General features: G+C 41.2%; 4 protein-coding genes across 6 annotated transcripts in view; 3 read left to right on the top strand and 1 right to left on the bottom strand.

Moving 5' to 3' along the window:
• Positions 1 to 16,346, bottom strand: part of TRA2A (transformer 2 alpha homolog) — a 25,172-nt gene extending 8,826 nt beyond the window's left edge. The window contains exons 1-4 of the mRNA XM_084282121.1: positions 16,173 to 16,346; positions 6,930 to 7,063; positions 5,163 to 5,334; positions 1,366 to 1,554 (exon numbers count right to left, since the gene is read on the bottom strand). Coding sequence (XP_084138247.1) covers positions 1,366 to 1,554; positions 5,163 to 5,334; positions 6,930 to 7,063; positions 16,173 to 16,208 — 531 coding nt within the window. The 5' untranslated portion in view covers positions 16,209 to 16,346. The remainder of the gene's footprint in view (positions 1 to 1,365; positions 1,555 to 5,162; positions 5,335 to 6,929; positions 7,064 to 16,172) is intronic.
• Positions 16,347 to 20,593: 4,247 nt separating this feature from the next.
• CCDC126 (coiled-coil domain containing 126) lies at positions 20,594 to 33,665 on the top strand. 3 transcript variants are annotated; one of them, XM_084282836.1, is made up of 5 exons: positions 20,602 to 20,643; positions 21,399 to 21,460; positions 30,255 to 30,384; positions 31,012 to 31,412; positions 32,350 to 33,665. In XM_084282836.1, the coding sequence occupies exons 4-5, from the start codon at positions 31,175 to 31,177 to the stop codon at positions 32,529 to 32,531; spliced, it is 420 nt and encodes a 139-aa protein (XP_084138962.1). In that variant the 5' UTR covers positions 20,602 to 20,643; positions 21,399 to 21,460; positions 30,255 to 30,384; positions 31,012 to 31,174; the 3' UTR covers positions 32,532 to 33,665. The 3 variants fall into 3 exon arrangements, with proteins under 3 accessions (XP_084138961.1, XP_084138962.1, XP_084138963.1); XM_084282835.1 differs by lacking the exon at positions 21,399 to 21,460 and having other exon boundaries at positions 20,594 to 20,643; XM_084282837.1 differs by lacking the exon at positions 21,399 to 21,460 and having other exon boundaries at positions 20,640 to 20,687.
• A 7,036-nt stretch (positions 33,666 to 40,701) lies between these two features.
• Positions 40,702 to 48,277, top strand: FAM221A (family with sequence similarity 221 member A; the record flags this gene model as incomplete). Its single annotated transcript, XM_084306700.1, has 7 exons — positions 40,702 to 40,757; positions 42,005 to 42,178; positions 42,646 to 42,836; positions 45,061 to 45,267; positions 46,026 to 46,136; positions 46,823 to 46,911; positions 48,215 to 48,277. 7 exons carry the CDS (start codon positions 40,702 to 40,704, stop codon positions 48,275 to 48,277), a joined length of 891 nt encoding a protein of 296 aa, XP_084162826.1.
• A 3,735-nt stretch (positions 48,278 to 52,012) lies between these two features.
• Positions 52,013 to 86,845, top strand: STK31 (serine/threonine kinase 31; the record flags this gene model as incomplete). The annotated part of the gene is made up of 23 exons (XM_084281597.1): positions 52,013 to 52,040; positions 52,154 to 52,206; positions 53,640 to 53,738; positions 54,742 to 54,816; positions 55,500 to 55,658; positions 56,984 to 57,339; positions 58,838 to 59,048; positions 60,896 to 61,011; positions 61,801 to 61,960; positions 66,600 to 66,722; positions 69,347 to 69,526; positions 71,091 to 71,207; positions 72,216 to 72,335; positions 72,815 to 72,946; positions 74,278 to 74,379; positions 75,323 to 75,403; positions 75,701 to 75,826; positions 76,553 to 76,678; positions 76,986 to 77,072; positions 77,915 to 78,064; positions 79,784 to 79,909; positions 81,940 to 82,008; positions 86,585 to 86,845. 23 exons carry the CDS (start codon positions 52,013 to 52,015, stop codon positions 86,843 to 86,845), a joined length of 3,057 nt encoding a protein of 1,018 aa, XP_084137723.1.
• Positions 86,846 to 144,179: the final 57,334 nt, after the last annotated feature.

A 144,179-nucleotide genomic window follows, 5' to 3' on the forward strand; every position in this document is an offset into this window, starting at 1 on the left:
TTCTAACAAACCCCAGTGCAAAGAAATACTAGGCTAAAAGGTCAGAACCAGAAAGACCAGCAAATGTGAATCCTACCCATTCTAACACCTCTCTCAACCCATCAAAGCAACAGTGGGAAAATAAAGTGAAGCTGAAGGAAGTCTCCTGTTCTGAACTCCTATTCTAGCCTGCAACAACCACACACATGCAACTTCCATTCTCATTATAAACCATTTCTCTGTACAACACTTCACCATCTTTTACAGCTGCTTGCCATATCACAATTGCTTGTAGAATCGTACCAGAAATCAGTCAAAGCTCAAAACTGAGTCTAGTTCAAGCAAGCCATCCATGAAACATTTTTTGTTAAATTATCATCACCTAGCATCAGCAATTTTCATTTTTAAGTTACTGATACTAGGCCGACAGCTGTCACCCTCCCTTCCTGCAGTGCTAGGTGAGAAGAGTCAGACCCAACCGTTATGAATATACTTATCTAACGTAAACAGAATCAAACAGCAAATCTGAAACATCTGCCCATGACTACTCATCCATAAACATGATGCTTGAAGTCTGTAACTCATTTTGCAAATAAGGAAGAAGGAGGAATCTCCACAATGAAAGCTTACATGCTAAGTTAGTATTTGTACTGTACTTTACTCATCTTAAAGAATGTCTGACCGAAATAGTTCTTCTTTAAAGAACAGATACATCTACAACAATTTTTAACACCAATTTTGCATCTACAAATTTTATCAGATTTAGTAAAGCTCACAGTACCCATATAGGTTAAAATATTTCTTACTGCAGTGAATCGTAATACAGGCCACTGTTCAGATTCTTTGATTCTTTCCTTACACATCAATCACACTACTGACCACTTAGTCCAGCTGCAAACAGGTGTTTGTGTAACTAGCCAAGTCACTAACTGAGGCTTAATTGAGGACAGAAAACGTTCTCCCTCAAATGCATGGTGACATACTTTAAAAGAAAACAGTAAAGAGAACCTTCAGAATTCTGATAGAGAAAATTAGTTTGAAGAGTTAACTTTGAAAAATTTGGAAAAATCCTAGATGTCTATATCTGCCTGAAGATTTATTTTCATTTTGGAGTAACAGATTAACAAATCAAAGTACTATGTTCCTTAGTAATTCAATACGGACAGCCCAGGCTCAAAATTTGCCCAAACATCTGAACATTGAACTAATGTGTTTGATCTGTCTAAAAGTGCCACATGATTTGAACAAGTATTTTATATGAATCTCACTCAGAACTTTCTAGTGAATATGCACTCAAAAATGTTTTTTTTTTTTTTTAAACAAAGATATTTGTAAAGACAACACACAAAGAGCACACCTGTTTAAAGTAGTAAAGCATGAATTTACCTCTTTAGAATCATCAATCCTCTCAAAATAAACGAAAGCAAATCCTCTTGATCGTCCAGTCCGCTGATCATAAACCACATTGACACCAGTCAAAGGTCCGTAACGCGAGAAGACTTCACGCAAATCTCTCTCAGTGGTATACAAACTGAGACCAAACACTCCGAGACACGTATTAGGATCTGGATTGGCCTGGTAAGACAAGCATTCAACTTCAATTAAGTTAATAAAACACAAGTTATACATTCTTACATTGAAATTTCTCAATTATTTTTAAATGAAAAAAAATTAAGCATAGTTTATTACAAATCTTAATATTTCAAGCATTAACATTTCAATCTTAAAGTACAGCTCATTTTCTGGTTTTTATTTTATATATTTAAAAAAAAGTAAACTTCCCATGTTGGTGAAAAATTCCGACTGTACACTTGAGAGAAACAAAGCACTATGGTTACAGAAGAGATACAGGTAACAAGAACCTGTTTTATTAGTATTTCTCACTCAAATCATCAACAAGCTGAAGGCAGGATGGCCAAGTGTGTGCTGAAAACTGGTCAGCCAGCCTCAACTCCTATCTTCAGCCATTCCGCAAAGGTCACCACCACTGGTTCTGAATACTGCAGGCTGCCTCCAATTTCATACACTAAAAGCATCTGAGATCCTAAGCATGGACAGCTGAACAATAACATGCCTTCTATCAAAGGTGTGTTCTTCCCAACCCATCCTCCCTCCAGCATTTCATTTTCAACTATAATGAAAGTTAATATTTAAATTTCAAAGTTTCTTTCTGTTCAATAAACTGGATCAAAACCAGCAGCTTCTCTCAACTACATACTGAAGGCTGGTTCTGTGAAACCGTAACCCAAACGTGCGCTCACTTTTCTAGAGCAAGACTCTCAATTCTTTAAAATAATGTGGGCAATGGAAATACTCATACACTTTACTTCAACTAAAGGAAGTCAAATAAGAAATTGTACAATTGTTCAAGATACTGCAATTCATTTTCCTATCAGGTTCAAAATTTCTCTATATGCCCCAGAATTCATACAATGCCAATTTCATTTTAAGAATTACCTTGATCAAAGTAAGTTGTTGTTGTTTTGGTTTTGTTGTGATTTTTTTTCCTAGCTAAGTTCTTGGCACCTGTTATACTAGATTCAGGAATTTAAAATTGAGGCAACAGGCATTTTTTCTGCTGAAATAGTAACTACAAGTCAACACAGATGAAATTCGTATTTCAGCTTCAGGTTTTCAAAGCACAGTGCTGTACTGTACTGATGCACAGTAATTTATGCCTCAGAGTTTGCCTTTCATCCTGACTTGAAGAATGAACAAACTGAGATCTCCTGTCATGTTCTCTTATGAACCCCTCTGTAGTCCTGGATACCAAGGTGACAATTTTTAGATGACAATTTAAAGTACAGTCTTGGATTTCAAAGCTTACTTCCATAAGGAAAGGAAAATTCTACTTCCAAGTACATAGTCATGAAACAAACTAAGACTAAAAGCAGAGTAAAAGCATTCCACGGTCTCTAGCTGAAATTCTACACCTTTGAACAAATTAAGTAACTACATTAAGCCAAGTAACAGGCACGGAACATTAGAACATGCGCGTTAGTTACCGGGATTTAAACTTCAACATGCAGATTTTCAGACAGAGAGCCATGAGAATCAGAATGCAAAATATAAACCAAGAAAAACATTTCTATGTGCAGCTGGCTTAAGTTTACCCTACTGTGTTCTCCATCTGCAGAAAAATGTTTAGAACTTCAACTCTTGTTTTCTGGAGAACCATAACATTAGATAGTGACTGTGACCAAGTTAAGCACATCTTTTTTACTACACAAGAAAAAAAAGTATTTGGATAGTATTTTTCCACATAGGAAGTAGCGACTTGATAAGCACTTCTTTTCACAAGAACGTTTAAAAACATTACAGCTTTGTTTACTTGCTTCTGCCTGAGCAGGTTCAGTGAAAGCATCAGTTTCTTATCTGCAACCTACCAGTTAAAAAATAACAGCTTGCTGATATAACAAATTACCCTATCTTTTACCAAGACATGGAAAAGATGAAGTACACGATTCACCCGTGCTCTCATACTATCGTTCCTTATTTTTATAATGGTATGTTTCAAATTGTTTTTCTTTTTTCTCATAATTTTTTTTCAGGAGTTCATTGTGAAAATACGATGCCCAAAAATACCTGTGTATTTGTTTCTCTGCATTTGCCAAATTTCAAACATCAGTTTTAAGTAATGAATCCTATTATCTATGCTAAGGCAAGCTAAGTAGAGAACCACTGTGCACTCTAAGCAACAAGTGACCACTGGAAAGATTGTTCAGTGTCAGCCATCACCACTGGAAAGATTTTGACTGTGCAGAATTAAAAGACAGCTTTAATACTAAATTGTTTGTACTGCCTCCCATTGGCACAGTATGCCAAGGTCAGCAGAAGTGGCAAAATTGCTACTAATTTTCCTAGTGTCCTTAGACCTTGCAGCTTAGAGAATTCTAATCTGGTTTATTTTTGTTTTGACACTATTAGAACTACTCCTTAGAATGAACATGGAATTCACTCTGAGAAGGACTTTCTCATGTTTCACAGAGTCATTTCCAAGGCAAAAAAGACTTCACAGCAAAATTTTCTAATACTTCCTAAAGTAGTAAAGTGGATTCATTTGTCTTTCACCAGGAAATCTGCTAAGCCTTTTGAAGTTGTTATTCCTGCCAACTTTTTAAGACATTAGATTCGTATTTACAACAGTATGACTACACACTGGCAACAATCCACAAATAGCTTAAGTACAAATGTTGCTTCACAACAGCTTAAGCTGCTGTACATTAGCACTGCTGTAGTCTTGCCTTCTTCCACATAATCATCTTCTCCCTCACATTAGTATTAACTGGTTGTGGTAAGCTGCTTCACTAAGGTAAGCATGCAAAAAAAAATATATTCTTTTTGACAGGATTAATAACAAATAAAGAGAAACTAAAAAAGATTAATACTAAAAAGATCATTCATGGTCCTCACCAAGGAAGAGGCAGACCCGCGTGTAGCAACACTCACTTAGATCAGCATCAAGTGATGCAAAACCAGAATCTAAGACACTGAACAAGGAAGGACACTGGGGGAAATCTCTCTGAATGACACAGTAGTATCATCTTACGTCTTTGTTAGTTTACCTACACTTTCTATCCCTGTCTGTACAGAAACTAAGTTATTTCATTTGAATTCTGAGAAGACTACCGATCCTTTTCATAGCTCTCCGTTTTTCTAGTTTAAGATTTGAAAATGAGTTAATTTCTTCAAGTTAAATCGAAATCATTACTTGGAAATAAAGAAATCACAAGCAATCTTCAACATAATACGCTATATGTTATAGAGAGCCTTTTTCTTCCCCTTACTCCTATAGTTACCTTGGAATTATTTTCACTTTTTTTTTTTTTTTAAAGGCATGCACAGTTGCCTTTTTTGTGTAGTGTACGTATGCTTGGAACAGCATAAAAATAGAAGAAGTCTAACTTCTAGAGCAGAGGGAAACGGTTGCAACCTATCTACCCATACTCACTTGGGACAGTATGGCTTACGGTAAAATTCTATGACTACCCTGCCAATGGCTGGCACACAACATCAGTGCCTAGTTGTTAAGGAAAGACTTTGTCCCCCCAACCCAAAAACAATTCCTGTACAATTCCCAATAACCAGACAGCAAGTCAAATTCAGCCTGCAGTTATCTTAGACTACACTGATGTAAGCAGCGACTGTTCTGTTGATACTCAGCCTTGGGGAACATGACATACTCTGCTGCCTGTGTGCCTTCTCCTGTTGGACATTGGAGAGTGACTACGGCTCCTTCGACGGCGGTATTCTGGCGTGTACGATCTGCTTCGAGAACGTCTCCTATGGGAATGAGAATGGGAATGGGATCTGGAGCGAGTGTAACGTCTGTGCGAATGTCTTCTGGACCTGGATCTTCAACAAAGAAAAAGCTTTTAGTTAGGTCATATGCACCCAATGTGTTGAAATGTAAGCTTTACATTTCCCAGAGAAAAATTTTAAATTCATTTTTCAGAGGCTCACTACAATAAAAATAGTTAAGTTTCTTCTACTTTGTGCATCTTAAGATTGCAGATCTTAAATAATTTGCTCAGTAGCACAAGTTTCAATGTGGTCAGAGTGCTTCTGGCATCAAACACAGACTATATTCACAACAGTCTTCAGACAGTTCAGAGCTTAGACTTGTATTAGCTTGGCTCCACATGTAACACTTGTATACTGATACAGGCACCAAGTATACCACACTGTAAAATATTGTCTTAGCTGATAAACTGAAAGATCTAGCAGTACGACAGTGCTAGGGTATCTACAAATGAAGTTTGAAAATCGGTTGAGACCAAAAAAGCTGTTTGACTTAGACATTTCTCTGCGGATATCCAGTCAATGATGAACACAGTTTTGAACTTGCATAATTCTATCAAAGCTGCATGATTTCATACAGTTGTTGTATCCTAATAACAGGCAGATATCTGGCTATACACTGCAAGAGAAGAAGCAGTAACATCGGGCTGAACTTTGCAATTTCAGAGCACAGTAACTCTTCTGGACTTCCCTGGTAAAGTAAACAGATAGAGAAGACACTGATCTCTCCCAGGAACTAGTAAAGAAGAAAAATGTAGTACTGTGCGAATCCCCCTCCCTCTCCAGGGGCACACATGTTTTGTTTTTTGTTTTTTCGCTCCACCGATAAAAGGAAAACTGGTAGAGTTACTGAATCAACAGTATGAAGGTGCACGGCAAGATGGAAGAAGAGAAGTGGCATGAGCTGGATATTTTATGACATACTTAGAGGAAAAAAAGGCAGACATTCCTCCTGTACACCAAGTAGTTCTCTCAGAACTGAGAATTGTAAAACTTTGCCTGTGCAGGCACAAGCAGTGAGAGGAAGGCATATGCAGCTTCCAAAAACGAGCTTAAATACTAAAGCTGCCATAAATTATGAAGCTATCCATGCCCAACTTTAATCAATTTTTTTTTCTTTTCTTTTTTTTTTTTTTAAAAAGATTCTGGTGCAGGACTGTTAAGAACTGGCCCAAGTAGTGTCTTCCAACATTTCCAATAGCTATGGAGCTTACTCTTTTATTCAACCCAGACTACTTTTGCTGTAGTTCTCCCCTCAGTTTTCCTTCTTTCCTAAAGGAGAGGTCTACACAAGAAAGAGTTCCCCTGAAAAAGGTTTTGGGGGAAGGGGACATAAGCTTTTACAGAACTGAGCTGTACTCTCTTCCCTCTCTTCTGGAGTAGTTAAATCTTCTCATTTTAGTAATGATTTCTACTCCACTACTTCTATTATATTACCTCTCTATAAATCCACACACACTATTACTTACGGAATCCTCCCCCAGCTTTGTTCAACTATACATCCACCAACACACAAATTAACAGTCTTCTTAATACATTTCCAAAAGGTTTATAATTTTTATAAGGGGAGAAAAATCTCAGCAATGTATCAAAAGAACAGGCATAAGCAATAGCAGTGAATATCAACTCAAACTTATTTCCAGACATACCTCGATTTTGATCTCGACCTAGAGTGCGATTCAGAATGTTTGGAAGCTCTCGATGGACTGCGAGATCCTGACCTGCTCTCCGATTTTACACGAGCAGGACTCCCAGCTGGAGATTTTGACTGGGAGCGAGACTCCTAACGAAAAAGATAGTATTACAAATGGTATTGGTTGTACAAATGCCTAACTCCTAACATTTAAAGTACAGTAATTCTATTATATTGATTGCTCCTGAAAAAACAAATGGTTAGGCAATACCCTCCAGAACAAATTTTCATTTTGCTAGCCCACTGTTAATATTGTATGCTTTCCTCAAATAGATCCCTGCTTGAACCAGATCACCAATTCTCTATTAACTAAGTAATCATGCAAATTCATCTACAACTTGATCATACAGACACTGGAACATAAACCATACATTTACTTAACCTAGGACCCATTCATTCTTCCAGATTCTTTTAATTCTACTTCACTCTTGCTTTCTACTTCTCTTCATTCTTCATTGAGTTTTTCATTTTTCATACTTCGTGTATTCTTCCCCAATTCAAACAATTCATTAAAGCCTTAAAAAAAACATTCAAGTGCTTCTATCTGACCAATCTTCTGTTCAATTTTTTCCCCCATTCAATTTTAATTTTCTGATCTTTAATACTTTTCATTAGCCTTCTTTTATCTTGATTTATCTTCCACATTCTTGGAAAAAACTCTTCAATTTCTTCACGAACATTAACCTTAATGGAAAAAGAACATTTAGTATATTTAAGCACGTGGGGATTATAAAACTCTGCTGGAGTTCAGATGTTATCTACCAAATTGAAAAGCCAGCAGGTAAAGTGCAAGAAACTACTTTATAAAACAACCTTTTTTAAAAAAGCTTTAAAACTGTATAAGTGTCTACGGTCTAACAATGAGCTTACTGAGTTCTCAGTGTTTTACTGTATTTTCAGAGCTACCCTCCTCCCCTTTCAGATTTTTATTCTCTGTACGATACATAGGTGAACTAAAAAGCTAATTAGCACAAATATATATCAAAAATATTGATACCGATAACTGATTTTCCCCCTAATAACAACTATGTACTTCTCAGTATTAAATATCCCAAATTCCACTCCTACACATTATTACTAAGACACTCAGTTCAACAGCACGGCCAAAGACTTCCAGTCAAGATCTATCTATGCACATACTTACTCGCATAATACATGCACATAGATATATGCAAGACAAATTTTTCTTCCTACTTTCTCTTCCTCATTGTTATCCTGTTTTCCTTGCACACAACTTAATCCACAAAAAACAAGACGTATAATACTGCAGTTCAAAGCAATCCAATAACAGACAGGAGGTTTTTTTTTTTTTTTTGTTTTCTTGTATGATAATGCACACAAGAGAAAAACTAGGAAAACAAGCAAACAAAGAGCAGGTTAGGATTTCCTCACATTTTAGCGTACAGCATTCCTAGGGAGCTCAGCTATATAAAAACAAAAAAAAAAAGCCGTGGAAATGTGTGCTATATACCTCTGTAATGTCGCAAAAAAACGTGCAAAACTTGTAATGGAAAAATCGCACAGCAAGTTCCCCTCCCACAAGCGTTACATTTCATTTTCATTTTCATCATTTATTCTCCTGCCTGTCCTTAAAATACTTTTCCCAACTTATCTATTTTTCCGTGTAAGTCCAGATTTGCATTTTCTTTTGTAGTTGAATTCTTCAGCATTCTGAAGTCCTTTCCAAAGGCCTCCTTCCTCATATTCAGTCAATAAATCGACCAAAAATGAAACATGGGAGACCCCTTATTTATTACAGCAGTATTACAGCTATGCTGCCTTTCCCCCTTTACCTCAATGAAAAGGACACAGGATACGTGGAGGGCGTCACCTTCTAAGTTGACAGGCACACTAAACTGATCAATGAAGGCCAAATTCAAAGCTGGGCTGTGACGTGGACCCCAGCAGGTCTACGTTACAGGTTATCCTATTGAGCCAGCTATCTGCTGGTCTAGCTACAAGACTCGCAGAAAGAGAAGGAAGAATGGGCACTTAAGTAATACCAGATTTTATTCTGTGTTCTTACTGTCATATTTGAAATTCACTGTTCATTATTAAAAAAAAAAAAAAAAAAAAACAAACAAACAAAAAAAACTTTTAGAGCCACTAACATGCTTTTTCATTACCTCTCCTCTAATTTTGTACTCTTTATCGTTTGATAGCCCTCTTTAATTCTTACATTTATACTTCATATCCTGCAATACTTCCCAGTTTCTCCTGGAGTTATTTCCACTCCCCTCCTCAGTGAAAGTGACCAATAATATAGAAAAGCACTTAACGTGACACCCTTCAGATTTAGAATAGATCCTTCAATAAAAAGACAAAGAATTCACTCTCCTCAGTCACTCTTTAATGAGGACACTGTACTGTCCATTCTCTTTTTACATTTGAAAGATCACTTCTTAAACAATAAGGTTGGAAAAAAAAAGAAAAAGAAAAAACAAGAACAAACAAAAAAACAAATCAGATACCACACCATCTAGAAGTGTTGGGAGGTTCCAAAAATATTAAGAACCCAGTTAACTCCCATACAATGACAAAATTAGCTTAGCATCCTTATCTATTCAACTGAAGCATCTTCTGATGCTGCCCCCAGTTTTCTAAGAGTATCAGTTCTGACAACAGCTCTGTATGAAGTTGCCAAAAGCAAGCAGTGCAGCATTTCATGGAGTTCAAGTCCTTTCCAAGCTGGTTGCTCCAGCCCTTTAAGGGCTGCACTCACAAACACGTAACTTTAGAAGCGGAGGGACAGAGGTGACAGCAGGAGTTCTTACACATTTCAAACTTCCTCAAACCAAGTACCTGTAGATGTAAACTGCAGCTGAAGAGAGATTACCTGTTAGCAGTTGCATACCGTGTCTGTCACTGGCAGGCAATTACATCTCATCTTCTGATGCAACATAGATCACCTAGTTATATCTCCTACAGTGCTTCAAAAGGAGACACTAAGGGAATCGCAATAACCTGGAAGAATTTAAGGCCTTAAGGAGGACACTGGAAAAGTACCTAATAAGATTTATATCAGCAAGACTACAGGTAGGGATTAAGAGATTCAGAGCTTCAAGGTGTCACACAGAGCAATTTTAAAGAATTTTCCTCCTCTATTTCCTGATGAGATGATAATTAGCAAGATTTGCCTTAGTCTATGTCACAGACAGACCCAACTGTTCTTCATAACCAATTTATACATCCATTCTGCAATATCAACAAGAACATTATAGTCAACGTGTATGTCATCTGTACATCGTCTTTAACAACAGCAAATCGACACCTCTATCATCCAAAGCATTCAAATCCCTAAGTTCTGTACTAGTCTTCAAGTAATTAGATACCCTGATCTTAGCTCCATGTTTACCCCAGAAATTAATTAAACTACTATTTAAGAAAGAATGAACTACAATTTCTCTCTGTATCCCCAATATTTGATTATCTTTCTGTTCTAAAGATCCTCAGTCACTTGAGGGCCACAGATCAGACTGCATTTTGTTAAAGTCAGCTCCTCGCCCCACAACAGCCTCACACTTGACAGTGTGCACCTTCATGTCTTCTGCTTTGTTATGCAACTCTCGAGGCACCACTCTCACCCTTACAACCTTACAGGCAGGCAGATGCTCACTGGGACCATTTCAAACCATCTACATTTGCTCTCAGTACAGTCTGCAGTAAAGAGCCAGCCAGCGAGCTACCTAATAGTCTTCAGATCAATCTTCCCATTCAAAAGACACATATTTGTCAATAACACTTTTCCCATGGTAAAAATGGAAAAAATCTTCACTGTGCTTCCTCAGAGCAAGATACGGTGACTTCCTCAAGCACATACTGGGAAATGGGATTAATGATTCACTAGGAAGTCAAACTTGGAGGCAAACAAATTATTGTAGGTGAACACAATCTAAAGACTGCTGCTTCAGCTACTGATCCTCTGGTTAAGAACTGCAGAGCTAGAAGCATTTATAGAGAGCACTGAAGAATATTTTCCATCATCCCTACCTAGTTTACTCCAGAAAGAACAACACTGAAAAAAGTAATTCGGACAGGATGCCCCTTCCTACCATCACCTCATGCTCACATAAACCTAGGCACTGAATAACTGATCAACAGCTTTAGCTAAGCAAGATGCTAGTCACGTCACTGCATTTCATCCGTATCAGTACAACTGTTTCAACCATAAGCGATGCAAGTTACAGCTGCCATGCATCTTCCTGATATCCTTCAAGAGAAATGCTACTTTCCAAATCAGTTACTTTAAAAAAAAAAAAAATCGCATTCCAAACAGTTCTATGTAGAGCAGAATTGCAAAAGTCTTTAGGAAGTATTTTTAGATTTCCACCCATCATCAGAGGGCATGATAAAGACAGCAAGAAAAGACAAAAATAGTTTTTACATGACTCTTCTGTCCTCGTTTTTGTCACGTTTCACCATGCCTCAGGCCTCACCGTTTCAGAGCATATCATAAAGGGTTTGCTACAAAGCTATCGAAATTTAAAGAGACATTAAGTAAAAAGAGACCATTAGGCTTACACTAGGCTCCCTATAGCAAAGCATGGGAAGTCAAATGGGAAGAAAAAAAACAACATGTAATCACCAAGAAATATCAGTTGGCCTCCACCTTAAGGCGTACCACCTGCATGGGGGGGGGCAGAACAGGACAGCAAGTATTATAGCAACACCATTAAGCTAGCAGAAGATAGCTCAAGGCTTTACAAAAATCTTGCCAAGAAAAAAAAAAATTCTGCCCTAACTCCAAAAATAAAGTCCAACTTCATAAGGGAACAGAAAAGTGAAAGCAGTCAAAAAAGAAACTGAAATTTGGTAGCAGCCTACATTCGCTGGATTAAACTGTCAATTTAGCAGCATCTCTTCCTGAGATGACACCAGATTACTCTTTAACCACTGCTTTGACAGGAACTCACCAACTTTCCTCTGAACTCATCAAAAAAGTTACATTTTTGCTTAATACTGTGATGTCACTCCATACTAAAAATAATACTAATCTCTTAATTAGCTATTTTTCCATAAATATTTTAATACATATGTAAACCTACGTTTCTTTTCATACAGAAACTTAGACACATATTTAACTATTTAAAAAATAAAGTTATTAGCATCAGCAAGCTTTATACGTTGTTAAAAATGACACTGCTCCAATAAATATAAATAAATAAAAAGAAGTAGCTTCAGCAATAAACCTGAGACACTAAGTTTATCTTTTCAGTGAGGCTTGAATATATACACCTGTTCATGGAAGGGTTCTGTGGTCACTCTTTTGTTCAGGTAACAATCTAAAATTTATTAAGTTTATTAAACAAAACAAACAACAAAAAAAAATCAACTTTTGTAAAAAGCTTCCTTTCCCATGTTTGCCATTAGAAACCACGGCACGATTACAGCCTACCCAAGCTAATGCAGAACTGCAGAGCGTTAGCAGCCTGTCACACCTGTATTTCAAGAGGTAGGAAAGCAGCGTGCCTTCCTTGCCCCTGAGCTGGCAGGTTGCTGATACAGGTGTCTGAACCAAAGAAATCATCTCAAGGCTGATCAGGTTTAGGTAGCGTTGGAACATATATAAATTTAAGTATTTTCTTCATGAAGCTTGCATGCAAAAAGAAAAAAAAGACACATTCAGAGTATAGCTGACCCAAAAGCCACCTGCGTGCAGACAAACCACACATCCTTCCTTCGACAGAATGGCTCACACGTGAAATGATCTAGGGTTCAAGTGCTTTATTAGACTGAAATCACTGAGATTCTGGCGAGAGCAGGAAGAGGCCTCTCATTACAGCCACAGAAGATGATCAATCTGGAGTTCTAAGATGGAGTTCTGCCTTCACTCTGATACAAACTTTTATCTATTTAGACAAAGAGCCCATTAATATTGGCAGAAAACTAGTAAACTTTTAAGATTACAGAAGTCAAACGCTATCAGAAGCTCAAAAAAATTGATCAAAACTGCAAGTGGAGTTTCTGTTCAGACTGCAACTTTTCCATTGCTCTAGGGAAGCTTTTAATGAAGCTGCATCACAGAACGTGCACCAGATGAACAATCTGTTGTTACAAATAACTGGGCAAATATGAAAGGAACTGAGATCTAAATCCCTACAAAGCTATCATCTATCAACAATAAGAGATAAAAAGTCTCATTTGTCTAACCTGCTCAAAATGAACACTTAAAGGTGATAAAATCCTGTACCTTCTGCAAAACTCACGTCATTGGACAGAAACATGACTTAAAATCTGTTTCCTTCTTCAAGTCCATAAACTTACATCTAGTATGCCCATTATATTTCTAATTATTCTGTCAATTTCTTTCCCCCAACCATACTTGGGGGCAGGATTTCTTCTCTTTCACCAGCCACATCCTTAATACAGAACTTGCTGAAGGAAAATTGATGTAAAAACAAAGCAAACGTTAATTAGTCTGAACATATCTGATTAACATTTGCTTTGGAAAAAAAATCATCAGTAAAGAAGTGAGTGAGCTCAAGAATAATAGTTTAAATCCCTGCAATTTTAACCAACACTTCATAAATGCAAGTTTTCGAATAGTACAGATTATGCAACCTCACTGCAAAGTTATTTCCAAGATTATCCTCAATTTCCTCTTCACATGAAGTGACAGCATGATTTTAAAACTGCAAATTGGAGGCAAGATGCATGGACATCTTAACACTGCTACAACATGCTTTACAGAATAATTCCTGACATCATTTATTTTTGTTAAAACTATTTTTTTTTCTTTGCAAGTAACAAGAAGAACAGGGAAAGATTTTCTAACTTATCTTCCATGTGAAGATTTATTGTTTTAGAATTTTTTGGTTACTGCTGATTCAATATGCACCTTCATCTTATCAGACTTTATCGCTATTTCACTACTTTCAAGAACTTTACTGGAAGTGTTTTTGGGGATGATATGCATCTGTATGGACAGAAAGGGACTTAGACTAAACTTCCCCCCCCCCCCCTTGAACATCACACTAGTTAGTAGCTAAGCTGAATGCTGAGGAAGGTGGGGAGGACTAAAAGTTAGGTACTCGGAAATCTCTTTTGTGTCAATTTGGAGGAAAGCAGGTTCTCCACCCGCTCCCTGGTCTCTTTGTGGTTCCTTCTCTCACTGAACTGCCATACTCTCTCCATCCCATTTGCCTGCACATAACTGAGGCACTAGGACATTCAGCGTGGCACAGGTCTGTCCATTTGGGAACAGGAGATTGGAACACTGAATACCCCCAACACTTACATGCTTATTTTATGAAATATATATATATTAGGCTGCAATATTTTATAATTTCAAATATTTCAACAGCATCATTGTCAACAAAAAGATGTATTAGTGAAAGAAAAAAAGAACCGCTTAGGAATGTTCCTAATTACAACTTTTTTTATTGTTGTTTTAAGTGAATCCTGTTCTGTTCAGTTATGTTTAAAAAAAGAGCATTAAGCAAGAGAGTGCCACTTGCTAGACTGATTCAAAAATTCCAGTATCACGGAAAGAATGCAAGTTTTCCAAGTGAAAACTCAATGGGGTCAGTAGTTCTGTCCAACAGGTAGATTTTCCACCTCAAAAAAAAAAATAGCATAAGCTAACTGAGAAGTAACAGTCAGAGAAATGGCTATGCAGGACCTCTCATACTTCAAATACTGTCAAAACATTAATTTTACTTCTACATTTGGCAGAAGAAGGTATGCAGAAATACTGAAACTAAACAGCTGTATCTTTTTTTAACACTAACATTAGATCCATCACAGAAGCTAATATAAACACTCTCTAGAGGAATCTAATGTAAATAGTTGTAAGAAAATAATAAAAAAACATAAATTTTGCTATAAACTGGAAGGCTGAAGTAACAAATTAAAAAAAAAAATGAACAACGAAGAATACTTATGCTCAACCTTCTCTGAGTTGGCTGGTTTTCCTTTCAGAGACTAGTTCATTTATCTGAAACGAGCATAGGTAGACAGCCGCCTTTGTCCAGCAACTAACACAAGAACAGATTTTGTTTACCTCACCTGAGGAACCAGCAGCAGTCACTGCGCAGCCAGGTACAACACAGTCAGCCTGGGGACTGGGTTTTTTTGGTTTTCTTTATATTTTTTTAGAAGACTAATGTTACAAAAAGGCTACAGCATTTCTGTAAGAATTATTATTGGAACGTGACTCTGGTCCTTTAAAAATTCATTGCTCGGTTCTCCAGGCAACAACCTTATGTAACCGTATTACTGAAAAGCTGCTATCGCTGGTTCGTCAGAAAAAGTCACCAAAAGGATGCTCAGGTGTTCTTCTAAAGCAACTCTCTAGGAGAGAACATAAAAAAATATGTATCTCTGAAAAATTAAAAAAAAAAAAAAAAAGTAAATGGTGATGGAGTGAGAACAACGCGCGTTTAATTTCTGTTTCAAGCAGCTCCTAATTCCTGCCTGCCCTGCTCATCACTAGGGGAAAACACAAAAAAAAAAAAAAAAAAAAAAGAAAAAAGAAAAAACACAAAGAAAACGGAAGGGACCAGTCGGAGGCCTAGAGAAAAACCGCAGCCATGGGAGGGCAGAGAGAAGGAACAGGCCTGACAAGGATCCCAAACCGCAGCGGCTCCTGGAGAGAAAGTCTTCGGCTCCTCGCGCTCGCTGCGTGCCGGGGGTTTAACAGCGGGGGCTGCACCTCCCTCCCCTCCCCTCCCTCCCCTCCCCTCCCCGGGGCCTTGCGAGGCTCGGGGCACAGCGGGCAGCAGGAGCGCTCACAAAAGGGCCCGGTCCCTCCTCGGGGCCCGCGGGCAAGGGGAGAGGGGGAAAGGGGGGACCCGAGGCTGGGCCCGGGGGACAGGAGCGTGAAGGGGGCCGGGGCTGGGCAGGGAGCCGGGCCCTGCTGCCGGGGGGGGGGGGGCAGGATGGAGGCACCCCCACCCCCCCCGGGAAGGGGGATGGCGGCGTGAGGGGGAAGGAAGATTGGGGGGGGGAAGGGGGGGCAGCGGGCTCAGCCCCCAGCCGGGCCGGTTCCCTCGGGTCGTTAGAAGCAAATAAGATAATAAAATTAAATAAATAAATAAAGGGGCGGGGGGGGGGGACACAGGGCGAGGAGGGGGACGTGAGCGGCTCACGGCCCGGCCAAGCCTCGGGCTCCCGGAGGAGCCATTTTAGCGAGCCCCGCGCCCCCCCCCCCGTCAGGGCGCCCCCTCTCAGCACGGCCCCGCCAGGGCCGGCCACTCACCCTCCCCTCGAAGTTGTTCTCCTCCACGTCGCTCATGTCGGCAGGGTCCCGGCCACGGGGTTGGGGGCTGGGCGAGGTTAGGCTAGGCTGGGTTAGGATTAAGGATTAGGGCGAACGGGGACGCTCAGTGCCGTGCCGAGCCGCGACCGCAGCCGCCACCGCCGCCACCTCCCTCCCGCCGCGGCCGCCCCGCGCCGAGTCCCGCCGCAGCGCAAAATGGCGCCGCCGCCGCTCCGGCTGCGCCCGGCACGGCGCGGGGGGGCGGGGCGCGGCCCGCCTGTCACAAAGGAGGCGCCGAGCGCGGCCTCGCTGCGAGGGGAGGTGGCGGCTCCGTGTGGGACGGGGGGCTCGGGGGTGGCGGTGGGCGCCTCGTCCTCCTCCCCGTGAGGTGAAGGCAGTGCCTTCGCGGCTCTTCGTTTCATCTCGTTTCCCCAAAGCTGCCGCCCCGTGCCCGCACACCGACGGGGGGCATCTGGAGGCGCTCGGTTACCCCATAACTGCCCAGGCTTCTGTCCCCAGCCCGACTTGGCTTCTCATCTCCTGTTACCATCACACACCCGCTCCTTTCTGACAAATTCCACGTTCCACGCCACTGGGAAGAGTTTGAAACCTTGATTTAGGCCCCCCTTGCCAGTGTTGTTTTGGTATGACAAATGGCTGCTTCGCACGTAGGGCTGGAAGATGGCTTTCAATGTAAGACTTTGGAAATAAAGCCATGAGATCATCTTGAGTGCTTCTAGGAAAGACAGGCCTACACATCAACTAGTAGTCTTGAGGATTTTCTTTTAAACAGAACATTACTGAAAAGCCTTTCTTTTCACATCACCTTGTTCCTCTCTGTCCCATGTGGTTTGGGCACCTCCTTCCTCCAGCACACACAAACAATTGCAGCTAACCCCTTGCAGGCACCAGAAGCTCAGCAGCAAGGCCAAATAGTTGCTTAGGTGAGAAAATTGCCAAAGTTGACCAAATAGTGAGGCTTGCTTTGCCTCTGCTAAGAGGTGCCTGGTTGTAGTTGTGCTGTCATGTCCACTTTGGCCATGACGGACATCTTCAGCCCACCATTGCCATAGCCAAAGGCTGACCAGTTTAGCTGAGTGCTCATACAGATGAGTATTCCCAAAGAGGAGTGGGGAGCTCAGAGGGTGATCAGCAGGCAAGGGATGGTTCCCTTGAAACCAAATGCCTTTGCTCTGTGAACCACACTCCTGGGGCTTCAAATGGGAGTGCCATCCGCTCCACCTGCTTCTCCCTCCTCAGCCCATGACAGGATTTCCAGTGGTGTCTGTAGTAGCACAGCCACACCAGCAAATTCACAGTGGAGAGGCCAAAATATTGCTGCTCATCCATACACAGCTCAGTGCAGAGGTTCCAACAAAGCCTTGACATTATATACATCTATATGGAAATGGTTTGCACGGACCCATAAATGAAGTTAGTTATTCCTTGTGTCTGTTGTAAATGAAAGGCTGGAACGGTACGTGCTAGCCCTTCCTCATCTTGCCTGGTAAATCAGAAGCAAATATTTAAAAATTAAATTATGCCATAATGGTAAAAGAAGGCAGTATTTCAGGAAGATCTTCCTCTAGGTTTTGTGAAATATTTCATTTTGGCTGAAAGCTTCTTGCAGGTCATTTATTTCAAAAGTTTTAGTCAGCTCCTTAGCCAGTTCTTGTTTAATTGCAATTAAATTTTCCTTCCTAAAAGTCTAGACTATGTTTTAGCCTCAGCTGATGTCCTACTTTCCAAAAGACATTATCAATCCATATCTATCTATCTATCTATCTATTTATTTATTTATTTTACCAGCTCTACACCATTCAGCTCCAGTAGATAGCTTTTCTCATCTCCCCTTCAAGTGTAACTTATTAATAAACATTTATCCTACTGCAAGATCACACTGTTCTGGCATAATCTGATGCTTATTCGAGTTGATGCTGCCTATAACCTAACTACAGGAACAAAAGGGAAAGGACGCATACTTAAATCCTAGCACGAAAATGCTTACTAGTCTTCTGCCACCAGGTGGGTCACTGAAAGAAAACGCAACCAAGGATCTATTGAAAATAAGTATCAGTCACACTTGAAAAATGAGCTGGAGCAGGAGGAAAGGGCAGAACATAGGACAGGAAGACACTTTTTCTAACACGTACATGTATAAGTCCTAGCCCTTGTATCTGCATCTCCTAAGCACTATTAGTATACCCATTCATGTTCCAGCAGCAAATTATTCTAAAATGTTCTGGCACTTAAACCTAACATAAAGATGGCAGAAACTGATAGAAAGACCTGTTTGTAAAAAGTCCGATCAAGTTTACATTTTAAATTGAAAACTACAAGCGCTCTTTACTGTGTTTTCCATAACGACTCTGTCTTCATTGTTCCCTACAATAACTTTACCACAGTTTCCTAGAGTATAAAACCAATAATTTTATGAAGTTACATATATTTTCAGGTTCAGCTTTCACAGTCTGTAAGGTGGTAAAGATAAGGAGAAAGAGTATATTGTGAAATGCACATTCATGAAAGATGACCAAATACATGAGGCCTTCAGGCAGTAAGAATTAAGGATGTTATAAAGAGTCAAGGGTTCCTGTCAACAGAGGATACGTTTATAATGGAGATAGATATCTTAATACAATTCTGTGACCTCCACCAGCAAATCTTTCTGTGATTACACCATGGACAGATTTCCCTTTCTCCCCCTAGTAAACTCTAAATATCATATAATTTATTTGCAAAGATATTACAGCTGTTCACTGCATGTCTGTGAAAATAAAGGATTAATCACTGAGCAAATAGTGCAGTAATAAATGGCAGTAAATAGCTGCAGTACATTTGTCATGTGAAGTCCATTTCAGACCATCTGTTTTTGATCTTTTCTTGATATTAGAAGAGGATATCTTAATGAGAAAATACAGAAACTGATGAGATGATTTGGCTTTAGGAAATAATTCTAGCAACACATTTATTGGTGCTGCACAATATATAGCCAATCTGTTCACTGAAAAGCTTACTTATCAAATATTTCAATTTCTAATTTTTGCCTCTCCTCCCTCAGTGTTGTATAATATTAGCAAAAGACTTTCCATGGGATGGATTGTATAGTTAAAAATATATCATTCCTTTAATGCAGCTTCTTATTAAGTCTCTGTGGAAATATAGCCTCCATCCAATTCAACAATTGCATAATTTTCTCATATTGAAATGAGCTCTCAGGTGAATGCCAATATTTCCGTACCAATATATGTCCTGAAAAACTCCAAAATAAGGGACTGTAGACTCGTCAACATTAGAAGTCACAGAAGCAAATATTTTGATATGCACCTGATCCACTGGCTTTTGTGATACTACCTGCCAGCAGTTTTTTCTCTTTTCTTTGGTCCAGGCCACAAACCTCTCTGATATATTAATATCCATTTTTCTAATGGAGGAGATGATTTAAATGTCTTTTTTTTTTTTTTTCTCTGCATCTAATCCACGCCGAAAACAAACAAAAAAGAGTTGAAAAATACAGAGGAGGAAGGTAGCTTCTGACAAGCACCGGAAAGAAGAGAAAGGAAGAAATGTGCACCCATAGGGAGATGGAGTGGAGCGGCGGTGTGACCAGCAAACTAAGAACACTACTTCTTGTATGTGTTACACGTGATGGGACTAATGCAGACAGAACCATGTTGCAAGCAAAACCTTCTAATACTTGTACCACTTTATTGGTAACTGGTATGTCAGCTTGTCTAGCATCTTCACTGGTAAATTGATACCAACTTCTCACATACCACGTTGTAGGAAGAGCGTAACGTAACTTGCTAGCACAGTTCTGTGCCCACAGTTGATTTATGTGAATATTATGGAGGAAATTTAAGTGCTGTCAAAGCCATCAACAGCTCCTGCAGCTGATTACAAGAACTGGACTGCAGGTAACGGCCGACCATCCATCTATCTAACCAGAGGGACCAGGCTCACTTGAGACTACTGTCAACATTAACGTACACCATTAGAGGGCAGAAGTGACACCTTTCCCTTTTTTTTTATAGGCTCTGTAACCTCCGGGGATAATTTTTACTTGTAGATGTCAACGGGAATTTATAGTCACAGCCACGTAGTTTTTGAAATACACAATGGGCTTCCCATTTGGGGTCTTATAATAAATGTTTTCGGGAATAACTACGAGACCTCAGAGAAGGGCTTGGGCTGGAAGGGGCCCTTAAGATCATCCAGTCCCAGCCCCAGCTGCAGAGGCGCCCCGGCCCCAGCAGCGCCCCTCCACCCCCCTGGTCCTGGCACGAAGCCCCCCGCCCCAACATGGCGGCGGCGTGCAGGGGCACAGCCCCCTCCCTGCGCATGCGCCGCCCTGGGGCGGGGCAGGACGGGGGCTGCGGGGCAGCTCGGGGGGGTGAGGGGGGGCGGGGCTGTGCGCCGTGACGCAACGCGTCGCTGGGCGGGCGGAAGCGGCGCTGAGCGGCTCCGGCAGGTGGGCGCGGGGGGAGCGGAGGTAGCGCGCGCGGCGGCCGTTAGGTGACCGTTGGGCGGCCGTTGGGGCTGAGGGGGGGCTTGTCGCCGCCACAGTGAGGCGGCGGAGCCCTGTGCTCGGGGAAAGGGGCGCGGGGAGGCCTCGTCCCGCTCGCTCTGGGGAGGTGGGAGGCCGGGGGGCTGCAGCCGGGCTGCGGCGGGCAGCGGAGCCCCGGCTGTCACCGCGCCTCGGCCCCCTCGCTTCGTTCTTGGTTCGTGCAGGTGCCTCGGTGCGGGGGGCTCTGCTGGCAGCCGGCTGAGTGCTGCCGTGCGCTGGGCAGCCCCGCTGCACGGTGCCCTTGGGTGGGGAAGGAGCAGCGAAAGCAAAAGGGGGTTTCTCGGGTGTTGTGCACCGGTAAATGCACGCAAGTGATTAAATTCTTCTCTAAAGACCACTTTGTTTTACGAAGATGATTTTTAAGCTCTTAATCGTTTTGACTGTGGTACGGCAGAGGTTTGTAACCTTTAACGTATTCTTATGTACCAGCATACAACATTCAGTAAGGTAGAAATGTGTCGTTGCCGTTGCTTGGGTAGATGTAACTAGTGATGCTAATTTCTGACAACGTGTATTGAATCTTATTTTTTATTTTCCAAGTGATCTGTTTTGAAATACCAAAGGAGGAATTGAAACATGTTGACCTAGTATAACTTAAACAAATCTAGAACTCGCTCAGGACTTCCAAAAATATTTTGTGGTTTCCTTCCTCTTTCCAGTGGCTCTTTTGTCATAACCTGTGACTGCAGTGACGCTGCAAGATTTATGTCTTTCTTGTATGGTAAGGACCTAACTTTCAAAGAGGCTAAGCGTACTTACAACGATGTGATGGAACATGGAAGAAAAATAACTTGCTTAATCCATATTCAAGCAAAACCAGATTCGTTAGGAATGGTAGTTTTTTATTTCTATAAACATTTGTAATGCATTAGTATGTCTCTCACTTACTTCTGTAGTCTCATTAATCATTTATTATTAATAAGCTTTCTTTTCAGTTTCCTAACCCCCCATGCTAGTATCCCATAAATTCTCTTTTATGTATCTTGTCATCTGAAAGATACTGACAGCTTGAGTGCAGCGTATTTTCTGGGTTTGTGTGCCACAAAGCAATGCAGAGAGGAATTCCTGTTGTTTCTTGTGATGTGATGCAGAGTTTCTTCAGTGCAGTCTAGAACAGGGTAACAAATGTTTGGGGTTTTGATACCCAACGTGGATAGATTATGAAGAGGGGGGCAGTTTTTCACTTCAAAAAATGAGCTTTGTAGGAGTTGTGACTTATTTTTTTCATGGAGCCTTCAGGATATGGGCACATCAAACGTGAGCACGCGTGTGATTTGTTCTAACTAATTGGGATGTGGTGTTGTTTTGGTGCAGGTGTCATGAATTGCTGTTTCACGAGAATATCAAAGACAAAATGCAGATAACTATGCAGTAAGCAGCATATTGCTTTAGTGTTACAAGTGGCGAGATTGCAGTTTCTGGTCACATGAAAATTTATTGCTACCTTTGTTCCCATTTTGAGGGCTGGAAATACCCATGTGTATAAAGCTTAAATTATTGTGGCCTCTTTTTGTTATTTTGTGTGTTATATGTGTTTAATAATTCATTTCAGGTACTTGAGAGCACCAGAGGTTTGAGTAATTATGATGGAATACATTTGGTCTAGTAAATAGGTCTCGTTTCTAAAGCTTTCACAGGTAAAAATAAAACTGCTTCTTCTAGATTTTTTTTGGTCTTCTTTTAGAGGCCTCTTGTGGCTTTTAGCTTTTTGCAGGAGGCATTGGTATTGCTAATCCCATGTTGTTCAGCTTGAGGATTGGATGTCACTTAACAGCTACAAGTAAAATACTTCCTGTGGAGTTCATGACCACTTTTCTGAGAATAGTTAAGGGCACTAGTTTTTGCATCTTGCCCACACTGTGAGTAGGATAAATGCATGCTGTCAGCTTAAATTGTCATCTGTGTAGACAACATCATCTACAGACTAGTCAGTGTCAAAAATACCCATTAAGTTGTTTCCAGTAGCTGTCAAAAATCTGCTGTGGAGCTCAGTCATTCAGATGAATGTGTTTTGTCCTGGTACATGTTTATTGCTAAAACGTACTTTACATGGTATCGGTTATTTGAAAAGCTCTTTCAACTGTGACTGAAATCTTGCACTGTTAGGTGGGCTGTGTTTCCTCAACTGAGCATTATTAACAGTCTCCTAACTTTTCTTGCATGACTGTCAGATTTACAGAATTTATTTCTTTTACCATTTGCCTATGTCGTTTACAAGATGACTTTTGAACTAAATGGGTAGTTCCTCTATTTAAAAGAGGGTCTAGGCTAATACTAGACTCGAGGACTTCAAACTTAATCCACTAAAATCATTTTTTTTATGTGGTGATAACAAAGAAAAAAGAGGCTACCTTGATATAAATACCCAAGTAATGTTTCTGGGCGTCTTCCCCTTCATTTGAACAGTGACATGTTTTGCCATGCCCACCGCTCTGGTACTGTGGTTATCTACTGCCTGTCACAACTGTTAGCGATGCTAAGATAAAATGACAGGCCAATCTAGAAATAATAAAAAGAAGGAAATAAACTGTTTAACTTTATCACTTCCTGCATTTTTATTTTTCTGAAGTCTTCAAATGGATCAGCCTCCTTGGAGGGAGCATCAGTCTGAGGCGGTCTATATTGGAGCTCTGCCACTGAAACATGCTTTTGGTGGATGAGTCTTGCACATGCCCGTACTCAGAGTCCTGCAGGTTTCTTGAAATAAAACCAGGCAAGTTAAATTTTTCCACCCTTTCCCAGTGGCATAAGTGCTCTTGTGATGCTTTTCTACAGGAACAACGTTTGTGTGGATGCTGTGTGCACGTATAACCAGTTCTACAGCGGCAGTCTATCCGCCATTGCAGCAATCACTTTGCTAGCTGGTTTTTAATCTCTCCAAACCTTCTTGTTTTAGGTCTTTTTAAAATGTTCAGTGAAAGTCCCTTTCCTCTCTGTAGCCTACACTAATGGCTTTGCAAGTATGGCTCCTTGTAAAAGTAGCTAAAATTAGCTGAATGTTACCGTTTCAGAAGGAAATTTTGGAATGCCAGAGGCTTTGAAAAAGTTTTGCAAATGTGGATTTGTCATATCCCAGTGTTAATTGCCATGAAAAAATTGTGTCAATGCTATGGGGAGATAAGAAGCCAAGGAGGTAGCTCGTGCCCTGCCATAACTGAGCAGGGCTCCTACCAGAATGGCATAAACATCAGTGATAAAGCATAGGGAGAAGTGTCCTGGATGGATTGAAGATGAGATTTTTTTTTTTTTTTAATGTGAAGATACGGAGTTGTAGGAATGTTTCAAAGTCCAGATGGACCTAGGGGGGTGAAAGGGAAGATCAGCAAGTATAGTATACTGTTCCCATTGATACTCACTCGCTTTAACTTTCTTCACAACACTTGGCAAGTCATTTCCCCACTCAAAGTCTTGGCTGACTGCCTGCAGGCGAGGAACAATGAATTTCTGTTGGTGGATTTTTAGAAGCATTCACTGACAGTAGCAAGCAGAACAAAGTGGGGGGAGGGAGGGGGGGAGGAAAGCATGCCAGGATACTTTAAGAAACCAAAAGTAAAAGCAATCATTGGAATTAATACTCTTTTCTATTGACTGATCTATGATGCGGTCTGAAACAGACCTGCAAGCCTTAGCGGCACACAAACATAGCATTTCGAGGGGATCTATGGGGTCAGCATGACTGAGATTTTTGACTGTCTCTTTTCCTTCCTTACTGGTGATGTTTTTCTGTTGACCAGAGTTTACACCACCAATGATAGGAATACTTAACGTGCTGAGAGTTGGTCTCATCATAAAAATTGCTCAAATATGGCTTCGTTTGTCTAGGGACACATTTTGCTCTTAATTGTTTGCTGCTTGGTAGAATATTGAACTCTCCCATAGAGCTGTGCAGCTGTCGGCGTGAACCTGGGAGCCAAGGGGCAGTGGTGGTCTGCAAAAGTCACTGGTGCAACTGGTCCAGTGTAGGAATGTGGTTTTACTCTTTTTTTTAAGAGCTTATATCCTCTTTTTAAAATATGAGGAATGTGATTTTTTCTTTTTTTTTCTTGGGCACCAGCTTTAAATGTGAATGATGCATGCAGGATGATTTGTTAAGGGAGCTTTTGGTGCGTGTAGGAAGGCACTCTTAGAGGGAGGGAATTAGAAGACGTCCTTTCAAGTAGGATGGGATAATAGAAAACTACATGAATCAAATAACAGATGGGGAAATAGCTTTTTTTTTTTTCTTCTGTATCTTGCCAGGAGTCATGGTCCTGTGTAACTGAATATACTTAATTTCTTTGGGCACCTGTTTGTCAGCTGCACTCTGTGCAGATTTTTCTCCTACTGCCAAGCAGCCAGCCAGCGAAGACTGCAAATGACCAGAATGCAAACATCATTTTTGGTCTTCCTGTTCTGGGAAAGACTCAGCATGTAGCTCCTGGCCTTCTGCATGCTTACTTCATTGTCCCTATCTGCACAGATCAGCATGATGTCTGTCAGTTGAGGGACTGCGATTCTGGAAGTTTTCTGTTGGAAAATTGGCCAAACAAAAGATTTTGAAGGTCACAGAAGTAAATGGAAGGGGTGGACTCCAAATACACGTGTAAAACAAAACAAACAAGATATTGCCGATAGGACTGTGGAAATGTTTCCAGGTGTTCTGTAATACCCTGTGATTTTGCTTTCCTGGGAGGTACGTTGGCTGTTGCAACACGAGTATTGTCATGTCTGTTTACAGCTCATTGTCTGTTAATATAATATCCCCACTAAGCTGAGAAACATGCTGCCATAGAGCTAAGGAAATGTCTGCTACAGACAATTTTAATATGCTGATTTTAAAATCCCTCCATAAGCTTATGACACTTTACTGATACAGTAGTAAATCATAATTTTGTCCTGTACAATTATTTTATAGTAATTATTAGTGACAGCTTTTATTTGTACTGCCCTAGTTTTTGTCTGCTGTCTGTTCTTTTTCAGTGTTTTTCCCCCTTCGTATGTCTGTAGCTGGATACACTGTCCTATGGCTGTATTTGGCATTTCTTTTTTTATCTCTGTCTTGGTAAATCACTCTCTGTGTTTATACAGTTAAGAATGATAATTAATCACAAAGCCAGACTTGCTTTTGAATTCACTCAGTCATGTTGGTGTTGGTCATAATTTGGCAGTGAGAAACCGTAAGTATTATGGTAGTAAGTAATAGGTGGAGTAAAATTCGCATTTACCAAGGTTACTTTCTTAATATATTAGTTTGTTACAGATCTATCTCTATAGGTCTCTATGGTATCACTGAGGAACTGCTGCCTCAGCGTTAGGCATGCTATCATCCAGAATACATAACCAAGAGGGGACTTTATTGGACTGTATGTTAATAATAATATTTTCAGGGTGTTTTTCTTAGCTTCATCCTTAAACTGTTTTGAATCCTGGAATGGAATGGGTTCTTAAACTTCAGTTTTCTCTATTTTTCCCCTGTAGTTGACACTTTGTTCACAGTTTTGCTAAAGTTGATTATTAATAGCTACCACAACTACCTGGTGGTTGCCTGCTGCTTTATTTTGCTCTTATAAATAGTCATCTTTATCTGTCCTGTACGTTTTTCAAAGCTAGGAGGTACATACCACCTCTGCAGCACAACTTTGAATTTGCTGTCCTGATGCCATGAACTACTTCTAGCAGTTTAGGAAGGGTGAAATCTCTTGGACAGACTAGAAAATTGATCATGAATTTGTACTCGTCTTTTGTTAGCTGGCTGACTAGCAGAACTGACAGCGCTGTTAAGGTGCGCTGTGACCTTTGAAGGATTGAGTATTCCTTGTTTTCATGATACCCCTATGTTGTTTCAGAGGATGCACGAGGCATTCTTTTGCCTTACAAACTGTCACGCTTTCGGTGAAGTATATGAATGTAATCTCTGGGTTTTGCTAGGAATAAGGAAAGCTGAATCTAAGGGAAGCTTTGCAGCATGATTCAGCTAGCGTGTTTTTATGTATGGCTTGGTTTCCATGGAGTAGAGTCAGTATTCAAGCCTAGGTCTGATGCTATTAACAGTAGCACCAGAGAGACTGGAACTTTGCTTTATTACAGAACATGAAATGGATTTTCTGTTGCTTTTTCTTTGGTCCTTGTTTCTTTTGTTTCATATGCTTATGATGCAATTTATATATGACTTCAGCGTTGGAATGCAGCTGAGAGGACAGATGTGATTTTATTTTGGAGAGGCTGAGTTCCGTCGCTTGTTGCTTTCATTGCCAGATGTGTCACTGTTTGTTGTGGTATCCCTGGACAGGGTCAAAGCCACATTGGCAGGCTCTGGCAATACATTTCTTACACGACAAGCAGTGGCAACAATAAACAAAAGCAAACTCTTTCAGTGTCTGTGAAAGACAAACCTAGCCTCATATCCTCTGTTCTGGAAATTGCCTTTAGTTCCAAGTTCTAATGTTGCCCCTGTCTTGGGTTTATAATTTTCAGAATAATTTAGGCGTGCATGTTGGATTCAGAGAGCTTTGGTAAATCACCACTTGAATCACTCACCTTGCCTGCTTATTTAAAGGGTTATCTGAAAGATACTCACTTCTTCATGGATTCTGGAATTGCCATTTTGCCTGCACAGTTGCCTATTTCTTGTTTGTTTTGTCCTTTTTCCTCAGATTTTCAGGTTTTGTCTTGTCTGTACTCCACTATCTTCATGATCTTTTTCCTTTTGTCTTAGATTTGGGATAATAGGAACTGTAACAATCTGTAGCTCTCATGCATCCTTTTTTTTTTGTTGTTGCTCTTTGCAATTACTTCCTTGGCCATAAAAGCACTTCAGCTGAGGCTGGGAGATTGGTAAGCCTGGATTTCCGCATGGACTAAGTCAGTGTGAAGAAGGAAGTTTCTCTCTCTTTTTCTTTATTTCCCTGATCCGCAGGTAGTAGGTGAGGAGGGAAGAAAAGATCACAAAACTGTTAGTTCCTTCTTACAAGTGTACTTTTATCTCATGCTGCATTGCCTGTCTTCATTATTGAAAACCAAGGGCCATTCTGAAGACAAATTTTGTTTAAACCGTAACGTTCGTGTACAGAAATACTGACCCTTAAGGGCAACAAGAAGTAAAAGGTTATTCCCGTCCATCCATCTTATTTATTGTGCTGTTTTCCTCCTAGTATGTATACCTGCTACTCTGCTGCCCTTTTTTTCCTGCTAGAAAATACTTGGGTGTAAGCTCGCATTTCTTTTTTTTTTTCCACTCAGCACTGTGTAATCCTGAAAGGATGTATAACAGCATTTGTTTTTTCCCTTTCTTAAATATGGTCTCAGAGGCACAAACAACATTGCTTACTGGCTTGGCTCTGGCCAGCAACAGGGCCCTTATCTAACATGGGGCAGCTTCTAGATTCTTGTCACAGCAGTCACCTGTATGGTGACCCCCTGCTACCAAAGCCTTGTCACGTAAACCCACTACAAGAGTATGATGTGAGTCACTGGAAGTGCATGCTTCAGGAAGAAAGAAGAGACCAGATCTTGAGAACTTTGAAATTACACTGCCAATCATTTAAGGAGGGATGGCCCCTTAAAATGCCTTTGCAGGATAGGAAAAGTGCCATCTGCAAACAGTTACCTTCATTTTGGTACACCTTACTCCCCATTTCTTTGAGCAGAGTGAGTGTTTGGGTGTTACGCTGTTTGCCCAGCAGGTGAAGTCCTTGATTTCTGTTAGTTTCGGTGGTCAGCATGTGCGCTGTGAATCAAATTTATGTGGCAGTGACCCAGTCTGTAGTCCCTGCTGTTCCTTGGTGGGAGTTCATTCAATCTGTTCAGCTTGGCTACAACTCTTGTCCTGGCTTGTGGCCTTATTTACAGCATGATAGCAGAGTTATTGCTACTCCAGAGCTCTACAGTAATACTGTCTACTAAAGTGGTTTGGGATGAGAATTGAGTGGAGCTCTGTGGAGAGCAGCATTTCATTTAAATTCGGCAAGAACTGTCTGTTATCTTCAAACAAGCGTGTGTGTGTGTATATAGAGGGAGAGAGTAGGCTTTTGGGAAGGGTGGTTGAAACTTGTGGTCTTCTTTCTTTGAGAGCTATTGTTTGTTTTTCTGTGCCATCACACGAATACCCTACACCAGTACCTCGTGTATTTGATACTGTCCATTATGTATCTAATGACGTAGGTGCAGTTGGTGCTTTAAAGTGTGAGTATAGAGCCATGGATTTGGCTAAGTCCTGGGGAAATTTTGGTTAGTTTGTGTTTAGGGAAGATCTGTTTCAGGAAATTGTAGTCATGCAATTCCAAATACTTGTGCTGATACCACAGATTTTAATTTTTTTTTATGGTTGTCTCTATTTTATATACTTAAGAAAAAATTGTCTGAAAAAGCAGATTTGGGGGTGATTAGCGTGCTCTTTGAACAAAGTATATCCCACTGAATTTACAGTGGTATGTCAAATTATTACATGTAGGCTATCTGCCTGTGTGCACGGTCATATCCTACAGTTAAGGAGAAGGAACCTATTCCTCATTCGCTGACTTGTGTTTGCCTCTTATATTAGTGCACCCTACATTAAAAGTAAGATTTTGTATACTGGCAATTCCTGTTGGTGTTTTAGACACAACACCTTTCACTTTACAGCAACTTTGTTGTCCAAGTTCTGCTATTGCCCCTCGTTTGGGTTTAGAATCTCCAGAATAATTTAGATCTGCATGTTGATAGAGTATCTGAAGCATGAAGGTTAAGAGGAAGCAAGAAGCACAGCTCTGAGCGCTGCTGCTGCTGCTGACATTAGAATTTACAGTAGTCTGTGGTGCGTCCGTATAAGGCCAGTTGAAGTGGTCAGCAGAGACGATGAAAAATACCATGGAGATTAAGTTTAGATGAGTGCTTAGCAGGATGAAAAATAATGGTGTTGGTATTTTGAACTAACACTGCATTTTAAAAACAGAGGCCTAAGTATCAGTGTAGAAAGTCCAGTCATGAACTCTAGTATACGTATAACTGCAGTCTAAAAACTACTCGTGTCAGACTATATGGGGGAGAAAATGGAGAGTAGCGTGAAAAAGTACTGTTATGTCGAACGAGTGGTTTTATCCAAACTATGTGAAATAATAGAAATCTCCTCTCAGAACTTTCAGGGGTATCTGAGAAAAGAGAAATAGAAGATATGAGCATTTAAAGAGACTGTTTCAGAATAGATTCATTTGAAGGGAAAAAATGAGTACGAAGGACACATGTAAATGTGTTTATGCATGTGATGAATCGGGTTTTCACTGTCTTATAGTGAGATATTTTGCTGAGGTTCTTACTAAGTTGTTCTTTTCTAAAGTAAGTTGTCAAAATGAATGTTAGGGCATTTACATATGTGCATTTATAATAAAAAGGGAACTGGATTCTGTGGTTTTTTCCGAACAGTTGCTTCAAAACAAAAAATGTATTTTGGTTTCAAAAACACGTGGCTTGAAGAGATCAACTTCAGCTGGTACATGTGAAAATTAAGGGTTTTTTTAGTCCTGCATTTCATCTTGTTTGAGTAATTTTGTCTTCCATTACAGAGCTCCCTGAAGATGTCTGGCTTGTATTGCTTCAAACTGTCTGGACGTTTACTGTTTAACTGCTGAAGCTTTCCTACCATTTGTTCTTCCAAAGCCTTTGGCTATCGATGTGTCAGAATTGGCTGCTATGGTAAGACTTTTTTTTTTATAGTAGTAGCAAAGTGCTAGAAGTGGGTGCAGTGTGCATCTTCGTTTTGGTCTTATTTCTTTGTTTATTGTCAAGACACCAAAAAGGACAAAGAATGAATACTGTACAAAACCAGAAGAGGATGACACCCAACTTTGAACTAACAAAACAGCTAAGAGACCTTGCTTTTCCTCTTATCTGTTTATACTTGCCCAATGGTTCTACATGAAGAACAAGAATCAAGTGAATGATTTCACAAGCTTTTATTTTTATTTTCTTGGTATAGATGTGTCTGTATTGTTTATCAAGATGTTGAGTATAAATGGAAAATACTTGTAAAACACTTTCCTATATAAGTCTCTTCTAGATACTGCTTTTGGGTTTAATCATTTGAAGTATGACACTTAAGGTAGTTCAGATGATTTGTAAGAAGACAGTTCTGATTTTTGGAGAACAAAACAAAACTTGTTACAACAGGTGAGATAGACAGATAACTGTACCTCTAAGCAAATACACATCTACAACTCTTCTTTAGGTTATGCAATAATATTACATTTGGAAAAAGTTCTGTCCTTGATCTCAACAACTGTAACAACTTTCAATAACCAAGTGATATTTTACATGTTTCAGGAATCAAGACCAACTAAACTGAGAAGATGTGTTCAAGATGATCCGGCTAGAAGAGTTTTCACTTTGTAGATATCCTGGTTTTGTTCTAATATGTAATACAATTTGACTAAGTCAAGTTCAGTTACTTTTCTTGAAGTTAAGACACCCGTGGCCTTTATCAGAGATGTTTCTATCATTTTCAAGAAAAAATATGTCCCAGAAACTGAGTATGTTTTTACTGGTTTTTGGAATCATTTGGGGTTTAATGTTGCTACGCTACACTTTTCAGTATCCAAGACGTCAAAGTAGCGCTGAGTTACGTGGTCAGATATTAGACCTAAGTAAAAGATATGTCAAAGCACTGGCAGAAGAAAATAAAAATTTAATGAACGGTGGCAGTGGAGCCTCTATGGCAGGATATGGTAAGAGGAAAAAACATTCTATTTATTCTAGTATCTTTTTAAGTGAAAACTGTAAAACTTTAATTCTTTTTAAAGTAATATATAATAATCTTTCAGAGGAAAACAACAACTCTGTATTGATTGATTCGACTTTAGTTTATTAAACAAAGTTGAAATTTAAGATGCAGTACACCCAGTAAGTTTAAATATTATTTTTTTTCCAAATATGAGAGAAGATAGTGGTGTGAACATGGGCAGCAGTATACTTAGATTTTTTAGAAAGTTCTGTTACTGATACTGTTTTCTGTGTTCCAGAAAATAGTTTTACAACACTCAAGATCCTTTTGTCATTGTTCGTAAGCATGTGGGTTATTTTTTATTTTCATTTCTTATGTTTTTTTCAATTTAGGCTTAATATATAGAAGCTTTAAACTAGGAAAAAAAGTACTCTTTTCTTTCCTGCTTTGTAGTTTGTGCAGAAAGTAATATGATACTTTCCACAACAATTTTTCTGTGGAATAGATCTGTTATTTCGAGGAAAGTGATTAAGAACTACCCTTTTATGTTGGAAAGTATCTATCTATATTCTATTGCTGTCCAAGGCTAAAAGGTGTCATAGCTGGGTGTTGTCAGGATGAAACCTGAAATACTGCCTTGAAATACTCACTATACTTCTCTAGCTAGAGGTTGTGTTCTTATGCTCTAATGTTTACTTGGCTGGATTCACAGTTTACTATAATGGTGGTATCTTTCTTTCTTAAAATAACAAGGAAATGGTATTTAAATAAAAATAACTAGGAGTCATTTAATTTCCCTTTCCTCCTGGTCTGTATGCTTTCCCAGAATTAATAGTAGCAAAGATGGCAGGCCTTAAGATGTGAATATGTTGAAATAGCTTGTGTATGGAAAATAACTTCTAATAATAGAACAAAATTTTCTTTTTTCTCACTATCTTCAGCTGATCTTAAGAGAACAATTGCTGTTCTTCTGGATGACATCTTGCAACGCCTTGTGAAATTGGAAAACAAAGTTGATTACATCATTGTGAATGGCTCAGCTACAAATACCACTAATGGAACTAACAATCAAGCACCAGTAAATTCAATTAAACGTGCAAAAGCAGCAGGCAACATTAGATAGCAAAGCGGGTCACTTTGTCTTGCCACGTTTATGATAGGTCATAATTAAGACAAGCTTTTTATCTCTGGCTTGGGCAAAGTAGTAGCTGCCTCTAAAAGAAGCGTACACTATTCTGTTATAGAATGCGCTGGATATATGTAGGCCTAACTTATGTGCATAAGGTTCTCAAAGCACTATTTCATTGCCTTTGAGCAGTGCTTCTAAAGTGATCTTTGTTGTCTTTAGAATATTTTGATACCATGATTTGATGTCGTATGCCATTGGATAATAACAATAAATGGAAAGGAATGGGGAACTTATAGGTAGGGTTATAAATGTATTTATTTAAGTATAAATATAGCATATCTTTTGGATAGGTGAGCAGCGTTGTAGCTTATTCATTTCTGTGATCTGCTTTAAACAGAGGTAACTGAGGAAAACATATTGTTAAACAGATGCTAGAAAATGTGTATACTTACAGTATTTTGTTACTCATTTACTGAAAAATTATTAAAATGAGGATAGCATTGGGGGGTAATGTTTTAGAATTGTGACCCAAAGAATGTCTTTATTTGCACTATCAGTCAGAATAGCTAGAGAATTTACTGTATATTTAAGAAAATCCAGTATAATAGGAAAACATTCTAGGTAGTAACACTGTCCAGGTATGTCCTTATGCCGGAATTAGGGCAGTTAGATTATCAAAAGCAAAGCATAATCTGAGATATCTTATATGATGATTTCTTAAAAGATATTTAAGTGTATGTATTTTGTAACTGCAGATGAAACTATTTAAGTGACGGAAATAAGTTTGAGATATGTGAATACTGTTTATTTTTATTCACTGCTGTTTCTTTTTAACTTCTTAGTACCTTGCAGTTTGTGATGAGAATAGCACACCATCTCCCTGAAATGCTTTCTTGAGCAGGAGGGAGAGTGATGAAGGGAGACAAGGCATCTCTGCATTTAACAGAGATCTATGTACTAAGGGTGTCTTATCATGGAATATTTCAGAGCTAAGGTAATATTTGCCTTATGTTGAAGTTAGCCTTACAGCAAAGTGAATTGCAGTGTGGATGCACTGCATTTCAAAATGTTACTGAAGTCATATTAAAGAGAAAGTGCCACTGAGCCTGTTTTTTAAAACATAGTGAATGTTTTGTGGGGAGGGAGGGTATGTTCAGGGACTTTAGCCAAAAGTGTGCTCGTTGTATTTTTTCCTGTGATGTGTGTGTGTGTTTGTTTTTTTCCAAAGCTACGTGGGTCTTCTTTTCTTTTTTCCCTGCTGGTATTCTGGATTCGCTTAGAACAGTAGTATCCAGATGATTTTTTCTTCTTGTCACACTGTGCGTAAACTTGTACTTCCTTGCAGAAAGAGAACAATAAATTTTTAATTGTATTTGTAAAGGCTCCAGTTCTCTCTTTTAACGATCTTGTGATTCTTACTACATGAGCTCTAGGTGTTTCAGGATTGGAAAATTGTACATCTCTGAGGTTTAGGAGTAGTGTATCCTCTTTCAGTCTAAAACCATTAGAGTATCACAACATTTGGTTGTGTTGCCAAACATTGTTTTATTTCTTTTTTCAAGGAAGATCTCAGTAGTATTTCTCCATTATGTGTTTTTTTTTTTTTATGATGCAACTGTATTTCACATTATGAATGACACCACAAATTTTCCCAAAGCGACTTTCTTCAAGTTTTATGAAACATGGAATCTCCTCAAGGTAGGTTGGTTCTTGGTCTGGGTTGAATTTTTTTTTTTTTTTTTATTTTGGAGGGTAGGGGGACTCATACCCTTCCTTATAAACAACTTATTCGGTGGTAGTATTGGGGGGAATGTCTGGATTTTCTGCTTTTGTTCTTTAAATCCTTTGGCATATGATGAGACTTGAATTTCCCCATCTGTAATTTTCATTGTGAGTGTTTGCCACCTGATTTCACTAAGTGGTTGTTAGTACTTCGGTGACTTTGAATGTTTGTTTAATATAGGCAGCAAAAGTGTTAAAGATCCACTTCTCAAAGTTCTAATGAAGAAAAACTGAAAGAAAAGATTATAATGATTGTTACCTAAGCAGCTAGAAGCACCATGAGTTTCAACAGAGTCAAGTTCCACAGCCAAATAACTGGCAGGTTAAATTGTCTTGATTTTCTAGGATTTTTCTGTTTGTTGCTTTCCTAGTCTAACAAAACTGTTTCTGGATCTCAGTAGATTAATGTTAATGTGATTAAGATGTCTGAGTATTGTCTTAAAATTTTGCATAAAGAAAAGCAGTGGAGTCGTCCCACGCGTTGGGTTGGATGGATAGATAATAGATACTCCAGTGAGACCACTCATAACAATCTGCTCCTCCACTGTTAGGATCACAGAGGTTTGCTGATCTGTTTTTAACTAAATAATTTCCAAAGAAAAAGTACAGAAATGTAGCACAAGGATGTAGAGGTCCTTCTAGTCAGTGTGGTGAAAACATCAGTATCCTTACGTCCAGTAATACGCTTAACATGTTGTACAGTTGTCTGTTTCTACAAGTAACTGCTCAACACTTGTTTTTCATTAATGCAGTCATTTAAAGGGTCTGGCTAGATAGAACTAAATTCTACTCAAAAATATTTGCTATTGCAGAGGTTTCCAAACAGCATTATCGGTCTAGTGTTGTGGGCAGGGTGCCTAAGTGACTAAAGTGCCTCCTGTGCAGATATGTATTCTGGGAGTAACCACTACAGTTGCGGTCTTTTTCCACAGGAATGCAGAAGCAGAGTAAGTTTGGGAGCCTCTATAAGAAGATGATTTGGAAAAATGATTACGTAACTTTGACATTCCAGTTTATTATGTTTTCTTAAATCTCTTTAGAAAATACTTCCTCCAAATACTCAAATTAATGGAATTAACTAAATTTCTAAACCACTCTTAATTGGTGTGGTACTTTCTAAAGGTGATGTGGAGTGTCAGTCAACATCTATAACAATTAAATATGACCACCCTACCCAGGGCTTGTGTCCTTTCATTGGTCTGTGCTTCATAAAACAACGCAGGCTGCTATTGGTGGAGTTTAGCTAATATATTTGATAGTATATAAGTAGTTTTTTTGTTTTTTGTTTTTTTTTTTTTTAAAGGCAGGAGTGAAATGGAAGATTTCTTTTGATGTCAGCTAAAAAGGTGAATCAGACTTTTGTAGCGTGTCTCATACACAACAGACTGTTACTGAACTGGTATTTCACTAAATCTCAGCTTGTCTGGGATGACGTACACATGCATTTCTATCCGTTTGAAAATACGAAGGTTATTAAACTGTGGCCCAACTTAAAGTGAAAGAAAACTTCATATGACATACACATACGTAATCACACCACCTAAATGCCAGTGGCATCGTATGCTGCAGAATAATTAGTAAATGATATTATTTACTAGCAAGTTCCCAAGTATGTTTCTTAGTACCTCCAGTAAAAACCTATCATTATTAATTGGCCCTTGACTTGCAGATGAGCTTGCACTTTTCCTGTGGCATTCAGTAGATGTCCAATCACGTTCCGTTTTTCTGATAGCAAAACCAAAGAGAAATGTTGACATTTTTAAATGCTTGTGAAGCAGGGTGAATAAAACACAGATTATTTTTTTAAAGTATAGCATATTGTATGGTTGTGGTTAGAAGCTTACAGTGAATATTGCCTGCATTTGCTTTTAAGTATATCAGAATATTGATAAATGTGAATGTTATTTATGTCACTCATTTTCAGAACAGTTAATAAGAGACAGTCAACGAGCAAATGTATAGAAATAGAATAAGTACTAATTCAAAATGATGACTCACCTAAAACATTAAAATGGTTATATCTAACTCATTTATCCTTGCATTAATAAAGCAGCTAACTTCTATTTACACAGGTATTCTACTGAATTTTAAAGCACTTGTCAAACTTGTAAGAATTTTTAAAGATTTAATGGGTCACACATTTTATTGTTAACAGAGGGTGTTGAGGGAGACTGTCAACACCCCATGCAGCATTAAGCTGTTGCCTTCGATGTGTAGGTGGCACCTTAGGTCTCACAGAGCTGTCCTGTAAGTGAGCGTCCATATGTTCAACCCACTTTGATATGTTCAGAGATCTTGGGCCAGCAGCATCCGTATGCTCCATCACAGACATAGGAGGTAAAACTTGCCATCTGGATTTCTGTTCTGTTCACTTACCTTGTAAACAGCGAGTGCCACAGTGGCGAAAAGCCTTCTTCCCCCTCACCCTGCTGTTCAAAATTATTCAGTGGTTTACCATGGATTATCGTTTGACTCAGGCTTTAATGAACTTTATTTCAAATGTCCACCAACAGTTTCTTAGAATAGATGGGAGACAGGCTAGGGTTTTCTGAATCAGATATGTATTCTGATATGCTATGACAGTGAAGCAGCAGGTGCTTGAAATGCCTGTGTCATAATTAAGAAATGGGTCTTTTTGCTGAAGTCCTTCACTTTTTATGTCTGTTCCCAAATAAGTCTATGAGCACAAATTTGGATCCAAGCAGATGCTGGGCTACTAATGAGCTGAACAGAGGCTCTTTAAAACAGAGATCACTTGCTGTGACCAAACCCAGTGATAAACGCTTGCTTTTTAAGGTATAAGGCAGGTAGTTCATAGGACAGGTGACCCACAAAAAATTTAATTTCTTACTCTCAACAGCTTCACACTGACTGTTCACAGTAATCTGATACTGAAATACAACACAGCTGAACATTTGTTTCCCTCACCTTCTGCTTTACTCAGAAACACAGCTCTGCTCTTCAAAGCCAAACCATTTAAAGCACAGTTTTTAACAAAGATTGCTTGGATGAGGTATGTCAACCCATGACAGAGGAGCTCCACCGATTCTGTGTGAACCAGGCTTGCCAGAGGGCACTTCCCGTTGTACTGGTGGTGCTGGAATCCCTAGCACCAGTAAAACGTGCATACAGATGAAGTATTCCGAAGACCTTCAGTTTTACTGCAGCTCCTGTACAGTACTGTGTTCTTCATTACATTCTAGTTCTCTTTTTGCAGAGCTGCTCATCCTGCTTTCCAACTGCTCTTTCCACCACCTGTTTCAAAACTTTGGTCACTGGAGGAACTTTCTTTTCCTTGGAGAAACAATCCTGACATCTTTGTGTGGGTTTATTTTCCTCAGCTAGCTTCCCCAAGAAGGTATTGACTGCAGTGATGACTTGCTCCCACTCTCTCTTCTGCATTTAAGAAGGACCTGCTCTGAGTTCAGAGCAGGGACAAAACATCCATGCTGTACGTCAGTGCTAGCTGTTCCACTGAAGTTTCCTATACGTGTGGCATAGCCACAGGACAAATGGCCAAACCATATGCTCTATCACCTTATTTAGATACTGCTGGAAACCTGACAATCTCCCTGTTGTTTCATCTCTCTCTGGGGAAAGCATTGGCAAAACACTGCCTTGGTCCCTGTGACATCTCTCTTCACCTTCTGTTTTGTTGCTGGTGGCTTGCCCAGTGCGAAACAATCTGGAGATTTCTTTGAATGGCTGTACATTTTTCAACAGGCATGTATCATTTTACTGTATTAAAAAAGCTTACCCTCTCGGGTCTTATTCTGACAGCCTGAGTAAGAGCTCATAGCTTATGCTAATGTACAATTAAGCTCAATTAAGTATACATCTTCTGCTCTCATATTCAGATGCTATGTTTAAAGCATGGTGATCGACATATTTTTATCAAGAGGAAGCAGTCGGTTTACAGACAGTGCAGTAAGTACCAGAAATAGCAGCCTGTGGTCTATGCACAGCAGCCTTTAAGCACATTGGTGGAATGGTAGCATAAGTGGTTGGTTGTGGTACATCAGGAGCAAGTGGGAATTGCAGGTTGCACACCTAAGGCCATCTTTGGTTTTGATAGTTTTCCTAAGTTGGCCTCCTTTTGTCTTGGACTATGAACAAAATTTTATAAAGGACAAGCTTTCAAAGAACGTCAGTGAGTTAAAGGTAAGATTTATGATTTCAAGAGGCAGCTTTCATGTTCTGCGTTAAATGAATCTTTGAAGACTTTTTGTGTAAATGTAAACAGTACATTTATTTATTTATTTATAACAACAGCTCTGGATTCTGTCACAAAGATAGGGACTGTCTCTGCTCCGAAGAATTTTATAGATGAGTTCTTTGATGACTCTGTTGCAACACAGTCCTGTTCTTTGCAACCTCTCTAGATTCCTTCATTCACAAGAATGAAATTTCCTAGGTATAAGTTCACCTGCTGAGATGACTTCTAGAATCAAAATGTATAAAAATATGTGAAGGGTTTGTAGGTTGTGTTGAGAAATCCAGGGCAGGAGGATTCTTTGTTAAATGTGGTGTTTTTAACCTGTTGGGCAGCTGAACTCCACCACATCTGCTCTCTCACTTCCCCTCATCAAATGGAAAAGAAGAAAAATGGTGGAAAGGCCTCAAGGTTTGAGATAAGGCGGCCCAGACCCCTGCTCCTGTGTGGGCTCCTCTCCACAGGCTGCAGCTCCGGCCCGGGGCCTGCTCCTGCAGGGGCTCTCCATGGGCCGCAGCCTCCTCCAGGCCACATCCACCTGCTCCACCAGGGGCTCCTCCACAGGGGGGCTGCAGCGTGGAGATCTGCTCTATGGGGGACCCATGGGCTGCAGGGAGCCAACATGCTCCACCAGGGGCCTCTCTAGTAAATATTTTAGAATGGATTTGTTTACAAAATTACCTCCTTTTACTCAAACAATAAATTAAAAAACTTGTAATAGTGGAAAAGCACGGAGAAATGGTCACACATGTTAAAATCATATTGTCAGAAATCTCCTTTCAGTAATCATTACACAAAGTCTGTAACTTCATTGGTGTATAATTTTTGTCTAATAAACTGAAGACAAGAATTTTAAGTCAGGAAGAGAATTTAACATTTGAGATGGTACATATTTTTTTGCTAGCATCTTTACCATCCATCCACTCATAAGGCTGTAAAAGCAAAGAACCCTTCTTACACAGTAGGACATTGAATGTCAAAGCGAAACCTGAAGAAAGATTTGTCTGTCCTTGAGCTTCTCTATTTAAAGCCTATTTTTCCCATTGTATTAGTCAATTAAATAAAATACCTCCTCTTCATAAACTTTGCAAAACCAAACAGATACTCCACAGCAAGGCTCGTCACCTGGCAATATTCAACTTGGCTGTAGCTAATCATTGCAGTTACAATCCACACCCTGTACTTCTACCCCTCATAACCTGAGTAATGCTATTGACTTTTATTATATTGTTTGAATATGGACTGAAAGACAAGTCACGCATGGATTTGTTAGCATTTCTTTCACACCACACAGTACGTTTCCAGGATCTTTTATTTGTTCACAGTGCATAACACCAGAATCAGAAGCCGACAGGGATGTATATTGGCTGGAGCATGCAACTGGTTAAAATTGGTAACTCATGGTTGGTTAGTTTAGCTTGAGTGGGAATAGAAAGGTTAAACAACACTGATTGCTACTGGAGCCTGACCAACACCCACAAATTTCTCTGTTCCTCATGGGACTGATGTGATAGCAGTGGATTCTCCCCTGCTAGGAAGATGATGGCTGATGGTAGTAGGAGAGACCTGCCATTCATTTACAGGAAAAATGAGTAACTAAAATTGGAAATGCACGCTATTACTAGAGTCAAACAATTGCTGGTGATCACATTATTATGGTTAATATTGCTGTTGTTGAAAATTTGTGCCTCTGAGCCAACGTGTAGCAGCTGAACTGATATGTACCGCCTTGCACTGCGGGGAGAAGCAGTGATCGTGGAAACCATCTTGTGTGGCAGCACCGGCGGGTTACATGGGCCCCAGGCAACCAACATCCCTCAGTGCAGATATGTCTGCTGCAAGCAAGTGGAGATCACCAGAGCGATCCTTCCCGAGGCACGCAGCGGGGATTTTGGTGCCAGCAGGGCTGCCACAGGGCGGTTGTGGTGTACGTGTGAGGGGACCCAAGGCGGGCTCCCTTCGCTGGGGGTCCTGTGCTCGCCATCTTGAGCCTTGCCAAGGCTCTGTCACCGCCACCAACGACAACACCGGCGCCGAGGGGGCCACAGGTGCCTCGGCCAGCAGTGCTGCGGGTGTCAGGCGCCCGCTGGTTCGTGCCGGGTGGCTGCGGGGGGCGGGAGGGCGGCGGGGCGCGCCCCGCCCGCGGGCGGCCCAACGGCGGCCCCGGCCATGGAGCGGCTGCGGGCGGAGGCGGCGGCGCTGGACGAGTACGCGGAGTACCGCAGGTGAGAGGCCGGGGGGAGCCGGGGCAGGGCCCGGCTGCTGAGGAGAGGGGCCGGGCAGGCTCTGGCGGCCTCGAGCAGCTTCGCAAGCGCTGGCTGCCGGCTGGAACTGGGCAGGGCAGTAATAACTCCGTGTCTCGCCTTGGTGTGGAGCGGGGCCAGGGGTGAGCTGCCGGCTGCCCGACCCGTGCCGGGGCTGCAGCGAGCACGGCTCGGGCTGTGCAGCTGCAGGCACCTGCCCTGAGGCTCCCCAGGGGCTGTGCTAACCTAGCCGCCTGGGCACGCCTCCGGACGGCTTCGGCAGAAATAAACACAAACTCGTTACACTGAAACGCGGCTGTTTAGCTGGAGAAAGCGTGCAATAAAGCAGCGGAGCGGTATTTCCTAGATACGCAGCTACACGCCGAGTCAGGCAGGTGCCCGCTTCACTGACACGCAGGTGACAGCGGTGTGCTGGAACATCGCCCTGCTGTTCTGCCGTAATGTACAAATCCACACAGCACGGCACAAAGGATCGCTTATTTCATACACTCGAGTGCACCCAGCAAATGGTAACTGAAATATTTACAGACACTAGTAAACTATGCTGCAGCTTAGCTAGGTGTTGCAGTCAAGTATAGTTTGCATTTTACAGGTTTTACTTGTCTTCAGTAGTCTACAGAAATGCAGGGTTTGGATGTTGGTCCAGAGTCCCAGCTATTCGGGGACTGAATTTGCAATCAGTGGTCATGCAAACAAATGGGCTTGGCAGAGGTGTGGGTGCAGCTCCAATTCCTTTGCAGAAACTCACGTGGTTTTCTTGCAAGCTAGAAGGTAGCTTAGGTGTATCGTTTGTTTCCTTGGTGCTGGTGTTTCCCAAATTACAGTTAAACATTCTTGCTCGGGCTCAATGAAGATTAGATAATTAATACAAGTCTGCAATACAGCCTTGGGTGTAGATGGGTGAAGGGGCTTGCCAGAGACCACTCAAGAAGTTGCTCAAGCAGAGCAGGCTGATTACACAACCCTTGGTGCCAACTGCTTTTTCTGCAGGATAAAAAGCAGCTTCATAGTTTCATAGTTTACTATTTTTTCCTTGTATTTTCCTCCTTTTGTTATAGCTATATTACTAGAATAGTACTATGAAAGACATGATTTTTTGCATTTACGTTAAAAGTACTATTATGTATTGTTTGGGGAAAAAAAAAAACAAACACTTGAGTAACCTCTTTTTATTTCCTCTTTTTTTTCTTTTTAAAACATGCTTACAGAATTGTAGGTGATGATGACGGAGGAAAAATCTTTACTCCTGAGGAATATGAAGAGTACAAAAGAAAAGTGTTACCCATTCGGTTACAAAACAGGTTGTATGTGAGCTGGAGATCACCAACTGGCATGGACTGTAAGCTTGTTGGACCAGAGACACTGTGCTTTTGTACTCACCGGTAAGCTTCTTGTCTTTTTCTGCACTGATGTGTTTTTCTTAAATTAGGGAAATATAAAAATATTCCAGATTCAATGAAGTACAGCATAGACAAGTTATTTTAAGGTATAAAGGTTCAGAAAATCAGGTTTTAAATAATAAGATTTAAAAAAAAAATCTAAATCTAAATAACCTTTTTCTGAAATCAGAACAATTTTGTAGTCTTCAATAAATTCATCTTTAAGGCATGAATTGTTGTAGATCAGCTTGATTCTGATAGTGTTATCAAAATGAAACATAAGGATCTGTAATCTTTATACAATGGATGTAAAAGCATCTGATATTCTGTATCTAAATAAAAATTAGTAAGTAGCAGTAATTAAGATAATTACAGATACTTCATCCCAGAACTTGTAAACTAAGCCTTTCAGTTAGTTTTGTGATAAATACTAACAAGGTTATACAAGTTACTACTTTTGCCTGTTTTAGGTATAAACAACACAAAACGGACTACGAAGTGATTCCCAAGGACCGTCCTATTTGTGTGCCGTGTCGAGTGAGCCGCTGTCAGTGCCAGTCCTATCACTACGTTCCTCTAAATGGCACACAGCCCATCCGCTGTAGATGCAAACACTTTGCTGATCAGCACAGTGCAGCACCTGGATTTTCATGTAATTCTTGTAAGTTACACATCTTTACTGGTAAACTTAACCAGGAGCTGTATTCTCCCCAGAGTACTCCCTCCGGAGGGTCTGCCCTCCGCTATTAACTGACGCACGTTCCGATTTTTGCAGAAGGATGGGAGATGGGAAGGGTCTTTTCCTGCACAGCCTTTTGCACAGGAAGATCTAGAATATCCTTAGTTCTTCAATTTCTGTGAGGGACTGTAAACTTCCTCAACGATTAGGTTAAGTACATGGGGAGTTTAACCACCTAAAATTAGGCAGTATGAAAACATCCCATTTGCATTGTGTCCCTTCCACTGCTGCATGCATCTGACTTTTTTGCCTGAATTAGGTAGTTTGAAAGAGAGAAGTGCTCACCTCTATTCCTCTTATTACCTGGTTGAATGTAACATTAGGGTATTTTTTTCTCAACTCAGTAGGAAGTAGGGCACTGTTCCTAAATAGTACTATTGCTAACAGTCTAAGAAAGCAGTTCCCAAACATGGTGATTGTGGGTCCAGAAATGCAAACGGCAAAATGTTTTAAGCAAAATGTTTGGTAGGCAGTAAGAGGGAGTTTTTTGCTTCACTTGATCGAGAGGCAGCAGTAATTATTAACCACGGAGATTAAATAATTCATACAGATGTTTTTCTGTGAAACTTCAAATTATGCAAGCTGAAGATTTTTTGTTAGAATTCTGTAATATTAGTACATTTCTCTCATGAAGTCTGTTTAATGGGCACTGTAAAATAATAATAATCAGCTTTTGTTAGATGAGATGAGGATCATATCCCACAGAATAAACATAAAATATTTATATGACAGCCTTTCAAGAATTTTCTCTAAGTAATGCGTAAGGCTTAAATGCGCCGTTGGATGATTCAAACGGAACCCTCAGAACAAAACGTTTTTAATGATCATTTACGTTATGCACTTTTTGTGGTGTTCCTCAAAAACACCAGGCACTTCTGAGAGCTTCAAAGATTATGCAAAGAAATGCCAAGACTTGCTTCAATTTTGGACTTATGTTGTTTTATTGCACTGGCACTAGTTGTCTAAATGTAATGTGGTAGATAAATTAGAGATGTAATATCAGTAAAATTGAAAAAATACCGCTGTTGCACTTTATCTTATCTACTGTATTCTGTATCAGAGTAAGAACTCTAAGGAATGCCCCAAATGAAGTAAACAGACCTTTAACAATTTTAAGAATGTGATTCTTAAGTATATTATACAGGTCTTTAAAAAAAAAAATAAACCTTCCTTGGTGCTCCGCAAAATGAGCTGTAACTGGGGTTGGTTAGAGGCACGTTGTAAATAGCTTTGTAATGTAGACTAATATGAACAATGAAACACTTGCAACTCTGCATCTTTTTCACATCACTGCTTCAGCAGGGCTTTAGTAATGTTTAGTCTTAGCCATAGTTGGGGCAGATCTATTTCTGTACCCTGTTTTTCTGAATGTCACTTGCCATTTGTATAACCATTGCAATTTTATCTAATGGCTTTGTAAAACTTAAAAAAAAAAAAAAAAAAAACAACAAAACAAAACAGAGTGAGACAGACTAATGGTACTCCTGTGTAGCACCTCCTTTGCTGTTACCATAGGTTCTGTTTCATACTGGAATAATTTTGCTAATCTTAAAATTCGTTTAAATTTGATGATTTTTATCATACATTATGATGAGAAGTTTTCTGGCCATGCAGCATTGACACCTGCTGTGCCCAGTTGGAGATAATGCCACCAAAATGCTGGCAGCTTGTCTTTTCTACCCAGTGACAGATTTTTTTTTGTTTTTATTTTTCATCAGAGGAGGGAAAGAGAAGGGTGTTACTAATGGCAGTGGACACAAGTTGCAACATAAAAAGTCCAAATAAATATTAGGAAAGAAAAGTTCACTCCAAGGGTAGCCCAGCACTGGCCCATGCTGCCAAAGAGGCTGTGAAATCTCCATCTCAATTGGAGATTCTCAAAGCTTGACTGGATGAGACCCTGAGACTGCATGACCCTGTGATCTAATCCCCACATTCATGCCTCCTGTTTTATAATGCATTTTTGTACTGGGATGAAATGAGGCTCTGTGAAAGGCTTCAGCAAAGAAAGCTGGTTACATTGCCCCAAATCTTGTACAACTCTCCAGTTTTTGACAAGATCAGTTTTGGGAAATACTGTTTTGTCTGCTATGAGGTACAAATTCCATTTTCATCTCACTTATAACATTTATAATTTGTTAATTAGGTTCCAAGTGTTCAGGATTTCACAGTTGCTTTACCTGTGGATGTGGTCAGCCAACGTATGCACATGAAACCGTTGTGGAAACTAAACAGGAGCGGTTAGCCCAAGGAAAGCCTGTGGGGCAGGACGTTCCTTACGCTGCTATGGGAGGACTGACTGGTTTTAGCTCACTAGCAGAGGGCTACATGAGGCTTGATGACAGCGGAATAGGTAAGTGCGGCTGACCTGAGATGAAATTTGATTTCTACAACTAGGTATTTTTGAAAAGTAGGCATTCAACATAGACTTTCAGAGGCTGAAGGTGAACTGGATCAATAAGAGTAAGACTTAAAGACAGATTTTTTTTTTCTTTTCCAGCAGACCACTGTGACCATCCTGTCCAGTTTCCTGTAGTGAATTATAAAAAAAAAAAAAAAATAAATCCATAATTTTGGTGTTCAGCACAGTAGCTTCTCATTGAACTGGAGCATATCTTTTAGAAAGAACTCTGTAACTACTGTTTTCTCTTAATATTTTAATTTTTATTTACATTAATCCTTTAGCCTAATACTGCCGAAGTCTTCCTCATTAAAGTCATAGATGAATAGCTGTTCAGGACAAAAACAAAATAAAAAAAGGACCCTGAAATCTCTCCAGCTCTAAGTTTTTGTGTCATATAGTAATGAACTCATTTTATCCTGAGTGTTTTATTTATTATTTCCTTATACACACCATTTCTTTCTCAAATTCTGATCTGCTTTCATGGGTTTGAAGTTTAGAAACTATAGCATAGCAGTAGAAAGTAAAGAACCAAAGTTTTTAATTTCTTTTGAAGCTATTTTCTGTAGCATTTTTCTTAACTCATGTTTATTTGGTCTGCACAGAGTGTTCATAGGAATCTGTACCTTTGTTTTGACACCATCATGTATATTTTCAACGCACCTTGCAAAGTGATTTTTTTTTTTTTCATCCAACTCATTATTTAACAGGGGCTCCTTCTGCTGAACTTCTAGAATCCCCTGTAACCAGCATGGATCATCCATTTCTAAAAGCATTTGAGGGACCTTCTAGTTCTGCTCAAACCATCTCACAGATAGCAGGTGATAAATTAGTAGGATAATACTTCTTTCACCATAAGTATATCATATAAAATTATTTGGTTCTATTAATGACTTTTAATATGTTTAGGGATAAAAATTAAAGGTAAATACTAAAATGAGTGTTGAAGCCTAATTTAAAGATAGTGTAATTCTCCTGTCCTAGAAGTGCTTAGAATAACTATGTTTTTACTGCTTGTTATTTTGGTCACGATGTGCTTTTTAAGTAAAATATATATGTATTTAGTATTTTGTATCTTCCCTATTAATGGTGTCATTTATTTGTTGGATACATTTTTTTGTTTGTTTGTTTTAATTTTGATTCCTACTAGAAGCTCATATCTGAGTAGTACAGATTCAGTTCAATCCTGTGAAACTGCCTTCTGCTAGAAAGTCTTCTGCATGGAATTAGGGATCAGTTATGCATACTTTATGTCTCTTATTTAGTGTAAATATTAAGCAATTAGTATCACTGTTGAACTCCTTCAAGTCTGCTTATCATAGCTGCAGTTCTTAGAGTAAAGGGGATGGATGCTCTTTAGTTGCAGTTGCCACGGTTTGTTACTTGTCTATAAAGGTGTTTTACTACATTACTACATCAATTCTGACTTCTAATTTTTAAATGTTTTCCAAAGTGTTTTCCAAATGTTAAAAATAGCTATTGGAATAGAGGGTTTTTTCCACTTCAGGTTGTTCTACTGCCACAATGCAAGTTTCTCATGAAGGGCGTTCAGAAGAAGATGACATGGCTTATTTTGAAAAACGTTACCAGGAACGGGCAAGTTACCACATTTATTAATGCATAAATTTAAACATATTTTCACAAAAAGATGGGCAACAAAGATGAACATATGATTTAAGTGGCATATAAATGCATTATATCATCTGTTCTCATCCTGAGAAAAACAAGCTCATTAAATGGAGATTTGAAATACAGTTATGTGCTATTTATTGTAGGTTTTTAGACGTCAGTTACTTTCTGGGATGGTATTTACCTTAACTGGGCATATTTTTATTTCCTTAACTCTCTGTTACATAAAAACAAAGTATTTTACTGTGTGAGAAAAACAAACAACAAAACAGACTCACTGTAAGTCCCATGTAACATTTAGGGATGTGTGTTTACTATGTCACTTAAAAACTTTCTCATGCTTTTTTCCTTACTGTAGGAATGTTTGGGTAGTTGTGCTAAATCGGGTGCATCTTTCTTAGATGACCTGAATCACCCCCTCAGAGGTGCCTCTTCCACTGCACTGACTTTATTTTAACTTCAAATGCCCTGCACTTTTACCTAGATGCTTAAATACCTATTTGTTCCCCACATTAGCTTCTTAGCACCACCATCTTAACTGGAAGCACGTTTTTACTGTTTATGAATTCTTTTGTAAAGAGATGTTGCAGAACTAACTAACTAACTCCTAAAAGCTTAATTACTGTTACTCTTGCTCCTTGCAAAAAGGTGTGTTTGTTAATGAGAAAGCTGTGCTAATTTGTGAAATTTTAAATAATTTTCTTTATTTTGGAAATCATCTCAAAATGTGGTAAATTGTTGTAAATATAGAAGAAAGGCATTAGTTCATTTGAGAAAACATTACTGTTAAATCTAAATTACTAGAATTTTTCTCCCCCTAGGATTTTGGACATTGAGACATTGAGATAAAGGTTTAGCATCTAGCTCAGCTACAAACTTTCTTTGTGATTTTGTGCATGCTGGTTGGTCTTACTGTGTCTGTTACACATCTAGAATACAACACCTTTAACTTTCATTGAGATAAAGATTAAACCATGAACATTTGTGAGGCACTTTGGCCTTGAGGGATACATAAATACCTTCACTGCCATTATCAGAGATAAAGGCAGCCTTGGTTTGAAGAGGGGAGTAGCTGCAGGGCTATAGAAGTGCTCCTTTGTCACATGATGCAAAAGTGAGCAGTTCTGGGTTGGGCTAATAATAATCTGTAGCTCTCTCTATCTCATAAATTACTCTGGTAAATTTTTGACTGACTGTAGAGGTTTAATATTGCATCGTTAGTCTACTTGCAAATTAACTTGAACCACTGTTGTGTCTTTCTTTGTTACAGCTGAAAAAGGAGAAGGCTGCTAAACAAACGGAAAAAAGTCCAGTGAGATCAAAGAAGCCATGAGATTAATGAAGAAATACTTATTAGGTGCAACGGTGTCAATTGTTGTATTGAAGAGTATTTTTCTCTGCACCTGCTTTTACTTCATTTCTTTATTTGGCTTTGTTCTATTGCTGAAATTGATTTTTAATTAACTTGTAATAAAATTGGCACTTTGATTAAAGAGTTTCTAGTCTCTGGAATTGTTATGTAGATACTCCTTTGAAAATGGAAAAGCATATTTCCGGGTTTACTGAACTGTTATTTAAGTACTGAGAGCATAAGAACGTTTTAAAGTATTACATTGTAATAGGGTAAAGAAAATATATGTCCATTCTTAGACTTTTATGATGCCGTTTATTTATAGAATCCTTATATTTTTTTTTTCATGGATTTTTAATGGTTGGGTTTGTTCTGTTAATATTGACATTTTAATCTTAATATTTTTTTTTCCATTTCTGTTGGTTTAATTTCTTTTGCATAAAATTCAAACATACCTTTTGTCTGTCACACTTCTCTAGGCTCTGTTCTTGCCAATGTATAAGTAGTTGTTACACATGAAATTCTGTATGTCTGTAAAACTATTGTCACACGTACTTAGTAGGTACTTTAAAGGGTTTTGCTGCCTGCTTTATCCCAGATTTCTATAGTGATTCTGTACCATTCTGGTGATTCTGTTTGTCTGATACTATTGTAACAGTGACTTCATTACAATGAACTTTTGAAAACATTACATGGAAATTTACATGCTATTTACTGCACATAAGCAAACAGTTATACATTATTTGATATAAACTTCCTTAGCCAACAGATTTTCTTTCATCATGTCTGATCCAATACAGAGTCCCTCAAGATGGGAGACGTCCTTTTATTTTCTTTGTACACATTCACAGCTCTGGCAGCAAATACTGTATTAAAGGTTGTGGGCATTTGTGTGAAAATATAAAATTTGGCAACTTTGTGTGATGTTTTAAATCTGTGAAGCAACATAGTACAGAGTGAGTGCCTGGCTGAGCCTGCAATATGGTTGGAATTAGGAGGCAAAAACAGTGCCTGAGTCCACTTTGCTAGGCTCCCTTGAAAACAGGAAAGTGTAAGTCAGTTTGTCCTTAAAAGTATTTGAAGATGTCTCTTGGATTGAAGACTTTCTAGGTGGTATGTGTGTACTGAGACTTTATAGCATGGGTTGGGAGAAACTTTAAAAGCTTTGATTCCCATCAGAGAACTGATGCCACTGTGATGCCTCTATGTGCCTTATTGGCAGAGGAAATGAGGTGAGTTGAATGCATTTAGGTAACTTGCTTTTTTTGTTCAAATAGCAGCTGTGGGAAAGAAGGCAGGCTCTTGGTATTTCACGTGGCTGATGGGAGTGCGAAGGGAATAAGGATTGCCCAAATTCAATCAGGAGTAGCAGTCATTTACCTTCACTTAACACTGAACTATGCAGCCACTCACTACCAGTGATGCCAATCAGAGAGGTTGGTCTGTTATCTTAATTTAGATAAACAATACATCGAAGTGTATGCTGAATGTTTAAAAAGTACCTTTACCATTAAATTCAACACGGTTACATACTGCTTTATCTTAATAAATAAAAATACTAATTTGAGCTCCCTCTTCTGGTCTTAATGAGCAATTGTTTCTGCAGATGTATTTAGTCTCAAGCAAATGGCAATTTCACAGTAGAATTACAAGAAACCGAAAAATGGAGATTAAAATTTATAAAAAATGGTAAATATAGAAAAAATATTTTGATTTCAGTCCTCCAAGAGATTATTGCAAAGTAAACAGAGGACGTTTATTCCAATAATTTCATACTTATAAGGTAATAATACTTTTATTAACTTTTAAAATTAAAAATACTTGCCAGTTTTAAATGCTTGCTTTCCATAAATTTAGTCACACTAAACTATACTTCAGTCACCATAAACTGTTTTTTATTAAAGTTAATCTTTTAAAATCTTATTCAGTGCTTAAACATATTTAATGTTTCCATCTAAATGACACTACATTACTACATTACTACATTAATTTCATAACTCCTCTTTGTAGCTGGAAAACAGGATTGAAAAAATATCATCTGCAATAAATATTGCTTAGGTGTTCTGACCACTTTTTACCCATGTTGATGACTTCTAAGTAAAAAAATATGGTTTGTTTTTAGAAAGCTTACTTTTGACTTCTTGGTACTACTTGTGTAGAACTTTTTGCAGGATTTCACAGCATCACAGAATTTCTAGGTTGGAAGAGACCTCAAGATCATCGAGTCCAACCTCTGACCTAATGCTAACATTCCCACTAAACCATATCCCGAAGCTCTACATCTAAATGGCTTTTAAAGACTTCCAGGGATGGTGACTCCACCACTTCCCTGGGCAGCCTGTTCCAATGTCTAAATGTCTAAATTTGTATTACTTATATGTGAAAAAATCGGTAGAATATATTTTAAAACATTGTTGGCTGTGAAAACTGGAGACAGAAGTCATGTCCTGAGTGTAATTTGCAGATTTAACCAGAACTGCTCTTATTTAAAGTAACCAAACAGAAATTATCCTGAAAAATATCATTTTGAAGGATTGAAATTGTAACCTCCAATTCCACTGAAAAATCTCTCTGTATTTCTATTAAAACAATATATATATATTTACATATATATATATATTTTTTTTTTTTTTTTGTAAAAGAGACCAAATGTCAAAGTGTTTGCCATTGCCATTGATCATTATATAAAGAGTTGTTTAACATGTAGTTGTTGGTGATCTGTTTTCTTGAGAGCAGCCATGAACTTTGAACATAACGTCCTGGGATGGGTAAGTTATCAGTTCATCTGTACAATTTGTTTGTGGGCATATATCTGGTGTTCAGTCAGACACATTAACCATTCCTGACTCTCATCCAAGAAATGTGGCACGGGAAAGATGTTTTTGGGGTTTTGTCATACCGTGCTCTAAAATATTAAAGGGTAATTGCATGGGTCTTAGGCAACACTTAAGCACTTTCCATGTTTTAAATAGTTGGCTTTCAGAGGAATTATTTGCCATTATAACATTCAAGAGTAGAGACCACATTTTCATCTTCTTCTGAAATGACTTAGGTGTAAGATGGCTATTCGTGGAAGTGAAGACTGATCAGTGATCCCAGGGGAAGGAGTTCCTCCTGATGCCGCGCTCCCCTGATACTAGTTATAAAATGTGTGTCTTTCTCAGGTCGGAAGGGCATTGCGTCAATTCACAGCCAATTAACAGCACCAGCACAGAACCCTTGCCAAGCTGCCACACCTCCGATCAGCCCGGCCAGCAAAGCCCTTTAGGGCCCCCAAACGCTCCCGGGGCTGGACGAGGCACCCGGGCACCGCCCTACGCTCCCTCAGCGGGCCGGGGCCGCCATTTCACGGCCCGGGGCTGGCGGCGGGCGCATGCGCGGTGGCGGCGGAGGCACGTGCGGCCTCGGCAGTGCCCGGCCGCCTCGGGTAGCGCCGGGCTGAGGGAGGTGGGGCTCTGCTCTGCGGCGCTTCCTCGCGGATTTAAAAACCGCGTTTTTAGCAAAGAAAAGGGGCTCTGACGCGTTGGTGGCGCTGGTGGGGAGTTGGGGCAAGCGGTGGGAGAGCAGGAAGGGGTGGGAGGAGTGGTGGGGAGCGCTGGAGCAGGGTTTGGGGCTGTTCAGGGGCGTGGGGTCTCATTTTTGACCTGCGAAGGGGTCTGGGGCAGCGTCTGCGAGGAGCATCCCAAGGTGTGTGGTGGTGTCTCAGGACCTGCGGTCATGGATGGAGACACAGAGTGCAGCAAAGGTAATGCGAGGATTCTATTAAAAACAAACAAACAAAACCACACCACCAACAGCATAATCTTACATTCAGGAGTAACTTAATTCTTCCTTACCATTTTTTTTTTCTCCCTCAAGTTGAAGATGTTGTGGGCTGCCACGTTGAAGATGCCATAACATTTTGGGCACAGGTGAATTTCAAGAGCTGCTTGGTTTTAATTCAAGTGCTTCATCTTATTTGCCCCCCATGGCGAGTTTCTGTGGAAGTGAGAACAACTGGTAGTGTTTGTCTTAAAAAAACATTAATTTAGATCTCAGAATTCCAAGTACTGTGCTATAAGCTGAATTTGGCTACTTCATCTTTCTTAAAACATGAAAGGGAATTGCTTATCCATCCGTTTGAATTGTAGCTGGATTTTCACATATACTTTGTAGTCCCCCAACAACAACAATAAAGTGTGCAAGTATTTGATGTTAAAAGTAAAATACTGCAGGAGGCAGCTGGAGATCTGCTGGAGGTGATTCCCCTTCCCAAAATGAGCCTTTGGGGCAGTTTCAGCCAAAATTAAGAGGGAATTGGTTTGAAGATATCAGCTCCCTTCACGTTTTGTGCGAAGGGGTGGGAGGGTGTTGGAGGAAGGGGTAGTGTGTGTGGGGGAAGAGTAGTTTTCATTAACTGATGTGGCAGAGAGAAGGGGAAATCTAGAAGGAGCCCCTAGGGTTGCCTTTTCTGTTTGGTCTGCTGGCTGTAGAGCTATAACTGGTGTATGTTAGGTGGCGCTGCCTAGCTTGGAGCCAGTCACAGGAGGTGCTGCCGTTTGCCTTATTGTTAATACGGATTAGGGGAGAGAGACCAAGCTTTGCTTGCTCTGCCTATATAACACCTCTTTTTTTTTTTATTAATTTTTTTTTTTTTTAATTGAAATATAATAATGATGGTTCATTCTCCTTTGGATTCATACCCTAGGATTCTGAGACTCAGTTACGGTGTCTTATTTAGCATTGTAAGGTGTGAAAGTTAAGAGTGGGCTTTTGAGGACAACAGAATATTTACTTGCATTAATGCTTTGTTTCCTGCTCTGAGCTCTGGATTCTTTGCTTTGAATTGCAAGTAGGATGACATCTAATAAATGTCATGTTACTGGAACTGACAGTCTTACAGTGAGTGTTTCAGATAACAAGTTGTAACGGGAAAGAATCTGTTGCTTTTTAGCTGAACCAAGCCCAAGTTTTGCAAATAAGGAAAATGAGGGGTATGCCAAAGCTGATGTCTTCTAGTATTATGAAGGAAAAGAACACCGAACACATACTAAAATTTGCGAGGCAGGATTGATAAATAAGATCTGCGTACTTCCTGCGAGTCAGGTTATTAAACTGTTAAAAATGTTCTTGTGAACTATTTCTCTGGGTATGTTACCTGCCTCTCATTCATTTATTTTTGGAAGAAAATGAGAGCAGGCTTGCAAATTCAACTAAAATCATGAAGATCGAAAGCTTAAGGTGGGGCGTTACTTGTCTCAACAGCAGTGCAACTGTTTTGATTTAATTTTTGGCTGTTGTAAGCCATCAAGCAGCTATTAAAAGTGACAGTTAATAACTCAAGCCCTCTCTCCACACTTCTTAGGGTATCAGTAGATGTAATGACCTCTTGAAATTAAGTTGTGCGCTGGCAGAAGCTTGTCCTCGGGCTAATGCAATTTTTGGCAAGCCTGATTTTAGCAAGGTACGTAGGCTGAGTGTGTGCAGAGTTTGTTTTCTGCCTGAATGTAAAAGCTTTAATTTTGTGCAGCTATTTTCTCTGGTATTTTCTTGATCTTTAATTATGTTGTGGGTCATATTCTCTCAAATATTTAAGAACTGCTGGCTTTCCTAAAGAAAATGCTTGGTTTGTGTGAGCAAATCTTATTTCTTTCTGCACTCCAGACTTCAATTAAATTATGGAGACACATACAATTAAATATAACATTTCTTGTAGTATTTCGTTAATGGTTTTATATAAAATGTTGAATTCTCGTGTTATCTAGCGCATGTTATGGGTTGTCTTTAACTAGAGAGCACTGCTTTTTCAGATACGTGATTCGTTGTTCCATCTCAAAATTGTGGGAGATCCTATGAAAACCTGTAGTACTTAGAAGCCTAAGGAAAGTGCTCTTAAGAAGATAACATATTTAGTAGCAGTTATATGATAAGTTAAAACTGCAAAGAGTGGTAGTAACTTCCATATTTGTGTGAACCTCTGATGGCCTACTGCAAAATATGGTTTAAATAAAAGACTTTATCTTTGAACTGTTTGTGTGTGCAGGTAAATGACCTTTTGCATTCCTCTTGAAAAGGAAGAAAACACATCAACAGTAAACTCAGCACATTTGTGGGGTTCCTGACATGTTCCTTTGTTTGGCTTACTAAGCTGGCAATGCCAGTAAAATTTTGTAGCTATACATTTGTAGAAAAATGCATACATGAACATGCTGTGCAAAATATTGATATTTTTCAAGTTATAAGGTATTCTTCACATTATTGTTTGTGGAGTAGAGGAGTATATTTTCGAAGCAGCTAGCATATGCTGTTGTGAGAGATAGGTTACCATGCATTACTTTGTTTTCATGCTGCTGTTGGGGGAATTTTAGAAGTGTGAAAACGAGATTTGTAATGTATTATGAATATCATCTTGAGGTATGCTTATGTTTTCAGAACGCAATTCCTGATCTTTTTTTCCTAATTTTCAGATTTATGGTGGGTGTTTTTCTGAAGACAGATGTTGGTACAGATGTATGGTACAGCAAGTGATCAACAATGAAAAGGCAGGAAATATATTTTTGCTGTCGTTACTTATTTATCAGGTCTCCATGCAGGAGGATGGAAATAAATGCAACTCATCCCTGTTTGTTTTAACCTTGCTGTCTGAGTAAATTTTAAAAACAGTGAATATGCACGTATGACACAGAGTAAAGTGACCTGTAGTTTTGGAAGTTGCTGATGGGAGGACTGACAAAACGTGACACAGTTGCAAAGTGCCATTTGTATGTCTTGAAAAAGATTCACAAGTGATAGTTAATGTTGTTAAGCAATGCTATTTAATTTCAGACTTCTGAGATGTGAAAATAGCAGTCTGTGTGTGACATGTTAGCACTGATGCAAATGCACTGAAAGGGTTGCTCATCAGTTTCAGGTGACTGACACAGACGGCTAATAGTTCCTATTTAAAATGATAATTCCTGAACACGCCGGTTGGTTTGCAAACATTAGATTGCCTGAAAGATTTTGTTTTTAGGCAGATGCCAAGTTGTGTGTTCTTTCTGACTTCCTTCCCTTTCTCTGAAGGGTATGCTAGGCTTAGTATAGAGGGTTCTGGTCTCTGCCTCAAATGTAGTACTTGCATTGTGCATGTTTGTTAAAATGCTTATATTTTAGCTTTCACCACACATTCCTGTAGGAGGTTCATGTTGTAGCCTCTGCTTATTTACATTTTATATTGTTGTTGCAGTGTCAGGTATTATACATTGACTATGGAAATTCAGAGGTTCTTAATAGATCAGAAATAGTTGAAATCCCAGCAAACTTACAATGTCCAAGCGTTGCCAAGAAGTACAGGCTGTGGGGACTGCGGATACCAGCTGACCAGAACTTAAACACGTTTGACCAGGTGAGTGACAGATTTTGAAGCATTAAGACGATGTGCCTTGTAATAGATGATGCCAGATACCAGCTTGCTGTCACCAGGAGGAGTTCTTGAAGAGACGGGGGTTTAACCATGATAGCAGGGCATGCTGTGAAGCACTGCCTGATCTCTTGCCCTGATCGTATTCCAAAAACGAAAAGTGTTTTGTTAAAAATAAGTTCAGAACGTGCTGAGAGGTGACTATAGAATATGCTTTTACAGGTTTGCAGGCTCAGGAGCTGATGCCAACAGAACTGATAAAAGCTCAACACCCTTGGTCTAGTTTTACTAGTGATGGTCTCCTTTTCCTGGTCACCGCTCATTTTCCAGTGTTGAAGTTACGCTTTTTCAGGCTTGTTGCTGGTACTGCCCACGCTTCACCAGCTGGTGACTTGAGAGCAGCAGTTGCCAGAAGAGCTGGACCGGCTGGCCTGCTTGCCTTGTCATATCCCCGTGCAGGTGGAAATCTGTTATTGCTTCCATGTTTTTCACATGTTCTTGTTACCTGAGCTAAAACTTTCTTTGTTAGCTCAGCGTTGTTTGAAATTATGCCCCTTTCCTGCCTCCAGCCTCTTCCCTTCTTAATTTTAAGCAAAACCAGCATGTGCTCAGAAGTAGTTGAGCAGAAGGGAAAAACCCTCTTGGTAAAAAAGCTAACTTTCTGCCAGATGCCGTTTGAAGGTCTTGAGTGTATTCCCCAGTCTTTCAAAGCTGCTGTGCTTTGTTATTACTGATGAAAATGACAGCTTCAATTCTGGCATTTCCTGATCTCTGAATGAGTGGTTTCAGTAAGGTAGATTTCAAGAAGGTAGGTGCACATAATAATTTACTTGTTGCTTTCTTCTCTTCCAGCCTCTGGACCGTGTATTGAAAGGTTGTTAAACAATGTAATTCAAATATCTTTCCACATTATTTTTATACTGCTGTTCAATAGTGGGTCTTGTATCCTTTAAAAGACTTGAATAACCCTATGTTGCCAACTTCCTTTGAGATTTGGTGGGTCTTTGGACTCGTCACCTATAAATGATGCTGAATTCTTTGGAGTTGAATGCTGAGGGAGTTTTGCTGTTGATGTCCAGTCTGACATTGGCAAAAATTAGATCAGAGACAGTCATTGTAGGGATGCACCATTGTTTCAGAATAAACGTGTTAAGCACAGGAAGCTTTATTTTGTTTTGCTCTTTGGGCTTTGGTCTTAAACATGCCTCTTTTTTTTTTTTTTTTTTTCTTTCATAGAAGAAATATAGCTGATTTCAACTACAAGTATTTAGAATGATGAGTACGCAACATCAACATACTCTATTTTACAGGGGAAGAAGTTCTTGGGCAGCCTAGTTTTCGAAAAAGAAATAAAAGTACGAGAGAAGGTCAAGCAGAAGGATGGTATCATCATTGTCCAGGCAGAATGTGAGAAAATAGACATTGGAGAAGAAGTGGCCAAGGCAGGGTTCGCTGAAAAATGCAGATCTCCAGGAAATGCTGAAGATGAGGAACGGAGAGAAGTCAATGCTATGCAAAACCAACATCAGAAGATAAAAGTCCCAGTTCCCCTGTGGGTGAACAGGCCTGGTCGTGCCCAGAGCAGCCGTCCAAGTGGGCTCTTTGACCCTGTGTCTGCCAGCACAAGGAGTGAGAACGCTGCTGGGAACCGTATGGTTGTCACAAAGTAAGGCCGTGGGGTTTGTGTGAGTGGCCTGATGAGCTTGGTTGCTGGATGTGTGTAGATGTGAAGACGGAGGGGAAAATGAGCATCTAATGTGCAAGGTTCATTTTCTGTCACTCCAGCATCTACTAATAGTGGTACTGAGTGGAAGGGAAGTACATGCGAGTCTGTGTGGTGGCTGTAATTAGGGCATCAGTCCGTAGAGAAGCTGTTCGTGTTGTTGCGTGTTGGATAGCTCGTTCTTCCTCATTTGTTTTCCAGGGAGATTTCTGTAGTATATCTTAACATGGGATTTTGAGAAAGAAGGAAGGGGTAGCAGCTATTAAACAGAGAAGGAGATGCAGTGAACCTCAGCTGGAAGTGAAGGTTGCAAGATATCAGGCCTCAGTTATAGGCAGTGATGTTTGTTTATGCATCTGTGTAATTTCCACGCGCTTGTCCTTGAGGCTCCTGGTAGCTATTCCCTGTTTATTTACTCATATTAAAAACTCATTTTACATAAATGTGTAACATAAAAGTACATTCACCTAGCAGGACAAACATATTTTGGTTATTTATTTGTGTAGGAGTGTAACAGTGTGTGCTTATGAGAAATAAAGCCAGCAATTGCAGTCCGAAAGTAAGCATTAGGGGATAGTGGTGTCTCTGCAACTTGTAATTACGTTGACAAGAGGTAGTGGTAAGTTGGCAGTTCAGTTGTCGGAAATCTTTTAAAATAAACTTGTCCTACAGTTGCTAGGATTGTCATGGCAACAGGCTGCTGAGGAAGACGTTTGTGGGTGGAAAAGATGGTGCTTGGCATTCAGAGAGGTGCAATGATGTAAGAAGTAATGTTCTTCCAAAAAACCACCCCACAGCATTCCCCCTCCAGCCACCTCCCCCTAAAAAAAAAAAAAAGGGTTATGTTCTATAATCTGAGCTTCTCAGACATTTTAATGAAGCTCCCGAGGGCATGCCCTTCCACATACTAGCATAGTATTCCAATCTGTGTTACAATTAGATGACTTAGGCAAGTCTGTGCCATTAACAAATATGAAATGAGGTGCTCTTCCAAAAAGTCCCGAGTCCATTGTAAAATGCCTCATTATGAATGCTTGGATACTCTAATCTGGCCTGAGTTAGGTATTCTCCAAATCCTTTTATTAAAAAGAGGCAAAAGTAGGGAGAAGACTTGAATTACGTTGGACACTGGCTTTTCTGGGTCTGCAGTGTGGTACTGTAATCCATTTTTTGGATGGGAAAGATCTGATTTAGTGATATGAAAACATAAGGATTGTCTTCAAATGATGTGTGCATGCTGTTAGTTTGTAACAGTCTCCACTCTTATAAGAGAATAAGAGTGGAGAATTGGTAAAGAATTAAAGAGTAACTGTGTAGATGCTTTTCTAGTCTTTTTGTGGTGTTCTGTAGTTACTGAAACTACTGTAGCATGAAAGAATGCACATCATGGTGGGTTATTTTTAATTTCTCTTATTTTTAATTTCTCTTAATTTCTTTAAAGGGAAAAAATGCTAGCTTCAGCCCCAGTGCCTAACAGAAGTTTGGCACAAGTAAGACCAGATCAGAAGCTGGCTGAAGAGATTGCAAAGCTTCAAGTGGATAAAGAAGCGCTCAGAAAGGAGAATGTAAATCTCTTGAGGAGGCAGAAGGAACTAGAGCTGAAAGTTGAGCAGCTGAAAGGTGAACTTCAGGTATGTGGAATTGCAAAGAAGGTGCTTCTTTCCTGGTTGCAGATGTGGTTTCTTCATACTGCTGTGTGGAATCCAACAGGACTGACTGGTTGACCAAAGACTCAGCTCCTGCTGGTGCAGGGAGATGCTGGTGATGTGTTACCACCTGTGTGGCAGTCCAGGCTGCCCTGCCTTGGTGTGTGAACCAGCTTGTTGCTGCACTTGCTGCTGCACTTGCTGCTTTGGATCTGGGTGTTCAATCTGAGCTTGGGGTTTTGCACTTTGTGATGAAAAACATGCTTTGTTTATAATGTTGTCCACACCTTTTTTCATCACTTAAAGGCTAAAACAACTTTCTGGATGTTGGGCTGAAAATTCCAAAGTATCACAGAATCATTGCAGCTGTTGAATTTTAGGACTGGATAAAAATGTTTGTTTCCTTCATTGCTGCTGAATAGAAAAGATGCAGATACCACATAATTATGTTTCTTCCAGAGGAAGTTCCTGCTTAATGCTATGTGAGAAGCCCAGTACTTAGTTACCAGTAGGCTTAAAAATTCTGCGTGTGATAAAAGGCAGTAGAGAGAAGAGATTGTGTGAAAGGATGTTGCTCTTGTTTGAGTTGAGAAAAATCTCCAAATTCTTAACCTGTACAGATAAGAGAGGAAAATCTGCCATTTCACCAATACATTTGACAACCCCAAGCCTGAGATTGCTCATAGCTCTTTCCTATTTTTTCTTGGGATAATAAAACTACTCACAACCAGCTTTGCTACTCAGTTACCTCTGCCTAGAATACCCGTGTTTCTCCATACACTGCCTGAGCTATTACAGTGCAGATTCATCAACTAAAGTTAATGTGCTTGTGTATTCCTCTTAACACTAAATTTACAAACAATAGAATATGGGTCTGCAGCGAAGAAAAGTTACTTGAATTCAATGGATTCTTAAAAAGAATTCTTATAAATTCTTATAAAAAAGAATTCTTATAAAGCATTTACTTTATATATCCTGATTATTTTTTTTTAAGTTGCTTCCCACACGGTTTAGTTACTTCTTGGTGCTGACTGCAGGTGAGCTGATCTGAAATGAAAAGTTGTGTACGTTCTGACAATCTTTGGTCCCTGATAAAAACACTGAAGTAGGCAATAATGTGTTTTAGAAGAGATAGTCACTACTTTGAGGGGTACTTCAAAAATGCTCTACTGTCATGAGACTTCAAGTGCTCATCAGTAAATACAAAACTATTTAAGTCTTTCTGTGTGGGGGTGGTCGTGTGTTTTTTTGTCTTTAATAATAAAGATTATTTCATTATTTAAAATGGGGTTTATAAGAACTTTTTGGTAGTATGAGAGCAAGCACTTTTAACTTTAGGCAGTCCTTTGGGGAATACAGCCTAGTGGGGTTTTTCTTGCTTTTACCTTTTTGTTCTGAGAAAATTCTTTATGGGAAGGTCACGGTGGTTGTACATACAGCAAGAGTTATTTCTGCACTGTTTTGAGGTGTGATTATGACAGTAAGGAGTTGAATGTGGTCCTGAACTTGACTTCCCTAAACTTGCCTTTCTGAAAAATACCTATGCGTTCAAAACAATTCCTTACTGTCTGAAAAGTTGCTAGCAAATGGGGAGCAATTGAAGAAACACGCTTAAACACATCACTACTAAAACAAAAGGAAGAAAATGAACCATCAGCCTGTAAGAAGCTATTCAAAAAAAATGAAGTCTCCCTCGTTTGTGTCTTTCTAGTGCTTTTGTTAGTGTTTCGAAAATGTCTGTGTCTTTGTTTTTAAACTTTTTTTTTTGAAGTCTAAATTATGGTCTGCATATTAGTAACCTCAGCTGACTCTCTTTTTCTGAAACATTGCTCCAAAATCAATGAATGATTCAGGGGGAGAAGGAAGCATCCAGGCAAACTGCTGAATGTTTTGAGGAAACCTTACGTAATTACATTGGAACAAAAATGAGAAATTTGGCTGCTAATGTGAAAGTATTGAAAGAAATTAGGTATGTATTTGTTTCTAAAATAGTACATTTTGTCACTGCCCTGTTTATCTCTTGAAAGCATGCTTTTAGTTTCCCAGGTACTAAAGCCATGTTTTATACAGAGCTTGGGAAAAAACCCTTTCCCAAGACCAAGGCTGAAACCTAAGATTTTTGTCACATTGGGATTTGTGTTGCCTGCTTCTGACTGCTCATCAGATGACTTAGTTAACTTCTGGTTCTTTGCCATGGCTGGTAGATTTTTCTATTCCATCTTAAAGGAAAATGCTCATTAGTAAATGCAGCTAATTGTTCAAAGTACCTGGGCAGTCACAAGTCCCTTTAGGTTTCTGTCTTGCTGATAGAGGTGTCTCACTGGGTTGCCAAAATTGCCCCTCAAGTTGTAAAAGAAGGGACAAAACTTTTAAGAAGGTTTAAGAAGTCCTTTAAGAAGGACTATATATAATATACATTGGTTTATATGTTTGTGACAGATGAATGAAGAAATTACTAGGGGAAGAAATGAGACAGAAGAGAAATTAAGAGCAAGAGAGAATTTCCATATACAGTCACGTTAATACTGAGATATAATGAATATGTTCTTGGTACTTCCTCCTTCCTCAAAAAGGGATTTAACAGCTGAGTGAGTCAACTTGCTGCTACTGCCTTGTGGAAGAAACTAGGTTAACATGGCAGGTGCTATCTCAAGGTCCTTATGTTGAAGAGGTCTAAATAGCATTGATTTTTAAAATGCTTGAGTTCTGGGGAAAAAGTATTCTCTGGGTATGATGCTGTTTCTTCCTTACTATTTAGGCACGCAAAAAAGAATGCTGGTTTTGGGGAGCAGCTTTCACAAGCCATAAAAGTGGTTACAGAAGGATGTCTCACTGTTCCGTGTTCCCTGGAAAAATTGCAGAAGCTTTGGACAGAGTATGACTTGGCTCAAGAGATGATTCAGTTATGCCAAAACGTGGTAGGTTGGAATTATTTTTTTGTCACAAGCACAGTAGTTCAATAGCTGTTTACAGAGTGTTTTAGTCTTGTAAGCATAGCTTGATATCATGAGCACAGAATGGAAACCTCTGCCAGGTAACATCAGAGCTTTGCTACCTTTGTCATAGCCGCTATGTTTATGGAGTGTTATTTTTCTGTTAAATGCAGACTTTTTGGCACTCACGATTTTTATAAGGACATCAGAGCATGGTGGCTAAAGGGTTTATTTTCTGTAATAGTTAAAGAAACACTTTAGCTGTGCAGCTGGTGTATCCTTAAAACCTTTCGTAAAGCAGCATGCTGCTACACTAGTATATGCTTCCCTCCCATGGAGATGTGCAGGGAGAGCAGTATGCAAACGGTAGTTGTATTGGCTTGCACAGGGGAAAGATGCCATCTAGCGTAGCTTTGCAGCAGCAGCAGTCACCACAAGCCTGCCTGGGTACGTAGAAATAGCTGTGATGATTTAAAAAAAAAAAAAAAAAAAAAGCTTATGTACTGTGTCTGTCATGTAAGGAGGTGCTGCTTTTGAGAACAGGAGGGTCGCCTGCATTGTGGTAAGGCAGGGAGGGGAAGGTAACTGTGCAGAGGGAAGATGACAGCAAATACCTACAAGTATTTTCACCTATAACCTAAATCCTTTTAAACATCTCTGCTTGAGAGGAATTGGTGCATTGCGCTGAATTTAATACCTCATGAAATAGACTAAAAAATAATAAGCCACGTGGAGTTCTGAAATAAGTTCTGTTTTTGTTGTTTTTGCAGGGAAATGTATTAAAATGTGGGTAGCATGACATGTTCAGTTGCTGTAGGTGAAAACTGGTTCTTTTATTTACTAAAACCTGAGATATAAAACACGACAATGTTAAACTGTTAATACACACATGACATTTTGGCCTTGCCTTGTATAGGCCAGTAATGTATTAAAGAATAACCATTTTTTTTCCTTTTTTCTTCTTTGAGTTGACAGCCCCGGCAAATAGTGTTCTTCTATGAGAAACATGAAAAGAGATCTAATTCTTGAAGAGTGCTTGAGGTTTTTCTGATGGACAAATTTGTAGGAGCATGTTAGACTATCTTGATACTGCCATCCCTTTTAGTTGTGAATGGTGGCTAACAGTGAAGTTATGTCTGTAGGACGCACGATAGTGTGTTACACTGTTAAAATAGTTGAAATACTATGGAAAGGCAGCACTATGCTTTTCCACGTGTTTCTTCAGCCATGTGTTTGTGTTGGTGAGGTGTGACCTCACATGGCCCGATTTTGTTAAGAAATGAACCCCTTCCTCCACTTCTGACATTGTTCTTGCTTGCCTAAACTAAAGCGTAAATGAATGGCAGCACAAAATCTTATGACTTTTAAAGAGCATGCCATGGTTTTTGAAAATTCATGCTGTCTGAAGAGGGAAAGTTGTGACACTACCATGACAACTACTTTAAATTGGGAAATGTAGAGAAGACTGGAATTCTACTAAGTGTCAGGTATCCCCCAGAGTGCCCAAGAACCATAAAGTATTTGCAAATGGGAAAGTGTGCTTAAGTGCAAATCTCCCTGAAGAATTAATTTATTTTTTAAAGATGGATTGGTAGTAGCTGAAAGCAGGATGTTTCAAGGGTCTTGCAGAACTTGTCTCAGATATTCTTAAGGTTTTGGGAGGTGAAGTGTGCATAACATGAGCTTTGGTGGCATCCTGCTAAAGCTAGGGTAATGAATCTGAAATAAAAGAGTATCTTGTGCTACCAATATTGTCCTGTTTTTATCATACACTTTAGGTGGTGTTTTTTTTCCCCATGAGAATCATTTTTAGTTTAAAATGTATTTTATGTGCTGTAACGTGCTAGAGTCTTTGTTGCGGTATTTCCAAATACAAGAAATGTCCAAGATGCACGTGGTAAAACGGTGTGCTTGCTATTCTGCTTGTCATCCCTTCTTAAATTATGTTGGCTAGAGGTAGGATAACATATTTTTGATTATGACATCAACGTATTTGGTTGTGCTAACTTTGTTTCCTGCTTAGTTGAAATGAGATAATGAGATACCCTGTGTACAGGAAGCCCAGTGAACCCAAACAGATGGGTGAAATAGCTGCCTATTAAACTATAACAGTCTGTTTTAACTCTGTTTAATCTGTCAATTTATCTGTCAAAATTGACTTTGCAAAGTTAAATCTTGCTCTTCGGTGCATAAGCATTGTGCTGTTCCTTAAACCTCCCTCTCTCCTTATCCCAAGTCTCATTTGTTTGTAAGCTCTTAAGAGCAAATGTCTTGCTTTAGGATAAATGTAATACATCTTAAACGATAATGCAGGGGAGTAAACCCAACAGAATCTGAATGTAGAGAAAATGGCATTTCAATATTCATTTTCTGGGGTTTCATAGTTTGTTAGTGCTGGTTTAACTTGATTACTACTCACTTTTTTTTTTTTTTAAATCATTGAAATGTGTAGTGGTGGTATTCTTGTGTTTTATTCTTTTTTTTATATTTTTATTCATTTCTTTAATGAAGAATTTTTTGAATTAATTTAATTAATTTCATATCTGGATGCTACCCCAACTGAAGATGGGTGATTGAATGGTTCCTTCCTGAATAAGGTGTTAATGTAATGAATGGATGTCTCAGAAACATAAAAAGATAATCAGTGAACTGAGGTGGTCCTTGCGCATGGTTTGTGTAAAAATAACGAAGGTCGTTCTTCTGGAGAGAAAGTACTTTAAAATGTTTCAAAAAATAATCGTAGAATTCGATGTAAATTCTGTGCTCAGTGTAGGAAGGATACGTACTCAAATGGGAGGGATATTGGTGCTGATCATTTAACCAGCTCTCTTACAAAATTTTATTGGCAGGATGGCAGCTTTACAGATGAAGAAACACAAATGATTGAAGTTGCCCTGATTGTAATGTAGGCGGATAACTCAGTGTATATATGTAACACAAACACTGTATGTTCAGAATTGCAGTATTTTATGGAGTGTTGCTTAATTTATGGTTTAGAACTAGAAGCCGATTCAAGATTTGTTTTATTGAAGACTGTAGTATACATATAATAATATATTTATTATTTAGTTGTTACATTAAAAAGAAAATGTTGGGGAGCAATTAATGAGGTTGCTGATGCAAGAGCTAGTTTTAACTATTTCGTATACTGCAAAGTAGTAATTTGCACTAAAGAAAGCCAAAAACTGAGGTCAAAAGTAGAAATAGGCTCAAAAAGCAGATTAGAAAGTATCTGTGGAAGGGGGTGTATCTTTATCTTGAGGTCATTAAAGCAAGGGTGATTGCACTATGCATATCCTCCTTTTACAGTCTTTTGTAATAACCCCATTGCTGGAGCTCTCTGAAACGAGATGGAAAGGTAGATGGGCATTTGGCATGACTGGGTCTGGTGGTTGGGTGGTGGTGGTTTGTTTGTTGTTGCTCATTTGTTGAGGGGTGTGAGACTGATTGAGACACGAGTAAATTTTCTAGGTGTAGTTTGAGAAATCTTCATCCTTCTAAAGGAGTTTTAATTCTACTGTCTACCATTGCCATGAGCTTAAGTCTTTGCAAAATACTTCTATAAACGTAAAATGCTTTTAAAATACTTAATGCTTTCTGAAGTTATGTAGCAGGTGGCATCACCTGTTGTGTGTACCCACTTAAATGGCATGCAGAGGAAGGAGACTTGTCCTGTGGCTCTTGAGCTGTGTCCTGACTTCATGAAGTGTCATTCTCTCCTTTGTAGAACGTTGAATTTACTTAGTGTTGGACTAGTATTACCTGGCATTTGGTTGGTTGGTTAAGTCTTTTACTGCACTTAAGTCTTTATTGCTGTAGTTTTTGAAGCAATATTTTGCAGAAATTTGTCTTGGAAAGTGTTCTTTTTGGCAGGCGTCCTTACACATTTTTTTATGCAGTGTGTTAAATATTCTTTCTCAAGCTAGCTCATGTTTTACATACATAAAACAGCAAGAAGTCTGTAAAAACTGTGTGTGCTTTTGGTTACCAGAGATGTCCAGAAAACGCAGAAGTACCTATTAAATAATTATTGTTGTTCTGCCTTTTTATTCTTTGCTTTTCTTTTTTTTTTTTTTTTTTTTTTTTTTAACTGCAGAAGCAATGCTTTGTGTTTAACTTATATGGTAGGACTTAATTCACTGATTTTTGTTATTTAGTCTCTTACTGTCTGGCTGAATAATATCTGCTCAATTGCTAGTCTGGGTTTTATGTTTTAAAATGGTGTATGCTGCAACCTGAGTTTTTATTCATAGCTATTCACTGTCTTTCTCTAATGTCTATCTTTCATTTACCAACCATTGGATCTAATTCAGTTGTCTGTTACTGACAAAAATGTTTCTAGTCTCTTCTCTGGATACTTACAAACTCTTGATTTAGTCATCTTCTAAGCTTTCACGGGATAAAATAAATTCAAAAACTGAACCTGTTTGTGTATATGTACTTATGTTACAGATGCATTATATTTATATATTTTGTTAGAGTAGATGTCAAAATGAAATTAGTTTTTTCATTCATTCTCATCAGTTGTGTATTACATATATTTTGCGGGGTTACCATTTTTTCTGTCACTCTGTGTAGGGGGAATTTGGGTGTGAATTGCTCACTCGCTTTTCCTTCTGCATAGGATGAAAGAGATGAATTGATAATGAAGAGAAATGAGGTGCAACAGAAGCTGTATTCTGCAGTTAATGAATTTATTTCAGAAGTGGATCAGCTGTTCCTCTCTGAGCGCTCAAGAATGTTGCAGGTAGGGCAGAAGCTTTTTACTGATTCCGAAACACTGAGAATCTTTGGAGATGTTTCTTAAATGTTACATGCTTTGTAGTTAGGGACCTCAACAGCAGGAGGTGAAGCTTTAGGTTACACTTCTGAGGTAAGTTGTACATCTGACACCTGTCATTCTCAGTATAATTTGTGATTGTGGTCTTTGGGATGTTCTGTTTCTGAAGCAAATTATCTTGGGTTTGAGCAAGAGTTTTCTCTTACTGTACTGTATTTGGTGACTAACAAATTCACAAGGCACAGAAAACTTAGAAGGCGAGCACTAGAGAGAACCTACAATTAACAAGTCAGTGCCTTTCATGATTGGGTTATATGCTATCCTAGATCTCTCTGTTAAGTTGGCTGTGTAGTTTGGGCTAGTATGGCAAAGTGCAGAGTGGTTAAAGCGTTTTTTGTCTAGGAGGCTTGTTAAGCAGTACAGAATGTCACGTCAATACTGGGAGTCTTCTTATCTCTCCCTCTCTTCTCTCCTCCTCCCCTTCTCTCTACGAGTGAACCCAACAACAGAAAGTGGGGGAGTAAATGAGGAGATAGGCTCTGTAGATGCAGTAGGAACTCTTCAAAATTAGTCTTACCAATGGTAGGATTATCAAACTGGTGTTTCTGGGCTTTTTTATTAGAAATACATTATTTTCTTCTTTTAAACTTCAGAAATACTGCTTGCTTTTATTTTGATTGTGCAAGCGTTTTTGGAGAGGGAAAAAGGTTAGCAATGGTTTCAACAGCTTGTCTGTACAAATTCTGGAGGCTTACTCTCCTACGCCTGTACAAGATTGGGTTCCTATGAAAAACACCCCAGTTACAGGCAGCACGCAGAATTGTGTAAGGTTGGAGCAGTATTAATAGAAGTAAAGTGTGGAATTATTTTTAAACACCATTCAAGTATGTTTTGATGCATTTATTTTTGGTGCTAGTCTGATATGCAGATGAGCATCTAATTAGAGTTTAGATGAGTAGCATTTCATGGCTTTCTGTCACTGGAGACCCTGTGTAGATCCTGCTTCTCCAAACAGGAAAACTGGTTTGTGTTTAGTGTGTGTTTAAAGGTTATGCTGTGCTAATCCACTAGGTGGTAGACATTAAACATTCTCTGGATAATTGTACTGCAGTGAAATTGTAATGTAATATATATTTTTTTTTTAAATACTTGAGGGAGTACTGAAGTGTGTCTGTGTGTGTTAAATGAGCTTTGTGCTTTAGCTTAAAGGTCTTCCCCTGTATTAGAAGCTAGATGATCAGAATAGCTTTCCCAAACAAAATGGAAATAACCTCTTTGACAACAATCAGTGAGAACCTCGGTTGCCGTGTTTCAGAGCTGAAGAGGTCACACTTGCACTGTCCTGGTGAAAAGAATATTTTTCAGTGCATCTCAGAACAACAGGAGCTTGGGAACTAATGCCTGTCTCACTGAGGTTGTGCACTGCAAACCCAGCCCATCATACATTTCTTCTGACTTAGGTTTTATGCTTTCTAGTAAGAGCCATTGCTGGCCTGAACTACAGACAAACTCCAAAAGCTTCAGTCCTAGCTGAATCCAACTGACTGGGGCTGGAACATGCAGTTGGGTTTAGCTGCCTGCTTTCCAACTTGTAATATTACGATGGTTAAGAGGAAGGTTGAGGGTATGGATATGTATGTAAGTTATTCCAAAGCAGGCTGGGGTGTGAGCTGAACAGTTGTCAGCTGTCCCATGTTAGCTGCCTGCAAGCATGTGTTTCCTCTGCTGCACAGTAAGCCTACAGTAGCTTGTTCCACCTATTTTGAGTTGTCACACTTAGCAGGCTGGTTTGTGTACTTGTGGGCCATGGAGTAGTCTTTGTATGGTAACTTGTTATCTTGCTGATAAAGGTACTAATGCTTTAGGGAAGTATGTTTTTGTGGAAGATAAATGGGAGGAAATGGGACTTAACTTATAAGACTCTTTTCCTTGAGGACAGTATGATGGAATACTTGCAGGTGCTCTTCTGGTGTGACTAGTTTTTGTAAACCTGGAGGACATGGCATATTATTAAAAAAAAAAAAAAAAAAAAAAAGTTGGTCCAGTCAAATCCCTTTTTGTAGGAAGAATTTTGCCTCTTGAGCTATAGCAAGTTGTATGCAAGCATATTGCAGCTCAGATTTTTTTGAGCATGAGACTGCATGAGACTTTCTACCCAGTTGCATGGAAGGCAGCTTTCTGGTGCATTATAAACAGAACCCCTTCTTGCTGTTTGTCCTAAGGAGCATAATTTCACAGTCCAGCCCGTAAGGTAGAAGAGACTAGAATACGAATGACATGATATGATCTGCTAAGCTTTTTGTGGTGTTTTTCCTTTCTGGGTTTTGGAGGGAGAATCAGACTGTAGTGTGAGATCCTTTTCTGCATTATGTTCTCTGAATAGAGGTGCTGCCACTGGATATGAAAGGAAAGTGGAATATAAAAAACACTTCGATTAATGCAGGAAGAGGATTTTGTAATATAAGTAATGTTATGTCAGGAGGTAGTACCAAGTCTTTCTGCATTAAATGTCTTGATTTTTATTTATAGAATACTGCCGCAAAATTATTTTGTTTTGCAAACCTGCTGTTTTTGTTTACTTTGATGCACAGGAATTGTCTCGTTCTCTGGAGATGGTTTATGGTCAAGTTTCTGAAGTGAATGACTCTGAGGAGGTGTTTCAACAGTTCTTTAAATGGAAGTGTGCTGAAATGGAGGAGTTTGTTCACATCAGAAATGATACAGATGCTGCTTTGAAAATTCTCATTGACTTGTTCAGTGGTATCTTAAAGGTAAGTCAAGTAAGTCCACTTCTCCTGTCACGGAAAAAGATGAAGCATGACGTTTTATCTAACTAAGCTTGTGTGCAATAGTCCGTAGTAGGGACAGCTGCCTTTGGCAGGGAGCTTGTGCATATGAGCAGTGGAACTAAATGTCAGCGCCTTGTTGCAGGGGGAGAAGGTGTGTGTTGAGGAACAGCGTGCTAATTTATCTCTGTGCTTAGCATACCTTTGCGGTGAGCTGGTACCAAGTGAGGGTTTATGCTTGCCTGTGAAAGGATGTCTTTTGACTAAAGATCAGTGCTTTTATGCAACTATAATATATCTTATACTCTATCTAATCCTTATGTGACTGGAATACTTTCATTAGTCCCTTCAAGTAGCCTTTGGATAGAAATTATTAAGATTTTAAAAGGTGCTAGTTCATAAATGCTGCTAAGGGAGATGAAAGAGCACTGTAAATGAGGACTTAACGTTATTGGAGAAGCCAATCTGACTCAAAATAGTTTAGATACAGATTGCAGGCAAATATATAATTTTTTTCTCATTTGGAATACTGAATGTGGAGAACTTATGCAAATAAATTACCCACTTTTAATTGCGTTTCCTATGATGTTTGCTGAAATACCACATAGATGCTGGGGCTCTTTTGATCTGAGTTGTAGAAAGTTGGGGGCATTAGAGCAAGTATGTCTACACATGGTATTTGTCTTAAAAGGTGGTAAACTGTGGAAGTGGGTTATTGCTGAGCTCTGTTTGTAAAGAAGGTGCAAAGTTGGGAAGTAACTTTCTCGCTGTTCTGCTTCTGTGCTTAATACCTGTGTTCTTGCTGAATTTTGAACTCTTAATCTTACTGAGAAGACTGTAAGTTGCTCTTTCTTTATTCCTGCAGACCCAGCTTCATTGATTGCATTTTCTGCTGCACTGTTATGTGTAAACATCCTCAGACAGTATCAATGTAACCTTCCTGCCAGTGTGAACTGTGCATAATCCATCAGTGTTTTACCATTTTGTAGTGAATAGATATTTGCATTTTGTTGTACCCAGACCATTTACAGTGGCCAGATGTTGTTATGAGTAACAGTGTGCCGTGACCTCATGGTAAATACTGTTCAGTGGCAGCACAGACTTGGTGCATGTTGTGTGCAGCATCATGTTTATGAATTACTTGCAGATATTTATAACCATGTCAGTTATTAGACTGGGAGAACGTACTTACCTGCAGGTGGGTTTGCGTGATTGCTGTGTGCAATTCGAAGTGCTACTTTGTATGTATGCAAGTGACTGAAGTACAAAAGTGACTAAAGTTTGTTAATGTCATGATGAACTCATTTACCTGTTTCAAACCTGAACTTTTCCATGAACAATTCAACTCTTTGCTTGGTGAATCATGGCTACATTAGTTCTAGAAATTGCTGTATCACTCAAGTGTCAGGTAGTTAAAGGTGATATTTGACAGAAATTCTGATTAGGTTTCCAGTAGTGCTTGTTCTTTGTATCTTCTTTTTGCCTGCTCTTGCTGTCTTCTTGCTAAGTTCTAACTTTGAATTACATGGCTGTTTTTTTTTCTTTGAAGTGTTTTGACCTGTCATCAGAAACATCTTCAGATTTCGAGGAAGTAGCTGTCAATGTGGATGAAGTTCTCAAAGAGGCTGAGTTGAATATTTGCAAAGAACTGAAGACTGACTTAACAGTAGGTTCTAAGCATTTTTGTATGTTTTATACATCTTTGATTTGAGTTTCAGGCTTCACTTAACGTACCAGACAAGTTTGTTCACTACAGAACAGCATTTTTGTTCTTTGTGGAAGTATGATTAAAAAGTCACTAAGGTTGCTCCTTACAGAGAAAAGAACATTTTCTAGGCAACAGGCAGAGGACAGCTTGGGGTTACAGGAACTCAACTCTGTAACTTGGTTAACTAAGAGATACTGAGAAAACTGGTGCTTCCCTCTGTATGCACAGAGAAGCTCACATTTCTTTGAGCAGCTCTGAGTTTTGGTGCTTGCCCTGAAAGTATACCTAAGTAAGTTTCTGTTGCATCTTGTGGATGCTTATGGATAAACTTTGTTTCCAGTCTTAGTGACAAAATGCTATACATCTTTTTGCATGGAGCAAGTGTTTTTGCCTCACTGGGAATCTTTTTCTGATGCTTGTGGTAACTTTTTCTCCAGTTGTGTACCTTTCCTGTTCAGTGTTTCCTCGGTTCTCTTTTGCTGACTCTTTGAGGTATTTGCGTTGTCCCTGCAGTGAGCCCCTTGTGTGCCAGAGAATGATCAGCAAATGTTGAATTTGTGCTCTAACTACAGAACAGCACACCAACAGTTTATCCTGCTTCTGACTGCTATCTGCAACAGAACCAGCGACTCCTTTGCAAGAATGGTTGCTTACTTTGATGCTTCATATCTATTAAACCGTTCTATCTTCAGAAACATTAAATGAAAAAAACTCCTTCATAGTACGTGGAAATGGATCCTCTGCATGGAAGTGCTGATGAATTTTATTTTCCCAAAAGTATTGGATAAACTCTTAGACTTACTAATTTCTCCTTTAGTCGTCTTTAAGAAGAGGAAAAACTGATAGACAAGTTTTTCCAGTAACAGTGGAATTTCTCAGTAAAGGTTTTACAAATGGAACATTGGTGGTATGAATGGAGAATGACTCAATCTTTAATATCGCTCTTGTGTCTATAATTCAATCTAGGAACATGGTGAGGCAGAGAAGGGAATAATTATGAGTGCATACAGTAAAGTTGTGCATAAAGTTCATGAAGAGCAGAATCTGATCACTGTCATACAGAACAGATACTTGGCCAGCGTTGAGGTTAGTTTATGCCTTATTTATGTCATGCTGACCTGTATTAGTAGCACTTTCTGATACTTAAAAATTTTGTTTTTTTCTCTTTAATTTTATAATGGAAATTCTAGGTGTAAGTTGGTGATGAGAGATTGGTTGGGTTAAAGTTTGAGAATAGCAGTTGTGTGTTACCTCAGACAAGGTTTTGTTTCAGCTAAATGCAAAGCGTGGTGTTTGTGTGGTTTTCTTTTTTTTTTTTTTTTTTTCCTTAATGATGAAAGCTGGAATCTCTGGATTCACTGCAAATCTGTAGTATGTAACTTAAGGGAACTCAGGTTAAGTAGAATGTCTTCCAGGAGGTTGTTAATGTCAGTAAAATGAAACACTATTTTGTGGGGAAAAACCCTGAAAAATGAATTCAGATAGGCTTAGGGCAGTTTCTCTAATGTATTGGATTAAAGCACATTAAAACAGAATGCTTGAATGTTTTTCTGTTTTCTTCCTAGTTCAAAAAACAAGCTGAGGAATGGCTGAATAAAAGTCCTAATATTGACAACTTACTATCAATTAAGAAAACTGTGAAAAGCTTGAAGGCCAATTTAAGATGGAAACTGGCTGAAAAGAACAACCTTGAGGAAGTATGAAAACATTACAGGTTTTGTTATTTCAGATTCATTTAGGAACATAAACCAAATCAGTGGTAACTACATTGAACAGTTTGTACCTTCTGTACTTCAAAGATACGTTTTTCGTGTCCCTTCAGTCAAGACTTAGTTGCTTGACATGAATTTGTTTTTAACTTTATGTAGACGTTTTTTCAGTCCCTAGCCACACTACCGATGCTTTTAACTAGCTGTGTGAGGAGCTAAATACCTGCATTTCCTTCATGTCAAGCTGGGAACTGCAGTTAGGTAACATTATCTTAAAAAATCATGGGAAATCCTTCACAAAATGCAGCTGCTGTGCAGTCTGAGACAGCTCTGGAAGGAGCCCTTCTGGGAAGGAAAGGGAAGGGGTCCCTCTGGTGGCCGTCACTGCTCAGTACTGCATAGTCTGGTCCTGCCGTTTTCACCCTGCTGGTTGTGTGATTTACTTTTTCTGCAATGCCTCCTACACTGATCAGTCTGAAGGGTGATACTTGTGTGCATAGTGCTTGCTTTGCTGGAGTTGGTCTGCCTTACCTCTTCTGTTCAACTGTGTAATAGCAAGTAAATTAGACTTCTACCTTAACCTGCAAACCTTTTCCTATGAGCCACATCCACTTTGTTCATAATGTGTGTACTTCCCTTTTGGAGGCAGAAGTCAATGTCTGTTCCAATTTTTAGGGTTCCCCCTTGCCCGTCAAAAAAGTTGAAAGAATGTAAAAGTTGCCTCTAAATCAAATAAACAGCACTGATGCTGGCACAGATGCATAGATCGCACATTAATTGCTCTGGAGATGCTTAAGGAAAGAAAACCTGCTTGTGTGTCTTTGTAAGCATTGTAAAGGGACAGTGATCTCCCAAGAAGGATTTAAAATGAGGGACATTGATGAAAGCCACTGGTAAAAGGATTCTTGATAAATGAGGTGGCGTGAGGTGAATGCCCACTTAGGGAAGAAAAAAGTGAATGAATTAAGGAACCTAGTTTTGCTGGTAGATGAACAATATTTCTGTTATGATTATGTGGGGTCAGGTAATTTTTTTTTAAACAAAAAAAAAAAAAGCTCAAGCTCTTTGACTTAAGAAACGAGTAGGCAAAGGGCTGGAACATTTCGTCTGTTATGTAAATAAATGGTGCACCCTTCCCTGTGATCAGGTTATAGGGGAATCTCTTAGGTTTCCAGGATGGAGACTGAACCTTCAGAATGCATTTGACTCCAGAACTGTGATACTGAAACTGCTTTTTAATCCTGATATAGTAGATAATTGTTGTTTGGTATAATAGCAGAATGGGAATTGTATGCTAACTTTGGTTATTCCTAACGCAGTCTGATGATTGCAGTGAGCTTGAAATGACAAGAATAAAAGAGGAAATTGCTGCTCTGCGAAATGGGGTTCTTCAGGAAATATACAAGGAACGTGAAGAATATGTAAGTATTAAATTATTTAGACAGCTAAAATAAAGCTCTGCGAGGCACATCTACATTTCAGTTGCTTTTAATGTATGATGTGGATACAAAAATCACATTTTTAAAGTTCAGTGTTGAATGTTAAGGTGGCCCTATTTGGGCAAAATCTCTGGGAGATGGAAGGGAGGCTGATCAATTCTTTTTTTTGTTTCTGTTTGGATGTTGTCTTTTCAGACACTTCTTCGCATCCCCTTCCCCTCCCCCAAATGGGGTTAAGTGAGAATAAATGAGCTGCAGTTCTTGATCCAAAGAGCTGCAGGTTAAAGTGTAAGCTCAGTAGCTGAAGGCAGACTGTTCTGTGTAAGTAAGGCAAGTGTTTACTTAGGAGTGGACTAAAACAGGGTTTTGTCCTGAAGTGAAGGAGATCACCCTTTCTCTAAGTCCTCTCTATGGAGGGAAGAATTGAAACCATCACCTTTTAGGAAGTAGAAGAGCACCAGGGATTGCGATGACGATGTCTTACCTCTGAAGACATAGCATTTGTGCAAAATAGTTACCTTGCATTGTGGTTGTGTGAGATCTGTAGATGCTTGAGTGGTTTGATCTATGTTACTGCTTGGTTCCTTTTTTCTTTGGTTTCATTCTAGTGAAGCTGTGCCCTTTGTTTAGGCCTACTAAAGCATATTGTAGAAAAAAGGGGGATGTCTTTCCTTCATAGCACATGAGTTCTTCAAGGCCTTAACTTTATTCACCCTTAGAGCTTTCCAAAATTTATCTGTGCGTATTGAAATGCTGTATTAGTGTGTGGGGTGGGGTGTTGTCACTTCCCTGTCTTATTTTGCATGGTGCTACTGAAAGTGGAACAGACATGGATATCCATTTGAATGTCCTGGTCCTAACATTGCAAACATTAGTGTATATGGTGTCAGAAGCTAATGACCTGAAGCTTGTTTCCTTCATCCAGGAGAAACTTTCCATCTTGGTACAGAAATGGTTCCCTGAGTTGCCACTTCTTTATCCAGAAGCAGGAATTTTAAGCTATATGGTAAGCTGAGGTTGTGGTTTAATCTGTCAGCTACTGTTTAAGGCACTCTCATGGCTGTGTGTCCCGCTCCCTGCCCTTCTGGGTGGTGATCAGTATTTTGTTAGCTGCCTTACAATGGCATTTTGTGTGCAGCCAGCCTCTTGCTAACAGATGCGGTAACTTCATTTTTAACAAGCCCCCACTGTGTTTGTGCTTTAAGTTGATTGAGGAAGAGAAGAGAGAGTCAGAGCCTGTGAGTGTTGCTGGCTGTTCATACTGTACTCTTATTCTGGCTGTCTCTGTGTATGTGTGCTTCAGAATTCAGGTGGGCTTCTGTCGCACAGCCTGGAGCGAGACCTTTTAGATGCTGAGCCCATGAAGGAGCTGAGCACAAAGCGGCCGTTAGTGTGTTCAGAAATGCAGGATCAGAAGGTTCTTCTAAAGGTAATGTTGGTCCTGGCTTTCAGTTAGCGCTGCAGGTGAGATCCTGACCCAGGAATGTGCTGGTTCTGAATGAACTCTGCTTTTCCTTTTGTATTCCTGCATTTAACAACCCTTTTCTGATATGTGTTTTCTTTTGTCAGGGCCTGTAGAACACAAGACCTTGTTCTCTGTCTGGATTGCTTTCCTGTTGCTTACTGATTTTTCACTTCTTTTGAGGGCAGCTGTAGTGAGCAGTGCTTCCCCTCTGCTGTCTGTTCTTTCTCGTATTTGGTGAACCCTTTAACTTGTTTGTTACTCTTTGTTTCCAAAAATGCAAATGCTGTTTTGTCTTTCAGTTGATTCATCACTGTGAAACTTCAGGAACTGCTGTGTTCCCCTTGTCCTTTTTCTTCTCCATTGTGCTAGCAATTGAGAACCAAGGGTTATAGTATCAGGGGAGGCATAATTGAATTTTTCTTTCTCTCTCTCTCTCTCTCTCTCTCTTTTTTTTTTTTTTTTTTTTTACTTCTTAAATGGGAGACTTGCTTCTTGTTTCATTGTTACAGACTTCCTAAGCATTAATGAATATGAGAGCAATTTATGACAGTTGTTACTGAGTTTTGTGATAAATAGAAGAGTTATTTGATGGAACCTAATGGTATGCCTTTCTTTAACTAAAAAAGTGTCATGCAGTAATGTTACAGACATTAGGAGTTAGAGCTTGGGTGTTTCTGTTTTGTTTTTCAGGGATACTCTGTAGATGTGAGCTCAGAAGGCAAAGTGATTGAAAGAGTTGCCAAGTATCACAGGGCCTGGAATCAACAAAAGGAGAAATCTGGCTTATTGCAACTGTTGTTTCTTCTTTTCTGCAAGGCAAGATTCAAACTGATAATGTTGCTTGTTTTTTTTTTTTTTTTGGTTGTTGTTGCTTGGTTGTGTTTTTTTTTTTTTTTAATTTTAAGCAGAAAAACTTTTAAGTTGGAATTTAAGGCTTTAATATTTTTTTGAGTTGGAATATTGAGTCAGAAAAATATTTCCTTTGGGACTTCAGTTTAGGTGAACTATTTTCTTAGTAAACATCAATTGATACATCACACATCTAATGCATGTTAAATTTTCCAGTGTTCCTGATATTGGAAACAATGTGTTCTTAAACTTTTGTTTGTTTTTGTTGTTAAAGTCTGATCCTCTGGTGTATTTAATGGTCCCATACTACCCAGGGGCAAGTCTACGAGCTTTACAGGCTGATACACCTTTAACTTTACAAGTAAGTGTAACAGATTACCAGCATTTTCCTTTCTATGTGTTTGGTCTGAACTCTTAACATTGTGCTGTATATTATGCTGCTGGAGGTGTGTGAGCAGTCTTCTTTGGTGGCTGCCAATGACTATACAGAGTTGCACAACGTGGCTTGACTAGCATTTGGTCAAGCAGTAGGCTATGGTTTTCTAAAAGGGATTTTGCTTGGTTACACTTCCTTCTTTTATTAAAATCAGTGCCTCAGCAGTACTGCTAGTACACTTCAAAAATGCAAGAGTGAATATGGTAAATTTGTAAGCAGAGGCATTCTTGTACCAAAGTTTAGAGGATTTATGGTGGGGGGAGGCTTTGGGGTGTGTTTGTGTGTGCAGGAGTTGTTCTCTCTCCTCCCTTTCCTTCCCTCCTCTCCATGCAGTTTATTGGCATTTTGGCTAGCCAGCCTTTCTCAAAGAAACAGTAGCCAGAAGCCAATACAGTCTTTTCCCTAGTTATGTTTGATGACGCAAAAGCTTCTGTCTGTGAACTTGGAGGCACTTGTAAATATATCCATCCCAAAATATATTACAGGGTTTTAAAATTGTTTATTTTTGTTTAATGTTAGTGAATTGTTAACCCGTGGTTACCTTTTGTTTGTGAAACGAAACAATCAGTTGACTGGCTCTGCAAGTCAACACAGTCTTACTGGGAATTAATCCATACTTTATAAAACAATTGTCAGGAACTTTGAATGTGTGCAATCTTCAAATAATTAGAATGTTAGTTTTGGAATAGAAACATTAGATACTGTTTTTTTTTTTTTTGGTTCTTCCATATCTATTTTTGTAATGAACACCAAAATTAAACCATTAGGAGACATTAAAAGTGATGAAAGGAGTTGCCCAAGGTCTGCAAACGTTGCATGGAGCTAATATAGTGCATGGATCTCTGCATGGAAACAATGTTTTTGCTGTGAATCGAAAACAAGGAATCGTTGGAGACTTCGATTTCACTAAACCAGAGGTAAAACAAAACCAAAAACCAGCTAAAAAAAACAACCTAGTGACTTTTAGTCAGTTATGTATCAAGATAGATGAAGTATATAAGATCTATTGATAACTATTGTGCTCTGCAGTAGGATTCCTGTTTGATGTTCTGAATGGGGTTGGGTGGTTTGAGTCTTGCTGAGATTTTTGTAAACACAATCTGATTTTGGATGGGGAAGAAAAGGATTATCGAGCATGAGCCCTTATTAAGGAAAACAGTGAAATGGAAAAATTCAGAAGTTGCAGTACTTGCTGGTTGGCTCTTTTCTATGTTTACTGGTAATCAGCATCAGCAGAGGTGAGAGTAGGAACTTGTTTGAGGAAAGAATAATCTAGCTCTTGCATGCAGTCTTTGCATGTCTATGTGATAGGTAATGAGGTTCTACGATGTGTTTTAATCTGTCTCAGTCACCTAACAAGGTTATACATGCTACCTGTATAAACATACCTGTATTTATATGTATTTTTCTTTAGTCCTCAGTTTCTATAGTAAAGAATTTCATAACCATTTTTGGGGAAAGCCTAATGTTCTTTAAGAATACAATCTACTCCCTTAGTGTTTTACTTCGTTTACATGGCAAAGTCTCTCCACTACTGGTGTATGTTTTTGTTGTCACATTTTGACTTTCTAAACTGAAGTTGATTTGAGCACATTTGTGTGCTAGAGGTCTTCATGTTTATTTAATTTTTATAACAATGTGTGTTATGTTATTATATAATATTAATATAATAAAAATATATAATAAAATAATTTTTATTGATAATATCTCTGTTTTGTCAGTGCATTTGCTGTTAATCTTAATGAGTCTTGTCATGCTTGGAGAACAAGCAAATACATTTCTGTTTTCAGCACGCAAAGGAGAGAGGTTCTAAAGATGTTGCCAGCTGAATTTTCTGAAAGGTCATACTCGGTGTAGCTGGTGCCATCTGAAGGTTGCAAGATCTGAAGAGGGCCTCATCTCTATTCCATCCTGCAGCTTAGGTTATAATGGAGCAGGAAAGTTCCACCTGTGGTTCACGGCCTGGATCAGTTTGTGCCTGCTGTATGGGGAGTGTCACAGCACTGCTCAGTGCTTGTGCTTCCTGCATGAACACAAATTGATGAGCAGAGCTGTGTTGCTGAATACTCTCTGCAATCTGGAGATTGTCTCCTGCAGTCTGGCTGTAGCTGGTGGTGACTACAGTCATGGAGAGAGATTGAAACTCGTGGTCTAGCTTTTATTGTGGCAGTAGGCAGTCCTAAAATAGGCTGGAAACAGGGAAGAAGGAAGTAGCTGGTCTCAGGTGAAGTCCAGAAGGACAGGGAAAAAAGAATGGAAAACTGGCAAAACTGATAATAGAACTGAAGCTTTCTAAAGTAGTGCTGAGTGTCTTTAACCATTTCCTATATTTTTTCTTCTAATTTGAGAAGTTTTGTAACTTGTATTCCTTATTACCTTATGACCGTTAATAGTTCCAGTGTGGAGTAAAATCTGCCAGCACTATATTTCTATTACAGTTAGATGATAGATACGTGACTATTTCCTTTCTCCTTTACACCCCATATTTTCCACCAGTAAAGAAGGACTTCACATTTCATTCGGGGTCAGCACAGAATGCTATGATGAAGTTGTCTGATGTGTTAAATTAGAGAGGGAGATACCTCTCCTTCAGTCTGCTATCGATCTCACTAAGGAGTACACTTTTTTCCCCATAGGAACAACGTGCTGTTGCAAGCACAATGGTTGTCAGTTCCCTGAGCTTAGTTTCTCCTGAACTGAGGATGGGACAGCCAGCTTCTCCAGCCTCTGACATGTATGCTTACGGCTGCCTTCTCTTCTGGGTAAGTTATGGCTTATGAGGGAGTTTCTAGTAAAATTGGGGAACTGTAGCAGGCTTCATAAACAGCAATATGAATACGTTATTTTAAAATTCTACTTTGAATATTTTGGAGAAGTGTGCATATTATAAACTGAGTGGTAGGAGTGGAATGAATGGGAGTTTATGGGCATAAGGCAGTGTGTTTTTCTGTAAGGTATACAATATAATTTGTAATTACGTGACCAAAAACTGTGTTTTTGTTCCTCATTCTGGGGATTGTAAGTTCTTACTATACTTATCATTCATTCTTGTAACCCTTTTTGATTATTTTCTTGTGCCCTTGCCTGTGAGGCAGTGTGTTCATCATCCTATCTTTTGATTTGGGTAAGGATAGGACTTTATCCATGGTGAAGGATATCCTTCAGGACATCCCACCTATCCTTAGGTGGGTGTTCTGTTCCTTAGGGCGTGCTGTGTCAGAGAGGAGAAAGCAGTCTGCTTTTCTGTGTTAGGTTGCACATTATACAGCATCTCCTTTTCCTGCTCTTTTTTGTCTTCTCTTAGTGTTTTGCTGCCTCCTCAGCTCAGGGTACCAGTGGCATGTGTTCCAAATGGAAAACTTCAAAATTTCTTGGAATTTAAAAAAAAAAAAAAAAGTCATGAGCTACCAACAAGTGTTGATGTTCCCATGCAGTGATTTTTGCACCTGGTCCATTGGAGCTGGTTCACTGAGTACCAGTTGGGGTTCAGATAAATGAGATTGGCAGTTCTGTCAGCTGCACAATGATCTTGTGGCACAGAAGGGATGACTGAAGCTATCTTCTATCTTTAAACACTTTGTGATAGGGACATAAGCCACAAGTTGATCAGTAGCCATTATCAGTTACCTGTGCTGAGAAGATGAAGCTGGTTCTTAGAAAAGTCATTCTTCATTATGTTTTTGTCCCAATTTAGAGCAGATGCTTAAAATAAGTAATTTTTCTACTGAAATAGATGGATTAAAGTGTAGATTAATATCATGGATGCTTATAACTTATTTATGTGGTATGGTTTTGTTGGAACGTTTGCAGTGCCACTGTTCAGATCTTCTGTTCAAAAAAAACTTTTTTTACAAGCAGAAGTGAATAAAGTGAGTGTAAAGCAAAGAAGAAGAAGAAAAAAAAAAAAAAAAAACAAAAAACAAACAAACAAAAAAAAACCCTAAACCACCAAAACAAATGGAGGGCTGGCAATGGCTGGCTCTGCTTGAAGAGAATATCTGGGATGCAGCAAGATCTGCAGTCTTCTGAAAACCCATCTCCAAGCTTTCCAGCTGAATTTCAGGTTAATCCATGTGTAACAAATCTCCAGCTCAGTCTTGATGTTGTATTGATCATTTGATGGGAAATTTTAGTTCATATTCTGGCCTGATGTTCAGCAATTGCCAGTTTGATGGCAGACACCTGAATTGTGTTCTCCCTCACTGAGCAGCCCTACTGCTTCTAAGATGGAAATGGGGGTTTTGTGAGTTCTCAGCTGCTCTGTGTCACAGGAGCCCAGTCCTGACAAAATGCACGCTTCTTCCCATTTTTCTTGTAATTGTAGGGAATAGAGGCATTTTCAGTTCAACTTGCAAGCAGGGTTTTGAAAAATGCTGTGTACAGGCATGGTTCTAGGCGTTAATAAGGGCTGGGGAAATTTCAGTTTGCTTATGGATGGTGGGTTCATGTTTGTCTATTACAGCACACTTCATCTTCTTTAAGAAATGCCGTGGGTTATATAATTAAATGTACAGCTTAGACATGGACTTCGAGTCATGTTTTTAAAAGTCTATTTCGTTTGACTTCCAAAAGTTTCTTCTGTGATACTATTTTTATTGCTCTTTTTTTTCCTGTGTAAGGCAATTGTGAGCCACTTACGTATTTTACGCTATTGTGAAACTACAAAAAAGCTTTCCTCTGCCCATTTTTCACAACAGTGGATTTTCACTTGAAACATGGAATCTCCTTGGCTGATATTTGTTAAACTAAAGGGTAAAACAATGTTACATATTATGTATCTTTTAATTTACAGCTTTGCATTCAAAACCAGGAGTTTGGCATAAAAGAAGATGGCACACCTGAGGTGGATGCGGTTGGCATGGTATGTTGATTGTCAGATGAGGTAGATTAGAATGGTCTTGTTTAGAGGTGATTAACTGATATGCTTTTTTTTAAATGAAAAACAAAAATTGGTTGTAAGTGCTGGGTTGAGAAAACGTTCTAAACTGGATATTCTAAATAGCAAGTAAAAATATTTGAGAAGGTATAAAACCCCAGGATTTTCTTAACACTGAAGTTCACCCTCACAAGGAACAACTTAATAGATAACTTGGTGTCACTCAATTAACAGTTACAGACTTGGGGAGAAAGTCACTGATCCTCATGCCTTGAAGGAGGTATTGGAGTTAGAAACCTGTCTTTTCTGAAGTCAGGGAAGTTGGCTTTGTTCATCTGTCTTCTACATAATAATTGCACAATTCTTGAGCATTAATAAAACAGCTGATTTCCATTTTAGTCACTAAATGCAGTTGTAAAGTCATAGTGTACCCTTTATTTTCTGCTCTTTTGTGTGTGTGAAATGTAAGCTTTCTTAAATGCCTCAAGCAAGTGCAGAGATGTAAGAGGGCCTCAAGTGATAAGATCTAATGTTGCTGCTTTCACTATTTTCTGTCAGCCACTGTTCTATGCCTGCCCTATGCTAGCAACTGTTGCCACCTTGAACTGTATTTTCAGTCTGTTTTTGGAAACTTACCAAGACCTTGCCCAATGTCTTGATGACTCTTGAAAATGAGAGTAGACCTGTGTGCCTTTGTATTTCCCAACTTAGGTTTCCAACTTTGAAGTAGATAATTTTATAGCCTTGGAAGAAAATAAACCAAAGGAAGGAGATACTCAGGTTGATGAAGATGTAGGCTATAAAGTTATCTACTCATTGATTAACATCCAAGAGATGGGATGCTACCTATCAGAAAGCAAAGGATCATCTTCAGAGTTGGAGACTTAAGTTTGGAAATACGAAGGCACACAGGTTAACTCTTTCCCATAAACTTTCAGTCCTCAGGCCAGGACTTGTCTCTTGCCTGCTTTAAACTTCTGTGTTTGCTATGGGTGATCCCTTCTTCTTCTTCTTATCTATTCTGTGTTTCCAACTTTTATGCCACCATATATAGCTGAAAGAAATTCTCTGGAAGATTTATGGGCCTTTTTCAGATTACTAACTTGCTTAGACTAGTTTCTACCTCAGACTTCTGCTGGACTCTTTTAGTTACCTGTTCTTGTGCTTCCCACCTCCTCTGAGTGGGTTACCCTTGTGATTTTTAATTACTGGGATATACTTCTCACATTGTGCTTTTTCTTTTGACCTCACTTTAAGTGATAACTTTGCCTTTGATTTTTTTTTTTTTCATAGCTTTGCTTTTGGATTTGAGAAAACTGTGAGACTCTTTAAATCGTGTCTTACACTATTATAAAATCCCTGCAAGCTGTTTAGTTTCTAAGTGAAGTATTAATAAATAGAATTCTCTACAGAATATAGGAAGGAGTTAGAGGTAAGTCTCGATATTACCCAGAAAAGTAGAGAAATACTTGAAGTGGAAAGTGTAGAATGAAACAGTAGAGTTGCTGTTTGCCAGATAAGTTTTGATTGTTTTAGCAAGGGAAAACAAAAGCCTAATAAATCCCTCTTTTTATTGGTTGTACTTATGTATTAATGATGTGAGTGCTTTGCAAAGCTATCTAGGATAACATGATGCAAAAATTGGTCTGCATTTACTGGAGTTGTGTCATTCTGAGCTTAGTGTGTCCTCTTCACTTTAAGCTTAGATACTGTCACGATACAGTATTAGACTAACACAGCTGTAGCACTTCCAATGTCCAGGCCAGGTAGCTTCTGTATCACTGCGTAGCACAGTGCTGTAAATAATTTTGTTCTGTTAGATCACTGATCTCCTGTGCAGTGTCTTCTTAATAGCTTTCAGCCATGTTCTCCAGTGTTGAAATCACTACTATTAAAGCACAGGACTATCTACCAAATCCGTCTGGAAAATTGATTCCAGTGTGAAACTATCGTGAAAAATAAAGGAATAAAAAATGTAGCATTTGAGTAGTGAGGTGTTCCTGTAAATAGCATTTCTTATTTCTCATTATAGTTGCTCAGTTTTTATTAAAAATTAAATGAGTCTCATGAAATGTGTAGTGCTGTAGGAAAGAAGATCTCAGTACTTAACAATTCATTGTGATTCTGTGATCATTAGTACAAGCTGTAGGGTTTTAAAAATATTCTACAAAACTTGTGCAGAGCCATCTGTCCAGTGCGTCATTTAGGGTTGTGCATAATAATCCTTAGATTCTGAAAGAAACTAGCTTTCTCTCACACATAAGGGAAACTTGTTTGAGGAAATAGAAAAGAGTTACTTGAGACATGAAAGTAGGAATTGGCTCACTTTGGTTTCTCTAAGATTTCTGCATAAGTGGCTGGTTTCAGCTTCCCTTACTTTTTTGGTTCTTTTCTTATAGATATCTTCTGAGGTGCAACATCTGCTTTTATCTGAAGGACAAATGTTCTTCGTTATTGGCCTTAGCAGGGATTCATTCATTTTACAGTTCTCAGTAAGAGCAAGCTCCTTCATAATTTTTCACTGATAAAAAGAAGCAGCTTTTTTCTTTTTGAATAACTTTGCCAGGTGTTACCATCCTAATCAATGCATCTTTGTTGGTAGTTTAAGGATTCATCCTGGATACGTGTGCGTGCATGTGCACAAACTGTCAAAGTGCTGCAAAGCAACTTGTTCTTCCTGCAGCTCACAGGAACATCCGTGAGGGTTCTGCTAAGAAATATAATACTAATAAATATATTTCAACGGTTTCTTGGGGTATCTCAAAAACCTCTGGCTGTTAATCCTTGTCCCAGTTCTTGGGGAAAATCTATTTTGCTTTTAAGGACTTTATCTTTAATCGGCTTATTCAGAATTAATCTCAGTGCCCATCTGCAGGTCCTTGACAGGCTGGTAATTTCCCTTCCATCTCAGTCTCATGCCTAGAGGAATTGTACACTTGCAACCATTAAATTTTTTTGTTTGTTTTCAGGAAATGTAAAATTAACACAGGAAAGTAACATTAAATTTCAATGAGGGGATACTAATTTTATGTAGCTGTTGAGGAGAAGCAGTGATTAGAGACATGATCTTGTACCTTCCGTTTTGCCATGCTGAGCTTCAGTATTCAGCATATTTCAGCATTCAATTTTGTGTATTTATTAAAAGGAGTAAATAAGATCTAATCAGCTGGAGTAAACACAGTGAAACCTTGTCCTACAGTAGTATTGCTTAAGGGATCAGTTTTAGATTTCCTTAGTGTGAGAAAATGGTGAAAAGGGGAAACTTGCTGAAGGATATATGACTTTTTTTGAAGTGGAAATATATAAGTGCAAAACTTTTCAAGCTCTTTAAATGCCTGGGCTTTCTTCATTTTTAATTCTACCAAGGAAGCGTGTAGGCATGATTTACCTGTGCATTTTAGTACATCAAATGTTTGAATGTTTTTAACTAGAGATTCTCTTTTATACGTTTTGAATGTTTTGTAACCATTTAACAATCCTTTATGCCTGCAAGTTCAACAGTTTTCAGATTTAATCTTTCCACCCAGATTTCAGATTATCTGGAGAGAGAGGCTGATTCTCTTGAATCACTGCTGGTCAGTGGGGAAGTTGGAAATTGTTTCTGTTTCCAGGTTTTTGACAATTTGTGTACATTCCTTTGCATCATAGATTTTTGTCTGGATGAAACAGAGCTAGGTGAGGGGTGATGCACAGCTATCTGGTGCTTTCCTGTTCTATTGACCCAGGTCAGAGGCGATGCTGGCTTGCAGAGGCTACAGACATGAACGCCCCCTTGTGGGAAGATTCTTTTTACGTTGGTTTTTATTAATCTATGTCTCTAGATCATCATCTGAGAGTTTCTTGCAGTCCCCTTGTTCAAATCCAGTGTGTGCCCTTCCTTCCTCAACAGCTGACATGTATGCATATGTGTAGCAGCTGAGTTCTTGTGTTTTGTGCATGGAGTCTAGTGCTGTTAATATGCTAAGCATTTAGGCATGTAATCCTTTCAGAAAAATCCAAACAGCTTAAGTGTAAGTGATGACCTAATAGCAAAACAGCTGCTGTTGATTTAGAGCCCATTACTCCCATTACTTCATTTTTTTCCTCTACTTTATTGCTCTGCAAGAAATCAATAGGACAGACTTAAAAGTTGATGTTGTAGAAGGTGAATGGCACCCATTCTGTTCTTTCTCAGTAGAAAAGTAGACTTAAAAAGCCTGTGGCTGGGTGTGGGGGAATGGAATTAGTTGACATTTAAGGTCCCTTCCAACCCAAACCATTCTATGATTCTGTAGTTCTCTAAAATGCTGGGAAGCTAGTGTTTTAAGACATAACTTATGCTCTTCTGTGAAGCCTGCTGGCACCGAGTTGGCAGACCCGGTGCCAAAAGCTTTCTTTTATTCTGATGTTAATGAGCACCGTGTCTATTAAGAGTGCAGGCCATGGAGAGTGCTGTGGTACAAACTTTTGTGAGGGCCCCGGGCTGCAAGCATTTATGAGACCTGTTCAACAAATACTTGGTTGTTATTTGGAATCGTGTTTGTTTCATTTGCTGATGAAATTCGTCTCCCTCTGTTTGTAGGATGATAAAGTTAAATCCCTTCTTCAGAATTTGTTCTGCTCTAACCGACTGACAGCTGAGCAGGTGCTGGGAGATGATTGCTTCCTCTTAGTTGATGTGATTCCAGATTCATCACAACCAGGTGAAGAGCATGTGCCACACAAGGAGCATGATTCTGAGAAGATGGATAAAAAGGAAGATGCAATTAAAATTAACTCTGAGGAGAATGGGATAAACCCTACTCCAGTAGATAATAAACTTGTCCATGATGTGTTTGATTGAAAGTTCTGTTTTTATTTTTGAAATCAGTTGTCCTGATTTGGAATCTCAGAATGTAGAAAGTTGGGTAGGTGCAGTCATGTTTTGGGGTTACATAACCTTAACTGCATTTTCTTCAGAGTACATTGATTCTAAATACGAGTTCAAAGATACAGGTGTGGTGTTCCTGACTGTGGTCTTAGTTCGTCAGTCTTTTTGTCTGTTACATAGGCTTTAAATTTACAGGATATAGTCATATTAGATTCCAGAAGTATTTAAGATGAAGCTGTAGCGACTTGCTTTTGTATTCCCCTTCTTGCTGCAATTGTAGGTTAGATGTTCCTGTTAGAGATGCTCTAGGGCAATGCCTTTTGGTTGCAGGTTATTCAGTGCTCAAGGTATTTCCACAGCAACTGCCTTCAAGATTTAAGAAGAAAAACCTTTGACAACTGGTGAAGGAAATGGGGAGCAGGCTGCTGCTCTTCTGTTTTTCTGCATGTGCAGAAGGCAATTAACTTCCAGGAGAGCATCATTTTAGTAGCTCTTTTGCAGTGCTGCTGTGCTAACCAGGATGCTATACACATGCATGTTGCAAAAATTATTTATCTGTCTGCTCTACATAAGTGTGTGTCTGTAAATCTGTTCTCATTGTTCACAGTAGCTATAAAAATGCCATTTTGAGTGGGCTTGCCTATTTACTTTTCTGTTAACATTACCATTGAAAGAGTTTTGTCAGGTCTTTATTTCTACAGGAAATTGTTGCTTATCTTTATGAAGCTTTTCTTTTCTTGGGAAAAAAAAAAAAAAGTTAAAATGTTCAGAGTTTCTGTAGCAATATATTTAGCCTCTGGGTGTTGCTCTTGGACAGTGCTGTTGGCAGACTAGGATTTTGTAGGGGAATTACTAAAGCTGCACGTTGTTAGTTGAAGAATGTAGAAATCCAGTATGTAACAGGCAAGACACAGCAGTAGGGAAACCAGGAAGCCCTCGGGTACAACAGTAATTGACAGTGGGTAGATGATGTCACCTTGGCAGTTTCATCTCTGAAAATAGACTTGTTTTTCCATCCTTAAATCACTCTTTTTTTTTTTTTTTTTAAAACACAGAGTAGCATGTAAGATGCTTTGTCCTTTTTCATTAAATTATAATGATTTTGTGATTTTTGTATTGCATGTATAATCAGTGATATCAAAACCTTTGTTAAAAATGTTTTGGACTTAGAGTTTTTGGTTAGTGTGTTTAAATGTATTTTCATTACTGAAGTCACAGAAGAATAATGTCTTGTTTTTTGTCAGTGAAAACAACTGGTAGCAGTTCTGTGAGATACTTTCCAAATCTGATTGTAGCCTTTCACTGTTAATAAAAGGCTAACTTTAATTAACGTTAAACACTGAACTGAGTTGTGTTTGGTTTGTGTCTTGTATATTGGAATAAATTTTTGCTCAGTTTTTTTGCACGTGTCCATGCAACCTAAAGTGTACTTCTTAAATCCCATAACTACTAACCTTTGTTTTCTGAAACTAGAAGTCTCTGTTTATGCTTGATTCAAAACTGCAGTCTTTTCCAAATCTCTTCACCAACTGTAAGTCATCTGATTTTTACATGTGAAACCTAACATGAGGGGTGAAATTATTTATAAAACGTGCAATTAAGCCTTTGAAAGCTTCTGGTACATACAAGTGTCAGGGTAGGGGACAACCTTTCTGTTTGAATTAAGTCTTGATTACAGTTTTTCAGTGTAATCTGTTTTGTTTATTTCTATGTTGACCTTTTCTATGGTAATTTTGTAGCTCTGGCTTTCTTGTCCTTCCTTATTTGCTAGAGGCATTAAGAAAACAGGTTGGTTCAGGGTCACGTTGCACAGCTATCCTGCTGAAGTTGCATACTAATCCATTGTAATGGACTGCCTTCTGTTCAGTTTGTGACAGACCTTTCTAAACTGCATCTCTTCTCTCTGGAAGATGGGAACTTGGAGGACAGAGACCTTGAAGTGATGCTGTAGGATTAGTGTCTCCACTCACTGGCTTTTCCTACGAAGAAGCTCAGAGAAAACTTACCTCACTCTTCCTTGGGACCAGTGTTGAGCAGTGTCCTTGTGCAGACCATATAGATGGGGGACTTTCAGAGGCTAGCCGTTGCTTCACTTGGACACATGACAGAAACTCTGCTTACTTCGAAGATGTTCGTATCTTCTTACGGCCTCTAATGATAGACCTATGGTCTCGGTGCTGATACATACATATTTTTCCTTTTATGAGGACATTAACCCTTCTACTTGTTCATTTCTGTTTTCTCTCTGCACTCCTGGCCTTGGTGCCCACCTGTCAGGTAGATGTCTGTGTCAGTCTCAGCTTCTCCACAGGACATCATACCCAAGTCAGCTGTTACAGTCACCTTCCAGTCTCTGGCTCTGGTAACAAAGTCATGTAGGAGGAAATATTCTCTTCAGGCACCTGCAGACAATCACTTGCTATGACTTTACCTAACATAGCCTGCAGGCCTGGGTTAGGGTGGTTTCACTGTGGGAAGGGGACTTCTTTCAACAGATTTGGAGAAAGAGAAGACTTATCTCTGTAGTTTGGGTGAAGAATTACTCCTCTCTGAATGCTCACATGTCGTCACTTCTTGAGACTCCAGCTGTTCTGTTCGCTGCCGCTTAATCTGCATGTTCCTTCCAACATTCATAACAACTTCACTACATCTTTCCATGTAGTTTGTTGGTTGCTCCATTAGTATTTAACATTTCTGCCTGTGCAGTTTTGAGAAGTTTTTTTGTACTCCAGAATAGGCTTTATCTTGGCATTTACTGGTGTTCTAAATTTTTTTTTTTTTTTCCCCTGATAAGTGCAGGTTTGTATAGTCTGTGGGTTAAATTCCTTCATAGCAGCTACCTCAGGGGCTTTCCTAGATGAGATTTTTCATCTGCAGTCTTCGTTTTCCCAGCTTGCAAGGGAATACATCAAGATTGCACTATGTAGGTGCATCTTCTGAAGTAAAACTGAGATAATTTCTTTCCATTCTGCCTGGTGTGTGTGTTACTGCTGTGAAGCATGTCACCAGTAAGGGGAGAGAAAAACTATTTGCTGTGCAAAGAAGTGAAGTCCATTTTTATGTTTTACTGTAGTAGGTAGCTGCAAAGGGCCTGCAGGTAGAAACTTGCTGAGCAGAGCTGGGAAAGCTTGCTGGAACTCCTTGATGTGTTTCTTCACTCCTTGACATGTTTCTTTTGTTTCTTTGTTTGGGGACTTACAGCTATTCAGCTTTTTCTTTGCAATCCTTATGACTGGTACAGTGGTCAAGCAGAGAGGATCTGGACCGTCTCATCTCGACAGTCTCAGGATAGACCAGAAGGTTTTGGTATTCCGAGTATGCTATTAGGAGACTAATCTGGCAATCTGAGAGCCCTCTGGCTTCTTTGTGATCTCCTTTTCCAGTGCAGCAGCCTGCTGTTTCAGCAAGACCAACAAATTTACCACCTGGTGTCACGACGTGGGATAGGGGCAGATTTGGCAGCTCTGAAGAGTCCTTGTTTGAAGTGGAAGAGCATGGTGCTTGTAAGCCTTGGGGCCTTGAGATGCCAAGTGTCAGTCCTATAGATACTCCACAGGATGTGTGTCTCTTACCAACTGTGACTTTGATTGTCTCTTCTCTCAAGTGTAGTCTGGAGTACCTGTCCTGTTGAGCGTGTTAGAGCCTTTCTAGCAACATAGAGCTGCATGGCATTAGTTCAGGGGCTGAGGGAACATTTATCATGTCCTTGCCATCGCTTGCGAAATCTGCACGTTTCTGAAATGTCTGCTTCTAGACAACCTCTCCATTGTTTCTTCTGTTCCCTGACTTCAGCCTGGTAAGATGGTTTCTCTGTTGATCTCAAAAGTAGTCCATGATGGTGATAACCAGAACCTGAAAATCCGTGAAATGAAAGTTCTTAATAGCATTGCCACATGTACCTGTGCTGGGTTAAATTATTCCTCACAAAGACAGGAGTAGACGAGGCACATGGGCAACTCTTGAAGGAGAATATAAGTGTTACATATCCCCTGGAAGGTCTTTTGGGTGTCTTGAGGTTTGGCAGAGGGAATTGAAGTGATAAACAGCACACTAAAAATTATCACTCTCTGTTTGTGTGAGCCATGCGGAGTGCCCACATGCTGTGCAAGTCCTACCGGCTGCAAGACAGTACAAACATTTAAGGAGTCTTGATCAGTGTAAAAGTTGCATACAGTGTAAGTTTGTGTATAACCAGGAGAATTCCTTCGGAGAAAATAGATTGAAGTTGCATCGGTCCAACTTCTGAGATGAAAGCGGGATGAGCACTCAAAAGTAAATGCCTGCTGAGAAGATGCGTGTGGAGGCTGCTAGAACTGGAATTGGTTTTTATTTGAAAGCATTTTTTTTTTCTGGTAAGATTTTGTTTAAAGTTGAAGGGCACTGTTGGGAACTGCAGATCTATTCAAAAGTAACTTCTCTTAATTTAAAATAACTGTCAAAACAATGATTCCACAAAAGCAATGCTAGCCACTTGTCGAAGGCTGGTTATTGATAGTGTTCGTGTTACAGGTGTGTAGTTGTCATAGGATCATCAGTCATGGATTTCTGCCTGAAATTTTTATCCTCTGTCCTTGCCAGCAAGAGGTGGAGCTGTTGTTCATGTGTTCTTCTGGCTGTCACTTTTCCTAGATAATTTTTTTTTCCCTGCCCCTGTTTTAGTGAGTGTTTGTGGGCTTTTTTGTTTTGTTTTGTTTGTTTGTTTAAACCTAGTCGGAACCTTTTGTTTGCATGTTTTTAACTCATCTGTTGGCCTAAGGATGCTTCAGGGTATGCTCAGAGGAACACTGCTACTTCAAGCATCCAGGTCTAACAGATTAGACTTCCATTTTGTCATTTGTTCATGTATGTATGTATTCTGAGCCTTCTGTCCTTTTTACTCTGCTGTATCTCACTACTCAGGGACTGCTCAAACTAACCTGTTTGTTGGCAGTCTCTGTTCTCTACCTCTCTCCTTCCCTGTGGTTGCTTCCTCTGGTTCAGGTTTTCCATTTCCTGTTTTCTATTTGGGAGTGAGATTCTCTAGTACGTGACGGTACACTTGATTACAACGCCAACCATTATTCATGGAAGCTACTTCTCGATAGCAATAACTTCTACCAAGGGAGTAGTGGGGGAGAGGCAAACCTCTGACAGATAGTTCTTGTACACAATCCTATTTTTCCAGGTAGCTTCACACGGAACATTACACCATTTTTTAACTAGAATGGTCTATGAAACTCTCTTATGGGAAGGATGTGCACAGTCATTACCTTCCCAGAGGCCTCTCCTCCTCCTTTTAATACCGAAGAGCACTGGAGAGTTGAGGCTTACCTGGGCAGTGCCTGCCATTTGCACCTGTTAATGCAGGATGCTCAGGGAGCAGGGGAAAATGTTCCTGAATTGCAGGTACAGCTAGGGCCACAGTTTCCAACACATCATGAAAAAATATTGCCAAGTTGTTACTGGTGGGTGACAGCATGTTCACATTAATAGCCTATTTCTTGTGCTCTTCTGAAATATTTTGTTAAACAGAGTTTGATGGTGATGTATTATTGTCTGATACATGCGAAATTGTTAACATTCTTTGGACATCTTTTGCTGTCAGGGCCTCGTGGTGTGGTAACTGACTCAACAGCCTTTGTATTTCAGTATTTAATTCTTTATGTTGTCTCTATAAATATGACTATCTTAAAGGATGAGAATGGTTTGGTGCTTGTGTTTGCTTGGAGACACTGTTGTTTATTTCATGATAGTGTTTGCAAGTAATGTGACTGCTAAGGTGCATAAACTGAGACTGATCATTTGGGTATGCTGTAGTGATTCTCGCAGAGCAGCCTTTTTCCCTTTCAGCTTTATAGCAGGCCTCCAGCCGCATCTGAATTTGTGCTGTGTGTTGTCCCCGTTTTACTAGGGAGCAGCTAATCTTTAAAAATCAGGTTCAAAAACCTCACTCTTACTTGTAGTCATCTGCTGCCACTGCTGGAAAACTGAAGGAGATGCTGGATACCCGTGGCTTGGTCTTTGAACACCACTTTTTTTTTTTTCCCTTCCTGGGTATTTCTTTTCAGTGAAAGCGACTTTAAAAGAAGATGGGTTTTGATAGGAAGCTTAAGAAATATGCACTGAAACTGAGCAGTATGGCTGAAGAGTACTTGGCAGTGTCTATACTTACCACCCATATGCTATTTCAAAGCATAAGAGGTGGTATCATTTCCTGTTAGTCCTAACTCTACAAGAAGTTACCACTTTTCTCCCTTGCAAGAACACAGTGGCAGGAAATCACCTGTTATTGCTGTTAGAAGGGCCAAAATGCTGAACCTGGTTTACTGAAAATGTAAAACATTTCCTAGCTGAAGAGTACTGACAGACCAACATGTTGTTGTGTTAATATCTTTATAAATGCCCTGAGGCATAATACTAAGTTAATCTTTTGACATTTTTATTTGCTTTTTAACATCACGATTCATTTTTAAAAATCTTTTAAAACTCCATTTATTACTGTCATTTAATTGATGGTAACTACAAATTATACCAGCTGCAAAGGAATACATAAAAGACATGCAAGTAGTATAATTTGGAACACGGTAATCTTAGTAGCCTGAGTCATGAATTTCATCATCCGCTGCAGTTAGTATCATTTTATGATTCATAAGTCTATTCGTTTCTTTTTTTAGTGTGTCATCAGATAAATAGCTTAACAGTAAGGTGGCAGAATTGTCTTGTCTCACCCCAGTCGTAGGAGAGCACGCAGGTTTGATTGTTCCTACATACGTGTAGTAAATCTCCCTCCAACCTCTTAAATCTGAAATAACTTCCTGCGGTGCAGTGGAACACTTGCTGATTAAGACATTCAGATTATCAAATAATCACTATCTTAACCTAAAATTTAGAGTTCATTGAAATTGTTTTAAAATGCTTTTGTTCATTTGCTGAAGGTGACCTGTGCCATAGATCAGTGCACAGACACTTAGAGTGATCCTGGGTTGACTTAAGTGGGAAGCAATCAGCATTTGCTTAATGTTAAATCAGCACTACTACAGAAGTACTTTCAGCTTCTTGAATAGTTCATGTCTCTAATTAAATTAGAGACAATTTAATCTTTTCGTTACCCTCTCTGGGTTTACTTTCAGTTTAAAATCCTGAAGTAGCATGATTTGTTTTGGTGTGCCCCCTCTGTTTAAGTGTTGTACCAGTTGTGCCACCTGTTAACTTCTTTTTAAAGTTTGAAAAGGTACGCAGAAATCCCACGTAGATAGGTAGAAATAGATTTCTAAATCAGTACTTGCAATGTTCACGGGAATTAATTTGCTCTAATAATGCTTATTGCTTTTTCAGGCACTGGTGGGGTGATGAGAAACAAATTACAGGCGTATGAACCCGACTGCCATCTTTGTAACTGCAGTAGTAAAATAAAATCACTATCCTCCCTTTTTGTTATGTTTCCAAGCTTACACGAGAGTACGTCACATAAGCATGAAATCATAGAATCATTAAGGTTGGAAGAGACCTCCAAGATCATCTGGTCCAACCATCACCCTAATACCCAAGTCACCCACTCAACCATCACCCAAAGCACTACGTCTAACCTTTCCTTGAATACCCCCAGGGATGGTGACCCCACCACCTCTCTGGGCAACCTGTCCCAATGCCTGACTGCTCTTTATGAAAAGAAATGTCTCCTCATTTCCAACCTGAACTTCCCCTGGCACAACTGAGGCTGTTCCCTCTAGTCCTGTCACTGGTTACCTGTGAAAAGAGGCCGACCCCCAGCTCCCCACACCTTCCTTTCAGGTAGTTGTAGAGAGCAGTAACTTCTCCCCTGAGCCTCCTCTTCTCCAGACCAAACACCCCTCGCTCCCTCAGCTGCTCCTCACAGGACCTGTGCTCCAGGCCCTTCACCAGCTTCGTAGCCCTGCTCTGGGCACACTCCAGGGCCTCAATGTCCTTCTTGTAGTGAGGGGCCCAAAACTGAACGCAGTACTCAAGGCGTGGCCTCACCAGAGCAAAGTACAGGGGTACGATCACCTCCCTGGTCCTGCTGATAATCTGCTGTGCAAGATTGGGTCAATTTTAAAGAATATGCCAAATCATGTATCTTGACCATTCACTAATCCTAGTACCTCAAAGTCAGGTTGAGTTAGCTTTAGCAAATTAAATGCCAAGCAACTTTGGGGTTAATCAGTTGGGGATGACAGGATTTTTGGTCACTTAAAAAAACATCTCTAGTGACTTCAGTGCTACTGTATGTCTTCTCAATAAAATAAGGGGAATTCCTTGATAGACTTTTTCTTGGCTGAGATACTCTTTCCAGACTTGGGCATCGCACATCAAGAAAGAGTAAAAAATCAGAGATGGTTCAGAAAAGTGTATGAGGAAGACTGAGGTCTACAAACAAGGATCTGTGACATGGAAAAAAGACTTAAGTAAAGAAAGGGTGGGTTTTAAGTCCTCAGAAGAGGTTAAAGCCTCCTAGAACAGAGATGAACAGAAAGGAGTTACTGCTACTTCTGCCCTTTGGGGATTAATGGGTTGAATTCTAGAGCAAGGGAAATTAAGGGTGGACATTAGGGAAAGAAACATCCTGATTCTGCATAGTTAGGCATTGCTTAAGGAGGCTTGAAGCCTCTAGTACTGTACTGAGACACCCATCTGGCAGGAAGGTGGACTGGATAACTCTTCTGTTCTACTTGGCTATGTCTTTTGTAGTACATTATTTTTAAATATATCACTTTGCCTTGCTCACTATTGGGTAAGTTGGTTTCCTCAATAAAAATAGTATGTGAACGTGGAGTAATGTCTTGAATTTGTGTCAATTAAGATGTAGAAACCCAGGTCAGTATGCCTTTTGCAGATCATAGGGAGAACAAGCAGGTTAACTGCATGCAATCCACATCCATGTGCAGTTCTAGCCCTAGAAAGCTTAAATGGTACCTAGCCTTTTTTCTTCATTGGAAGCTGCATGCATGACTTGCTCTGTGCCAAAAGTTTAGCTTGACATTTGCAGAGACCTGCAGCCCTCAAAATAATAGACTTGGCCTGCAAAGATGACTTAAGCAAAAGCTTTATCAATTGTGAAGTCTTGTTGAGTAGAGCTGCAAATCAATTTTAAGTTAGTTTATTTTATACGGAGGCCTGTTGTCCTTAGCTAGTTTTCAAAAGCACTGCTGCAAGCACCAACTGTCTTTTGTGGCCAGAATGTTATGGGTATATGATTAGTAATACATTGAGCTTTGTTTGGATACAAGGCTGAAAACACCCACGGATGTCTCATCCTGTGGGGAAACAAACGTTCTATTTGGAGCATCATGCCTATACATCTAGTCTGCCACCACAGGGAAAGAATTGCCAGATAACGCACCACCTGCTGGTAACGTGTCATCGGACTGTGTAGGAAGATGCATTTATATCCACGTTTACACGGAACCCCCCAAAAATCTGACTTTAAGTGGAACTTTCTTAACCCTTGAGAGAGGTTACCAAATTCCTGTCTTCTGTTCTTTACAACTTTTTTTTTTTTTTTTTTTTTTTTTCCCCAAAAGTTATCCACTGATGAAAACAGATTCCTTTTCTAGAGCAGTTGTCATCTGCTGTCAGTTCCATAGCTGCTGTGCTTCCTTGGCATGTCTGCTGCGGAGATGGTTACGATGATCTAGTCACAGTTGCCTTCAGGCAGGGGAATATGCAGCGGCAGGAGGTGAACTTCTGAGAAACACACCTGCTTTTGTTCAGCTGTCCTGGTAGGAGTAACATAAAAAAATAAGTACACGATGCGATGCAAGCTGACTTGTTTCGAAACGAAGTGATGCACCAAGTGTTCCAGAAGAGTCTCAATACATAGAGTGTTTTGGTCCATTAGCTCTGTACTGAATTGTTGCTATTGGCCTCTTTCTCAGGAAGCCTGAAAATCAGGGGGGAATCCTGAACCAGCAGAGGGCAAATAAGCTTACCTGTCCCTTTGCATGAATTGAACTGAGTAAACAGAAACTGAAGTGTTCCTTCTATCACAGGTCCATTGTTGAGACAGTCATAGCAGGGTGTGTTCTCCTGTTCGCTGTGTCCATGCAGTCAGTGTGGTTGTTCGTTTGGAAGACCTTTCAGTCATCTGATGGGACCCTAGAAATCGTACTGAATTTAGTATGTGCCACAGCTCTAAGTCCCCCAGTGGCAGTGACCTCAAGGTACAGACTAACAAAGTGCTTCAGTTTGTGCCTAAATGCCTGAGTGGAGGTGGATTAAAGCAGGTGCCTTGAGCAGCTTTGTGAAATTGGACCAGTGTCACTATTTCCTCATCTGTGCACTTGAAGTTTTGCAGCTCTTTGTGTAGTAAACGCCTCTTGTGAGGCCTAATGCCTAGCCAGCCTTGCTTGAAATGGCTGCACTTGCCGAGGCGATCGTCTCGCGGGGCTCCGCTGCAGCGGAGCGGGGGATCGGCCAGGCAGGGCTCATTTCTCCGGCACCGAGCCCACTCGACGGAGCCGCCAGGGCCCGGCAGCCCTCGCCAGGGAGGGGAACGAGGCCACAACGAGGCGGAGGCGGAGCCAGCAGCCAGCAGCGCCCCCTCCCCGGCCGGTCAAACGCTGCCCCCAGGGAGCGCGGCCACCAGGACGGGCAAACAGCGCGTGGCGCCTCAGAAGGGAGTGGCGCGGCAGTTGGCGCAGGCAGGGCGAGCAGGCAGGGCAGAGCGCTCCCCGCCCATACGAACACCTCCTCTAACGGCGGTCTACTGCTAGCTCAGCTGCGATGGTGTACACCAAGCACGGTGATCTCTCCAGGAAGGCTGTACACACCCAGACTCAGCTACTGATCTCTCAAGCTCCAGGGCCTCAAACCTGTTGTGTAAGGGCACCTGGGAAGGGGGGGCCGGTAGGGGGGGGGCATCGCCTGCGATGTCGAGCAGGGACCTGTTTCCGTTCCTCCTCGACTCCTAGGTGCCCTGCCTCTGCCCGACAGCAACAGGGCAGGGGGTCCATGCCCATTTGGGGTGTCTCACCCCAGTCCCTGTCCTTCAGGCCGCGCAGGGAGTTGCTCCACAAGTCTATGTCCTGCTCACACTCCCTGATATCCCTCAACCTCTCAACCTCCTCCTCGAGTTCTGCCACGAGGCAGACCAGGTCGTCCACCTGCTCGCACCTCATGCACACAGTCTCTCTGCCCCCCGCAGGTGGCAGCAACAGGCTCAGGCACTCCCTGCACCCGGAGACCTGAACTGCCGCAGTTTTGAGCGGGCAGTCGGTCTGGGTGTGTACAGACTCCGTGGAGAGATCACCCTGCTTGGTGTACACCATCGCAGCTGAGCTAGCAGTAGACCGCCGTTAGAGGAGGTGTTCGTATGGGCGGGGCGCGCTCTGCCCTGCCTGCTCGCCCTGCCTGCGCCAACTGCCGCGCCACTCCCTCCTGAGGCGCCACGCGCTGTTTGCCCGTCCTGGTGGCCGCGCTCCCTGGGGGCAGCGTTTGACCGGCCGGGGAGGGGGCGCTGCTGGCTCCGCCTCCGCCTCGTTGTGGCCTCGTTCCCCTCCCTGGCGAGGGCTGCCGGGCCCTGGCGGCTCCGTCGAGTGGGCTCGGTGCCGGAGAAATGAGCCCTGCCTGGCCGATCCCCCGCTCCGCTGCACAACGCGTCTGCCCCGCAGCCGATCGCCTCAGTTAGATTATATACATACATAATGCCTTTGTCATTTCCCGGAAAATATTAAATTTGATTTCTATGGAGTATATGGGAAAAATGATATTTTTTTTTGTTCGTAATTCAGTGTTTCTTGGTGGGGGCCTGTAAAGTTTCTTGCAGTTACAAAGTTTTAATTGAAATGGTGATGGAAATGTATATACTGTTTAGTGGAAGATGATAAAAGCATGTATTTAGAGTGAGACGGGGCAACATGTTTAGGGCTGGATGTCTGCTTCTCTAAACCTATTACTGGTTTAACCATTACTGCATGGTACGCGTTGATATAGTATAGCCTTCATCAGGTGCAGAGAGGAAGTCTGTGTTATTACACCGTGTGGGAAAGATTTTCTGAGATAAGCCAAGAACATAAAGAAATACATCTGAAACCAAAGGGGAAAATTTACTGTTAATTTTGCGACAGATTCTGTTCACATGCAGGTGCCTACCCAAACCTTACATTAACAGGATACTTAAAGGATGCAGAACATCCTCATTACAGCCTCGGGCCTTTAGCTTTTGTCCATGGTTCACTTGCACCATTTTTCAGCCACAGCAGCTACTCAGTTTCTCCAGATGCTGACACCTTTTAATTTTTTTTCTATAACAAGTGTATAAAATGCCTGTTGGAAACTGCATTTCTTTGTAGTTACTTTTTTTTGTGAAGGAAGAGGGGTTTGAATCCTTACACTTTTTTCAAAGTGTTGCTGCGTGAAAATAAGTGCAACCTCCTGGGGGTGATGATTAAAAAACACGTGCGTGTGTGTATATGTGCTCGTATTCATTTCTTTTTTTGAGCTGTGACTCAACTCAGTTACTTGTCTCTAGGAGTCAGTAAATGTTAGGGCAAAGCCTGTTTGCATCTGAGATCTTCATCTCCGAACTCTGCTGATGACAATGATACAAAAAAGCACTCAAATGTATTGAATCTGAAAGCTGGCATTTTAATTTAATATTTCCCACAACGAAGTGAACAACTCAGGGCATGCCAAAGCAGACCTCACAGCTGTTAGCAAGCGTGTGGGTAGACAGATGTGTAATGTACACATGCAATGTTAAAAAAAAAATATCTTTGTGATGAGGTTAAGCAGGCCAAATACATTCATCTGCTTTCTCTCTGGCTTAGGTGCTGCTGCTTGTTTGAATCAAACTAACAACAGACACTTAGAGCCAATGTACAGAGTCACAGATTGCTCAGGGTTGGGAGGTGCTTCTGGAGGTTGTTTAGTGCAACCCAGCTGGGTGTTGGATATCTCCAGCGATGGAGACTGCGAACCTCTCTGGGTAATATTCTATTTTTTGACCACTATCAGATTAAAGAAAAGGGTCTTTCTTATGTTTAAACAGAATTTCCTGTATTTCAGGTTGTGCTCATTGTTTCTCGTCCTTTCACAGGGCACCACTGAGAAGAGTGTGGTTCAGTTATCTTTACACTCTCTCATCAGATATTTGTACACTTTGATAAGCTCCCCCCTTAGCCTTCTGGTTTTCAGGCTGAGTTGTTTCTCCTCGTGTGCTGCGTGCTCCGGTCCATGTAGCTGTCTTTATGCCTTACTCCTGTATGTCTGTACCCCTTCAGTACTGGGGAGTCCTGAACTGGGTCCAGTGCTCCAGCTGACTCACTGGTGCTGGGCAGGGGGAAGGGTCGCTTCCCTTGGCATGCTGGAGATGGTCCTTTCAGCTGACACGTGCAGGTTACTCTCCCCCTGCCCCAGAAAAGGGAAGAGCCCTTGCTGGATTATTTTTTTTTTTCTCACTTGTGTGAGAAAGGATGGTTTATTGGCACTTATGGCGATGTTTCAGTAGGAGGTTTGGATGCTTTTAATGAATCGGGATGCCGAGTAACACTTCTGTGATGCTGGTGAGAAATTAGGCTAGTGGCCAGACGGAGCAGCAGCTACAGATAATGGGTTTCATGTGTGTGTTTTAGCAGTCTGGAGCTGCTACTGGCTTATACACTATAAGACCTTGTAGTCACGTGTCATGTGTTTTCAGTCTTTCTCTTTCTTTCACTTCTTATTTGTTACCCATTTTTTTTCACCAGATACAGAAAAAAAAATCAGAGCACAAGGTCTTCAGGTACAAACTTTCTCTATGGCTTAACAAGCACAGAGTCTTGAGAGGAACATCTGGATGCTGCTGCATTGTGGGCAGCCACTTGCCAGCTGCATGGATACTGAAAACCTCTGTGCAGCCGAATCAATAACTGTACGGCAGCTTTGCCTGCTGGCAGGAGGAGGCTATTCATTCTCAGTGTATTTCAGCATGTCACCTGTTGACTTCAACAGCAGCGTTTGCTTTCATGCTAGTTTCTACCACCTGTGCGAGAAATGGAGATATGTTTTTCAGGATGTATCACTAACCTGGAACAAAAATTTCTAGCAAAGCAGTCTCTGCAAAGATATATATCACTTAATTGTATTTATTACTATTTTTTTTTTTAATGGAACCAGCATGACATGGTCCTGCTTTTGTTGGATTTTCCTTTGATCTTTGAATGTTTTGGTGCAACAGTTTGCAAAGTATATTTTATATTCTTACATTACACCCTCAATGCAGTATTTGGTCACTTTGAACACATCAGCACCTTAACTCTTTAAATGGCACTGCCATTTAATATGGAGAGCAGGAATATTTGTACTGATGTTTTTCTAAAGGAGATGGTTTATGACTCACATAGCTGTATCTTCAAGCTAACATGCTGAGGGCTGCTGCAAACTCACCAGTTGTCCTTAGTCATGACACTGCCTGATATCCACGGTTAATCTGAGTGGAAAGGCACCGGCACTGCTGGCCCTGGAGATGACTTGTTTTGTCAGTTCATTGCCACAGAACCTGCTGACTTAGGATCTGGATGCTTTGCATCTAATAGAGAAAATGATTGTTTCTGAAATATTTTGAGAAGCAGGGTGCTTTTGCCAAAGGTACTGCTCTGAAGGCATATCTTATTTTTGTACAAAACCAGTGGAAACACATTGGCTTCCAGCTGAGACATTCAAGTCTTGGGTGACAAGTCTTGGATCTAGAGTCCTGGTCTTAAAGGAAAGAGTGAAAAACAAACAAAAACACCAAGGAAGTCCTTACTACCTGGTATCCTGGGCTGCATTAGGCAGACTATTGCCAGCAGGCTGAGGGAGGTGGTCCTTCCCCTTTCCTTTGCACTGGGGAGGCCACATCTGCTGTGCTTTGTCCAGTGCTGGGCTCCCCAGTACAAGAGAGATGTGGCCATACTGGAGACCAATGAAGGCCCACAGAGATGATGGACTGGAACGTCTCTCTAGTAGGGAAAGGCTGAGAGATCTGGGACTGTTTAGCCTGGAGAAGAGAAGGCTCAAGGGATGGGGATATCCCATCAGTGTGTATAAATAGCTGAGGGGAGGGTGTGAAGGAGGCAGAGCACTTCCCATTGGTACCCCCTGACAGGACAAGTGGGCACAAACTGACACACAGGAGGCTCTGTCTGAACATTGGGGACCACTTTTTTGCTGTGAGGGTGACCAAATGTTGGCACAGGTTGCTGGGAAAGGTCATCAATAGAGAACTTCAAGAGCCAGCTGGGCATGGTCCTTGGGGGTAACCTGCTGTATGTGGCCCTGCTTGAGCAGGGGTCCCTTCCAACCTCAACCATCCTGTGGTCCTGTGAAATGGGAATCCCATGGCATCCTAATGAAACTTGTTCAAGAGTTGTGGTAACAGCAGGCATTTAATTCTGGTTTTCATCTCACTGAGAGTTGTATAATTCTGTATCTGGTTTCAGCTGCCTTTCAGTGAGGCTGAGGTACAAAACTCTGCCAGCCATGGAGCTCCTGAGGAACGTGAGCGTGTTAGTATATGGGTCTCAGGTAATCACACATGGATGGTAGCATTCTGTTCTGACCAGTGTATTTTTAGACTGTCAGCATCAAATAGAGGTTTTTGGAGAAGGTTGTAGGAACTGGAAAATATATCTGGGAGCTGTTTAGAAAGGTACATTGCTGTGTGCTAAAAGCAAGCAAATGGGGAAGAAAAATGACAGATTAAAGCTGGTTAGAGGGCCTGAGCAAATAGCCATGCCATTGAAACCGAGAGCAGACCTGTTATATTAAAGGTAAATCTCTTCACAGTTTTAATGGGAAGGAGGCACTGTTTTCAGTTTCAGCTGGGGGACTGGTGTGGAGTTTGCAGAATGAGAAGAATGGAAGAAACCTGATATGGCTGTTGGGAGGGAAATGTGAGCCATCCACTGGCAAGAGGCTTTAGGACACGCTTCAGTAAATCTCTAAGGGAGCGTAACGTGTGTCAGGTATAAGCCTACAGTGAACTATGTGAATGCTTTTCCACCTCTAAATAGTACAATACGTTGTAAGAATTCACTAGATGTGCTGTCTTATGCGTGTTGAGTCAGCCATGATGAAACATAGATCCAAAGTGAAATGAAAGTGGGAATTCTTCTGAGAAGTCTCTTCTTTTAGCCCAAGTAGACTATCGGTCGCATTGCTCACTGTGGTCTGTACCGAGCATCAGTCTATTCCCGTGCTATAATGCTGTCTTCCGTCCTGTAATTGATACTTTCTCATAAAGTACAGAACAAAGTGTCTTGTGTGCTGTATGACTAATCCTTGTTATTTCTAAGTATTGCTTTTGCAGTTTAAATACAGGCAGACACCCCTTCACCTATTGTGTGCACCTCTATTTTGAATAGTGTTGCGAGACCAGTACGTTTGAGTGGTGAATTATTTCCTGCTGGTAAGGGGAGAGGTGTCCTTGCAGAAAGGGGTACTATGAATGGGACTCTAAACACCAGGAAGGTACCAAGTGTTTTTTTTATTATTATTTAAAGGGTTGCTTTTTCTGACACCCTTCCTTCACAAAAAAAAAAAAAAAAAAAGAGCATTAATGAAAGAAAGCACTTAATGACATGAGTTGTCTTAAACAAAATTAAGGTGTTTATGTTCTTTTTTTTCTTTTTCTTTTTTTTAATATGTAGCCTACCTATCACAGGTCCCTTTGCAAACACAGCACCTGCTCTGCAGATGAACACTTCATGGTCTTCTTTAGAAGGCATTTGCCTTCTCTAGTAATTTCCCTGGGTCAGGCATTAAAGCAGTCCCAAACTCATTCAAGAGGGGGTTACCAACCTGGCCTTCTTGCACTGAGAAATCCACAAATGGAACATAGTCTTCCTTGGTTTTCCTTATTTCCCAGGGAACCTCCTTGTTGTCTTGCATAATTTTTTTTCATTTGTTTGTTCATTTGGGGGTCTGAAGCCTTGCTGTGTTGTGCAAGTCGTCTCTCTGCCAGCCTTAGTCAATCCCACAGATCACCAGTTGTCTTCCTTTCTAGTGCAGGCTGGGTCCTGGCTGTTTAATTTCACCATCTGACATGTTAACAAGGCCACGTGTGCTAATATATTCACTGGGGTCTGACATGTGAAAGCAAACAACCCCCTCCCATAACAGTGAAAGAGTAGTGCTCACGCTCTCCGCTCTTGTGCTGGGTGGTTAATAGCAAGAACAGGGGCTGGCTCGTACATCCATGGGGTAGGATGAAGCGACCCAGGAGAATTGCTTCTGGACAAGGGCTCTTTCTGCCTGCTTTTCTTGCCAGTTTGGTCCTGCTGAGTATTCAGGTATAGTTTTGCCGAGGTCCAAGTGCTCTCTTGTAGGAATGGGGCAGGCTTTGAGTGCTTCCATCCAGCATGAATTCAACACTGGAGCTACTGCAAAGAGGAAACTGTGTGCTCCTGCTGTGATCACTGAAAGGTAAAGCTGAGTGCTCTTTGCTTTTTGCAGAGTCTCAGGATTTGTGGCTAGTGCATGAGAGGATGAACCAAAGCCCTGAGGTTCTTATTCTCTTCCACATGCCAGCAACGGTGCAGGTATTTTTCATGGTGATCTCTGCTACTCGTCAGTCTTGGCTGGAAGGCCAACTTCAGACGTGATTTAGTGTTGGTACTTGGGGTGTGCTGAAATTATTTCAAAAGCAAGAAGGAGACTCCTGTTACTGACACTGGCCTTGAAAAGAATTAATCTGAAATTTTGTATGTCTGTTGACCAAGAGCATGCTCAAAGTACCTGATGTTTGTTCACCTTCCTACTGTGGCAAAGATACATATTTTGAATCCAAAATCTTACTGTTATCTTTTAGAAACTAGAAAATAATATTAAAAAAAAATCAGGAATACGCAGGTCAATCAAACTCACTGACAGACCAATCATCTTATGACACTTTAATTGTTGCTATTTTATTATGAAAATAACTTTGTGCAAAGCCTCCTTCTATAAGGAAGGGCACACACATATAATTATAGGATGCTTTTGGTGTTAAAAAAAATAAAAAGAAAAATGAAATGACTAATACATTTTGCTGGTGGAACTGACAGCTGTAACAAACCTGCTTCTCTCATCAGCCATAAGCTTTTATCTATGCCTTGTACTAATGAATAAATCATCTTATTACATAAAATTGCATTCTAATTGCTCCCGTGTCAGTCTATTTCAGGGTAGGCCGAAGCAGTAAGGTTCCCTTGATGCCTGGGTTTTCCTGTTCTGTTTGACTGCTGAGCAGTCACATTTGCAAGTGCCTGCAAAAGGACTTGAAGGAGAGGAAAAAATGAGGAGGGGACTGGAGGAAGGCAGGAGATAAAGAGAGAGAAGGGCAAGAGGGCGTGTGAAGGGGATAGGGAATAAATGGGAGAGACACAAGAGTTGTTGAATGGAAAAAACAAATGAAAAGCATTCGGAAAAGCCAGTGGGAAGACAGAGAAGATGAGTCAAGACTACGGCAAACCTTTTTTTGTTAGGCCTTGTGCAGAGCAGCTCATGGGAGCTCGCGCCGTTCCCAGCAATGGAAGGTCTTGCTTCGGTGCTCACACCTTCCTGATTTGATTAGGGCCGTGCTGCTTCCTTTGTTGGGTTTTGGATGATACAAAACCATTGCTATTCATGCTGGCAGCTCATGGACGGCTTCAGGCAGTTAGAATTAAACTGCAATTTAGGATTTGTTGTCCTGGGCAAATTCGGAATAAAATTCATACCTCAGCAGCGTCGGTCTCCATGCCTCGTGAAGACCAGGGCTTTTTCTACAATGGCATAATTAAATTCTGTAGTTTCTGATGCTTACATGTGTGTATGGATAAGACTGGCTCAGTGGGGCTGATTCTCAGGGGAGTGTGAAGCTCTTTCTTGGTCCTCATGATATGGGCTGTGCTTCTGGACGCCTTGTTCTTCACCTCTATTTCTGCTGCTGCTAAACAGCTGTGGCCGTTTTGTGTGACAGGAGACTTTCCTCAAGCTCTGACAAGTTGTCACGGTCTAAACTCTCCTATTTGTCACTTAAAACGTTACCTGGAAAACGTTAATTGATCATTTAATGCTGTAGAGTGAAGAGATGTATCCCCCCACCCCTTCTTGTCACCAAGTCAGATGATTGATTCTCAGATAAGAGAAAATGGCAATTTGGGCAGGCTTTGTGTAGTAGAGAACGTTTTTCCAAATTAACTACAACTAAATGACTTGGAATTCATCCTTCAACTACCAGCAAGCTTTATTAACTCTCATATATTGATTTTATTTACGTTGATGAGAAAGAGGGTTGAACGCAAGTAAGACTCACACAAAACTGAGTGCGTCTGTATAGAAATTGTGCAGCTTTAATTAATTTGGTTTAACAACTAATTTAATTGGAGCTTCCTGTTGTAGAGAAGGGATTTGGTGGAGTTCCTAAGTGATTGATTTAATCATTTGCAAAAGGGAAAGGGAGTCTCACTACTCATTACTCTTCTAAGATGTACTAGAACTACATCCAGAATTTTTGCTGCTTGCTTTTGTATTACAAGATCCTTATCTTACCTAACACTGTTACACTGTTTTTTTTTTTTGTTTTTTTTTTTTTTTTCCTGAAAGAACAGTATTAGGATAATGCATTATAAGCTAATGAAACTGGTTAAGTGAGGACACATGATTCATTGTTTAAGATTGTTTACAGTTCTCTTTTATACGTTGTATGTAAAGTAGATTTACCTTAAAAGGCTGCCAAATGGAAGAATAGCTGTTGATGTGGACACTTAGAAACCTTTTTCATACCTGGTATACTCTGGAGGGAACTCTGATTGGATGGAATTCCGATATCCCCAAATTTTGTTGACAGAAGTATTAAACGGAAAGAAAGAGCTACTTGCCGAGGCGATCGGCTGCGGGGCAGACGCGTTGTGCAGCGGAGCGGGGGATCGGCCAGGCAGGGCTCATTTCTCCGGCACCGAGCCCACTCGACGGAGCCGCCAGGGCCCGGCAGCCCTCGCCAGGGAGGGGAACGAGGCCACAACGAGGCGGAGGCGGAGCCAGCAGCCAGCAGCGCCCCCTCCCCGGCCGGTCAAACGCTGCCCCTAAGGAGCGCGGCCACCAGGACGGGCAAACAGCGCGTGGCGCCTCAGGAGGGAGTGGCGCGGCAGTTGGCGCAGGCAGGGCGAGCAGGCAGGGCAGAGCGCGCCCCGCCCATACGAACACCTCCTCTAACGGCGGTCTACTGCTAGCTCAGCTGCGATGGTGTACACCAGGCACAGTGCGCTCTCCATGAAGTCTGTACACACCCAGACCGACTGCCCGCTCAAAACTGCGGCAGTTCAGGTCTCCGGGTGCAGGGAGTGGCTGAGCCTGTTGCTGCCACCTGCGGGGGGCAGAGAGACTGTGTGCTTGAGGTGCGAGCAGGTGGACGACCTGATCCGCCTCATGGCAGAACTCAAGGTAGACTTGTGGAGCAACTCCCTGCGCGGCCTGAAGGACAGGGACTGGGGTGAGACACCCCAGATGGGCGTGGACCCCCTGCCCTGTTGCTGTCGGGCAGAGGCAGGGCACCTAGGAGTTGAGGAGGAATGGAAACAGCTCGACATCGCAGGCGATGCACTCCCCCACACTGGCCCCCCCTTCCCAGGTGCCCCTATGGAACAGGTTTGAGGCCCTGGAGCCTGAGAGACCAGTAGCTGAGGAAGAGGTAGAAAGTCTACCCAGGAGGATGCCTAGGGCGAGGAAGTCGACTCCAGGCCTCAGGACTGCCTCCAGCAGGACAGAAAGAAGGGTGATTGTTGTGGGTGACTCCCTTCTCAGGGGAGCAGAGGGCCCTATTTGTCGGCCTGACCCTACCTGTAGGGAAGTCTGCTGCCTCCCTGGGGCCAGGGTCAGGGACATTGCCAGCAATCTTCCCAACCTGGTTCACCCCTCTGACCATTATCCTCTTTTAATAGTCCAGGCTGGCAGTGATGACACTGAAGAGAGAAACCTGAAGACCATCAAACGGGACTTTAGGGGACTGGGACAGTTAGTGGATGGAATGGGAGTACAGGTGGTGTTTTCGTCCATCCCTGCGGTGCAGGGAGGGGTACAGAGATGACATGGAAAGCCCACCTGACAAACATGTGGCTCAGAGGCTGGTGCCAACACAGATTTTTTTTTTTTTTTTTGACATCAGGCCGGGTGCACTTTACTTGGCACCCGGCCTGATGGCTGCAGACGGGTCCCTATCTCTAAGGGGAAAATGGATCCTAGGCCAGGAGCTGGTGGGGCTGATTGAGAAGGCTTTAAACTAGGTAAGAAGGGGGACAGGGCTGAAACAAGGCTTGTTAGAGCTGTGCCAGGGGGAACAATGGCAAGGCTGGGAGAGAAGGCAATGGCCCAACTGAAGTGCATCTACATTAATGCACGCAGCATGGGTAACAAACAGGAGGAGCTGGAAGCCATCGTGCGGCAGGCAGGCTATGACTTGGTTGCCATCACGGAAACGTGGTGGGACCACTCTCAGGACTGGAGTGCTGCAATGTCTGGCTATAGGCTCTTCAGAAGGGACAGGCAGCATGGGAGGGGTGGTGGTGTGGCTCTATATCAGAGAGAGTTTTGATGTCGTGGAACTTGAGGCTGGGAATGATAAAGTTGAGACCGTATGGGTTAGGATCAGCGGGAAGGCCAACAAGGCAAGCATCCTGGTGGCGGTCTGTTCTAGACTGCCGAACCAGGATGAGGAGACTGATGAGGAGTTCTACAGGCAGCTGACAAAAGTTGCAAAATTGTCAGCGCTTGTTCTTGTGGGGGACTTCAACTTCCCAGATAAATTCTGGAAGCACGACACAGCCCAGAGAAAGCGGTCTAGGATGTTTCTGGAGAGCGTGGAAGATAGCTTCCTGATGCAGCTAGTTAGTGAGCCTACCAGGGGAGGTGCCCCGCTAGACCTTCTCTTCACAAACAGAGAAGGACTGGTGGGAGATGTGGTGGTTGGCAACTGTCTTGGGCAGAGTGACCATGAAACGGTGGAGTTCTCCATTCTTGGAGAAGACAGGAAGGGGACCAGTAAAACCGCTGTATTGGACTTCTGGAGGGCCGACTTTGACCTGTTCAGGACACTATTTGGTGGAGTCCCTTGGGAGGTGGTTCTGAAGGGCAGAGGAGGCTGGGAGATGAGTGGTTGGAAAGCTGCCAGGCAGAGAATGACCTGGGAGTATAGGTGGATAGTTGGCTGAATATGAGCCAGCAGTGTGCTCAGGTGGCCAACGAGGCCAACAGCATCCTGGCTTGTATAAGAAGCAGTGTGACCAGCAGGGCTAGGGAGGTGATTGTCCCTCTGTACTCGGCTCTGGTGAGGCCGCACCTCGAGTACTGTGTTCAGTTTTGGGCCTCTCGCTACAAGAAGGACATTGAGGTGCTCAAAAGAGTCCAGAGAAGGGCGACGAAGCTGGTGAGGGGTCTGGAGAACAAGTCCTACGAGGAGCGGCTGAGGGAGCTGGGTTTGTTCAGCCTGGAGAAAAGGAGGCTCGGGGTGACCTTATTGCTCTTTATACGTACGTTAAAGGAGGCAGTAGCAAGGTGGGGGTTATTCTATTCCAAGTGCCTGGTGACTGGACGAGGGGGAACAGGCTAAAGTTGTGCCAGGGGTGTTTTAGGTTGGATATTAGGAAGAACTTCTTTACTGAGGGGTTGTGAGGTGTTGGAATAGGCTGCCCAGGGAAGTGGTGGAGTCACCATCCCTGGAGGTCTTTAAAAGACGTTTAGATGTTGAACATAGCGATATGGTTTAGTGGAGGACCTGTTAATGTTAGGTCAGAGGTTGGACTCAATGATCTTGAGGTCTCTTCCAACCTAGATAATTCTGTGATTCTGTGGTTCTGTGAAGTCTTACATTGAACAAAAAACCTTTGGGCTGTCTTTTCAGGACATAAAATAGAAAAGGATATCACAGCCATTTCTTTATTGTTTGTTGAGTCTTTGCCTAAGAAAGTCCATATTACTATAACCTGTTCCAAGAAAAAGAGTCACTGTGTAGAAGCTGCACAAGGAGTGCGTGGGATACCATTTTGTATTTCAGCTTTGATTGTGGAAATAAAGTGGTAATCACTCGGTTTTGCTGGAGAAAATGAATAGGAAGTTGAGCGTCTGTTCCAGCACTGTGAAGCAAGAATAACCCAAACAAATGAACTCCTTGATTGCTTTTTCCTGTATGAATGCAGGCAACCTTGGTTTAGCATAGGCCTAGATGAAAAGGTTTGCTGCAGCTCCAACCTCAAACTCTGTGTCAAGAATTTCCCTTCAGTCTAATTGTCACCCCTGGACTGTCCATTGAAGGAGCTTTTTTTTTTTTTGTGGGAGTTGCTTTTGAAGTTTCCTTTCAATTAGGAGTCTTTCAGAATATATATATATATTTTTTTTCTTGGTGTTATTCTTCTTTGCTGTAGTTTTCTCTTTTCCCTGCCTCTCTGCTGGTACTTGGGCCCATCCCTGTGATGTATTTAATGCCTGGTATCTGCTCTTCTGAGGCTGTGGGGCCTCCAGGGAGAGGTTGAAATTCAGCCTGGGAGACTGGGGTTGGATTGAAGCATTCGTTCTCACTGACTTTAGGCATGGTCCTCCTCATGTTTAAGTAGCAGAAATACTTGACAAGTGGCCGTTCATTAATGTGGACATGGGGAGTTGGGTTGGGTGCTGAAAGTTAGGTGGTGAGAAGGGCTGTTAACAAGATAGGAAAGAGGGGAAGAGCTATAGAGCTGCTACATCATGCTGATTTGCATCTGTTGTTTGAGTCTTTGGTGAAAAGCAACGGGGAACAACATGTAATTAATCAAGAAAAAGATATTTAAAACCCTTAAAAGGAGGAGAAAAAAACAATTTGGATTGATAACACCCAGAGCCAGAAGGTAAAACCACTGAAATGGGATAAATGAGCTGTGAAAGACCAATATGTGCTGAGCAGTGAGAATGGGTTGAATTAGTGAGGGTGGATTTTATGCAGGGAGAATAGATCTGGTCAGGTGCCCTTCTAGGCAATACTAAGGAACTGGACAAAATGGGAGAAACATGTTCATGGCGGGCTGTAAGGAAAAAAAATGTAGAGGATGCTTGGTGAAAATTCAGATGGTTAAATGTGAGATGATGAGGTTAGGCAGCCGTGTTGAAAAAATATCTCTGAGAAGGCTGACATCTCCAGGCTCTGAAGGAGGAGAAAATCTGGGTGAGTGGGATGGAGGCAGCCCTGGTGTGCTTGGGCTTGGGGGCAGCTGATGTGTTGCACCGGTGCCAGTCCCAGTGGATCCCCATGATGGAGCTTGCTCTGAAATTTAGTCTTTGGAGTAGGTAATTTGATGATAAAGTAGAGCTGTGACTGGACACTAGGTGTGCAACCACGTAACTGCTGGTGGATCTAAACTGCTCTGGTGGCTTTTGCCACGCCAATTGAAGCTGAGCTGAGCACAGAACAGAGCTGGGGTGAAAAATCCCGTAACGGAGAGTGTCTGTGTAAAGGCAGCCCTGTGAACAGCGTCTGTGTGTGGCTCACCAGTAAAAGCCTTGCTGTGAACACAGGAGGATAGGGTTTGCTCTTGGATGCTGAAGAAGCAACTAGTTAGAGGTAGAATCAAACACCCTTTTTATTTTCCAAGGGAAACACGTGAACCTTTTTTCCTTTCCTCTCAGGTTTCATGCTCCTGCCAGTTCTTTGAAGTGGGAAAAGCTTGAAAGTCCCAAGGAGCTGACTTACCACACGACATCCACAATCACGAAATCTGCTCTGCTGAGCTCACAGCCCGGGCTTCTGGAGATGCCAAATACTTAGGTCAGGCCTGCACTCCACATCTTCTGGGGGGGTTTGGAACAGTGCCTGTTAGGCTTTTGGGATTTAGTAGTGCTGCTTGTTAGTAACCTTACGGCTTTGCTTTTTGTTGCTGTTGTCCTGTGCTGCTTGATTAAAGGGCAGACCCGAGTGAGAGCTCTTACTGATTTCAGAAGTAGGTAAGCAAGTAGCGATGGTGGGTTCGGACCCTCTGCTCTGAGGCTTTTCCCAGTACAGGTCAGTGGTGGCACCCGTCTGGGCCTGGTGTGTGCTGGGCTGGGCCTGTGGGACTGAGCCAGCACGGAGACAGGGCTGCTGATTGAGCAGGAGGTGGCGTGAGGTGGAGGAAAACTGCCGCGGCGATAACGTGCGTGGGGGGGAAAAACAGATCTAAGCAGTAAATGAAATGGAAAAAAATAGCAGTGGGAACAGCGATGAATCGGTAGGACTTTGTTTGAGCACTTGTAAGAAACAAGCTGCTAGGTCCAGTGTCAGCGAGGCATGCATTAAGCGGACTGAGTGGGAAGTTAATAACAGAGGTGGCCGGTGTTGCTGAGAGGGAACCCGGTGTGCTTTTTGTGTTATGATTCATTGACAGGACCAGGGGTCAATTTTTCTAGAGATATTTTTCTTAGAAAAGAAGCCGTAAAGCCCTGTGATTGTCAGATCAGGTATACCAACAGTTACTGCCATTAAGTATATGGTAATATGTAGTCAGATCACCATAGGGAGTTCTGATAACATAATCAACCAAAAAAGCAGCTTAACTAATGGTCCGTGCCTTTTAGTTGCTTATATCGAGAGCTATGATAAATACAAAATTTGTAAATTTACTTCTGCTAAGAGATCCCAGCTCATTAAACGTGCGGCACCCCAGGAGCTGCTTTTATTCAGCTCACCTGTGTTACAGGCGGGCACGCAGCGCAGCTGCTCTCACAGAGTGGTAGCTGGCTGTGGGTCAGGCTCCTGGGAGGTAACAGTCTATGGCTGTAAATGGGAATTTGGGGTGAGAAACTAATAAATAAAGGTGTTTTGGGAGGAGGGAAGGGGAAGGTGGGTTGCATGGGGTGGTTACAGAGCTGATGGATGTGGTTGTTTTTGCCGCCTGTTTTGCTCTCGCTGGGTGCTGTGATGGTTGTGTTTTGTTTTCCAAAGCTGGAGACATCCAGTCTGCGTGTCAAAGATGAGCGTATAATGATTTTGCAGTACTTTGCTGTTTTATGATCTCCTGTTTTCCGATTGCTCCCTGCTCTCCGCTGATGTTTATGGATTTTCATATTCTCTCCAGTTGGCCGGTGAAGGCAAGTACTCACAAGGGCAGGAGCCTACATTAGCAATAGTGCTTGTGCGTGTTATTGCCTAACCCCAGGCAGCATCGTGCTCTTCCCGCTCTGGAGGCTTTTTACGTGCAACCAGCCTTGCATGCCACTAGAGCCAAGGCGAAGCAGCCTGCCACCCCGCAGAAGCTGCACAGTGGTCTCAAGAAGAGTCTGCACAGAGAGTCATAAGCACCAGTCATAGCTGGTGCAAATGTGCACGTCCTTTTGTGTTGTAATGGTTAAAGCCAGCGCTGATTTTTGTGTGTTGCAGTACCATGCTCAGAGCAGATGGGGTGAATACCTTTTGGGAGACCATAGACTAAGGACTGGTCACCCTTTGTTGCTGGGCAGGTAGAGGAAGGTGGCCAGGCACAGTGTGAGTGACCATAGAGCTTGTGGCTGTGAGCAACCTCATCAGTTCGCTGTAAATGGTGCTTGCCTGAGTGGGCCCAAGGCTGTGTGTTGATTCTCAGATGTAATATTCAGAGATCAGCCTTCCAGAGTTAGTCCAGGCCACCCTAAAGCCTGAGTCTTAAAGGGCTGTCTCTGTAAGGCTTTGACTTGTCTCCAGGGTTTTAATTCCTACTGGTAGAGGCTGTAGGTAGTGATTTTGTTTCATTACCTTTTTGCTGCTTGATGCATTTTGCGAGCCTGCTCTCTGGAGCCCTTACACATCCTCTCCTGCTTAAGGATGCCTGCTGGAAAGTGAAAGAGTGAAGGACAAATGCGATGGAGGCAGTGGGGCAAGGTAGGACTAGGTGGGACAGTAGAGAAAGGAGAGAGTGGTGGACTGGATGCCAGGCAGCAGGTAAATGTCCTTCACTGCATTCGCATCAGGTTTTCCCGGTTCCCTCTTGCTGCGTCTAGGAGGGGCAATGCAGCTTTGGTTCAGGGCAGTAGCTGAACCAGCATTCCTAACTAACTGCCTAGGTTTAGAAGAAAGAAAGGAGAAAATAGAAGGAAAAAAAAAAATGCTGAGGCAAAATAATTGATATCAAATCTATATTTGGGCCTGGAATCCCCATCCCTTGGTGAAGATGTCTGTTGTGAGACCAGCAGTGTTACCTGGAGAAGCCCCTGGGGTGGGATTTTACACACTGCTCTCACTAAGATAGTATGTAGAGGAGGGTTTTAGTTCTGAAAGCCAAACTGACATCAGGGCCCTCCTTCCCCCTGCCCTGTGTGTGCATGCACATGGGCACACCTGTCCTACCTGCTTCATATCCATTGTCCCTCTGTGTGCCCCGACAGCCATTTCATAACGATAGCTCAGTTCAGTTTTGTTTCATCTCATCCTGTCATTTTTGAAAAAAATTGGCACTCTTATTTATATAGCTTGCTGTGTGTCCTCTCTCTCCTTTTTTTTCTTTTTTTTTTTAACTTTGCTTTTGTAATTTTTTGTACCTCTTAAAACCCTATTCACATGTTGACACAGCATCCAAGAAAACATGCCCTACTGTTCCTTGGTAAGAGGCAGTGCAATTAATTCCGAAGACCTTCAGCTGAAAGAAACCTTGGCCTTCCTCTAACAGTGAGAGCTTTTCAATTACGCTGGAAAGCTGCGTGTGGGCCAGCCCGAGAGCCCCCTCCCCTGCCCTCCCAGCCCTTTCTGAAGGGCTGCTATATTGTAATCTGTCAGAGTCACTCATTTCCAGATAATTGGCTTTTTAAAGGGCATCTATAGGACCCAAATAACTCCTGGCATACTGTTTGTTACCATTGACCTGCCAGGTTAGCAAAGGTTAGACTTAATTGCCTCATTTATGGCTAATGCATTCCAGTTTTGCTGTTGCTTTTTCTCTGAGAATAATTGCTCAGACCTGGATTTTTGTTCTGCAATGTTGATGGAAAGAAGAAAAAACAAGGGTCATGCTTGGTGGTTAGAGATTTCTGCTTTCATCAAGACAGAGATCACGTAAAAATTACTACGTTAAGAAAAAGACCACATACATGGAGTGGAGGTGGTCTGGATGAGCCTTGCTTAGCTCATTGGTGGTTCAGGTGTCCCACTGTGCTCCGCTGGTTAATCTGTTAGCGTGGTGCAGGTTATCACAACAGAAGGCAATGTTCAGACAGACTGTGTCCAACACCAGTCTTCTCAGTCCTGTCCACGGACAGCACGTGCCCTGTGGGTGCAGGGTTGGTGTGAGGGCCTCTGCAAGTGCAGCTCCTCCGGCCACGGGCTGGCTGCTGGGACAGGAGACACAGACACCTTCTGGGCTGGTCCATGAATAAACCCAACGCTACTCTTCTGTGCTCTGCTGAATTGCTCCTGATGTTCTTACGAATGTCTTTAATGCATATCTTCTGTATGTCCGTAGGCTTGGGTGGTGAAGACTGGGCAGCCCTGCAGCAACACATGATCCGTGCTCATGGGAGTAGTCAGTCATGTGAGCCCTACCATTTCTAGCACCATGTGATTTTTCTGCTTGGCTAAGAATAAAACAAAAGCTGCAGCCCTGTGAGCTAGATGTGATACATCGGACTTTCCCATCTGATTTGATGCCTTCACCTGAGAGTGCAGGAAAAGCTGTAAAACAGCAGAGTGCTTCCTACCATGCTGGTGCTGAGTTTAACTGTCTCTGTGCAGAAGGAGAGCACTGCTTCTGAAGGTGAGCAATCATCCTGTAGCAGTGAGGAGGCTGCTCCAGGGTATAACATCGTGGCAAGGTGCCATCTCTCTCAATGGACTTTTGGGAGTGTTTGTGATGCACATGACTAATGATGAAAGTAGTCAAGAAGATAAATTATGGTTGGATCTGATGGATTTGCCATCATTTAAAGCAGGCCTAATGTCTTCGTATAATGCGTGTTGTGCTTCTGATGGAAGTGATGGGTCCAGCACTGGAACTTCTGGTGTGGATGTCTTCAGGGAAATCCTAAGACTCCTGCTGGTCTTGGGAATAAATCTCTTAGGGAGCTCTCAGAAATTCACTTGGAGTCACTTGGCAGCATTTTAGAAGAGAGGGGAGTAGAGATGAGCCAAGTAAAGTGGGTGGTGGGAGGGATCACAGGTGGTACTGAACATTGGTTTTATTTGCAAAAATGTTTAAGATATTGGTTACGCCAATGTCCCAAATATAAACTTTTTTTTTTTTTAAATCACCTGCTACGCAGAGAGAAAAGTAACTTTCAGCTGCCTGATTACGCAATGGCTTCCAGCAAATGCAGTGTAGGGCACTGGTTTGCCACATGTTTTTTGGATAAACCCGTTTGCACGATCTGTTCGTTCTCATCCGGACTCAGCTTGGGGTGCATGCATGCCTGTGACCATTTATATTTATTTAATTCTGCTTGCTTTGGATGGCTGAAATAAACCCTGAAGTTCAAAGATGTGCTCTCTCAAGGGTACCATTACCATCAAGTCTGAACGCATGGTGCAATGCCACAGAAGGAGGCAGAAAAAAGTCTAATAAAACCCTGTAGCTAGTGAGACCTTGATAATTAAACACCTGTATGTGGTAACTAGAATTAATTGCTGTGATCAGAGCAGCCACTCAAATACAGATGTGTTCAATCCATGCCCTCAGTCATAGCAGATGTGTAGCAGAAAACACCACGCTATTCAAAACCCCACCTTCAGCCACCCTTGGCTGTGTGCTGGAAAAAAAAAAACAAAAAAAAACCAACAAACAAAAACCTTCAGCTTGTTTTGTCTTGCTCTTCGGCTCCTTCTCTCCAGGGCCTAAGAGCAGAAATATTGTTTGACTTAGGATGCCAGAACCCACGTATCAAGCAATACATGTGTGTCAAAGAGATCCTGAAATTGTATCCAGTGCTCACTGTCTTCTTGCTGAGCCCAAAGCTATGAAACTACTTGCTTATACTACTAATGATTTAAAAATGAAGAAAAATAGTATAAGCACTAACTTCCAGCCAGGTAGCAAAGGAAAAGTGTTTAGAAGCGAATGTTACAGTTCTTTGTGCTTATTCTTGAAACTATACCTCAGGATTCAGTGCTGACACAAATCAGTGATCCAAGTGTCAGGTGTCTCTCATTCCCATCAGGCTGTGTGGAGCTGGAAGAAGACGTCTGTGTTTCTGTAAGCACTGGTCTGTATGGAGATCTGTATGGACCTTCTCAGTTTTGACTGGGAAGCAGGAGTGTGATCTGAATTCTCTGTTGCAAGGCCACCACTACGCAAAGCTGTGAGGAATAAAGAAGTAAGAACAAAGAAGAACAAAGAAGAATGGTTGTGTGGTGTTTAGCTGTCTGCCAGGTTAAACCACGAAAATAATATCGAGAAACATGGTGAGCTTAGGCTTCTTGAGTCATCTATTAATAAGACTAAGAACATTCTGTAATAAAAGCTAAGTCTGGTCTAATTTTCTAGGATACAGAGAAGTCCTTCCATCCAGTCTCTTTCATCTTGAACTTGTTCCTCAGATTTGGAGATTTTTCCTTTGCTGTGATGCAGAGTATATGATCCTCTCAAGATAAGGAAGTTTCCTATCAAATCCATGCTGTGTATACATTGTGGTTTAACCTGGCTGACACTGTTGTAACACCACACGCTCCCTGCTCCCCACAGTCGGATGGGTGAGAAAATTGAAAAGAAAAATGCAAGAACTTGTGGGTTGAGATAAGGATGGTTTAATAAGAAAGGAAAGCAAAACAAAGCAAGCAAACAATAACCAAAACGCTGTAACAACAAAAAGAATTAACAAGTCAAGCGATGCACAATGCAATTGCTTACCACCAGCCAACCGATACCCAGCACACCCCTGGGCAGTGACAGCCTGTTCCCCAGCCGACTCCCCCAGTTTTGTTGTTCCATGTGGCATCGTATGTTATGGGATATCCCCTTGGCCACTTTGGGCCAGCTGTCCTGGCTGTGTCCCCTCCCAGCTCCTGGTGCACCCCCAGCCTGCTCACTGGCAGGGCAGCATGAGAAGTAGAAAAGTCCTTGGCTCTGTGTAAGCACTGCTCTGCAACAACTAAAACACCCCTGTGTTATCAGCATTATTTTTCCCCAAAATCCAAAACACGGCACCGTACCAAATATGAGGAAGAAAACTATGTCCCAGCTGAAACCAGGGTAGTATAGTTGTACCGTTTACTGAATTTCATCTGATAAAGTGGTGATGCATTCAAAAGCCTCAATGGAGTTCAGATCCTTGTGACTGAAAGGGGATTTATTCCAGATTTTGGTAATAAATATAATATGCACAATTTTGTATCTGTTTTCAGCGTAGGGATGCGCATTTCTGGTGGCTCTGCCCTGTACCTCTTCAAAACCAGTAAAATGAAATCCTTGAGTGTTCTCTGTTGAAGTGCTAATAAATTTGGAAATACTTTATTAAACTTCTCTTATAATGCTTTTTATTTTTTAAAATGTGTCCTCTCCTTCCTGCCACAAACTTTCTTGTTCCCCTTCTTCCTATTTTCTCCCCTGCAAACAGGTGCCGTCATGGGGCTATGGTGTGAATGAGCAGCTGGCTGGGTGCTTGGTGGTTAGCCAAGGCTAACTCACCACAGCTGTGTGTGAAGACTTCATCTCTGGAAAACCTGGAGTTTAAGTGGAGCTTGGGATCCGCATTGAAGGATGTTACTTAGCTGGAGCCCTTAGCCCACTCCTAGTCTGCTCCGTGGCAAGAGTACTGTTGATTTCAGTGTACATTCCCACCACAGTAAAGCAAAGACTGGTTCTCCAGATGCGTTTCTATGAAATAATTATGTCCATTAAGGTATTTGGACCCACAGCTATCTTAATGAAAATTCCACTTTATGGGGCACCCTGCCCTACTGAAGATGTTTATGCAGAAATGTCCTAAAGATGTGATCCAGCTTTTGCCAACAAGCTGTATTCAGAACGTTGTTCCAGAAGATTAGGTGCTTGCAGTCGGGTAACAACAGGTCTGGGTTCGATTTGTGCAACTGGGGAGGGGCATGGGGAAGAAAAGGAGTTATAAAAATAGACTTTTAGTGTGGGCTTGAATGATTCTCTTCAAAGATGTAAGATCTCTTAATTTATAGCCATTTTCACAATCCATATATGTATATATGCAGTCACGCAGTTTTATGCGTGTGGGGTGCATATTTAACAGAAAGGGCTAATAGGCGTTGTGTCACACAGGAGCATGGGGATAGGATATAAAAACTGTAAATCAGGACAGGCCTCTGAAAGCGAGGAAGTGTCTGAGCAGAAATTTATGGGCTTTGATGCAGAAATTGCTTCGTCTGACAGTGGTGCTTCATAGCATCCCAGACTATATGGTCATAATCATCCTGTCTGGAAGTAAAATCTATGGCCGCCTTCAGTAAATGTTACAACTACTTATAGAGCAGCATCTTTGTATTACCGTCCTCAAAAATAAATCTTGCCATCTTTATTAGCATGATCTTTTTTTTTATCGCCATTGCCAAGAGAGAGAAAAAAAGAACATTTTATGGAATCAAGATTAAGTATATACGATCCATTATTAGTGACAAACTTGGGATTTGATACATTGGGGAGATTGTATTTTGCTTGCAATTAGGTAATTTTTAAATGTGTAGTTTATAAATTGCAAGGTGTGCCATTACTTACCATCCTGTACTCTAGATACTTCTGGTAGGTTTACCTGTCTTACTTGGCAAATTCAGACAGTGACATATAGAAATGCTTGATTTCTCCAAAAGCATTGTAAATCTTGTTTGATTGTTCAAACCTTTGGCCCACAAATGTAGCTAATAATCTTATCTGTTGTATCTTTCCTCCTGATTTATTGCTGCAGAATCCCAAAGAGAGTGAGTTAATGATCTATCAGGTATTGCATAATTAATATTCTCCTGTATTACTATTGCTTATTTAATAATGGTCTGTTCTCACTTGTCTTTCCTAATTTATGTGTCTCTATCTGCAGTCACATTCTGGAGAACTACAAAAAGATTTATTCATTCAAGGTATAGCAAAATTAGGTGCCTATGTACTAAGAGACAAATTTCGGATGTTTCCAAACCTTCTTTCGTTATGTTATTGTATAAAGGTGGGAGTGGGAGGCTCGGGTTCAGGCAAGGTCTGAAATGGTTCCTGCTCTGCTTTGTAAATAATCAGATCTGCTATGATCCAGATCTCTAGAAGAGGCTATAAACCCTAGACTAATGCAAGTATTTAAGCCCTGGGAAAGACTGGAGTTGAAGAGAGAATTTTCTTATTGTCTATGTTAGATGGGTCCGTCAAATGTGCCATCTGCTGTACTGAAGTTAAATCTGTATAGGGGATCTGTAACTCATAAGTACAGATCTCTCTCCAGGTGCCTAAGAGGTTGCACATTACCTGTAGCTTTTCTGAAGAGAGCTCATTCTGCCCATGAGCAGTTAAATGGATGTGATTTTTTTAATAGTGCTGGAACAGACTAATGCAAAAATGGTAATAGCTGCAAGATGATCATCTGAGAAAGAACATGTTTTGTACCAAGGCTGAATTCTGACAAAACACACAGAGTAAATTGGACAAAAGGAGCAATGGGAGAGAGATGTCCTTGTATGAGAGGGCACTTCTGTACTATGAGGCTGACAGAGCACTGGCGCAGGTTGCCCAGAGAGGCTGTGGAGTCTCCTTCTCTGTAGATATTCAAAACCCACCTGGATGCCATCCTGTGCAATGTGCTCTAGGGGATCCTGCTTTGCAGGAGGGGTGGACTAGGTGATCTTCAGAGATCCCTTCCAACCTTGGTCATTCTGTGGTTGTATAACTGGGGTCAGGTTCCCAACCTTGAATGGTGCTGAACATGTTTCTCATTGACATGCAGCTTGCATGAGGAGGAAGGTGCATCTTCACTTTTGGAGGCTGGGTTCCAGGTCTGTTGTGTGCTGCCTATCTCAAATTGGATGGTCTGGTAAAGTTGGATAAAAATGGCCCCAAGTGTAGTATGTGGATCAGGATCAAAAGGGCTAGTTTTTCACTTTTCCTGCTTAACTGCAATTATGATAAACAGACTGCCAGTTCTGGGCTGTTTTATGTCTTTTATGAGATGCTCTCTTACCCTTGATTCACTCCAAAGGACCTTCTTTCATTTTAACCTGTGAAAGGCCAGAGAGCAGATGCTGTCAGTTGTGAAGCCTGTTGTTCACTGCATGTGAACATAATTTGTAAAACTCTTGCCCAGGAGCTATTTCTTTTTTTTGCTGCTGATATTTTCTATAAATATATTTACGTTTTTCTTGTATTTTAGGTTTGTGTGGTGGCTGGTCTGATACTTAATAGCTATCTTCCTCTCCTAGCAAAGGTCTACAGTCAACTTCTGTCCAGAATTTAGTTGTCTGAAAGTGTTATTTCCATACAGGATATTGACAGTTATCAAAAATCTCCTTTACAGCTAAATCTGTATAGATGATATTAGTCCACTACATATCGCCATGGATGGCATAAATAAACAGGTTTAGATTACAAGCTGTTTTAATAAATGTCTGTAAATCATATTGTCAGGAACAAGGGCATTTCAGATGTGGACTCTGACATTCAGATGTGCTGGTGACTGACAGCTTTCCTGCAAGTTGTAAGACCACGGTGCTCAAAAAGGATCTTGGCATATTGCTTTCCACAAGCAGCCATGTTTTATCATCTCTTAGGAGAATTACCCTGATCCATTGCTAGAACAAGTTACTTTTCTTGTCTGCTTTAGTGAAAACAAACTAAGTTGGTTGGCTTAAGTGACAGTGGCTCTTAATGCTCTTCAGCAAATGAGAACAAATCTGGCTCTGATAGTTGACTACTTGATGACTCAAGGAAAATTTGTTTATTGGACTATAATTCCTAACTTGGAAGAAAAAAAATGTAGAGTGGTGGCTTGTGTTAACCCACTCTCACTGATTCATCTGGAGAGTTGGGATTCAGTGACTTTTATGCCAGTAATCAAATCAGAAGCAAAACAGTCCATACTGGTTGGCTGGCAACTTCATGGCTTTTTTTGTGAAACTGTTTTAAATTCAGGTTTGCCTCCTCTGAGGCATGTTACAGACTGAATCATTCTTTTTTACAACTCAGTCATCAAGTCTCCCTTTGTTCTATTTTCCAAGGGAAAAAAATAGTCCAGACTTTGATAATTGTTCTCTGATTATTTGTATTTTCAGAAAATGGTACGTATATTATTTCTCTGGATGTTCGCATGAATTCTTTGCTGTGGACTTCATCATGTGGAGAACTTAAGCCATGAAGCATGGTAAGAATGCAATCTTAAATTTAATTTGCATCTTCTCTAGTAAGTTGCATTCACAACTGAACATGGCTGACCATGAGCCAGCAATGTTCCCACGTGGCCAAGAAGGTCAGTGGCATCCTGGCCGGCATCAGAAATAGTGTGGCCAGCAGGACTAAGGAAGTGATTGTCCCCTTATACACAGCACTGGTGAGATTACACCTTGAATATTGTGTCTGTTTTTGGGCCCCTCACTGCTTAAAGGATATTGAGTTGCTTGAACATGTGCATACAAGAGCAACAACACTGGTGAAGGGACTAGAAAGAAAGACTTACGAGTGGCTGAGGGAGCAGTCCTGGCTATCGAGGGAGGTCCCAGTCAACTGGTGGCTAGCAAATGTGACGCCCATCTACAAGAAGGGCTGGAGGGCAGACCCGGGGAACTATAGGCCTGTCAGTTTGACCTCAGTGCCAGGGAAGCTCATGGAGCAGAATATCTTGAGTGTCATCACGCGGCACTTGCAGGGCAACCAGGTGATCAGGCCCAGTCAGCATGGGTTTATGAAAGGCAGGTCCTGCTTGACGAACCTGATCTCCTTCTATGACAAAGTGATGCGCTTGGTGGATGAGGGAAAGGGTGTGGATGTGGTCTACCTTGACTTCAGCAAGGCTTTTGACACCGTTTCGCACAGCATTCTTCTCAAGAAACTGTCTGCTCGTGGCTTGGACTGGCGTACGCTTTGTTGGGTTAAAAACTGGCTGGATAGCTGGGCCCAAAGAGTCGTGGTGAATGGAGTCAAATCCAGTTGGAGGCCAGTCACTAGTGGCATCCCCCAGGGCTCAGTGCTGGGGCCGGTCCTCTTTAATATTTTCATCGATGATCTGGATGAGGGCATTGAGTGCACCCTCAATAAGTTTGCAGATGACACCAAGTTAGGTGCGTGTGTTGATCTGCTTGAGGGTAGGAAAGCTCTGCAGGAGGATCTGGATAGGCTGCACCGATGGGCTGAGGTCAACTGTATGAAGTTCAACAAGGCCAAGTGCCGGGTCCTGCACCTGGGGCGCAATAACCCCAAGCAGAGCTACAGGCTGGGAGAGGAGTGGTTGGAAAGCTGCCAGGCAGAGAAGGACCTGGGAGTATTGGTGGATAGTCAGCTGAATATGAGCCAGCAGTGTGCTCAGGTGGCCAAGAAGGCCAATGGCATCCTGGCTTGTATAAGAAGCAGTGTGGCCAGCAGGGCTAGGGAAGTGATTGTCCCCCTGTACTCGGCTCTGGTGAGGCCGCACCTCGAGTACTGTGTTCAGTTTTAGGCCTCTCGCTACAAGAAGGACATCGAGGTCCTCGAGCGAGTCCAGAGAAGGGTGACGAAGCTGGTGAGGGGCCTGGAGAACAAGTCCTACGAGGAGCGGCTGAGGGAGCTGGGCTTGTTCAGCCTGGAGAAAAGGAGGCTCAGGGGCGACCTTATCGCTCTCTATAGGTACCTTAAAGGAGGCTGTAGCGAGGTGGGGGTTGGTCTGTTCTCCCACGTGCCTGGTGACAGGATGAGGATGAATGGGCTAAAGTTGCGCCAGGGGAGTTTTAGGTTGGATGTTAGGAAGAACTTCTTTACCGAAAGGGTTGTTAGACATTGGAACGGGCTGCCCAGGGAAGTGGTGGAGTCACCATCCCTGGAGGTCTTTTAAAGACGTTTAGATGTAGAGCTTAGGGCTATGGTTTAGTGGAGGACTGTTAGTGTTAGGTCAGAGGTTGGACTCGATGATCTTGAGGTCTCTTCCAACCTAGAAATTCTGTGATTCTGTGTGATTCTGTGAGGCTGAGGGGAGAACGCATCGCTCTCTACAACTACATGAAAGGAGGTTGCAGCAAGGAGGTGTCCTTCTCTTTTCTCAGGTGACAAGTGGTAGGACAAGAAAATGGTCTCAAGTTGTGCCAGGGTTTTGATTTGATGTTAAGAAGAATTTCTTCATGGAGAGGGTGGTTAGGCATTGAAATGGGCTGCTCATGGACGTGTGGAGTCCCCATCCCTTGATGTTTTTAAAAGATGTGGATGTGGCACTAAGAGACATGGCTAAGTGATGGGACTCAGTAGTCAGGTAAATAATTGGACTTAGTCATCTTGAAGGTCTTTTCCAGCCTAGATGATTCTATGATTCTCTGATTCACATAAGAACCAGTGCAATGCTTATTCTCTTCAGGCCTTCAAAATCATGCTAACATGGAACTTAAATGTCTTACAGAGTGCCTACATTGCTATAGCACCTAGTTCTTGGACTGTCCCCTCCTTGGAGTGAACTTTATCCCATGTAACTCACTTCCAGGGTTGTTCCCCAAGCATTGAGAAAGACCTTTGAAGGAAACAATTTTGTAGATAATCTGTGGTTTAGACGTCCCACTGTGACTAATAAGCCAGGTGGTTGAAGTGTCTGTGATTTGAACTACATTTTTTTTCTAAATTCTTCTATTTGTCATCTGTCTGTATCTTCAAGTTTTAAAAAAAATTGTCTGCTAACTAAACGGGACCCCTGGTCTTCAGGTGGAACCTCAAGCCATTTTGGGGTGGAAGACGGTAATCATTAGTCAATGAGTTGATGCCCAAACACTAGTCTTTGCATCATGAAAATAACTCAGATAATATATATATATATTTTCACATTTCTTTTATCTTCTGACATTAACCTTAAATACTTGTATTTGTGTAACTTGTGCTAAATGGTCCAGCTACATCAAACTAGGCAAATCAGAGAAGGCAGGCTGTGTGAGGGCAAGGAAAAACATTGATTCATCCCACTGAATGTGGTCATAAGAGAAATGTTCTTAAGAAGATTTACACAAAAGGAAAGGGAGGACTTGTGCTTCTGTTTAGCCTGAGTAGTTTTACAACAGTGTTTGTTTTATCTGAAGTGCTAAACAAGAGGGATCTAGGTACCTTTAACTATCATTGCAAGGTATGGATGGGGCATAGGGCAGAGGAGATTGATTAAGGCTTCTCAAGGGGATAGTCAAGTGGAAAATGTAGCTTGGTCTCCCACTTTCCTGTGTTAGGTTGCCATTGGGTGTTCCAACACTGTTTTGAGGAAATACATATCACAAACCTGCATACCTGGAAGGTGGGACCTCACTAGCAGTGCAGGGACCCATTGCAGGGTGTAGTTTGGCACATTCAAGTCTCTGCCACCTCTGAAATGGCCTTTTCCTGCCTTCATGTTTCTGCTCCTTTCCCTGTGCCAGCACTGACTTACAGGCAGCTGTGCAGGTAGCCAGCAACCTTATTTTCCAGGTTTAATTTTCAGCTGTGTGTCAGCTTGTGGATCTGCCTGGCCAAATGTCTGCTGCACAAGGGCCGGAGCATGTGGCTGGAAGCAGCTCTACCCCTTTAGGTGACAATGTGGATTTAGATCATCCCCGTCCAACTGTGAAAGTGCACTAGGAGGGGATAGACCAGTCGGCTGGACCGAAGGGCTCATCAGGTACCAAATGACAACTTTGCTTGGATCTGCCTTGTTACCTTCAGCAGGACTGCTTGTAGTGAGAACAATTGCTTTGCGTGGGAGAAAGAGACAGATAGCACCACTCAAATAGCCTTACATGTTAAGACTGTAAGCAGCATTCCCCCCCCTCTGAACAACACTCCTATACCCCTGGAAAGCTTTTTTTTTTTTTTTTTTTTTCCCATTAGCTTTGCTATTGACTGCTTTTTAACCATTTCTGCTGGTACTGTCATCAGGGAGAAATCCCACGCCTGAACAACCCTAGTAACTAGCTTTACAGCTTTAAATATTATGTGTGAATTTAACCAAGTCACGGTTAAGTTTTGATTAATCTTATTATGTGCTATTTTTAATTAGGTTTTTCACTTCGTGCTTTAGCTTTATTTTTAACTTGATAACCTAAAGGGAGTAGGTTGCACCTGTAAATATTGGAATGTCTCCAGTATATTTGCCACACTCCTCTGCCAAAGCCTAGTGAATGAAGTTAACACAGTGAAAGTCTGGGCTTTTGTTGCGTGTGTGTTTTGAAGTCCAAACGCTGTTTGCTAGGAAATGTCTCATCATCAGACCTTTGAATTAGGACCATTTTCTAAACACCTTTTTCCTGTCTTTTCATCTGTGCTTGTATGAACAAATAGAATAGTTTTGCATGTCTCTGCTTACTTCGCTTAAAGTGAAAAAGGTTTGCTGTATTTGATGCATTTTGCTGAACATGTATTCACAAATGGGCTACCATCATCATTAACCTTGCTTTGTTGGCAGTTGCTTGGAAATGGAAGCAAGCATACAGACAGGTGTGTTAGGTAATAAGGGCAGCTTTCAGAAGGGTGTTTGTGTACTGAGATGCATATGCTGAGTAACCTGGGAAGTGGAGTGAGGTAGCAGTGATAATGGCTCTGCCTTCACTGGGACTTCACCCTAAGGCAGTTCCTCCGTGGCCTTCTGCTAGGGCAAGCCCCAACAAACACGAACACAGAAAGCTTGCTGTGTTCGTGTTTGTGTCATTATGGCTTTTGTCATCTACACTTAGGCTTTGTTTTAGTGTTGAATTCACCTTAGGTTTCTCTCTGGTAACTCCTGGAATCAACAACAAAGTATAACTATGCTTTGACAGATATTTTAGGATACTAGACTGGAATCTCCAGGTTTTGGACAAGGACAGGGATAGCAAAGGCAGCCTGCTGGTGTAGTGTTGAGCGAAGAAGGCTGAGCTGCCATGTATTCAGTTCTGCTGTGAATATTCAGGTGTTTTCAGTTAATTAAATCTAAACAATGCCCTCCTGTTTTCATGTCAGGAAAACAATAAAAGATGATGAAATAAATTCTTTGGGTTGTAGCCTTTTAGGCATTTAAGGTTGTTGGCCTGATCTCTTTGCATTTTCTTACATCAGTTTATATATTCCTAGATAGTTTGAAGGCCTCTGAGTGTACATAACATCATACTTTCTGGGTTTTATAAAAGATGATAATGCCCTGAATGAACTTTTTGGGTTTCTTAAATGTCTAAATGTGTCTTTGATCACTTTCATGTGTTTAAATATGTTCTTATGTTCCCTTTCTTTTGACATGTGACTGTGTCTGGAGGAGGCCCAATTCTGCAGTTTGAGATTCTGTAGAAGTGATGATGTATGAAAGGGCTGATGGGCCACGTCAACATTGGTCTTGTTTAACAGGAGGAATGGCTGGAAGGCTTTCACATGTGAAAGTATTAAACCCAAGCAGATTTGCATGGAAACTAGGCGGCCAGTCACCAGTGCTAAAATACTTAAATTGTTAAATACTTAAGTTGGAAACTTACTGCACATCTTGTTTTGCCATTGTTATGAAAATCTAGGACCCTTTGACTGAACTTAGCAGTATAAATTTGAAAATTTACTGAAGCTGAAGAGTAAAAGAAAAATATGCTCAGATCCTAAAGTGATGTATAACCCATGATTTAAATAACACTTTTGGTGACATGTAAGATCAGGAGTGGTACAGTGAAAGGGGAATGCTTGTCATTATGGCTTCTTATAGTACAAAAGTTAACATTCTTGAACTGGTCTATTGTGTGATGGCTCAAAATTAAACAGAAAGAGGTATTTCTTTGCATCTAAGTGAAGATCATCATTACAGAAAGCTTTATTCCCAAAGGCTTATTTGGGTCCCAAAACATACAGAAAAATCAAAAGAAGAAAAATGCTTTGGCTGTTAAGCAGTGGATCATATTTTTGTTTTAGGATATTCTCCAGCTCTAGGGTGTTTGAAGCAGGGAAGTTGTGCTGGGGGAGGTTTCATGGCATACTTGCCCAGTTCTTACTCTATATTGGAGGCATCTGCTACTCATCACTGCGGGAGCCTGGATATGGGGTAGATGTCTTCTCTGTCAGATCCAGAGTGACTGTTCTTATTAAATATATCTGTTCCAACACACTGTTACAAACTTAGCTAACATTGCTCATAAGTTGCAGACTTTATGAAGCAACAACTCCCCGAGTGCCTCTCACCCCAGAAGTTATTTGTTAGGTGAAGTAAGCATTTTTTTCTGTGGCTGCTTGTTTGTAATGCTGCTGTGACTGGTGGAGTTCATTACTGACTGTCCTTGTTCTGCAAAATTTTTCACAGTTGAAGTTGTGTCAGAAAAATTCCCAATCAGCTCTATACCAGACAGTTTGTAGGATGTATTACTGTCCTGCACTATTTCTAGTTTAGGTTTCCCTTATTAACCCCAGAATACCCTGAGTTAGAAGGGAACCACAAGGATCATCATGTCCAACCACTGGTTCCACAAAGAACCACCCCAAAATCATGTCTGATAGCATTGTTCAAATGCTTCTTGAACTCCAACAGGCTCAGTGCTGTGACCACTGCCCTGTGAAGCCTGCCCCAGAGCCCACCACCCTCTGGGTGAAGAACCTTTTCTTAACACCGAGCCTGTTCCAGCTCCATGCTGTTCCCTCGGGTCCTGTCGCTGTCCCCAGGGAGCAGAGCTCAGCGCCTGCCCCTCCGCTCCCCTCGTGAGGGAGCTGCAGGCCGCCATGAGGCCTCCCCTCAGCCTGCTCTGCTCTGGGCTGAACAAATCCAGGGACCTCATATATCTTACCCTCTAGACCTTTAACCATATTGTGCTCCTATGGACACTCTAATAGTTTTATGTCCTTATACTGTGGTGCACCAAACCACACACAGTGCTCTAGGTGAGGCCGCACCAGCACAGAGCAGAGCAGGACAATCCCTTCCCTCACACGGCTGGCAGTGCTGGGCCTGATGCACCCCAGGGTATGGTCGGCCCTCCTGGCTGCCAGGGCACACTGCTGGCTCACATTCCACTTGCCATTGACCAAAACCCTCAGATTCCTTTTTGTGGGGCTGCTCTCCAGCCTCTCATCCCCCAGTCTGTACACAAAGCCAGGGTTGTCCCTTCCCAGGTGCAGAATCTGAAGCTTGCTCTTGTTAAATGTCATGCAGATGGTGATTGTCCAGCCTTCTAATTTGTCAGGATCTCTCTGCAAGGCCTCTCTACCCTCAAGGGAGTCAGCAGCTCTTCCTAATTTAGTATGCATTCAAGTCCTGCATTCTGATTTTTTATAAAAACATTAAAGAGAGCTGGCCCCAGGATGGAGCCCTGGGGAGCCCCATCAGTGACTGCTCACCTGCCTGCTGCAAGCCCATTTACTATAATCCTTTGAGCCCAACCTGCCAGCAGATTGTTCAACCTTTTTATTATGTATTTATCTAGCTGTATGCTGGACATTTTGGGCAGAAGGATACTGTTAGAAATAGTATCAAAAGCTTTGCTGAAATCCAAAAACATTACATCAAGTGGCCTCCCTTCATCAACTGGGTGGGTAACCTTGTCATATTAAGGAAATTAAGTCCATTAAATGGGACTTTCCCCCCTGTGAACCCATTTTGGCTATGACCGATGACTGCATTGTTTTTCAAGTATTTTTCAATAACTCCCAGAATAATCTCCATAATTCTAGTAGTAGAGATGCTTTGGTTTGTGGGGTGGGAGACAAAGCATTGAAAAAATGTACCAAGTTGATGAACGTCTTTGCACTGGAGAGACCAGACCATAATCAGGACAGGATGGGGCTGAGAGCCCCTGGCTGCTCAGATCATCACAAGAGTGTTACTCTGGTTTCAGAACAAAGACTAACAACAAGAAAACTGTCAAATTTGAAGATGTATTTGCTTTCTGAAGTGGCAGATAGCAGCTGAGAGGCAAGAGAGCTATATTCATAGAGGCAGGCTCATTATGGAAAGGAAATAAGGATTAAACAAGACACTGTTGACTCGCATTGCTTTGAGTGATTCACAATTCATGATCTCCTTAGTTTGTATGAAGTAATCTTGCCCTCCCTTTTCCTTCTTGCCTTTTGAGAGCATTATTGAACATGTTAAGCAAAGATTTTATGTAGACTCCTCCTGAGATTGAAATGTGTTGACAAGCTGAACGTGTCAAGGATGCTTACATATGCTATTGCCTAATAATAACAACAGCTCAGAACCACCGTGAGGCTTTTATGTCAGGCTTGCAGCTCGCACAGAAGACTTGAATGACATTGCTCACTGGAAAATTGTTGGCATCTCTCCTCAAGAGTGACTAGCTTCCTGTGCTATAGCCAAACCTGAACCATATAACATTTCCAAAACAATTTACAGAACTGGAATTTAGGTTCTTATGTTTAAAACATTGAACCTTTTTTTCCTTTCCCTTTTCCCTTTTCCCTTTTCCCTTTTCCCTTTCCCTTTCCCTTATAGGATGAAGTCTTCATAAAAAAGGTTATTTTGCAAAGTTTTCTTTTTTTTTCTTTCTCTCTCTCTTTTTTTTTTTTTTTTAATATTTTTCCTGCAGTATTGATGTAGAACTACTGTGCAGCAAGAGACCAGAAATCCAGCCAGAACTGTTGTCATCAAAGCAGTGCAGAGTTGGCTGGCTTTATCTTGAAGAAGGATATAGACTCCAACAGCTAAACCCACTGCTTCTACTATTTCAGTCTGCACACTGGCTTGTGCATGCCAATTAAATTAGTGGAATTCAGAGAAAGTAACTTTCTCTTGGCTTTTTGAATGTCAAGCTGATCAGTGCAATTTGCAATTAAATGCATTATGCCTTAATTGCAAACAGCACCAAAAAGGCGTGAATTATCGGGAAAGGGGATTCTTTTTTATTTTTTTTTTTTGACCTAAGTCATTTAAGTGGGCACAGAGGACCTCCACCGTGCAAAGCACTGTGGCCTTCCTTTGTACTCTGTCACATTTCTTCCCTTCACTTTGGTAAGATACTTGAGGCCTGGCACTAATCAAACCTGGTGTTTTTGTTGTTTGCCACTCCTGGCCACAGCTCTCAGAAACAGTGATGGATGGATGGATGATCCCTGCTTCAGGCAGCTCTGGCAGCCCAGGAGTGCTGTGGCCTTCCCAGTGCTTTGGGCCAGGAGCTGGTTTTGGGGCACTGCCAAGAGCTTTTTGCAGTCAGCTGCTTTGAGGCAATTGCCTCTTTCCATGTGGGACCTGCAGCAGTCAGCAGGGCTGCCCAAGAAAATACATTACAAGGCTGTATGCGAGGACAGACAGTTCAGAGGTCTGCCGTCAACCTCACAAATCTTCAGCAGCTCAGAGCCTGAAGTATCCAGGTCTGCTCCCCAGGTGCCTGCTGCAGATCGCTCTGGAGCTGGAAGGAGACCTCCTGTGGGTCCCCTGGCCACTGGCTGGAGCACTGGGACACCACTGATAGGACTATGTCGTGTGTGTGAATAAACTTGCTTTGTATACAGACCATATTTTATCTGAAATTACTAAAGGACAGTTGCACAAGATCCTTCATTTTCTTTACTATGCTAATTTTTTTGTGGGGTAGGGGACGAGGTTTTTCCTCATTTTCATGAGACTTCAGTAATTCCACAGGGGACAATATAGGCAGATGAAGGTTTTCATGCTTGCTTCAAGAATTCAGTCCTGTTTCTCCTCTGGACCACTTACTGCCAGATTTGGGATATGCCAATAAAACTGTGTGGATGTATTTCATGTGATTTGATGTGAGGAGATGAAGTGCTTTGAATAACCACAGTAATCTTGCTTCTGTGATTTTTTTTTTCTTTTTCTATTCTTCAACTCTTTTCACTTTCTTAGACTCGCAGAAAGGTAACAGGCTAAAGTTTCAGAAAAGGCTACTCTGAAATGCAGTGTCATCTTTGTGTTGGGTCCTCAACTCTGTATGCTGCAGCTTAGAAAAAAAAACTAGAAAAAATCTTTTCTGTCTAGAAAACCCTTTTCTAATATGACTGTGGCTAGACATGAAGGACACTGTTGCAAGGGTCTCACCATTCAGCAGGGATCAAGGTAAGGGAAGTTAATCCTTAAATGAACAAACGATCGTTTACATATCAAATTATTAATTAATTTGTATCAGTGTTATGCATTATCAAACTATGTGTTTGGCCTTGAGGAAAAAAAAAAATTAAATGATGGCTGACAGCAGCAGTGTTTTGAAGTCCCTTTTTAACTTACTTCACTCTGCTGTTCAATAATTAAAAAACAAAAAGAGGAAGACTTCAACTGAACAAACACACACAGCATGGAACATCTGCTCTGTTTGCTCTTCCAGCATCTTGGCATTGCTGGCAAACTGAGCTTCATAGTGGCAGCAGTAGGATTTCAGGGTTGCAAGGAGAGAAGGGAGGAAGGGCTTAGCTATCACAGCTCTGGTGGAGGTGCTCAAGCTCACCTATGGCCAACTCACGAGGAGCTGCCCCAGTTCCTTGCAGGCTCCAGGGAAACCTTGCCCTCTCTTGTGCACCATGTTTGGCTTTGGCTTTTTCACATAGTAAGAATGTGGTTATGAAAGCTTCAGGCAAGATTAAAATCCTGACGATGTGCAAGGGACAAAATACAGGAGAAGTCTCTACAAAAACCTTTTCCAGATGCATGTTTTGACATCGGTAGTTTGCCTATTTTAACTCATATCTCATAGTTGTCATAGTTGTTATTCCAAAATAGCTTTTTTCTGTCTTATTTTTTTTCTTCCCCTGCGGGAAACAAGCCACCTGTTTTTGGCTAGTGCTAGTTTGTGTTTAAAGGCTGATTCAAAAGAAGGATCTGCCTGTTCTACCACTGATTACTTACCCAGTGAATTTTATATTCCTATGTATGGTTTTCATCATGATTAAACAATTTTAAACCTGTTTGGCACCCAGTTGCATAGTTGCATGATGCTAAATTTCATTCTGTTGGCATCTTATTATCAGTAAGCCAGAGGAAGGAACTGGCATATCAGCTGTGCTGTATCATTTCTTTAACTTTTTGGACTTGAAAGAGAAATCATCAGTTAAATTACTTCCCTAGAAATAGTAAATACAGCTCTTCAAATTGCATCCCTTATATTTTAAACAGAGTTCAAAGTCTGGCATTATAAAATGGGGATATGGGGTGTGGGGCGTGGGAGGGTTATTTTGTAAATGTAGCATTAACAAAAAGGATGGGAAGCATTTTGGGAAGATGCCAAAAGTAGCAGTCAGGTGAACTGGCTCAGTGAAGAGCAGATATCGTATTTCCTTTCTCTCTGTTGCTTTTATCATAGTTATCAGCCTTTATACTTATTAGTTTGCTGTAATGAGTTTGAGACGTCAGCAGGAGTTTATTACGTTTATAGCAGTTAATAATTTTTTTCCCTATTTCTTGTTTGAAAATGGTGTCTTTGTAGGACATCTCACCTGTCTGGATTTCTTTATTTAAATGTAATATAGGCAGTTCAAGACATAGCTGATAATGGGTGTTAGATAATATCTTGGATTCTGCAGTATAAATTGTAAGATGACTGTATTCTGTCATGATGAATATTAGATAATGATACCTTGTCCCTATAAGAATAACTTACTTTATTATTCAGAATGATCTTATGAGCTCTTTGGATTCATGGGAAATAACTTAGTAGAAATCATAAACTATTCAGATTTTGCTGAATATTCTAATCACACTTGCATCATTCTTAATTATGAATTTGGGGCACTGCCAAAAAAAGAGACAGAGGCAGCAAATAAAATTCTTCCATTAACTCTGTGCTGTTGGAGGGCTGGCACTGAGAGTGCCCTTGTGTTGTGAGCTGGCTTGGATGTTTACTTTTTCCAGTTTTCACGTTACTGCAGCTCTTCCAAGTGTTACACATTGGGTACTGCCCAGCCACAGGCTCTAGATTTATCACTCAAGAAGGTCTAGCTCATTTATTTGGTGTTTAGGGTTTGTCAACAAATCTGCTTGCCTCAGCAAGGCAGCAAGGCTCAGCACCAGTGCACAGATCTCCCCACAGTGTAGGTTAAAAAATATTCTGTCAAAAGCAGTGCTGGCTGAAATTTGTATTTCACCTGGCTTATAGTGATCTAGGGTCTTCTCTGGAGGTGGATGTAACCAGGGCTGTATTTGCCATGGAGCACCTTGGCCATGGGGATGTCATGGGGGAGCTGTGTTTGTCTGGAGTGTTAATTTGACCAGAGGATGCTGTTTGTAAAGAAGAGTAGGAGCACTGGGCACCCAAACTGAAGTTCTTGAGGAAGCCCTTTAGATCTGAAATGTAAAACTTTTGACTGCTAGAAAGCCAACATTTTTTATAGAAAGGAGCCCAACCACTTAAACACTGCTGATTTTGACCCAGCTTGAAGGCTGACTGCACATACAAGCCCTGACACTACCAATGATTTCTGCAATGTTTTCTGAAGAAACACATTCCTTAAAGATGCTGGTTTCTTTGTTGTTGTTTTTTTAAGGAGGAGTAATTTATTTGGAGAGATGGTGAAACACAAAAGGCCCTATCTTTTGTCCTCGATAGCTAGAGGGGCTAGCACGGAAGATGGCAGACTGGGAAAATTGAGTGAGTGTGTGCAAATGGAAAGAGCGACATGGGTTTGTAGTCTTATAGATTCCAGGTTTCACAGCTTTATATTGTATAGTGAGATGTGTTCAGAGGGAATAAAATGTACATTAATGGGGGGATGTATTTTTTCCTTGAACAAAGACAAGGGCCTCCCAGCAGTGTTAATACAGGTTGCATAGTTGCATCATGAAATTTTGTAAGCTTCAAAAGAGCTGCTTTTGCCACGTGAGCCACAAAACAATCTGGAGAGCTCTAGCTGTTCTGGCAGGAAAGCAGTGTAAGAGGTTTACTGAATAGTAAACAAATACATTACAAAAGACACTAAGTGATGCAGAATGCTCAGGGACATAGAGTAAATGATGAAAGACATTTGTCTGAAGAAAGCTGCTTGTGTACAAGCATAGATTTTAGGGCTCTGGCCATAGACAACCAACTCAGTGATGCAAACCACTGCAGTAGCCACAAATTCCATTCTGATTATACCTTTCACATATTCACGGATATATACAGGTATCTATATATACGTATATATTTATCTCAGAAGAGTCCTATGGAATCTGTGGATGACAATTCTTGCTATTAGAACTCATCCTCTGTGCTGATATTTCAGGGATCTAAGCTTGGAAGTTGAGATCAACTCCAAAGAATTTCTGATCTTAGAGGCCATATGGAAAGAGAAAAGCTCTCCAAAATACTTTAGAGCCAGGGCTCAAACCTATTCCAGCTGTGCAGACCTGTCAGATTTTGCTCTGGAAGTAGTTTCTGTTTAAAAACCTACCTGCTTTCCTTTGTCTTAGGTAAGCTTTCCAGGTGTATACAAAATTTGGAATATACACTAACGTGTTCAATGCCAGGTTTTAAAACACAGAATTTTCTAAAGGTGGGAGAAGCACGATAAAATTTCCCCTCCCCAATAAAGCGTGAGTTCATGCTAGTTCCCATGTGGCAGATTATTCAACACATTATTGAGGTAAAATATCAGAACCATTTTTTAAAGCTTGGGTAAAAAATTAAAGCAAGACTAATCATTATGGAGTACAGGAGTAAATGTTGTGCTTTTTTATGAGCTCGCAAAAACATGAATTCCCCATATGCAGATAATTTTTTTTTTTCATTATAGCTCTAGGGGGAATTTCTTGCCGGTTTCCTTAGCAGATTTTCATATAAACAAAATTGCATGGACTCTCAGAAAAACTGAGCAGAGAAAAATGTGTTTTTAAATACTGAAGTTTTTTATGCTTGTTATATAGCTACATATATATAGCACTGTAGTTACGCAGTGATGGCTGTGTTTATGTGCATGCTCGTATGAGAGTATGCATGTGCATGTCTGATTTTGAAATGTCTGCCTGTAAAAAAAAAAGCTGAAGCTGTATTCCCAGAGCCTCTCTGTGAAAATCCTTGATTAAACACAGCATGTTCTCAGGGAATTTGTTGGGCAGAATAACGTAGTATCAGATTAATAAAGGTCTGCTGAGCTCCAGAAAATACAGAATACTTTAAAAAATGGTGAAATGAATGTATTTTTAACTTCCCACAAGATGTATGAAAACATTCGGGATATAAATTGCTGCTGCAGTACCAGAAGAATATTTATGTTCTTCCATTTAATTCAGTCTATTTTTTTGGTAGGTCAGTGTCTGTGAAAAGACAGAAGTACACACATGGACTCGGTCCTTAGAGCTGGCTGAGGAACATCCCACACAAGGACTGGGACAGGCCATATCAGACTGATGTTTGCCAAGTCGGACTCCTTCTAATTAGCATTCAGATGTATGGGTATTGTGTGATTTCTGGTTTGAACCACACGATCCTAAATCCCATGGTGGTCTCTGCCATCTAGCAGAGGCTGTGATAAAGAGGCAGTTGTTATCTGGAGATTCATGAGGAAGGACAGGTAAATCCCTAGCCATGCATATAGCCACAATAACTTTGAAGCACCTCACAAGATACAAGAACAACCGAATATAATCATTCAGTACCTTCAGGTCATCATCAATGTTGAGAAGTACTGGTTGAGAAATCTCAAGGTCACTAAATGCCAAGTACTACATGTGAAGAAAAGCCATCTATGCAATACCTAGAAAATTACTCTTACATAAGCTGGTTTCTCTTGAGATCGTATAAATCTTTCGCCTTTTGCTAAAGATTTCCGTGGACAGCAACACGCACGAATGTCGTGGCTTTATATTTTTTGGCCACTTGCCGAGGCGATCGGCTCCGGGGCAGACGCGTTGTGCAGCGGAGCGGGGGATCAGCCAGGCAGGGCTCATTTCTCCGGCACCGAGCCCACTCGAGGGAGCCGCCAGGGCCCGGCAGCCCTCGCCAGGGAGGGGAACGAGGCCACAACGAGGCGGAGGCGGAGCCAGCAGCCAGCAGCGCCCCCTCCCCGGCCGGTCAAACGCTGCCCCCAGGGAGCGCGGCCACCAGGACGGGCAAACAGCGCGTGGCGCCTCAGAAGGGAGTGGCGCGGCAGTTGGCGCAGGCAGGGCAGGGCAGAGCGCGCCCCGCCCATACGAACACCTCCTCTAACGGCGGTCTACTGCTAGCTCAGCTGCGATGGTGTACACCAAGCACGGTGATCTCTCCACGGAGTCTGTACACACCCAGACCGACTGCCCGCTCAAAACTGCGGCAGTTCAGGTCTCCGGGTGCAGGGAGTGGCTGAGCCTGTTGCTACCACCTGCGGGGGGCAGAGAGACTGTGTGCATGAGGTGCGAGCAGGTGGACGACCTGATCCGCCTCATGGCAGAACTCAAGGAGGAGGTCGAGAGGTTGAGGGATATGAGGGAGTGTGAGCAGGAGATAGACTTGTGGAGCAACTCCCTGAATGGCGTGAAGGACAGGGACTGGGGTGAGACACCCCAAATGGGGGTGGACCCCCTGCCCTGCTGCTGTCAGGCAGTGGGAGGGGACCTAGGAGTTGAGGAGGAATGGAAACAGGTCCCTGCTCGACATTGCAGGCGATGCCCCCCTCTTCCGGCCCCCCCTTCCCAGGTGCACCTACACAACAGGTTTGAGGCCCTGGAGCTTGAGAGACCAGTAGCTGAGGAAGAGGTACAAAGTCTACCCAGGAGGATGCCTAGGGCGAGGAAGTCGACTCCAGGCCTCAGGACTGGTTCCACCAGGACAGAAAGAAGGGTGATTGTTGTGGGCGACTCCCTTCTCAGGGGAACAGAGGGCCCTATTTGTCGGCCTGACCCTACCTGTAGGGAAGTCTGCTGCCTCCCTGGGGCCAGGGTCAGGGACATTGCCAGAAAGCTTCCCAATCTGGTTCGCCCCTCTGATTATTATCCTCTTTTAATAGTCCAGGCTGGCAGTGATGACACTGAAGAGAGAAGCCTGAAGACTGTCAAATGGGACTTTAGGGGACTGGAACAGTTAGTGGATGGAGCGGGAGTACAGGTGGTGTTTTCATCCATCCCTACGGTGGCAGGGAGGTGTACAGAGAGGACACGGAAAGCCCACCTGATAAACACATGGCTCAGAGGCTGGTGCCAACAAAGAAATTTGTTTTTTTTTGACCGTGGGGCGCTTCACTCAGCACCCGGCCTGATGGCTGCAGACGGGTCCCTATCTCTAAGGGGAAAATGGATCCTGGGCTCATTGAGAGGGCTTTAAACTAGGTAAGAAGGGGGACAGGGCTGAAACAAGGCTTGTTAGAGCTGTGTCAGGAGTAACAATGGCAAGGCTGGGAGAGAAGGCAATGGCCCAGCTGAAGTGCATCTACACTAATGCACGCAGCATGGGTAACAAACAGGAGGAGTTAGAAGCCATCGTGTGGCAGGCAGGCTACGACTTGTTTGCCATCACGGAAACGTGGTGGGACCACTCTCATGACTGGAGTGCTGCAATGTCTGGCTATAGGCTCTTCAGAAGGGACAGGCAGCATGGGAGGGGTGGTGGTGTGGCTCTCTATATCAGAGAGAGTTTTGATGTCATGGAACTTGAGGCTGGGAATGATAAGGTTGAGTCCCTATGGGTTAGGATCAGCGGGAAGGCCAACAGGGCAAGCATCCCGGTGGCGGTCTGTTCTAGACTGCCAAACCAGGATGAGGAGACTGATGAGGAGTTCTACAGGCAGCTGACAAAAGTTGCAAGATAGTCAGCGCTTGTTCTTGTGGGGGACTTCAACTTCCCAGATATACCCTGGAAGCACAACACAGCCCAGAGAAAGCAGTGTAGGAGGTTTCTGGAGAGCGTGGAAGATAGCTTCCTGACGCAGCTAGTTAGTGAGCCTACCAGGGGAGGTGCCCCGCTAGACCTTCTCTTCACAAACAGAGAAGGACTGGTGGGAGATGTGGTGGTTGGCAACTGTCTTGGGCAGAGTGACCATGAAATGGTAGAGTTCTCCATTCTTGGAGAAGCCAGGAAGGGGAGCAGTAAAACCGCTGTACTGGACTTCCGGAGGGCTGACTTTGACCTGTTCAGGACACTGGTTGGTAGAGTCCCTTGGGAGGTGGTTCTGAAGGGCAGAGTAGTCCAGGAAGGCTGGGCGCTCTTCAAGAAGGAAATCTTAATGGCGCAGGAGCGGTCTGTCCCCACGTGCCCAAAGACAAGCTGTTGGGGAAGAAGACCGGCCTGACTGAACAGAGAATTGTGGCTTGAGCTTAGGAGAAAAAAGAGGGTTTATAATCTTTGGAAAGGAGGGCAGGCCACTCGGGAGGTCTATAAGGATGTTGCGAGGCTGTGCAGGGACAAAATTAGAAAGGTCAAAGCTCTTCTGGAGCTCAATCTGGCTACTGCCGTCAAAGACAACAAAAAATGTTTCTACACATACATCAACGCAAAACGGAGGACTAAGGAGAATCTCCAGCCTTTCCTGGATGCGGGGGGAAACTTAGTTACAAATGATGAGGAAAAGGCAGAGGTGCTTAATGCCTTCTGTGCCTCAGTCTTTAGCAGCAATACCGGTTGTTCTCTGGATACCCAGTACCCTGAGCTGGTGGAAGGGGATGGGGAGCAGAATGTGGCCTTCACTATCCATGAGGAAATGGTTGGCGACCTGCTACGGCACTTGGATGTACGCAAGTTGATGGGGCCAGATGGGAGCCACCCGAGGATACTGAGAGAACTGGCGGAGGAGCTGGCCAAACCGCTTACCATCATTTACAAACAGTCCTGGCTATTGAGGGAGGTCCCTGTTGAATGGCGGCTAGCAAACGTGACGCCCATCTACAAGAAGGGCCGGAGGGCAAACCCAGGAAGATATAGGCCTGTCAGTTTGACCTCAGTGCCAGGGAAACTCATGGAGCAGATTATCTTGAGTGTCATCACGCGGCACTTGCAGGGCAACCAGGTGATCAGGCCCAGTCAGCATGGGTTTATGAAAGGCAGGTCCTGCTTGACGAACCTGATCTCCTTCTATGACAAAGTGACACGCTTGGTGGGTGAGGGAAAGGCTGTGGATGTGGTCTACCTTGACTTCAGCAAGGCTTTTGACACCATTTTGCACAGCATTCTCCTCAAGAAACTGTCTGCTCGTGGCTTGGACTGGCGTACGCTTTGTTGGGTTAAAAACTGGCTGGATAGCCAGGCCCAAAGAGTCATGGTGAATGGAGTCAAATCCAGCTGGAGGCTGGTCACTATTGGCGTTCCCCAGGGTTCAGTACTGGGGCCGGTCCTCTTTAATATCTTTATTGATGATCTGGATGAGGGGATTGAGTAAGTTCGCAGATGACACCAAGTTAGGTGCGTGTATCGATCTGCTCGAGGGTAGGAAGGCTCTGCACGAGGATCTGAATAGGCTGCACCAATGGGCTGAGGTCAACTGCATGAAGTTCAACAAGGCCAAGTGCTGGGTCCTGCACCTGGGGTGCAATCACCCAGAGCAGAGCTACAGGCTGGGAGAGGAGTGGTTGGAGAGCTGCCAGGCAGAGAAGGACCTGGGTGTATTGGTGGATAGTCGGCTGAATATGAGCCAGCAGTGTGCTCAGGTGGCCAAGAAGGCCAACAGCATCCTGGCTTGCGTAAGAAGCAGTGTGGCCAACATGTCTAGGGAAGTGAGTGTCCCCCTGTACTCGGCTCTGTTGAAGCCTCACCTCGAGTACTGTGGAGCAGGAAGTGGTTATTCGTTGTTTCTCAAGACCATAATAAGAACAGGAAGGTCTTGAAGTACCAATTGCAGGAAGTGGTAAGGACATCTTCTGAAAGAACCAGACTATTCTCACGTTCTTTCAATATCTGCTGCTGACTTTCAAAGAAATGATACGGAACTAAATGGACTTCTTGACAACTCAGTGTAACTGTCCCTTACTAAATCTAACCATCAGTCCAGCTAGTGCCATGTCCAGTGTGAAAATTTATTCAGGTGCAGGCAAGTGTCAAGCAATGTGTAAACTATGGTTTCTATGGCAGTAATGGATAGCCTCACATCATACATGGTTCACTTTGGATTATCCATACTTTGAATGTATGCTGTTGGGTGAATCTCATAGTATCTGTGGGAATTTAATTTTCCTGTCAACTTTGCTATTAGGTTTGTCAGAATAGTTTGGGATAACTCAGGGTTGATAACTTGTTTCTATCAGTCTGCTGATGACTCTGGAGGGCTGGACTTTGAGTTCGATACCTTTTCCTAAAAACAGCTTTTATATCAGGGCAAGTCTTAAAAAATAGATGTGACTCTGGCAAAGGGTCACAAAAATGATGAAGAGACTAGCATCTGACATACGAAGAGGGGCTGAGAGCTGGGGCTCTTGAGCCTGGAGTAACCAAAGCTCAGGGGTTCTCTCATCAAAGTATATACATATCTACTGGGAGGGAGTAAAAAAAAAGCTGTAGCCTGGTTCTTTTCAGTGGACCCTGGTAGCAGGACACAAAACAACTTGCAGTTGTGTACTTGTATGTAAATAGGTGGCAGGCAGTTATTGCATGTATATTTTGGCTAAGTGCCTTGGAGTTCTGCATTTCTGGCTGGAGTAATTTATGCAGTGGTGCTGTGTCTGGACAGGCACACTGTCATACTCTCTTGTGCCTTGGTACGCTGTACTTGTCTTAAGGGAGGTACCTAATGTCCCTCTCCTACTGTTCCCTGGGAGCCCATGCCTAAGCATAACTTTCAACATCTAATCCTAATAAAGTACAGCATCTTCAGCTGTGTTTTAATGTATTGGCATGCTAAACTTTTATTAGAGAGGAGATGCCAAAAAAGTTTTACAGAAAACGGATTGATTAATTCAGTCTCCTAAAGAAGTCTTGATTAAAACTGAGTAGTGACATAAGTAAAATATTTATTTTTGTGTGATAAATGTATGTGTATGAAGTCGTTAAATCAATGTGAATTTTGCACAGGATTTTTTTTTTCCCAGAGATTTTTTTTAATCACTTTTCAATAGTAATGACAAACAGAGTCTCTGAAGAACACTGTAACTGACAGGTGAAAGATGAGGAATGGTCTACACACTAGGTCAACAGATTATGTGTATTAGTAGGAAAAGAAGAAAAACTGTTGCTCAGATCTTACATCTAGCATTTATCTTACACCAAGATGAGCTAGCATTCATCTTGATGAATATAAATGGTCCAGAATCTGGTTAATTCATATTTCTGTGGTCTGGAGATAAGAAAATTAATTTCTGAGAGTTCATGATGGAATCAAGATCAAACTTATGATGGCCTATGAACCATGGTTCAATTTGACCTTGTCAAAATATTTCATCAATGTATAATTCAGGAAATGGAAAACTCAAAGGTTTCAGACCTTTACAATCAAACAAGAATAAAAATGTGGATTTGTCTTGCCCAGTTCTTTTTTCTGAAAAGCAAACAAAAGCTCACAAATACGAGGCTTGGAGTAGGGATGTGTACAGGATGAATGCCATGAAATATAGCAGTTGAGAAAGGAATTGTTTTTTAAGTGTTGTATGGGCATTTGCCATTGATGGGCTACTGGTTTGCTGTGTTTTTTTTTTTTTTTTTTTTTTTTTTTTGTTTGTTTTGTTTTGTTTTGTTTTGGTTTTCTTTTTAAAATCTGTAATCTGGGGAAAAGTAGCTGAAAATCAAGCTAGAGGTGATGCCCTCTGGTTTAAAGAGTATTGGATTCACAGCCCAGAGTTTTATCTTTCCTACAGGATGCATTTTTCACAGTAAAGTATGCAAACACAGAGTACTCTTGAGATGGTAGCTACATCTGTCCTTACTCAAACAGAAGAATGTTTCTTCTTGAGAAACACCAGGAAGAAAAGAAGCAGAACACAAACAGAGTGAGGAGAGCTTTTTCTCTCCTAAGGCATAAAAGGTGTGCTGTGGTTCCATATATACTACGTGTTTTAAAAAAAATCTACAAATAAAAAAATCCCAAACCATAAACTTCTCCCTTGATTGCTTATGTATATTGGCAATAAAGGTGCTTTAGCACAACAGGGACAAAACACTACTGGAAAAGTCTGTGGGACTTTTCTTGAATGCCCAGAGAATCATCATAATGCACATTCAGAAATGTAAATCCTACTTGGCTCTTTCTGAAATGAGATCTGGATTATGCTCTTTGGGGAAAGCCATGACCTCATGGGGTTCCTAAACTGCACTGCAGCTTTGCTGTGGTCTTTATTGTACACTGAAATGATCTGGGCAAAAGATCAAGAGAGATTAATCTGAAAAACATCCACTTTACAAGCCAATAGGGAATCAAATTATACACACTGGAGATAAAGAACAAATCTGTTTGTTAAAATGTGCTGATTTGCATGAAATGTTGTAATTTTGAAGAAATTTACAGAGCAATCTCTTTTTATTCTGTGCTGTATAATAGCTTCTCATTCAAGTCTTGACAATTTGGAAGAAAAGGGACACAGTGAAAAATAATATGACAAAGCAAGTTCTCTTGATGGTGAATCTAGGAATTGACTTGGTACACAGGGGCCAAACTATCTTCTTAATATTTTTTGGAAGGGAAGAAGATAAAGAACCATATTTAAATATTTATGTAGAACAGATAGCTAAAAAATAATGTAGCCATCTCATAAAAAAAAGAAAGAAAATGCAAGCCAGACTTTTTGGAAAAAAATAATAGAGAAATTAAAGATAGTTGAAGCCAGATTTGGGTGTTCAATGAACAAGTAAATTCAGGAGATTTAAATGCCTTCTGAAATTAAATGCCTACTGAAACGCATTTTGCAGAGTGGATAATCAGTTTGCATATCCTACTTGGAAAGCTTTGATTTGACTCATGAAATGGGGCAGGCTATGGTATTCCTGCTCTGGCTGAGAGGTGCATTATTTAATGAGCAGTCCTACTGACTTCAAGAGGAGTTGTGGGTTAAAGCTGTTCTGCAAAAGTGATGCAGTCTATTCAAAATAGTAATTTACAGTTTTGTGCAGAGAGAACATGACGGAAATAAGAAATAAAAATCAGAAGAACTGCTAATGCTGGAGTAAAGCCATCAGGCTGAGCTAAGCCAGTAAATCAAGGAGAGAAGTGCAATGCAAAAGTTTCATGTCAGGATATTGATGGTTAAAATTACTCTGTTGCTATTTAAAAACCAAACAAAATGAAAAAAAAAACAAACAACAAAAAACAACAACAAACAAGGTGGAAATAAATGCAGAATTAAGTTGGAATGCTTTGTCTTCATGAGAAAGCAAGGGATGGAGGAGTAGAAACTTCCCAGTTCTGCTGTTGAAATTTAGTAACTTCCCAGAAATGCAGCAACTTTGCATAGTGCTATAATGTCAGATGGGTTGTGGCAGCTGACCAAGGAGTAGCAGTCACTCACTAATGTGAGGTAAGACGTATTATCCAGGCTTTCGTGCTTATGGCAAGCTAATGGCAGTACTATGTTATGTGGCCTGGGCTTCTTCCTTGGTCATGGTTTGTAAGCATTGCAG

This window comes from Netta rufina (assembly GCF_964035555.1).
Source record: "Netta rufina genome assembly, chromosome: 2".
NCBI lineage: Eukaryota > Metazoa > Chordata > Aves > Anseriformes > Anatidae > Netta > Netta rufina.

What these genes read in the sequence shown, in the direction of transcription:
- CCDC126 (XM_084282835.1), top strand. Translation starts at nt 31,175, where the DNA reads ATGTTTCTATCATTTTCAAGAAAAAATATGTCCCAGAAACTGAGTATG. An exon ending in AGCCTCTATGGCAGGATATG is followed by an intron (nt 31,413 to 32,349) that starts GTAAGAGGAAAA and finishes CACTATCTTCAG; the next exon opens with CTGATCTTAAGAGAACAATT.